Source organism: Pleuronectes platessa, chromosome 17 (assembly GCF_947347685.1).
Source record: "Pleuronectes platessa chromosome 17, fPlePla1.1, whole genome shotgun sequence".
NCBI classification, from domain to species: domain Eukaryota; kingdom Metazoa; phylum Chordata; class Actinopteri; order Pleuronectiformes; family Pleuronectidae; genus Pleuronectes; species Pleuronectes platessa.
The window spans coordinates 7,766,431-7,910,609 of record NC_070642.1 but is presented as its reverse complement, the minus strand read 5'-3'; positions in this window follow the sequence as shown (position 1 = coordinate 7,910,609).

Genomic DNA, 144,179 nt, shown 5'->3' with positions numbered 1-144,179 from the left:
TTTCAAAATGTGTCTCTCTTTCTTGCCAAGAGTTAGAGTGAACGATGCCACTTGAATCTGTGTGTGTTATGAAGCCGCACCAGCAGCTAGTTAGCTCATCTTTGCAAAGAATGGAAATGGGGGGAAACAGCTACAGTATTCAATCACTGAGCCTGAGAGGTGCTGGTAGACAGATCTTGTTACATTTGGACAGACTCTTCAATGGAATAATTTCCCAAAATGTTAGACGACTCTTTTAAACATCAACAAAATACCCATACATTAGGAGGCTCCGACATATTTTTGTTTAAACTTTGGCACTGGCTTCACCGTGTGAAACCTCTCGTCTCTGTTCGAGTGACAGCGGAGTAACAGCAGCCTGAAGGAACCGAGGACAGAATCCTCAAGTGGAATCGTTTGTGTAATTGAAACGGGTCGAGTCGCTTGACCTTGCAGCAATTTGAGCAGCCTCCTTGAATCCTAAAAAGCTGCTTCAGCACAGAGGAATTTGATTGATTACTCGTATAATTGCGGTGCTATTTTCCCCTCATACCTTTGAAAGACTGCCTCTTTTAAAAACAACACAAATTGCAGGGTTTCTTCGCATTTAACACAAAAAAAGTTAAGAGGAAACACGTCAGGCTTATGCACATTATCCACTAATCTTCATTTTGACAGGATGAAGCCAGATTTAGGAAGTTTTGGTTCTTGAAGGCAGAGTCAGAACAGCAGTGACTTCCAACTCACGAGTCTTGTGAAATGACAGCTGGATGTGAGCCTCGGAATACGACAGTGACAGAAACGATAAAAAGACGCATCTGGTGCATTTCATTTAAACCACTGTCATTGATGCTCTGCGTTTCATCGCTCTCCTTAAGACGCCTTCTCAATTTTGTCAACTGAAGTTCCCCCTTTTTTTTTTCTTCTATAAAAAACATTTTCCTTCTTTAATTTGTGTTCCAACAAGCAATTTTATAGTAGAATGAGCTCTTTGATGAACCTTAAAAGCAATCATAACTTCGTATTTTTGAAATTCCTGGCAGCACCGCACACCTTTCTCATGATGGTTTAAGACGTGGGGATCGTGATCAGAGCATTTTCACGGATGTGTCGCAGATTTTTTTTATTCTCTTTTTTCTGACTGGATTAAAATGATGCATTATCAGGCATACATTGGCAGGATGAGATAGCCAATGTTTATTCACTGCAGGAGAAGATGAATGGCTGCGCCCATGGTCTCCTGTGTCAATCAGTCAGGTTGGCTCATTAGGTCAGCAGATTCTGAGCCACGGGGGGATAGTTATTCAAATCCCTCAAAATATGCAGAGACAGTGAAAACACCTTGTCCATGAATAACAATGGCCTCGTGCTGCAAGTCCTGTGTGGAATTCAGCCACTGTGATAAACAGAATATTGGAGACGCTGCGGAGAGGCAGCTTTGATTTACTGTAAATAAGACAACATGATACATAAAATGATGGGCATAAGAACAAAGCATGACATGCCACTCCTGTGTGTATGCAGCTCACACAGACACACACACTCTTAAAATAAATATATACTTTTAGAATAATAGTTATCCAATTAAATAGTTATCTTTAAAGCCCACAGTACAAACTGCTGATGATCAATGTTTAATCAATCAATCAATGAATCAATCTTTGTTTGTAGCAGCGTTCAAACAGGTTAGTCCAGCAGAGCGTCCACAATTTACTGATAAGCCAAGAATAGAACAAAAAAACACATACAAATTCTGTAATTTAAATACCGCAGAATCAATTTGAAATCTAAAATAAAAGTAAAAAAGAAAAAGAAAAAGATAGTAAATAGGAAAAATTTTAACAAAAGGGTTCGAAAAACATATACTGTGAATATTTTCTATGCAGATATAAATTTGATGTGCAAAGAAAAATAAGTCACAATGAAACTATACTCTTGCACAAGTATATTCATGATATTCAGATTTTACAAGTAATCTTCTAGCACCCTCTATGTGTACTTGACTCTGAGCATGTAATAGCCTAAAGATGCTTGGAGAGTTTGCATTCCAAAGCTTTATCGAATCATTCTCTGCAGAACAAAGATCCACTGAAGGACACCTCATAGGTATCATATTCCTATTGAAGGTTTTTAGTCGTGCTTTTATTTGTCTTCTTCAAGTGTGTGTTAAGTCACAAAATCTTCTTTTTATACATATCCTGCTCTTGTGCACTGCTTATTTTCAAAAGTAAAAATGCACTACAAGTATAATATGTCTTAAGTATATAATGTTCTAAAAGGATTTTTACAAGGTCAGTTTCATTTTTATAAATGTTAAGTTAAATTATTATGAGTTATTTCAGTACATAACTAGTTCACTATAATTCTGTACCGTCTGTATCCTCAAAGTGAAGTCAAGACCTGGAACCAAAGACGTTATACTATTCCTAATTAAATTCAGTGTGCGTTCAGTGCTCAACGCATAAATATTGCAAACTTATGACTGGACTATTCGTCCAGCTGTAAAATCAAATGACAATGAACAGAGCAAAAAATTATACAAAAGGAGATTTATGTTGCTTTTCAACACACAACATTAAAACATCCATCCCTTATCTGAACTGCTTATCTTTTCAGGGTCGCAGGGGAGCTGTAGCCAATCCCATCTAACATTGAGCTAGAAGTGGGGTACACCCTGGACAGGTCATTAGCCGTCAGGGCTTACACACAGAGAAACATAACCAGCCTGTACTAAAACATGCAGAGCAGGAATTCTTGGATTTGAGTGGTAATAGAACTGGGTGTTGTGTTTTTATTCCAGGTCTTGAATATGTCCACATGTTTAGTGACATGATATACAATGCAATCAGTTTCTGTCATTGCTCCGTGGAATCCAGATATCATTCATCCCCAGCCGGCGTCCGTGTCTTGTTGTCCTTGCTGTTGTGCTGAGCACAGGAGCTGGATAGGAAAGTGATGTCTCAGAGCCATGTGAACAGTGGGGGCCTGGTCTCTGGCTGGGTTCCTCAATCTTCACAGAGAGAACCAGGCCTCGCACTCTACCTGCAGAAAGTGTGTGTACCGCACAGATTTCTCTATCTCCTTCATTCTTTAACGCATTCTCTCGATTCCCTTGTACCTGCTGCATTTCTGCCTCTCTCCGGTGGTGGCCAGCAGATATCTGGGTTGCATTGAGGAACCAGCCAGTCCCAGTGAACACCAGGAGGGGAGGGGGGGAGAGAGACCCTAAACTCTGACTATGTGCCAGCAGTTATTTTCCTCATCACAGAACCCGCCTTGACACAAATAATGGAATGCACTGGCAGTCTTTCAGAAAGACAGCGAGGGGAAAGTGGGCCACTGCCAACCCTAGGCTATGCAAATCCACCCGCAGCCGTCTGAGTTTAGAAATCTAATGATCAGACCGAACCCAAGCGTTTTCCATCCTCTCTTTTTTTTTTCCAATCTCTGACTTTTCTCTCATTTCCTCTCACCAGTCCGCATTCCTCCTCTGTGTCTCTTCTTCTTCTCACAGCTCTGTTACTGGCTTTGCCATCTGGTGCCGGTGCCCATGAGATGGACTCAGCCCTGGTTGGGGGGCTTAGAGTGGAAGCCTGGCTCCGCGGCTGCTGATTCCAGAATAATCGACGCTGTGCTGTTGTGACTCATTTCGCCGCTGATGGGCATCGTGGGCACTCAAGCATGTGCCTGCAATTAAGCGTTGTGTTAAGTAAAAACTGCAATTTGCAAAGGCAGGCATGAAGGTGCACTTCAGTAGAACAAAGCGAATTGAAGGGGTGGAGGAGGAGGAGTGGTGGGGGCTCATGTGGAGAAACCAATCAATCTATCCCGAGGTTTTGAATTAGTCTCTCTTTTTTCTATCTGGGACAAATTGCAGCGGTTCTGAAATTAGAAATGCTGCTAGGTCAATATTTGATCTACAGACCTTAGCAACCCAAAGAACGTGAGATTAAGACACTACAAAAACAAAACAACATTTAACACCAGGGTTGGATTTTCAAAGTGGATATATTTAAATTTTCTGCTTTGGTAATGTATTCATTAAAACGCACTAATCTGATTCTGTGTTTCCAGCAGGGGGTTTGTTCTCCGTTTGTTGCCGCCTCCTCAAGATTCCATCACTTTTACAGCCAACAGGGCAGTGAAACATTAAGGCCTCACCATCTGATCTTCACGGGCTATGATTATCTCTAAGAACTGCTGTCAAGGGCTGATGTGAACAGCAGCCAGAGGAACATATTTAGATGTCTGTGTCTGACCATTAGGATCTCAGCTGAAAGCACTGTTATTTTTACCCCTGTAGACAGAACATTTGCTGTCAAATCTAGCTCGGCTGTGGGGAACGGTTTGTCCAGAACTGCCATGCATTAAGCCACTGGTACACTTCCTCACTCAGACAAGATAATTGCGATAATGGATCTGTTTGGGACAAGAAAACAAGTTAGACTATTAAGGAAATACACTTATTTGCAAACCATTAGCTTTGGAGATCATTAGCTTAGTTTACAGTAGCTTCGGCTAAATTATTCAACAACCTCATTGTTTCTTCATGATACACTATTCGAGGATCATGAAGAATATATCCCATTCTTTTGTGATTCAGTCCAGAAGGACTACTCGAGTCAAGCCACTGGACATGAAAGCAACCCAGCTGCTCGGCCTTGGACCCCAGCAGAATTAATTACCACTGTTACTCAGCAAAAGCAACACAAGCCATTTTCAGACACAAACATGAAAGTGTTCGGAAAATTGGTTCCTGACATTTTCCATTGTTTGCCTTTCACACGTCAAGAACACAGCAGGAAATTGTCCGGGTCAGACGCGGACAACAACCAGAAATCGGCGTCTAGGTAGAGTACACTGAAGGCAGGACATGACCTGAGAAGGATCCTGTGGACAGCACAGTGTTTTTGTTAACAGCACATCGACACCAGCCTCAACCTAATAGCCAAAAGTTCTCGCATCGTGGCAAGTTTCCCCCAGAGTCTTCTACGTGTAGGATTTCTCTAACTCATGCTGAGAGATTTTTGTCTGTCATGTGTTTGAAACATCATCAATGAGCCAACTACCTCAGTGGACATTTTCTTGCTGAATTCTCACAAGGGCTCATGTCTCGCAGTTTCTGGACATCTGGACAGTAAACAGTGATAAATGATAAATAGCTAGATACATTTTTATACTCCAGATTGTGTCTAGATTAGACAAAAGAACTATGAACACTAAGCTTTTCTTTGTGCAGGTATTTAGATTTGGTTACCCGCGGACAAACGCAGGCTAACTGTTTCCCTCTGCTTCAGGTCTGTATGCTAATCCAAGCTAATGGTCTCCTGGCTCCTGCTTCATTCAAATTGATGTACAGATACAAGAGTGATTTCAATCTTGTCGGCAGGAGAGCAAATATCTGTTTTGTTTATTTCCTAGATTGGTCTTCTGCTGATCTGTTTGTTGCTGAATCCAAATTAAATGGCAGGAATTTTCATGGGACCTTGATTAGCATGAATTAATATGAAAGACTTATGAAAATGAACATCAGCAGTACTGCTCTGTACTGGTGGGAAATAACAAGCCAGAAGAAGTGGCTTTAAAGCTCGAAATAAGTCTGTCATCTGTAGGGATATCATGCAGTCACTGAATGACAGAGAAGGAAGCTAAAATAGTGGTTGTAGTCATTGAAGTGGATTTGAAAATTGGTCACAGCAAATTTAAAGCACAGGAGGAGACAAAACAACAACTGTTGCTTCACTTTTTCAATCTCAGCATCACAATGTGGCCTTGGCGGGATTATATCGGGATTGTGGCAACGCTCTAGATGGGATCACCGTTATCAAGGCTTTTGTGAAATTCACTTTTCCACAGCATCAAGAAAACAAATCGGACCATTTGATTGTCTGAAATGTTCTCACCCCTGTGGTTATCATCTTTTTCATTACTGCAGATTAATTGGAATCTTGCCCTTTAAAAAAATTGCCTCTTCGCATAAGATTAAGGACATTTATCAGATATATTAACTCAAATAGCATCCTACAGAGTCCCCTGAGGGTAAGAAGAGAGACAAAAGTGAAAATTCTTACCCACTATCTTGCAATCATTTTGCACAGTTAACTGTACAAGATGTAATAGCACTGCTGTCACCCCAAAACTAGTGATAGTTGATGATAATAAATTTGTATCTAAATAGGAAACAATCTTCTGGCACATCCACTCAAGCTCTGTCAGGTTGGAGAGCAGTCAGTTTCTCTTGAAAGAGAAACTGCCACTCTGGTTTGGCAGGGTCATTGTCCAGCTGGAGGTTGAAGCTTTGGCCCAGTTTTGCCATCGATCAAATTCTCATTGAGGACATCTCTTTGCTCTGCTTGTTCAGTTTTACCCTCAACCCTGACCCGTCTCCCTGTCTCTGATGCTGCCACCGCCGTGCGCGACTGCTGGAATGGGTTCAGGCAGCTGTTGAGTGATCGCTGGTTTCATCCAAACATGACGCTTAGAACTGAGGCCAAACACTTCAATCCTGGTTTCATCTGACAAGAGTTGTCTTGTTTCCACGCGTTTCACTGAGGACAGGCTTCCATTCGACCATTCTGCCAAAAAGCCCAGTGCTGCTGTGAGTCTTCTGAAAGTTTCCAGTATCTCCATATAGGATCTCTAGAACTCAGCTGGAATGACCATCAGGTTCTCGGTCACCTCTTTAGCCAAGGCCTGTCTTCTTGGATTGCCAAATTTGGCAGGACAGCCAACTCTAGGGGGAGTCCTGGTCGTTCCAAACTTCATGCACCTAAGAATTATAGAGGCCACTTAGGCCACTTGGAAACCTTCAATGCAGCAGGACTTTTTGAGCCCTTTCCCAGATCTGTGTCTTAACACAACCTTTTAAGTAGAAGTGTCTGTTCCCATGGTCAACTCAAGGCCTCAGGACTTCATTCAAAACCACAGAAACATTTCAGTCCTCGTGTCAATGTGTAAATACGGCTGTGAAGGATTTATGAGCAAATCTGTGGGTAAATTGCTGATTTATGAACAGGTTCTCTGGACATGAAGTATCTGCTAACAAAGGACATCTGTAGTGTGAAGGCCAAACTGCAGAGGATGAAAGAATTCTGCTGTCACTCCCCTTAAATTTGCAGATGTGTCTACTTCACTTATATTATCATCACACCAAAAGTGATGGATGCATGATACACAGTTTCAGCAGCTGGTGTTAACATGCACAAACATTATGGCCGGGTTGGCAGGGTGAAAAGAGATCGTATGTCGACTTAAGTTGGGTCGGATCTCAGTTGGGGCCAAATGTTGCTTTCAAATACAATTTGAACAGATGGTTCACAACCGTTCGGTAATACATGTAGAACTTTGCCAGCAATTTCAAGGCTGTCAGCTCTAATCACACTACTTTTACCTGAGGTTCTTTTTACTGGACATTATACAAAAGGTACAAGAGGTTGAGAATTTGCTGGCAGGGGGAATGTGCAGTCTGCAAGAATTACCTCTCAACATAAATCTAATTCTTTTTAAATAGACCTATGGTATGTCCAATGAACCTTATGAAGCAGTGTGCTAATGCATAATGGATTTGCACATGTGCTTGAGTGAAATGCAAGGGCGATGTTCAGTTTAAATATCGGTAAGGACATTTACTACTTTGGCTGGTTGGGCACATTTGTGTGCATATACACTTACATTCTTTTTCTATCTTACACAGATATAAAGATATAATTTGCACCAATTCTTAGAAACTACTAGATCTATGTTATATATGATATCGACTTGTGTGCTGATATCATTCAAAATGTTTCAAGCAATGTTCAAACCCAAATCAATTTTATTCAAGGTAATGAAACTTTAGTACAACTCCCATAATCCCATGCTGCTTCCCGACGTCATCTAACTAAATTTTTTTAAATGTTTTAAACTTTGTTTTCTTATCGAAGCAACAACTGCATTTCATAATTTCCAACTGCCTGTGTATCTTTATCTGCAACCTACGTTTTGCATGACACTCAAATCAGTTCAGCATGTTTTGACTAATTCTCATGCATATTCTCTGTGTTATATTGATCCATACAATACAATTCCATGATGTGAAACAGTTGCGCTGTCAAATACTAGGACTGACTTTCTATTAACACATTTTATGCCTGTTGTCGCAAAGAGTATTTTAAAATGGGAGCAATAATCACACTTTACCTTGCAACTTTGGCCTGAGATTTTAATACTGTATATAAATTATTATATATAAATTATTTATACGATTAATATTAAGGAAATGTATATTAACATTTACTGATATGACATAGGTTGATGTTAAAACAATATGCTCGGTACAAAGAGTTTTCTGTTTGCCACTCTGTTTTTACTTTGATACATCTACGTTGGCTGACACTGTTTTACTGGTTTGTCAGATCACAGTTTTGAATCGTTTGATTCTACAACATTAAAGAATAGACTATACGTAAACCTGGCAACTCCACTATGGCTTTAATGCTCAGACACAAGAATGTTTAAGTTTGTTCAAAATATTGATAACATGTCCCAGATGTCCATAGTGCAGTATGTTCTGATGGTGTGTGTTTGTTTGGGCTTTAAAATATGGATCAAATTGGTCAGCGATTATATGAAAAAAATGAATATTCATCTAACATTCTGTAGTATAAACATGTCAGACTTCAAAAGACGATGGTGAAAGTGAAAGTTGCAAGATGGGTTTTGACTTTCACTCCCTGCCGAGTAGGTTTCAGACCATCTGATGAAACTTGTAGACATTTGTCTTTAATCACCAGCTGGATTTAATGTTTACTCATAATGTCTTATTTGCCTTCAGTGTCATACCGTCTGGTTCGTGCAGTAGTTCACATTATGTGGTGTGTTCCTCCCACCCAAAGAGAGGACAAAATGTTTCTCTATGCTCAGACTTTGATGTGGTGAAATTGCAGGAAGATGGCAGCCAAATAACCTTGACGGGGGGCCCGCTGTGCTTTTAGTTCCATTACCGGTTGATGATAAAATGTACTTCCTCCGAACAGGGATTGCATTTGCAAAAGATGAGATGAAATTTCAAAAATCCTTATGATGAAAAATGGGCCTGGAGTATGAACTGGGTTGCAGCACTACAGCAAATATACAAAGCATGAATTGAATGTGAGCAAAAATATGTTTTGATAAAATGTGATTTAAGCTTAAAAACTTTAATTTCCCAGCATGGTAATAGGACTTTGTGTAATTGGGATTGTTTTCTGTGCCGAGCAACTTGACGCGATGCAGAGAGGAGCCCTTTATTATGATGCCAATATCTGATCACAGCCCCCCAGCCGAATCCATATTGTTTGATATGTGACATGTAACACCAATATGTGGGTAATTACTGTCTCATCTCTGGGCTGCCTCAGATGTGGAGGATTGCGGGGCAGGATGGTTCGGGAGCCTCAGGGGAGGGAAAGAGATGGAGAGGGAGAAAGAGAGAGAGAGAGAGAGAGAGAGAGAGAGAGAGAGAGAGAGAGAGAGAGAGAGAGAGCTCCGGGAACCAAGACAGCTTTTATACGGTGGTTTTGATCAGCCCTCACGCTAGACAGTGCTGAGATGTGTGTGTGTGTGTGTGTGTGTGTGTGTGTTAGAGCATGTATTCATGTGTTTTTGAGAGGATGTGTCAGGAGTGGGCAGTTGAACCCCCCCTCCCCCCAATGTTCAAATTCTCATGTGTGTATGTTTAAGCCACATGTGATGTATGATCTGTTGTTGTTAATGCGAGTGCGAGCACTTACTTGAAGGTGACAGTCTGCGGGTGAGGTGGAGGCACCGTGTTCCTGCTGCCTCGGCACAACCAGGTCACACTCCGGTTACAGACACAAGCACATTAACACTCCAGGTTCAAAGGTTCAGATCGGCCCAGTCGCTGCTCCGAGCCAAGAAGTCAATTTAGAAGGGAGAAGAAAGACTGAGAGAGGGGGGGAACAAAATTGCTTTATATGCTTCAATAAAATGTTGCGGCGCTTTATGAACACAGTTTCATGCAAAGTCTTATTGTATATTATAACAGCGATGGGCAGATTGTTGCCCACGGGAAACATCTTTTCTTATATTTCATCCCCATCTGTTTTTTCCTTGAGTGAATGAGCTCATAATGTTATAGGATACAAAGACATTATTAAAGAGCTGAATAGCTGCCCACACGTAGGTGAAACTCTTCTGGCAGCACAGTTTTCTTCTTTTATCGTTTTTTAAAATGCAGATTTGCTTGCAAGGAAACAAGAAGAAAGCTGGACATGAAATAAAGTCCCTCAGATAACCTTACTTCACCCTTCACAGAACACACACCTCAATCTACTTCAAAATGTTTGCCAGATGGTACCAAGGGACCATTTGTGTGTTCATTTAATAGACAAGCTGAAAATAACACCCCCGTATAAAACAGCTTTATTTTCACAGTAGTTATTCATAGAGCAAAAACCTTTACTTAAATGTATTAATGGATAAATTCATGTACTTTGATGGGGTTACATTTCTTTTAAAGTTGAAAATGACTTAATTATTATTTATTATCTGTCAAACTCCTACAATTTTGTAATTTATTCATTTCTAAAAAGACTTCAATACAAACAAATGTTGGTTGGTAATTTGATAAACTAGTCAAAAAGACCTTCAAATGTAACGGAATACAATATTGTCAATAATGAATAAACGAATTACATTTGTTCATATGTACTTTTTAATTTATTTATATACTTGCTGTACTGTTATTATTTCTCTCTCTCTTTCTTACTTTCTTTCTTTCTTCTATTTTAAGGAATAAAAGGTACCATCGTAAAATCATCAAAAACCATACCAGAAGAAATCATTAATCACTACTCAGTTAAATCGTTATTAATGGATGGATGATTTTTTTTTTTATAGTGGTTGTTGTATAAGAAAGGCCTGTTTTTGAAAAACAAAATACAAAATTAGTATTTAGCTTTCCGGTCTAAGCTAAATACTTAAATATAGAACCAGTGTAAGTTTACAATGCGGACTGAGCACCTTTCCGAAAGCAAACATTATAAAGCCTCATGCAGAAGGACACCATCATAACAGAGAACAGACAGAGACGTCTCATCTTTTGTGTGGGAAACAAACAAACACGGTGGTCAGTCTTTTGTGAAGCTGCTGTAAAGGTCGTCGGGTCGCGGTCTATGCGATCGCTTAGATAACCGGCGTCGTGCTGCGCAGGTCGCACTCTGTTTATGGACCAGAGCCCATTAACACAGCAGGAGCCGAGCTGAGTGCCTGGACACCAGTTGAACATTTCCTGGCTAATTATCTGCCTCAGACGAGGCACTTTCTGCCCCGCCATGGTTTTTAAATATGACTTAAAATGCAGGATTCTTTTTTATTATCACGCCTTCACGCATACAATGATGATTTTTCTGATCTTCATTCTATAAACACAGTAAATCCCTCATCATTACTATTTAAGTGCTTTAACTGTGGAGAGGACCCTGAGACTCAGAGAGATTTAACATGTTACACTGGAAATTTCTCAAGAGTTTCAAGAACTTATTACCAACCCTTCCCTTGATGCTGTTTTAGCTGGCAATCGTATACTATTATTTTTATTCATACAGTTCATTCTATTAAACATTTAGGTCTTTATTGGAAACACAAGATATTAGAGTATTTCATTGGCACATTATGCTCTCTATTGTGTATTCATTCTATTCTTATTGTAATACAAGATCAGATACAGCTCAGCGGACACGAAAGCAACTTTTTCCTCCTTCATCAATGTTCCCTCTGTCATTTTACATCTGTCTGTGGAAATCTGTGAAAGCTTAATACCTTTCATTGGCTGCTGTGGTTTCATTACTTTCTTTAATGGAATGGAATTCTCGAGATTTCCCAATTTTTTGCAAAATTTGAACACAGGAGCAGTAGAAGAACAACAACACACACATGACGCCGTAAGGATTGGGAAAGCAATTAGTGATGTGCTCTACTTCACTAAATCAATGAAGATTTCAAATTGAGGAGAAAATTCTGTTCTTGAGTTGTCGATATTTAAAAAATATATAGACAGCATTTTTCTAGGAAAATAGTTTACGATCAATTACTACATTTAAGTGGGCACTAATGTGGGCACTAAAACATGTGAACCGTTTTTACTGATTATCTTAACCAGAATAATGTCAAATATAGAAAAGCAATAATTAAATTAAGACATATTGAGTATTTTACCTTTGTCCAATTATGTAGACATGTATACCTCGTAATCGCATTATAGCATATTGAAGTTTTCACAGTTTTTTACTACATCGACATACAACAGTTACGAAACTGCTTGACGACATATAGATTCTACCAACAGCTCATGTAAACTCTATCATCAAATAATATCTTATTCTGAATAAGGTCAATAGATGGAATATTGGTGTCCATGTAAACCTAGTCGGTGTCAGAGTTCAGGTTTATATTAATTATGCAGAGACAAGATGTTTTATGTGTGTGAAGTAGTGAAACTGTGATCAGAGTAATAAACGGGATATAAATAGTCGATATAAAAAGATGTGCTACAAAAACATAAAGGGTAATGATTTTCAGATCTTTGACCATCATTTTTAATTAATCATAACTGTTACTATTCATTTATCAATGTCCTTTTTAATGCGACTGCAGTGGTCTGCCAACATTCTGCAACGCAAAGCTATTTCCCTGTAGGATAATAAAATAATTCAACTTAATTCAACTCTGATGGGGACTGATCACATCCACTTTGATATAACTGTTACATTGTAACCACATTAATCCGGTTTTTGGTGCTGAAGTCTTTAAAACTTAATGACTCTCAGTATGTCTCTGTAGCTGTCATCGGGCAGCCCGGTGGTTTGATTCGTCTATGTAGCTCTGAACCTCTGAACTTATTACATCTCTAGTCTACATCATTAGTGCGTTTGCTTTTCAGGATGCAGGCGGAGTGTGTAGTCTTGTCTGCGCGGGACGACAGGGTCAGAGCAACAACAGAATAATGCAGGCCCACTTAAATCCAAAAGATACAGACTGACTTCAGATTAGAGACACCAAGCCCTTTTAAGAAGTAATGTGTCAACTTTTCAATGTGGTGCTGAATAATGTCTTTTTTAAAATTGATATTAAATGTAAAAGGAGAAAACAGCTGTCTGGAGACAGACAATGTTACAACTTCCCAAGCCGCTCATGATTTAGTCATATCCTTTACTTTAATTCATCTGCAGGGTTCAGCTCTATAACCTGGTAGATATTAATAGATGAAGTCATTTGCTCCAAGAGATGGAAATACGGACGACTCATCAGTTACAACTCAGGCCTCTTAAATGGCTGCAGAATGACTAATGACTTTCGTTGCTCTACCTATATCTGCAAATGTGTGTGGGTTTGATCCAAGCCATAGAAAGTATATAAAGATTGATGACATGACGGCTCTCTGCAAAAGTGGAGTCTCAATCGCCCTCTGGTGGCTGGCTGCACGATGGGTCAGAAACCCCACCTCCTCCATGTTAGTAGTAGTAGGACAAGGTCCAAAAAGTCAATGCACACGTCTAATCCTTTTTTCTCAGAGATGGTTTCTGTCATTTTAGTTCTTCTTCACACTGATGTTTACTTAAATTAGTTATTTGATGCTACAAAACACGACTGACTGCGTCTTTCATCCGTGTATCCATCCCCCAATCACTACCGACAGACTGCTTCACCAAATGCTAAAGATATACAGGCTTCGTATCCTGGCGTTTTTTATTCATTTCTGAATAGTGGGAAGAAGTTGAAAGACATTTTCTATCTGTATTTGCAGTCTATGGTTTAATATCTATAAACAGATTTACCCATTTACCCAGTCCAGCACAGACTTAGTTTTTTTTACACATTTATAAATCTGATCACATTCACATAGATTAAGGTACATTAACACATTTACTCCACTTATACCTGTAAATAGCTTTGCTAAAAGAATGACCCCCATATACCTGCCCAACACCAAAGTGTAGAAAAGCACAGTTAGCAACTAGGTAGCGATCAAAGTAGAGCTTTACGTGGCTTCAGGCTACATCCATACTGCTGCATTTGTGTAGTTTGGAAATGATAATGGCCCTGTTTTAGTTTGAAAACTGCTGGGTGTTGTTTTAGTCTAGATGGGTAGGAACAGAGATGTTTGAGAAACAATGATGTAGACACTCACAACCTCTGGCTGATTGGGTCTTTTTGGCAATCTGCAACATTTCCTGTGTCCAGCGGGACATGCTTACTTTACCGACTCGGATTAACATTACTCAAGACGCTCGAGGATGGAGTGAAGACCAGTCCAATAGAAAAGCAGGCAAACACAATAATGCAGTTTCACAGGTGGCTATCATCTTTTTTGTTTGTTGTTTTTGAAACCCTGGCAGGTAACATGAGCTGGATGAAGTAATCACGTCTCAATCTGATCTCATTGTTGACACTGGAGACACATATTAATTCCAGGTGTAATCAGGTTAAAATCATATCTGGATAAAAGATGAATTTTAATGGCAGGTTTAAATTGAGTCAGGGCTAAAGGGAGAGATAATATTTGAGTAGCCCCCCCCTGAGGTTCTTCAGGGGTTGAAACACATACGACTACAAATGAATGCTCAAGTTCAATGAAGATATATTATTGTCATTTATTATAAGTTATTCGGTTTGGCTTTTTGTCCTGCCTCATAGTTGAAAATGAACAAATAAATAGGTTTAAACATTAAGTATAAATATTGATACTGTGACATTGCACATGAGTATGAGCTACGATCTGGGTATTCTTTAAAATTCTTGGTGTATTGTCATTTCAACTGTTCACATCATCTTTGTTTGACAGAATAATAACACTTCACACTGAAGAGAGTGTTAAAAACACAGACAAGAAAAGATGAATAATTTATTGATGCCTAATAAAACTTAATCATTATGAAAAGGCCTTAAAAAGTCTGTAGGAGCACATTTAGTTGCACCCTGTCGCTTCACCATAATTGCTAATTTTTCTAATGGAGATTTGTAAGGTCCCTTCTCAATTACACTTACTGTAGCATTTACCCAAAATGATGAGTCAGCTTTATATTCCCACTGTCAAAGCATTTGCTTCACATGCTTGGACCCTACTAATGGCTGCTTGTGGCTATATTTATTATTAATGTTGTTGGAGAATCAGACGCTCATGGGATCCTTTCAGTCCACATGCCCTTTAAATCTCACTCTTCATCTCACTCGGTTCTCCGCTTGATGTGTCGGCCCCTTTTAACTCTCACTGCTTCTTGCAAATATGAATATTCTACATTTGATTGATATTACATGTCGATTGTACGCCTCATCCTCTCCTTACATGGCCCACTACATCCTCCTGTGGCTCAACCTGCAGAAGCTATACTATCAATCAAATTTTGTTTGTATAGCCCATATTAAATAATCACAATTTGTCTCATATGGCATTAAAAGGTGCGACATCACCTGTCCTTTAACCCTCGACAAGAATAAGAAAAAACCTGGTTCACTTGTATCATTTCATTACATTACAGTTCGTTTAGCTGACGCTTTTATCCAAAGCGACTTCCAATTAGTGCATTCAGCCATGAGGGTACAAACCCAGAACAACAAAAATCTAGCAAGTGCAATTTTCTTCAAGAAATCCAAACTACAAAGTGCTATATGGAAGTGCTACTAAATATAGTGTATTTTGTTTATTTTGTATCCAAGGTTTAGTCAGAAGAGATTTGTCTTTAGCCTGCGACGGAAGATGTGTAGACTTTCTGCTGTCCTGATGTCATTGGGGGGCTCGTTCCACCATTTAGGAGCTAGAACAGCAAAGAGTCGTTCTTTCGTTGAGTGGTTAACTCGCAATGAGGGAGCAACGAGCCGATTAGCAGATGTAGAGCGGAGTGGACCGGCTGGGGTGTAACGTTTGACCATGTCCTGGATGTAGATTGGGCCATATCCGGTAACAGCACGGTACCCAAGTACTTGTGTTTTGAAACGGATATTATATGGAATTATAATTGTGCCAAAAACGATTTTTGGAAATGCAGCACTACAATTATTGACGCAACAAACCAATATCTGTCAAAATTCCGGCAGACGTGACACATCACACCCGGCTGCATTGAAAGGATCTCACCAAACAGGAGCAGGAGGGCCTCACTTACTGTTCTGATTATTAAAGCGCTGTTGATCAAATTTATGAGCCTAATCTCATCTGGACATGCTTGTATTTTTTCATTTACATATGGTTTATAGAGCTGTGAATTCATTTGCATAATAGGAGCTCAAAGTGATATGCTGATGAAAGCAGAAGGGAGTACTTCCAGTAAACTTTTTTTATGAGTTGGTGGTAAAAGATGAGAAGAGCAAATACCCCACGGCACATCTATGTGTGTGGATTGTTGATATTTACCTTACCTCTCACACACACATAAACACAACATGGTGGCAAACATTTTTTGAATTCTTGGATCTGTAGTCGTTTTGACCCCCCATGAACATTCACAGGACGTCGGTCTCTTTCAAAGGCCAAAGAAAACAGAAAGAGTCAATAGACTGTCCATTAACAACAAAATGCAAAACAGAGACAAATAAAACTTAAGACTGACGCTCATGTTTGGCAAATAGACAATTAAGAAATAGTTTTGGCTCAGAGAACTAACATCTGTTGCAAAACAATTCAAACTCAGTTATTCAGTTTAGTATTTTATCATTGCCAATGCCATAAGATGCATTTAATGTGGTGCTGGAGACGCCAACTGCAGTGTTAGCTACCACAAAGGTGGTTTCAGTTCATTGGAAGGTGTCATCATTACAGTGTCACAAAAATAGACTGTAAATAAAGATGGATGACGCCTCTACACTTTCTCCCACTATCCCGAAATGAAGCCAAAACATTCTGCATGCGAACTCCACTCACGATGAAGTTTGAACCTGAGTCGGCGCAGTAGCAATCAGGGATGGAGCCGTGGTAACACTGATACTAGAGGTGGGGGAATTTCTTGATTCTTACTTGCTATGCAGACGTGGGCGACCCTTCATCGATGCAGAGACAGAACACAATCCATTCCTGTTTTCTACTACATCCATGTTTTTAGTGATGTCCAATCTAATCTTACTAATACACATGCTCGAAATATCACTAGTCTCAGCTGGCAAACTTCTGACAATGTTTCACCTTGTTTATTTTGCATCAAATAACTAATTCAGACAAATGAAGACTTGGACATACATTTTGATAAGAACTACATAAAATGACAGAAATCATCTCTTGGGAAAAATGTACAATTTAACTTTTTAGTTTGGTCAAAGTACAATCCACTAACATAGAGGAGACTGGTTTTATGACCGATATTAAAGGCTGCCACCAGGGGGTGATTAAGATGCTTTGACCATGTTGCCCATCTTTATACACAATCTGTGGTGCAAGATCCAATCATGAAACTTTACGGTTGAAGGTGGGTGTTGTCAGCCCCATGAGCACCGAGTATTACTACTAGTAAGTAGTTTTGGGGTAATTTGCCTTAAGTTACATTCGTTGGGACGACTGCCACTGCAGCACAAGCCAATTTAGCGACACAGGATAGCATCTAGCCTAGCTCCTTAGCTTAGCATGGTTCAGGAACAAGTCTTCATTTTGCCCACCTCAGCTCCTCCCAAGGTCCACCTCTTTGTCCACCACTTTTGGATTACTTAGGAACTAGGATGAGACAACTCTTCAGAAACCTATGGTTGACATCACATTGCACAGTTAATAATGATGGGCATCAGGGTTGGTCTCAGGTAGTATAGTCCAACTTCATATACCAGTTAATGTTTGCCATATTTGATGGGTAATTGTAGGTTAATCCTTTTCTAATCAATCAAAGAAGGCTGTATACCTTCAGCAGGTGCCCTTCTCAAGCATGGATCAACTTTATAATTATTGTTATTTAAAGGGCTCTAGTGGGAGGATGCTGTGGTATTTACATCCTCTGTCTTCCACACAGGGGAAAGAGAAGAAGAGGGCGTATGCTTTTCCGATAGCAGAATGAAGGAGCCAGAGTTATAAATGATACTCTCCTCTTGGATGTGTATAATTACAAGCTGCCACAGCTGACAGCGTGCACGAGAGACAAACGAGACCAACACGTTCCCACTACTAAGTCGTCACATACAGATGATCGGTCTGGGCCCCTTTGGCAATGGGTACCCCGTTGGCGTCATCTCTCATAGTGCTGGTTTTCCTTTGATTGTGGTCACATTTTTTTACAAGAAACCATTTATTGTGAATCATAAATTCGTTAATACTGAACTTGCAATGTTTGTGTTATCCATAAAACTGTCCGATCGTACAGGAAACTGGCCGCCCACACTGAGTCCGGTTCTGCCGGCTTGTCCCTTTATGTCTCTTCACAGTCACTGAGTGCTTGCTCAGGACTGTTGGGTTTCTCTATACTATTGTAAGTTCTCAAACTTACTATGTAATTTGCCTTGAGACTGAGTCCGGCACGGGTTCATTTTTGCAAACCCGAACACACAAAGCCTTATAATGGACCCGGTCCATTACCCGGAATAACCCTTAAGTCAAATCCGGACCCACCTGGAACCCTTAACATGTGTCCTGTTACTCGGCCTGTAAGCTATGATTAAAAACACATGCTACTTACACAGTCACTCGCACTGAGTGGGTTATGGCCTCCTTGGTTGTGTTTTTGGAAAAGTATCAATTTCCGCAGCACCTGTACTTTTGCAGGTGACGTCATGCAGCCACCAAAAGCAAATACTTTTTGGCATTCACCACTAGCCATCTTTGTCTTTAAGTGATCCATTCTGGCACAATACAAATCAAATTTTATTGACATTATAAAATTTATTAAACATTATATTTTGACAGTCACAATACTTGTTTACGCTTAGGGGAACCCTCTGGTTTAATTGTATTTAACCAAAAAGAGCAAATATTAACCTCAGTGCTTTTTTTGCTTTAACCACAGAAGGAACACTTGGTGCAAACTCCAGCCTCTGCTGTGACAGTGGTGAGCTTTGTACACCCACTGTTCACCCCAAGCAGCTCCTGGCAACTCAGCTGCTGTTAATAAATGTAGCGTTTCATTCATGCTGTAGCTTGAATGTTGCAAAAAGATACCAAAGGGGCCTTCTATGTGTTAAAAAGTGATGCCGAAGGGTCGCTTACCAAGCGCCCAGATGTGAGAATGTGTTGATGAGGCCTTCGCAAATCAACCAGTCCTTGTTTGATCTCATTATCTGTGAAATTGGAGGTGTTACGTGTTCCTCTGAGTGTCAGAGCCGCAGCATGTACATCATGGTGACACTTATTGCTGTCCTCCCTCTCCCGACACTCACCCGCCTGCTCTCCCTTTTTCCCCCGAGGCTGGCTGGTTGTTCATGACCATCCATGTGCACCAGTGATCAGGTGGTTTCATACAATGGCTCTGACAAGCAGGTGTGGCTCCTCTGAAAGGCGCTTTCTGGTGTTATGTGGGAGATGGGGACGAGAGGTTGAGAGGAGAGTGTCAATAGACGTGTGTGTCTGTGTTTGTGTATGTGCGTATGTGTGTGTGTGTGGGTGGTCCAGGTATTACTGATGTTGTGGGCACCTAAATGTATTTAAACTCACATTATGGGGAACGAAATCAAGTCCCATTAATACAAATGATAAGACATGCTTCATGGTTAAGATAAAGGTTTAGGTGAGGCGAGCAGTAGTAAGGGTTAAGGTAAGAGTTAGTCTGCTGGAAAATAAGTCGATGCAATGTCCTCTGAAGCCACGCAGACATGACTGTGTGTGTGTTTGTGTGTGTGTACAAGGGTATACTATTGCCTCGTTTGTCCTTCCCTGGGGTGCTTCGGGTCCAGACTGTCTGTTGTCTTTCAAGCGTGTTTGTCATCTGCCAGTCGCAGCTTGTGAGGTCACATGTTCTGACCCTTCTGTACAGAGTGATTAGAAATGACAGGCTGCCAACTACACATTTCTTCATGTCACTCGTTTCTAAAAGCAATTCTTTAATTATTGCTTGTGTGTAACCTTGACCATGGATCAATGATTAAAGACTGTTATACTACGGTGCTAAAGGGCTGAATTCCAATACAGACGAAGCAGAGTTTTGCTTGTAGGTACAGCAGCTCTTAAAGGGTTATTCTAACCCGCCAGAAGAAACACTGCTTACAGTACTTCTAAAAATGGTTTGGGTTTTCCTAGTCCAGGATTTGAGACTTCCATCTGTTTTTGAATTTGGAAGGGAGAAGAATTTTATTTGTGCTGCTCACTGCATTGGAAAATTTGATTTGGAAACAAGGGAGTTACTTTTGATGAATCACAGCAACTGTGAATTTGTTTATTCTTTACATTCTTACCCGATACTGGAAATTTCCATCCACCATCATCAACAAAAATAAAGTAGAAAACCAATTTCTTGAATGCCTTTTCAAATTTTGTCAAATGAAATATGCTTAACAAAAAACAATTTATAAAATATATTTAGTGATCAGATTTTATGGAGAGTTTATATCCGCAGTTGAGGAATTTGTGAGAAGGATGAATTATTAAGACACCTTTTCAAATATTACTGTCACCTTCAACACAGCAGTAACATACTTTCAGAAACTACCTCATAATGAACCATTAACACTGCTCTAACTTTGTAATGTCACAATGAAACAGTCACCATCATCAGGACCCTCTCTCCAACCTTGTAGAATTAGTTTGGCTGTGTCTACTTAAAACCACAAATATATTCTAGTAGATAACGAAAATTAAGATAAATAATTTGGATCTTTAACGGAAAATGAGGGTGTACACATGTAAGGTGGATGGTAAGGTAGATGGATATTTCTGTACTATTTGCGTAACTTATTTTTCTAGGTAAGCAACAGTCAACTTCTACAATTTGAACATTATTGAGATGTTAAAATTCACACTCACAGATACTGTATGTTGCTGATGCTGCTATAATACATCAACAGCCATGTGACTGATCCATTTCATTATTTCATGAGCCATTTATTCTCTGATTTTCCAAGGCAACAAAACAAGTGTGTGGTCAGCTCGGTGGTCTCCATTGGCCTCATCACTTGTTACCTTGGTATTTCTCTGACCTGTAATCTTTTCTGGGAGTGTGTGTAGGGGTTTTAAAGCCGAAGTTTCTGACAGATGGTAGGGGCCAATGCCAGCGAAGGCCTGGGCGAGAGGCCGGGTACATGGTGGGTCCGAGTGAGAGACAAACCACACACAGCTAATCTGGCTCGCCATCAAACCTCTTGGCAGCTCTCCGAGGGTAACAATTACCGAAGCAAGGTGTTGTCGAGCCGCCGCTTTGAAAATGAAATGAAATGAGTTTTCTCCTCCTTCGTTACATTCAGTACAGAAACGCTGATTACCTTTCAAAAGTGGATGCGGTTCCCTTTGTTCCTAATCCCCGGAGAAATATAAAGCAGACTCAACAGAGGGGACAGTCAGAGAAAGAGCCGCTTTGTGTTGTGCCTCAGTGTTTAACATTTACTCACTCCGAATCTCTCGCTCAGGCAGTATATTTCGTTTTATAGGGCTGCAGGAAAGACAGAAGTATTCGGCGAAAAACTTGAGCTAAAAACGTCAGTTTGGGGACAGACAGGGCTGACTGTAATGAGGCACCGAGGGGCCCTGTCAGAGCCGATACAAAAGACCCCAATGGAGTCCTTCACACTCACGGGGGGGGGACAGACAATTCTTCTGTCCTCCCCCTCTGGGTTTGATTCTCTGAGTGGCTCTGTTCTACTCTTAGCCACTGATCAATACGTCCTGTTCTACTCCTTTCTGGTCAGCTTGTCACTGCGCCCGTAGGGAAATGTGAGAAGTGGCAGAGTTCCATAAAAGTAGCTGTGCCCCCCCCATCAGCTTCCAGGCAGTCCTAGCCGACATTTGTTTTTGTGTGAGCTGATACTGCCCATGAGGAGCGGTGACCGAAGACCTGTAAACCAGTGAGGGATGATAGAGGGAACCAAGCGTGCTGTTAAGAACATGTGTATCTTCATCTTCAGCATCAGGCTTGGTTCTACTTTATCATTATCTATATAGATATAGTATTATAAATGTGATTGCAGCCAAATCTTCTCTTGATGCACGTATTTATATTGAAACGGAGTATTAGGGTCATTTGAAGGGATGAAAACGAGAGATTTCTAGAATAAAAGCATAATATGAGAATAAAGTCCTAATGCTACGAGAATAAAGTCGGAACGTTACAGGAATAACTTTGGAATGTTCAATGTTATGGGAATTAGTCAGAATGTTAGCGGCATAAAGTCTGCATGTTATGTCTCTTTAGAGGGGGTGATATCAGAAGATCACGACTTTCTTCTTGAAATCTGAGGCACCTTATATCACATGTATGATGTAGACGATCCCGTATCATGAGTCACCAAGGTATTACTACGGTATACAATGTATGTACTATGGTATACTATGTACTACAGTTTTCCATGCTTAATTTTCAGTTTGTGTTCAGCTCACGTTGAATTCTGTATTTGCTCCAGTTTTGTTATTTCCTTGGAGTCTCTCCTCCCGTCACTGCATGTTTATGAAGCAGACTCATGAAGCCCCGGGACGTGCACACGTTTCTCCCTCAGGATCAAACACTCTCACTTCATGTGGACGTGTCTTTATTGGCAATCGAGTCACCTTTAACATTTGTGCATTGTGTTGGCACACAATTCCACTCTCTCAGCACATATATGCAATCAGCAGCTCATTTGTATTTCATGCCCATTTTCTCACCTGAAATGAGATTTAGGAGGAAGATTCCCAAAGAATTACGTTAATTCCCGAGGAATTATCGTTTCCTCATGTTTCAATTTACTTTCAGTGCCAATGCAGAGTAAAGCCCTGAATGTACCGAAGCAGATTGTGATCTGCAATTAATATTCACCTTATGTAGTGTAACCTAGATAGATCTTTCCCCAACTTTGAAGACGTGTTTGAATTGCTTAACCTTTACAACTTTCTAAACTAAAGCAAATCTTTTCGAAGCCCAGTCCTAATCACACTGTGCTGTTCTTGCTATTTTAATCCAGCCGAGTCCTAAAATCTAATTATTTTACAGCGAAACATGTGTGATCCCGTTAAGGGGTCCTAAATGTGTCGGTCCATCACTATTATTGATAAATAGTGATTATAATGATTAATGATTAAAGCTGGTGTTTGTAGGCCTACCGTGTAATTCTGTATAATTGCTGGGGGCAGCACTAGAGCCTACAAGGAAGGCAACCTAGTTTATAAATGATTATTGATTAATTTGCATCGATTTCTTTATTTTAATCAAACTGCTGCCGTGTTGCACCACCACACTGCGACACAACCCTGATCAATATCTACTTAAATGTAGGTACATGTAAATTTATTATAAGTCAGTAATTTAAAAATGTTCTTTATTCATATTTGAAGAACAACAAAGAATATCTAATAAGATTAAGAATAATGTCAGATGCTAAAAACTGTTTCATAAGAGTTACACGTCGCATAGATAAATAGATGAATAACAATATACAGTAACATTATACTGCAAATTGCACTTCTATAGTAAAACGATGTTGGTGGGAATTGGTGTGCGATTAAAGTTTTAAGACACAGAATAAGAACATTCTTCAAAAACTGTGGTGCATAAAAACAAGATAAAGCACAAGAACGTTAGAGCAGAGGAGATTCAAGTCGAGAAAACCCTTTTCTCTTTGCTTATCCCAGACACTCATGGATTGATGCAATCTCTGAAGCGGTTTACACCTCCCTGCGTGTCATGACCAGAGATGAGACCATAAAAAAAACCCCTCATCTGATCCAGTGTCTGTATCAACGTCGGTTTAATGTTTGTGTTGTTTTTTGCAGCTAAATGTTAAACAAAAAGTTGAACGGGCCTCTTTGCCATCTCGCTCGGCAGAAAGCAGTAAACATCTGAAAAAGAAAACAGAGGGGAAAACAAGCAGTGTTGAGACAGAGCGTTTTAAAAATACTCCCGTGCCCTCCCTCGGCTGCAGTCAGATGGAGATCTGGAGAGAGGAGACACAGGAAGAAGACAGAGGACCTGAAATAGCCTCCTGAAATAGCCTGGAGCATCCAGGGAAAGAGACCTGCCTCCGCCTGCTGTTAATTCCCCTCTGTCCTTGAATGTGTGTGTGGTCATGTGAGAGTGTATAGAAATAGATGTGTGTGTGTGTGTGTGTGTGTGTGTTTACCCTCCCACAACCGCTCCTGCATCCATTTTTTCCCCTTCCCCTCCCTTACTCCTGATTCAATCTAAATAAAAGCCACCCAGTTAAATTGAAGTGTCAGGGTGAGAATCCAAAATGTCTTTAAGTGAAACAGGATTTTTATATGAGTAAACATTTCATTCCTGCACATTCTCACTCATGTTTATTCATTTATGGCGCGGAGATGAAGTAATGTTTCGCTTTGGTTGCTTGCACTATTCATTAGCCTGTGCGTTGCCCGAGGTGTAGCCACTTATAATGGTTGTGGAGCCGTGTTGGCAGCTATCTTATTGACAGAACCATATGGATTTAATTTCATATTCATCAGAGGCAAAAGATCCGCGAGACCGTGTCTTTGTGTGGCAGTGAGACAAATTAGGGTTTTCATGAGAGAAAGCGAAAAAGGAGAGGGCGAGCAACTGTGTGCGTGCGTGTGTGTGTGTATGTGAGTGTGTGTGTGTGCACCTTAGATCTCAATTCCCTCCCATCTATTTCGGGGGGAATTGTCTTTGAGACAGTGCCATTTCTGGATGCCATCATCACTCAAGCTGCCCAAGGTCTCGGCCGTGAGATGTTGCCATACATCAAGGTATTGCTGATCAATATTGATTGATCTGCGCAACTTGAGGGAATATCAGTGCCCATCTCTGCCTCGCACGGCGCTCTGCTTATGTAATTAATATGGAAGACGAGTGGTAAGTCAGCCATAACTTTTTAACCTTGCGGAGAGCCCCGATAAATCACGAGTGGGGGACGTCGGATGAATTGAGTTCGCAGGTGACTGCGGCCCCGCTCAGAGCTGCACGTGTGGGAGCAGGCCAACGTTTCCCCTCGTACACTGGTTGTAAATAAAGCGCCGTGTCTACATAGGTCACCTGATGGCCTAGCTACAACCTTCGCGTCGCCACCTTTGTTCAAAGCTGCAGCGCGGAAGTGTTTTCCTGCAGGCATTTGGTAAGTAATCTGATGAAGGTTCTTTTTGGTTTGAGGTTTTGGCAAAGATCTTTCTCAACAAAACTCTTTGAAATCAGAATCAGAATCAGAAATATTTTATTGCCAAGTAGGTTAACACCTACAAGGAATTTGCTCTGGTAATTGGTGCATACAATGAACATAGAAACATAAAAACGCAATAACATAAAAATGCAATAAATACAACATACATATGAAAAGCAATAAAAAATAGAAAACTAGTATATATTTACTCACTGTTTACTTCTTATTAACTCACTTTTTTCCAATATTTATACAAAGTAACATTTATTTTGACATAAAAATTTCTGAATAAAAATATATAAAATATAAAAAGATATAAAAAATGAAGTAAAAAGTGATATGCAAAATGCAAAACAGTAAACATTGTCCGATTGCAATATGCAATGTAGTGCAGTATAATATAATATGATATGATATAATGTGTTAATTTAACACATCCTTGAGGTGTGGGGGCGGAATAAAAGTCAGAGTCAGGTGGGGGTCCCGGGCCTTGTTGATAAGGATAATAACGATTATTTTCAAAGAATGTTTTTATTTCAAGGTAAGTTTTTGGGGAGAATTTAATGTGGAGCTACACAATGTTCTTCCACATAACCCAACACTATACAAGTCCTTCACAACTCAACTGCAGAAACACCTGTATCTGTTTCTTCAGTCTGACAAAAAGTCCCAACTTCTTATTTTCTTACATATGACACTTCTTCCTTATTATGAATCATAACATGACACTGATATGGTATATTTGGGATAGTTGTATACATGAATTGTATTTACCAAGCAGCATGAGTCTATCAAATTACATCAGGAGGAGGTTTGGTATCATCTGTGTTTGTTTGTTGGCTTATCGGCAGGATTTATGCAAACTATACTTAATGAAATGAGATTTTGTGGAGGGGTGGGACATGACCTCAAGAAGAACTCATTACATGGTAGTGTTGATCTGAATCAGAGGGCAGATCTCATATTTCAGTTTCAAGTTTAACATTGTGAGGTTGAGGCGTAGGTTGATTTCTCAGAGAATGATTCATGGATCTTGATGAAAAAACTACACTATGTCTGGGGACTTACATTTAGAAGAATTTGCAATTTAGTGCAGAACCAAATACAACTATTGAATTTATATTTGCTTTCGTAAGGGGACAGTTGGTGCGGTTTGTTTTTCCAAATATTAATATATGAATTACTCATTAAATATATAATTTTGTAGCTTATAATCTTTGTTATCATCAACTTTTCCACCTCACACAATTACACACAACATGAATATGTTGTGTGTAATTACTGATCTGGGCGTTGTGCTGCAGCACACAATTCTGCCGTATACAAATTACATACTGTGGCAATAGAAGATGCCACTGGGGTCTCACCACAACAGCCTGAGACAAACCATTCCCTTTTCAGCACACATTATTCTTTAACTGGTTGAAAACGTGTGGCTTCTCAGCTCAGCTCAGTTTAGTTCAGTCAGCTTTGCTCATGTTCTTCCACGTCTCTGTGTCTCTCTCTCACTCTCTGGCAGCTCTGCTGCTGCATTTTGAATCCAGGGAGAGTTGACTGGCCAACAAGTCTCAGTTGGGCCAATCCCCTCTTCCTGGTTCATCTGGAGGTGCCTACTGTGCCACCTCCTCATATACATACTGGGTCAAAACTAAAAAATAACCCAAATCTGTTTTACTGAGTGCTGCTTTAAAAATGTGCTGTAACTACATAACTGAGGTACAAACCAAGCCAAAAATGCAGTGTTTAAAATGCAATTGTAAATGTAAAATAAAAAATAACTATGCTTAAAATGTGTCCATAGGGACAAAAGTAAATTCATTTAAATTATTGTTATTATATATAAATTATTTCAAATTAATATATGGTATTTATATGTAGGCAAATGATCTTAAACCAATTTTGTTGAACACACTTGTGAGAAAAGATTACAAAGTGAAGACCATGGTTTGTTGGTTCTGCTCTCTAGAGTTAGTCTGTGAAGATAATCCAAAGACAGAGGGCATGAATAAATAAATATGTACTCTGTTCAATTGGGCTGAATTATGGTTAATGTTTTGATCCAGTGTTTTTTAAGCTTGACCCAGTCTATGACCAAACGTTACGAAAACTGAAGCCTCTGCAGCCTACATAGTAAGAAGCATTCTCTCTTAAAATTCATCTTTTATTACTCCCGCAACCTTATTCTGTGCTTTGTATCGGGCTTGTTGCATGTTGGCAGGTGACTGTCAATCTTGATCAAACCACACCCACATATAAAAATCTTAATAAAAAGGACGTTTTCAACACATTTCTTTGATTTTGACTTCAACAGAAAACTTTTTTTAGTTTTCAAACCAACTTTTCAGGGGCTTTAAATTAGGAAGATGTATTCCAAGAATATGTCGTCTTAAACTAATGATACAAGTTATTTGAATTTCTTCCCTCAGGAGCGTAGTAAGACTGCGTTTGTGATGGTAATGTTACCTGTTTGATCGGGGTCAAGAGATTAGATCTGGCTCTCGTGTTCTCCTGCAGTCAGGATGATAATTAGTCATATTTCCTCTGTAGATTTGTCTGCTTCCCTAATGCAAAGCAATGATACTAAAAATGAAACGGATTCTGTCTGATACAGTTCCAGCAGCACCTGTTCAGCTGCTGAATCAGCCCATTTCCAGCAATCAGTACCTCTATTTGCATTTCACACTAATTCCATCACACACACGACAAAGAGTGCAGCGCAATCTGCTTTTAATCATTTTCTTCACTGAATGCGTTTTCAAAAAAACTTTTTTTTAATTGCAGAGATGCTACATATGTTATCATTCATGTCTGTGCTCGCAAAATTGATACATAATTGTAAACTGCATTTAGGCTGCAGAGTCCACTAATAAATGCATCCGTTGGTAAAGTCGTTCTTGGTAGAGTAAAGAAATGACTTTTTTTCTGAAAGTTTCTACGTGCCACTTTTTATGCTTGAACATATTAGGTCAGTATAATTTTTGGAGCAACATGATGCAAATGGGGAGATTTTTATTTGCCAGTGGTTACTCATGTATTAAATCCACACTAGCTGAGCTTAACCAGCAGGAACGAGAGGCACAGTGAGTTCCTCCTGTTTTTTTTTTTGCCCTGGGTTTTGCCACAGGCTACAAACAAGCCACTACACCTTGCTGTTGGAGGTTGTTGGGGCCGATTGGAGAGTGAAGACAATCCCTGCAGACATTGCCCAGGGCCGGAAAGAGCATACATTTCATTCTGTATTTTTATTTATCCCTAAAACGATTCTGGTATTAAATGGCGGTCAAACATATGAGTGTATGGCAAGGGAGTCTGTAGTAAAACTGTAAGTAGTAGTAAAGAAACCCAGAACCTACAGCCTCGATGGACAGCACAGCATCCAACATTGGGTAGGACAGTATATACATTTTATCATATTTTTATATTTTATAATATAATATTCCCTAACGTTCGCTTCTTGTGACAAAAAAAATTGTAATCAGGGTGAAATTGTCACTCAGATTTGGGCAGGCAAGTGGGGAGTAAATGAGAAAGAAGCGTGTTTGTGTGTGGTGTGTGTGTCTGTGTGTGTGTGTGTGTGTGTGTGTGTGTGTGTGTGTGTGTGTGTGTGTGTGTGTGTGCACACAGGGATGATGAGGTGAGGATTATGCATTCGGTTGTGCATGGGTGTGAGTCATTGCCATATTAATAGGAGTCACATCCGCAACTGAATACCAAATGTTGACATTTAATCACTACTGAACACCGTTTGATCTCATCTCTGCGCTTCATCCATGGCTCTGATTATGTGGCCTGTAATGTAGCGGTTAGCCGCCTCCTCCATCACCAGCAGCTTCATGACTCTGGTTATCCAGGATCACCGGCGATGGAGTGAGGCAGGTATCTCAAACAGAGACCTCAGGACAACAGACAGTGATATGGAGGCTGGCTGCCGGCCAAGTCAGACAAACTTGTTTATTCTCACCCCGGACCAACTCTGAATTAATGAACTTGACTACAACCCTCAACAGGCTGCCAACAATACTGTTATGTGAGAGCTGTTGGAGTAATAGAGTGTTAGCGTTCACCTCGAGCCCACATCAGTCCACTTTCTGTCTGCCTCTTTAACCTGAGTTGTCTCTTTTTACTGGAGGATGATAGCGCGCACACACACACAAAGTTATTTTTGTTACCTCAGCCAAACAGGTTGGGTTTTCAGTGGTTCATTTGTATGTTAGCAGCATTATACAATAGCTACTGGACAGATGACCACAAAACTTGTTGGAAGGATACGGAGTTGGTCCATTACGCTTTGGTGCAGCTTAGAAGGCGGATCAAACGAACAGGTAACTTTGTGATAACAAATATTACTTTCAACTATATCTGATAAAGGTATTCTGCTTGTGCTAACTGTAAACAGTTTGCAGAAAATGTCTGTGTATGGATGGTATATGTATCTGATGCAGTACATGCATATGCAATATGATGATAAAGTTGCCAATCGGAGGTAGGTGCTGTTTGAGTTTTTGGAAGGTTAGGCCATTATCATTATGCTTAATGAAATGATTGCTGCCTTCACCTGACCATGTGTACAAGCTAAACACATACAAACACTCGGACTGAATATAAAGATGGACTAAAATGTTATATATAGCATGACATGATAGTCTGTTGCAATGGCGACTCTGATGTTGTTGCTGACCTTGGAATTGCAAGAAAAGAAACTCCGTCCTGTGTCCTTGTTAGGAATTCAATCTATTTGGCCTCTGCTATCTTACTAATGTTCTCTAAAAGTGCCACTATGCGATACATTTACACATTTAAGTCAAATATTGTGAAGAATGTCAGTGGTTTTGCTTTGAGTCGGGAAAACATAGGACAATAAACAACCGTCTGGAACAACAACATCAGCATCTACAAGTATATCTTTCAGAAATCAATGTAAAACCCACTGGACCAGGGATCAACCACTTGGCTTATTGCACTTCAGTATGAAGATCCCCTTGTTCAGTAGCTAGCACAATAAACACAGCATTATTTGCATTGTTCATCGATTTTCTCCTGCCACTGTGTAACAGTGTCTCATGCTCTCACTCGGGCTTAAAAACAAAGAAACAAAAAAAAACACTATCCATAGTTTCAATCCATCTCCACCATCACAGTATAAGACACTATGGAAGCCATTTACAGACATCGAGGTTTGCAGTAGCTGATGATAAAACATGTATAACATTGTTGTATATTTTGATTAGATGATATATCATGTTAGATGCAGGTAGATGCTCAAAGCCCCAGCCTCAGAGTATGAAAGACAATGTGTAACTTTGAGTTGTAACACTATTTTTCTTACTACTGGTTCAAAAAGAGCTTAACATGAAGTTGGCCTAACCCATTTCATTTTTCCGTATAGAGATTTTGATTATCAGCCATAATACTGTATGTTAGTCTACATTGTAGTCGTCCAATTTAGACTTATTACAAGCGAGGAGATTGTGAAACATTGTTTTTGCTCCTTTAGAAGCCACAAGGTTGTACGATATCAACTGTGTTTAAGGAAAAAACTTTAATTTACAATATCAGAATCACAATCAGAAAGTATTTATTTTCAAGTAGGTTTACACCTACCAGGAATTTGCTCTGGTAATCTATGTGCATACAATGAACATAGAAACATAAAAACACAATAAATACAACACACATAAGAAAAGCAATAAATAAAAAACAGTATATATTTACTCACTATTTACTTCTTATTTACTCACTTTTTCTAATACTTATACAAAGTAACATTTATTTAGACATAAACATATCTAAATACAAATATATAAAAGATAAAAGCTATAAAAAGTGAAGTAAAAAGTGAAATGCAAAATGCAAAACAGTGAACAGTGTCAAATTGCAATATGCAATGTAATGCAGTATAATATAATATAATATAATATAATGTGTTAATTTAACACATCCTTGAGGTGTGGGGGCGGGATAAAAGTCAGAGTCAGGTTGTTGATAAGGCCAACTGCAGCCGGGAAGAAGCTGGTCTTGTGGCGGGCGGTTTTGGTCCTGATGCACCGCAGCCTCCTGCTGGAGGGAAGAACCTCAAATAGGAAATGATTGCCACAACCAAAAACATAATGTCGGCTACATGATGGTTCAGCGTTACATTACGTTTACCACTGAGACTCCATTGTTTGTCTTTCTAACATGCTGCACTTTTTAGAGATAAGGAAAAGATTCAGAAGATGAAACTCACAACAAGGATTCGTAGTTTATTTATTTTTGAAAATAAGAATTCTTGTACCTTTACCTTTTTTCCAATGTAATCGTTTGCTCTGAATCAAATATGTTATAGTCATGCTTCATCTCGTAGCTAGTTGACCTGGTTCCAGGCTTAAAACTCTTTTCATAAGGATTTTCCAAAACATCAATGCAGAAAATAAATGAAAGATGCACTTCCGGAACCAGAGACGTTCTAAAAGTGGGCGGTCACTGTTACGCTCTATTGAGACTCCCATGTATGATCAGATTATCAACTCAAGTCTGTCTCCCTACAGAATATAAACTCCTGCTAGGTTATTGTGCAGAATAATAGGAGGATTTGCATCAGCAAAAAGACATGACAAAAAAGGGAGAAAAAAAAATCCCTAGAATAAGCAAATCAACATCAAGGCATTTGCAAGAAATCAATGCGGCACCCACTCGGCTGCTCGTGAACCAATGAGCTTGTCGAGCTATAATATGAAGTTCCCTGTGTCCTGCAGCCACCAGAGTACATCCAAGACACCATTTGCATTTATGGATTTTCTCCCAGCACCGTGTATCTGTGTGTCATGCTTTTGCTAGGGGGAAATGGGTTCTCTATTCATAGTCTTTATCCGTTTCACCTCCACCACAGTCTTGACCGAGGGCCTTTGGAATGGGTCCCACTCACACAGGAGCGATTGAGTCTGGGAAGGCAGGACTGTCAGATTGGGACAGGGCCGGCAGGCGCTTTTTCATGACTTTGCGGATACAATGAATTCAAGAGGCGATAATGGTCAGGGGCAGGTAGTGCAATCGAATACAACAATATCGAAAATGCAGTCTCTGAAATTACCAGAGACCCTAAATCAATACGTCTCTGACACATTCCCAGCAAAAATGCAAAACGTTTAGGTTCTAAAAAGGTAACTTTACATAAAGATATTTAGAAGTGATATCAATATGATGATTTAAAAAAAAATTCAAGCTGCCTTACAGCTGGGTAGGATGATGCAGTACAGACCCAACATACTAATTACTACACTATATGATAAGTATTTTTTGTGCCATTTAATCAAGTATGAGTCGTTTAGATGCAAAAAGATGTAAAAAAATCTTGCAATCTGTTCCCAAGTAGCTTCTAATGATCTGTTAGTTATAATTGTAATACGAAATTAATTAGCAGTCATGATTTGTCCTCTTTGTATTCATGAATATCTTGTGAAAGCTCTCGATTTTCAGCTGAAGCGAAAAGTGAATCTTACAATAAATTGGACAATTTGTTAAGAATTTATATTTTCTCAATTTTTCTGAAGAACCCAATGTGCTTGAACAAGGAATGTAAATGATGTGTGGCTTTGCTCACATCTATAGAGCAAACACCAAACGAAGAGAGACGTAAACGTGATTGATTTAAGAATTGGGTTGTTGATGTTGGTCATATAATTTGCCCCTGTGTGTTAATTATAGCCCTTTTGTCCCCTGATTTAGACAATTCAAGGCGTGAATAAACTTGTATGAGCTTGGTCGGTTTATTTGGACACCTGTGAGTTTATTTATAGTCCTAAATTCAGCAAATGTCTTCTTATTTTATTGCACTGGTATTAAACACCAAGGCAATTTCCTGTATGTGCAAATATACATGGCAATAAAAATAATTCTGAATCTGAACTGTAGGCACGGATAACAGTGCTAAACGGTGAGGCTTAGCCCAAGAGCTTTGGAACTGGGGTTGCTCATCTAACTCTAAACAACTGGAAATTAAAGTGAACCTAATTTCAATTTTTAGTAAGAGTTCACATAAAAGGACTAATAATAGTTCAGTAAAAACAGTTACACTAACTTTAGAGAAGTTGAAAAGTGAACTATGAATTGAAGTAAATGGGTTTAAAAAGGAGATTGCATCGAATAAGCAGATCAAATACTCCAAAGGTTGGAATAAAATGCCATAAAAACTCAATCCCTACCACCTACTCAGGGTACGTGCAGTTGGTTTTAAAGTATTAGACAAAGAAATAGCTTCATAGCATCATCCTCCAGAGGAACACCTGCAACACTGGGTGCATGTCAGTATTTCCTTTTGAAGTACTGATCACTCATCGTTCACCTCGGCAGCACATCAAAACCAGCAGTTATCAAAGTAATAATGAAATATTTCATGATGGTAAGGTAGACAGACAGGCGTTGTTTAGGTCCTAGGTCTAAAGAGCATTTAATAAAGCAGGAGCAGGGAAACACAGCCCGGGTTCTTCTTGCAGTTACTTTCCCCCCAGGATCTCTTAAAACTTGCCAGAACTTCTCCACAGAAGTAAACAGTTGGACTTTGTTCCATCATATCGGACAGGTGTGTCTGTTGACTGGCTACACAAGTCCCAGTTACAAGTGTCTGATGGACACAACCAATGTGAAAAATTAATTGTAGAAAAGATAGTTTCCATGGTTTGAACTTTTGCGTAGGTGCAGATTCGAAAAGTGTGGAAGATGCTGTAATTTCACGCAATTATTCGGCACAGGTGAGTGTCTCCAGCAGCATTAGCAGAGGTGGAAGAGAGAGCCCTTGACCAAATTGGTGTCAGGTTTTAATTCGACTCTGCCGCACACTTTACTCTGAAGTGCATTTGTGACAAATTGCAGAGTGCAGCATTTGGATTCCATCAATGATCTGCTACCATGGCTGCTTTTCTCTGTTTGGTTTAAACCCTGCTCACATAGGGGAAACTTGTCTGTGGATAGTGTTTGTGTGTGTGTGTAGGGGCGGGCATGTGTGTGCGAGACGGAGTGTTATATGGAGGGGCGAGGTGGTTCTCGTCAATGCAAATCACTCCCTGTCTGCCATCTAGCTCCAGCTGGCGTGATGCTCTGGCATATTGGCAAGTGAGGCGGGCGGGTCGATAAGGATTTTAACCGCATCTTAAAATGGGTAATGGTGGCCTTTATGTGTGTCATTGTCACTTACCCCAAAAGTCACGGCTCTTAAGCGCCATCATCCATCACCTGCCTGCCTGCCACATGCCTCTTTCTGCCTAACTGATTCACTTAAGCTCTGTTTGTTTGTTTGCTCTCAAAGTCACTTTCATTTATGATCGAGCGGGCCTACAATTGCATGCGAGGCCGTACTGCGCCGAGACAGACAGACGGACAGACAGGGGCGGTTAGCTTGCTCTGAAATTGCTCAGCCACACTAAAGCCTGTCATATTGGATATAACGCTTATGTGAAGCTATTTCTGCACATTTTCTTCACGACAAAAAGGTGAAATCCTGTTTTGTCTGCGTGAGACGGTTGGGTTCCTTCTCAATGTGCTCTATTCCTCCCTTTCTTAAAAGTTAGTCTGCGGCGAATTTGAGTTTATGAAAAGGGCCTCGACAGGACCACCTGCCTGAGTACATCAAAACGAATTTATCAGCTAAGGGCTATAAGTTAGTACCAGAGTGAGTCACCGTCACTCGCTGTAGTGCCAATGGCAGTTTTTAACAGGAGTATTTAAAGCTGTATGTTAGGATAGTAGAGAGGGGAAATGGAAATGAAATAATTGCTGTTGATTGTCGATTAGTGCCGGTGCTATAACAGCTGCCCCTTGGAGTTTCGAATGGAGAGCGTGGGCTTTCATTTTGACAGCTTACATTGCAGTTTGTAGATTTACTGTACTCTCTGAGACAGTGTGATTTCAATTGGCCTTGGGTATTAAGTGAGTTATAAAACAATATTATGGTTGTGTAGCTTATGAAAGTATGAAATGTTACTTTTATAGTGACACAATACAGTTACCTATCAACTTGTACAAACTGAAGAGAAAGTACTGGGAATTTGAGCCACCATACATTTGGTATGTGTGTCAAACCCTTAGATATTATCATTAGCAAATACAGACAGCAACTAGAATCAAGAATTTGCAAGAGCTCTAAAGGTCAAGTTTGAGTCACCTGATGAAATGTGTGGGCAACCCAAACACAAAAGTCCCATTCAGACCCTGGTATTGACAATCGTCCTCTAAATCCAATCACAAGTGGAAAGCGTTAAATACGTCTGTTCACACCTGGCATGGAAATGTGTCCTGAATGTGTCTCCTGTGACCATTCGCGATAAGTGAACACGTACACCATTTGTGTTTGTGAAGACCAACTGATGTTGTTTTGATCCAGATAAAGTTTGAGTGTGTGTGTGTGTGACAGTGCAAAAAGGGATAGAGAGAGAAGGAGAGTGAGCAACATAATGAAGGGCTGAACACAGCTATATGAAGAACGATTTGACCATTTTCAGAAAAGTACATGAAAAGTCATGTAGTAGTCCATGTTTTGAAACTGTGATAGAAGCTACAAACAAATCAGCATATGGAAAATGAAAGAGGTTGAAATACATTTAATCTGCAGGGGGTCAGAGAGCATCTGCTGAGAAGGTGGTCCTCCATATGTCCTCACACTGTTAAAAAAAAATGTGTCCCAGACCGACTCTGAGTTTAGTTTTAGTGATCGGATCTCAGGACACATTTCGGTGTTTTAAGGAAGAGGTTTGGCTCAGTGGTAATATCAGACAGTAGAAATTAGCATTTAGCAGGCCCAGATTATAGGTTAGCCAGGTGAGATCAGTTTGCATATTGTCTGTGTGTGTGTGTGTGTGTGTGTGAGTGTGTGTGTGTGTGTGTCTGTGTAACGACATGCAGATTAGGGTTAGGTGGACTGGACCATAGGTGTGAATGTGGTCGTTTTTTTATGTTGGCCCTGAGATTGGCCTTTACAGAGTGTGTCCCTCCTCTTGCCCTGGGATTGGCCGCAGCCACCTGTGACCTTTAAAGGAAAAGTATTCTAGATAATAGTGGGATGTAATGTTTTGTGTACAGTCAGATAGGTTACTTGTTATGAGAAGTTTTACAGCAGCTCCCTAAAGCCCTGCTGCTGACTGTTACTGAATGTTTTGCACAGGTACCTCCTGTTTTTAAATGTGCAGCACCAGTCCCTTCATTACAAGCCTGTAACACTCAGTCTTAGAAGACATCATTATTTGAAGAAGTGAATCCTTTTTTGGGAGCTCTAGCTCGAATGAGAAGGAGATTGAAGCAGCACATGTGTTGGGCAGCTGCACGCTGTCATTCAAAGTTAGGCCCATTAAAAATAGTTAGCATGAAAGATTCCTCATTAAAGCTTCAGTCCCAGTGTACCGGGAGGATGCTGGCAGAGCCGTTTCATATTGGTATGTTTACAAAGCGTTGGCAAGCGTCCCACTCGTTTCTGCGGCTAACTGGCGAAGATGTCGAGTTGCCCCGAGCAACTGTGAGAAGCCGCGGCAAATAGCTGGAAGACTGAAGCCGGGGAGGAGGAGGAGGAGCTACGCTGAACCATGTTGTCATGGTTAATTAAAAACCCACTTCGTATTTGTCTTTACTCGCCGCTGCGTGTCCGACCCTCTCGTCATGCAGACGCCATGTAAATGAGCAGAGGACATGCAGCTGCCTTTCTCTTTGGTTTCACCGAGGAGCGTGATTAGCTGGCTTCCCTTTCAGACTTTCTCAGGTCAGTGCGTCGCTCACAGAGAGCCGAGGCCCTAATCAAAGACCTGGCCTTCGTCTGCGGTTCCAATGTTGCGACCAGACGCTGAAAAGGCCTGCTTTGAAAAGAGCACACTGAATTCGAACACAAAGAAAGGCCTTGTCCCACTCGCCCAAACACCAGCCAGTGATTTTCAGGATATTAACAGCTTGGCAAACATTGTCTAATTCAATTGTTTCTGAGCCAGTGTGAAGTGGAGGGAAAAGAAACGGGAAATTAGAGGGAAACAGAGGCATCACACTTGAACGGTGGAGGACGCAGTCACCTCATATCCAACCTGCCAGAGGAAAGGACTTCATTGAGTATTTTGTTTTCATCTAAGGCAGAGCACCATAAGAATCACTTGGTGAATTTGTGTGTACGTGCATGCGTGTGTGTGAAATGGAGAATATCTGTGTGTGTGTGTGTCCATACTTGTTACAAGGCACTCTCATTTACATATAAAACACTGGGCTCTCAGGAGGTAAGTGGACTTTAACAGTGAGATAGCTCTGCTATTTATTGCTTTTCATGCTGCAGTGAATACCTGAGAGCCGCCACTTCTCAAACGTGGCAGTGAAATCTATATACAAATGACCAGCAGCCATCACCGTTCTCCAGTAAGTGCCTTTGCAGTCTCCAAGAGAAAGCCAGGGGGGCTGTTAGACTCTCAATTCCCCAATATCGGCTTCTTTGTTACTATACACAGGCGATGGGAGGCTTTACAGTATGTTGATATTGTAAATGACAAGCTGCAAACATTCGTCGCTCAAACTTTCCCCCAAAGTTGACAAAAACTTCTAAATTCGAATACAAATCTATTTGATTTGTATTTTCCCCAAACTATTGACGCGGCAGCCCACCCACACAATAAACTAATGTGGAATTGTCAGCCTGTCAACAAAAAAAAAAACAGTCAGTTTGCATTTTCAGAACGATGATACAATCCATCAATGTCAGATTAATCTCCACTGGAAATGATATTACAAACCCTGGAATAAACTTGTGTTTTTTGTCTGGTCCAGTCAGCAGCAGGGAAGATTTATAGCTATGTCATTATTCCAAACATAATCTTAGTTCTGCTGCGTGATTTAGTCGTGATTTATAGTCATTCCATTTTCTTGTAAACCTCGGCAGGGACTGGCAGAAAGGGACAGGGTAATATGCTAACAGCCACCGCGGTGCTGATATGAAAATACATCTGGGCGAGGAGGCTGTGAGCTCTGCAGCGATGTCCTCTCAGTCTGCAGCTGCAGCCCACGTTGTCAGCGCAGAGCTTGACCACGCTGATTACATGGAAACATTTACATCATCCTATAGAAAACCATAATGATGACAATGATTTAATGACCCCTCTCATGTCATCATTCATATCACCATTAGCATTTTTTTGTTAATTTTAATTACTTAGCTCTATCAACCCTATACCAACATCATCATCAGGACATGTTGCCCGTACGCGACCTGTGGAAGACTTTCGAAATATACATCCATTCTTAAATAGAAGAGATCCAATCTGAGAGGAAGCCGAGCACAATAAAGTACAGGCTAATAAGAACTTAACAAAGACGCAGTCAACCTGAACTGACCCTTACATAAAAGAGAAGAATTACAAAGACAGATTGACAAGCAGATGTGGTCGAAAAGATGAGAAACACATGTTGGCAGATAGTGAGCCTCCTTGGATGTTATAATACACAATGAGACGGAATATAAATGGAACTCAAGTGCTGGGTTGCGTCTCAATCACTAAAACCATGGTGGGCTGTTGAAAACCTCTGTGATTGTAGCTAGAATAATAACAAAATAGTAATAGCAAAATGTGACGCTTTAAGAGTCAATATTCAAGACTTCCTTCAAAATGCAATGTTGTAAAGGAATTTTATTTTTTACAGTTAGGGTTTAAACTGTATACAATACAAATTATATATTTACAATTAGTTATACCTTTGTAAAATAAGATGTATTTATCGTCAGTTTTACCTGTATAAAATAAAAATATATATTTACAGTTTAAATTTTAATCATATACCATCAAGTATATTTACAGTTACAGTTTTAACTGCATTTAAAGGTTTACAGTTGCCATTCCGACTGTATTCACAGATTTACAGTTGCAGTTTGTAAACATTTTAACATTTATCAGAAACATTTATAGTTACAGCAGCGGGCCGAACAGATGATGTCTCTGATGGGATGTGTTTTTCAGTATGGTGGCTGCTCTGTTGAACCCCAATTGCCCCTGATGCGTCATCGCTGTGTGAGGATGTGTGAGTGTCAGTGAACTGCTGCACATATAGCACAAGGGCTGTTTAAGGTCTCTAGTGTAAAGCACTTCAAGTGGTCGATAGGACAAGATGAGCACAAACAGTACATTTTACACTGTCATATCAGAAAAATGGAAAATTATGTTTTTAGAAATGTACGTGAATTATTATTATACATATTCATCAGTTAGCATTATAAAACATACCAAAACATGTAATATTTTTTTTGTTGGTGTGCACGTTATTCATATTTGTGGAACCTGTTTTCAGCCAATGTAAGTTTTAAGATATTGATCAATATTGCAGCTTTATGGACCGAGGTCATCACAGTAATGTATGAATTGGTGACATCACAATGAGGCCACACATTTGCTCAGCTTTGAATTGCTGTAAAACATGTATCAATTTCTTTTTTTTAGCTTTTTAAAATAATAGCCTACTAATATGTACATTTGTCTTTTCATATTTTTGGGTCCGTAAACATCTTTGAGGAGAATAAAGCTAGCACTGATACAATCTGTTGGCTAGCTGATATTAGAACTGACACTAACCTACACAATAACATTCTTGTTCATAAGTGCACCAACACCTCCAGTTTCCATGACTTTTTTTCCTCTTAACATTTCCTCTCTCGCGTTTTATATTTGAAGTGTTTTTCCCTCGATTGTCCTTCAAGGCCACTGCATTTCTTTCCCGTTTGCACAACATCTTGTGTAGCACGTGCTTCTTGCAAAAGGCAAAGCCGATCATTACTTTCATAAGAGCAGCCGATAGATGGATGGAGATCACCCTGGAGACTGAAGCCGTGCGATGAAAAGCCTTGAGGCCAGCTCTCCTTATTAAAGCTAGGGGCCTATGGTGGCCATTGACTAAGGTGGAGTCACTCATCCATTTTAGCCTTTAGCCTTGGAAGAATACATCCTGTACCTTTGACTAGTTATTGCTTCCTGCTATACAGATCATACATCTATGCTATTGATTGGCCTTGCCTGCCCCACAGCTCTAATTGTGGTGCGGGCTTGCATTTCACCGACAGTAATAGGTTACACCGAAGAATAAAGATGCAGTCGCTGGTTATTGATTAGGAGCAATCCACACCTCTAGCAAAATTAACGAGACAATGCATATGGATCGATACTGCTTTCCCCTCACTTGGCAAAAGGTATTTCCCCCTCCCCTCCTCCTCCTCCTTTAATCCGAGCAAAAGTGCTCTCATCATTAAAGTTCATCATGGAGCATCAATTGTAGAACTGCCAGGAATCTTATGTAATAGTTCGTTTAAATTATTTTTTACGTGTAACCTAGGTGCATGCTCAAACTGGGAATGTGTTCGCACTGGAAACGAATAGGCTAGGATCACTTATCGGCCAATAAGGGAAGAGGGACTCACACCACATCCTGTCCTCGTTTGCAGATGGAGTCGGAAATAGAACGAGTTTCAGAAGATTAATGACCTAATAATGTCCCTGTGTATATTGTGACAATCGCCGCCATTTGACCCGCAGAAACTCATCCCGTTTGTTAAATCATGGGACCGACCAACATGGATGTTACAACACATGAAAATCGATTCCTGATTCACCATAATTAGCCTGCCTGCAAGACTGATTGTAACAATATGAATGTGGTTTTCGGCGAGTGTCTGACTATGGGCGACTTTGTGTGTGGAGATCATTATAGAGGGGGTTCTTAGAAGCTACAGGGCAAAGGAAAGTGCTCACACATGCAATTACTCATACTCGACGCAGGGCCCTCCCATGGCGAGACCCGGCGCAGAGGTTTTGGGTGTCAAACATCCTGCTGCCTGTTTTCTCTCTGCGTGCTTACCAACAGAAAGGAATCGTTTCATCACTGTCCTCGTTAATCTCACACACACACACACACACACACACACACAATCACACACACACACACACACACATAGAGAGGTTGACCACTTCACTCAGCAGGCCTCTTTTCTAACACTCAGGGGTGCAGGTTCCTTTTAAGAGAGAGGTGATAGAAGGTGAACTTTCCGCAGCAGATAATTAAGGCAGTTAGGAGTAGTTAAAAAAAAAGGCGGTGTCCAGGAGGAAACAAACTGCAGACGCATTCAAGGCGGTTTAGAAAGTATACAAATAAAGTTGTGCCAATTCTGTGTAGCACTACTTGTTTTAAGTGTGGTACAAATTTAAATTAAATCTTTTAGAATTTAGTTATGGCAAATATTCAAGCTACAATTACATTTTAGTAGAGGTGAACCTGTAGAATATAGCTTGTCCTGCCACAATCCAATGCAGCAACATCTCTACACGGACATGATACATTCGTCGAAGTTGAAGGGAAATAGTTGAAAACAATAACTTTATGCCATGTGTGGACAGATTTTATGAATCCGACTCACAGGAATGTGACTTTCTGGAAATGATCATGACACACCTCTCTTGTTTAGTCCAGACCTCTTGACCTATCAGTTTAGGTTTCAGTCTACAGGTGTAAAAGGTGCCTCAGACCACTGTAAAAGCCAATGGACCAAAATTCAGTCCGACCAAAAGGGGTGGTATCACTCTCGATCAATTTATTCATTATTTGCATTGTGAAAACATTTTTATGGATGGTTTGGAATTTGGACTTATTGCAGAAAATCGTAGAAACAGTAGATGCAATTTAAAGGATGCTTGTAGTCTTCGCCTTTTATGATATAATGATTGAACAATGAGGATGTTCATTTTACTGACAGTGATCCCATATTGATATCACAATGGCAACATAATTAACTGGTTTATTCGTTTTCCTCATTCAGAGCTGAAAGAAGGCCTTGTTTTTACACACTTCATTCTAAATAGTTAGTGAACACAAAAGCCAAATTCGCAACACAGATTGTCAGACGTACTCTCTTGATGACAACCGGACGTACATATGTCAAACAAAAGTTCTAAGTCCACTCCCTGATTTACAACGTGAATCCAAACTTTACCAAATCAAATATAAAGTGTGACAAAGACGTGAAACTTGGTTCAAACCTTCAGGTGGGAAAATGCTTTTAAATGTATTTTATCCACTAAATTAACTTTACAATGTACTGGTCACACCAACAAATTAAGAAAACGGAAAAACACACACTGAAATTATGTTACAAAGCAACTGTTGGATTGAGTTCAACGACAGTGCTGACCATTAAAGAAACAGAGAGCTGGAGAGGCCAACACACAGGAAGCTGGACACGGTTATCTAACACCCAGAGTCTCTGCGGGGGCCCTGCAACTGGAGGTAATTAATGAGGAGGTTCACTTTGTTCTAGCTGGAGCATCTTTTTAGAACAAAGGAAAAAAAAGCCTTTTTATATATTTATTTTTTTCCCTCAGGTACTGTGTAATGACTAAGTGGCCTTAATTTGAGCAGTGACAGCAGCGGTCACGAGTGCAGTAGGGACATTAGTATGGAGATAAGAAGCCTCTACACTCAAGAGCACAACTGGCTCCTGCGTTCATACACATAATTTGTCGTGGCTGCTTTGTTTGTGTGTCTGCTCGGCGGCGAGGTTGTGTGTAGCGCCTTTTTTTAGAATCTCACCTGCACACGCAAGCGATTTGCATCTTTATCTTTGGAGTATTTTATCTCCTCTTCTGTGTTATATCACCATGCAAATACACAGATTCAAACCAAGAAAAGAGAATCCCATTACGATTGCAACGAAGAGTAGGAAAAAAATAGATCAAGTATTTGTATCACTGTACATGGTGGTTTTCTTTGAGGCAAGTCCCTGGAGTCTAATGACTGACTTGGACATACTGAGACGGCAAAGAGTTGAGTGACAAACCATTATATTGATATATGTGGTATAAAAAACTCTTTTGGGGGGGGGGGGGGGGGCATTTAATTTTATGAGCCGAAAGTAGTTTTATTTTCAGGCCGTATAGTATAATACCTACAAGTACTCAGGCTCAGTTTTTGTGTTACTGTGTTCTACTTCTCTCATCTCACATTTTCATTCATCTATACTTACTCATCTTATATCTGTATTTTCAATATCCCCATTAGCCCTTATTTACAGGGACAGCTTTTTAGTAGTCAATCCCTCCATCTATCCATCTATCTATCTATCTATAAATGTAGGTGACTGCTATTTAATTTTTCATGAGTTATGAAGAAACACGGTAAATGTCAGCAGCACTCAGGTGGACCAGTTGGACCTGTGTGGTCTGTGTGGGAAACTTCCACCCACTCTTCAGATGCAAGCCTGTATGACAAACTGTAAAACAAATTTTTACGGATTAGGAGTTGGTGAAAATGGTCAAGTCGTCCTCTTAAAGCCTAACTGTAAGTGTGTTAGATATTTTGATATCATTCTGTCGAAGAATTAAAATGAGTTGCAATTTTTTTGGCCACACACTTCAATGCTAAACAATTATCAGTTGGTTCATTGCACAATTATTCATATTGCGCAATCCTTTGTCTAGTGTTTATAATATTTGTATTTTAGCTATCCTTTAAATGTTTTATATTCATGCTTGCACTTTACACACCACAGCAAATTCCTGGTATGTGTAAACCTACTATGCAGTAAACCCTGATTCTCAGTCTGAGGTTCACACTCTGTGGGATGGGCTGGCACTCACAGGCGTTTGAGTTTATGTTACCTGTGTTTAGTCTTGCAGGGAGCTCACTCAAGTTGTAGGTTTGTTAACTTTGCACAGACCTATATGTTATTATGTTTTTTAACCCACTGTGTGTATTAAAAATGGTTCCAGAGGAATGTGTGAGCACCCACTCACTAACCTCCGAGGCACTTACATTGAGGAGAAAAAATGCCCCCCGACAAGGTGGTGTCATCAATAGAGCTGACATTTGCGGTTACACCTTTCAAGTACTCGGGGGATATCAGTTTTCTGTCTGTTGATCCTCTCCTCCCTCTCTGTCACACATACAGTATATATATAAGCACACTGCCTCCACTCTAATTCACTCCATCTCTCTTGCCTTGTGTCGAATCTGACCGGGAACAGTAATCCGAAACCATTATTTACACGTCCCACAACATGCATTTTTGATGTATATCTGCAAAGAGAGAGGGCCAGCTCGATTAATTAGGACCATGGCACCCTTAAAAAGGATCCGCAGGGAGAGCCAGTCGTGCTCGCTGCTCTCTCAACCTGCCCACCGTGTCCTCCCATGGTGCTGGTGATTAATGATGTCAGCCATATCAGGGGGGCCCTTATCAGACATGGACGCTCCCACCAAACAAAGCCAGGGTTAGGAGCTCGCTGTTTAACTGATGAAGTGGGACTGATGGCGGGGGGAGGCCGAGAGTTGCTGTGAATGCTAACGACCTGTGGCATTGACTGTGAGGTGAGCGGCGGGGAACATTAACTCCCAGCCTCCCCAGTTTGAAGTGAGCTTTAAGTGTGATGTGTGTGATCACACAGCATTTTACGCTCCGGTGTTTCCCCCGTAATACCCAGGCATGGAACAAGTACCCAAACCCTTACCTCAAGCTAAAGTAGTAATGCAACAATCCTAAAATGCCCCATTACAAGTGAAAGCCCCAACATCACAATCTTGCTCAAGTTATAATGACTAGAAATGGCAAAATACACTTCAAGTATAAACTTATATCCAGGAATATTATCACTAATGTGCGAGCAGCGTTTATGCACTTGGTGGTTTTGATTATCAAAAAATTCAACTTTACAAAAGACTTGAGGACCAAAACCCTCATAAATGCAGTAAGTGGAAATGCTTCAGCCTGTTTTTCATTTCAATGGGAGATGTAATAATAATAAGCTCCACAGATGAGTGTCTGTATATTTAAAGCAAGTCTAAGGCAAAACTTGGCATTAGAATAATTTTAGTTTGAGATGTTGATTTGCATGAAAAACTGGTCAAAATATTCTTAATGTACAAGCAGATTTTTTAGTTTTTAAAAGAAAATCTTGTCACTTCAATTCCACACAAAAAGAGGCCGTTGGCATCTCAGACCTTGCTACTCATTGAACAAATGTCCTAACACATTATTTCACAATAGATCAATTAAAATGAAAGAACTAGAATTCCACTCAGTAGAGCAAATACCTTTGAAAAAGGCCCAACATTTCCCTAATGAAACCACTTTTAAATTCACTTGATCAAGATTTTAACTTTAAACTGCTCAGTCCTCTAAAACATATCAGATTTTCTTCTGGATGTACAAAATTCGGAAGAATGACTGGTAAACAATATCCAGTCGGAAGCATTTATAGAAAAACAAAAATGTGTCACTACCTGTACCTGTTTTGTCTGGTAGATGACATCATTTTTAGATGTACTTTTAAAATCAATGAAATAACAATTGAGGACAAGTTGTGCTTATCTTTGTCACAGTTTTATTATTAGGAAAAAAAAGATGAACAAAAATTATTTTAACCAAGTAGAACTGTAGGCTACTTAGTTTAGTATAACACTGGATTTAATTCACTTAGTTACATTTGGAAAGCTTGTGCTTCTAGTTTAATGGATTGTGCTCGTGTGGTTATACGTACTGAACCATTAACGCAGACTTTCACGTTAGGCGCCAAGGTTAAGTTGTTTAATGGGACTCTTTGAATTAACGATCTTATCAGATCAGATGGAAGCACAGAGATCAATAAAACAATATCTGCCTCTAATCAGACTCCAATCTTCGTCACAAGTTATGCGAGGTATCTCCTGGTTATGAGATATCTGCTGTGATACGCTTGCTTTCAACTTTATCATCTACGTGCATCGCATATTCTGAAAAGGAGCTCGGTGAGACCTTGCGTGTGCAATATATCAGGCCTATCTGTCCCCAGCTGCGAAAGAGAGGGAAAGAGAAAGAGAAAGATTGGATCTCGTCTTTTATAAGATCTGCCACTACAAAGGCGGTATCTCTCCTCCGTCCTCAGATTGCTATCTGGTATGGGACAGAAATAGAATACTGTACGAAATACTTTCATCAAGCTGTGGGGGGACATCTAACGAAGCAGCGTGCAGTAAAGATCGCTCCAGCAGAAAAAGACGCTCTTGAAACACATTAAACGCTAATTTCCTCCATTAAATATGAGAATCATCAGTGTAAATGTCACTACCCCCCAAATCTCTGATTGTGTTCGGCTCATATTGTTCATGTGAAAGCAGCTATTATGGCAATTAGCAATTATAATCATTTTCACCATTTGGTTTCCTAATGAGATTGATGTGATCTACTGTATGTGATTTGCAGGGCAACAAAATCCACTGAACTTCAATAGGTTAAACAAAGCTACACGTGAAAATCATTTATCAGGGGTGCTCAGAGTAAACAACCTACAGAAATAGATTCTTTTCATGTTTCATGTTGCCTACATCTCATGTGTATGTCATACATAAGAGACAAACACCTACAGAGAGGGTTGATTTGTTTACTTTGTTTGCTGCATCTTATTTGCTGGAGGCAAATGTAAAGAGCCTGGAAAATTAATACTTAATGACGGTCATTCATTAGCTATTCTCCTGTTATCAGGGGGAAGGTGCAGTGTGTAATTTGGAGATTTAATTTTATCTTATGACAAACAGGGGCAGGGAGTTGAGGTCGTTTCTGTTTCATAGTCCCCAGTGAATGAATCCTTAAACGTTTCAGGTGCACAGAGCTGTGGATAATCTCCAGAAACTATCTGGAGGGCCTGTATGTGAGAACCTAAATGTGCAAGGGCAGTTGCTGTGCACACTCCGGAGATTTTCCTGCCAGACCCATAGTAAGAACTCCGGAAATGGTCCAAATCAGCCAATACAGCAGGAGATCTGGAAGATTTTCTGCATCCATTAACTGAAGGCGCCTTAAAATTTAGGTCTGGACCTCATGGGCCAATGTTTTTCTTATTCCTTTAGCGCTTATCAAAAGGAGCGAAATATCTCTGCAACTACTAGATGGATTGCCATGAAATTTTACATGGACTGCATATATTTGAAACTTTTCCAGTTTTATCAACCCCTTGTAATTAAGGGTTCATGACAATGCCCAAGGACACTATAATTGAAGAGCTGGGGATCAAACCGCTTATCATCTGGTTAGTGGACAACCCATTTTAACTCCTGAGCCACAGTTGCTCTATATCTGGGTGTTACAACATGCTATGGAGTATCCATAGCATGCCATTTCTCGGGGCCCCACGCTGGGAGGCGACCACAACAGCTGATCCTCAACAATCATTTTGTGAGAAGTGAGTACATTGTTTGGCTATGCACAGTAGAGTGCAACACCATCATGGTGGAAAACCCACTAACAAGGCCCCATGCCGCTTGCTATCTGCCAAAAGCTTTGTGATTTTAGAAGTTTGTTTGTAGACTAGAAAGTCTATCATGTATCACGGGTTTAATGGAGGTCCCACTTTCCCCCAAAGTCTCTTTAAACACTTCTGACCACAGCTACTCAAATTCCCTTACCAGCATTCATGTTCCCCTCAGGATGAACTATGATCCCTTAAACTTTTGTTTAGCTTTATCTCATCATACTTCCAGTTCGTCCAGTGATTTTGTATAGGAACAATAATGACATTCGCTAGCCTTGTAGTGCTTTGGGTTTTGTGCTAATTAACATAGCGTTAGCATGCCGCCATGCAAAACTTTAGATGAGAACTTGAACATATCGCCTGAAAGCATGTTGTCATTGTGGGTATGCTAGCATCATTGCACTCATATAGTGCCTCACAGATCTAAGGAAGATGGCTGTGGGCTCTTGTTTTCTACTCTGCTGCCTTTGTTTCTCCCTCTTGTGTGAGATAAAGCATGAGGTCTTCTGGAATGTGCAAATCACATGGTTTAATTAGACCAAACTCTTTGAAAAACAGCAGCAGAAATGAAAGCCTGTGTGCAGGGAAGACTATTTCTCTGTTGCTGTGTTTTATTCACATCCTGTGTGCCGTGCGAAAACAATAGTTTTCATTTGTAGCTCACTGTCGGTTTCTATGTTGATCCTGTTTGCAGTTTGACCAAACACTGGCTGCCAGCAGAGGGTCTGGGGAGGCTGCGTGAATCCAGTTTCTCCCACTGAGGGATTCCGCTTCCCTTCATTTGCCATGAAATTTAAGAAGAACATGAGGCGCCCTCCACCAAGTGTGGCTTCTTCTTCCCTTTAAGCATCTTCTACTCCATCGCGCTCATTCATCCTGTGAGCCAGAGAGGTCCGCGAGACTCATTAGCGCCCGCCTCTTTGTTTCATGCCGTGTTTCCCCAAAGGCATTGCTAGCACCATTAGCCCAGGCAGCAGTGAGATTTCAAACTGCCTGGGCAGACGGATGCCTTCCAAATCAAAGTGTGCTCCCCTCTTTAATTAGCATTTTTCAAACATCAATATATTTTCTCCCAGCCTCCCAGGACCAAAACTCTGTTGAATTAATTATTAACAAGCCCACTGTCTTCCTCTTTCATTTTTCTCCCACCTCCTCTTCTTCCTTTGAAAGCAGCCCTGGTTTCCAAGTTTCATGCCTGCAGTTGGATGTGAATGCAACGTGGACATTCAGTGACAGCTTTCTCCCGCATGGGGGAGGGTGTAATAGCACACATTTGTGCATAAAGTGATCAATTTGGGTTCAAACCAAGAATAAAAGCAGAATTAATGCCCATGAAAGCTTGTGTGCACGAGGCTTTGTTGTCCTCAGGGCAAGTTTAATTATGTTTGCATCCTTTCTTCCTTAATTCATCGTCTGATATCCAATTTTAGTGTTCATTTTGCCTAAGTGAGGCAGAGGCATAATCACCTGATGAAAAACGAGATGACTCCTCTTTAGAATTCCCCCCGGTGGAGAACAGAGGGTACTATCTCTCTCTATCTGTCATAAAAAGGAAGAAAAAGTGAGGCGACGGACTTGAAAGGCAGGGGATTGAATTGGAGGCACAATATGGTTGAGGAGATAAAGCTGAAAACGAGGGAGATAACCCCTTTCCTCCTCTTGCCTCAGCTAGCCACTGTGACAGAGCTAAGGTGGGAATAACCAAGGCCATCAGCGCTCACCATGGCAACCACTCACATTTCTGCTCAAATACATCTCTTCCTGATTGAATCCCATAAACCTACCCACTGAAAGTGTAGGTCATCTGCTCACCATCAGACTACTGGTCAGTATAATGGTCCTGGTTCATTATGAAACAAATGCTGCTTTGAGGCGTGCATTGAATATTCTCCTGAAAATTTCTCAGGGGCCTGTACTGTATACATGTGCAATATGAAATGTTGGGAGAATGCCCGAAGGAACCAATGTGTGAATACAGCAGGGTAGTGTCCGGAGAATTCAGCGAGTGAGTGGGTGTTTTGATCAAGTTTCCAACAGCCAATAAATAAATGATGTTGTACATCTGTGGTGATCGATACCATTGTTATAATTAATATGGTTGTCTTCGTACCAGCTCTTGAAAAAATAGTTTAACAGTTTCTTAACATGGCTGTGAAATCAGAGGATTTTACAACTGTTTATATTGCGTAGTCTTAAGTAAGCTCTGCCCTCACAACAACTAAACTCACTTAGGGCAAACTGAAAGCGACGAGAGATAATTGGATTAGAAATGAAAGCTAACCAAGAAACATGCCGCCTAAGTGCTTGTGCTTTGTCGTCTGTCAACTGAGGAACATTTTTTTCTTTAGATCAACACCTTTTGACTTTTCTCTAAAGGAAGCTTTTCTTGCAACAACCACATACAAACAGAACTAGTATATACTCTACTTTTTCTATCATAAATCATGCAGACATACACACTTCAAGGGGAATCATTGTTTCTTGCCCAAGGACACTTCTGCAAGGTATGTACCACCAACCTTCTAGTTAGCAACAACCTGCTCTTCCTCCTGAGCCGCAGCCAAGCACACTTTCTGCATGTGCTATATGTAAATTGGGTTTACACCGCACACTCATGGTGTCTAGAATGTGAACACACACATCTATATTGTCTGAGAAAGATTTGACACAGACAACAGTTAATCAAGCAATCAAGTGCTTCAATAAAACTGCTGTCATTTCCCATTTGATCCAATACGATACCATCTGCACTCAGCTCCCCCCTCTGGTGTCTCCGCGCAGTTCATCTCCACATCTGCAAACAGCTCGTGCGCGGCGAGGAAGACGCCTTAATGTCGCTGAACACAGACCCCTCGAAATCAGGTCTGATTTTTGGAGGAGAGGAAGATGACTAAGCGGCGGCGGCTGCAACAAAGTGAAGTGGCTCAAAGGGGAAGAAACAGTGACTTTGTTGAGGAGCTGTGCAGTCGTATGAGGGTGCTGCTAATCTGACGAGGAGGCTGAGAGCCGCTGGTATCACAAAAGGATCTAATGGACAATGACAGCACTTTCATTTAAAAACGTGACCAAAAAAAAGTGTTACAATGAAATTGGATCGTTTGGCTTATTCTCCTATTAAGGCAGAGAATTTGAAATCTGTTGAACATATGCAGCTTGACAGTCTGATGTCAAGTAGATAATAGTCACATTCAAAACTTGCATTCCAAGTATTTTACACATCAAGGTCACTCTACTCAGTTACATACCCTTTGAAAAGAGTTGTATAATGTCTTGTGTAATTTCCACTTACAGGATTTCATGACCTCAACTGCTTTGACTATTTTAAAAAATCTGTCTCCTGCAAGTAAACTTCATGGAGAGTAAATATTAAATCACTGGAGGATTCCTCTTAACTCCAAAGTTTACCATCTGCTGAAGACCATGCAGTACTGATTGAAATCTCCAGATCAACTCCTGAATCAGTTTCCAAGATCATAAATGAACCACTGGCATTTTTTGCATTATACTTAAGGCATTGGGAGGCTCCATCCATACTACTACGTTTTAGTTTGACAAACTCATCAACTCTGCTTTAGAAACCTGAGCTGTTTGTAAATGCTGCTGGCTGATTTTGGGTCTGGACACGATGAAATCACTTACAGCTGCCTGCTCATTGGTTCTTTCTGGTCAAGACGTAGCCTTCGCTTATACATCGGGTTCCACATGACCCCCTCTGGAATAAAAAACTAAAAAAACTAGCATCAGCCACTGCTACGATCTAGAAAAGCAGTTGGTTGCTAGTGTCATAATTGTGATGTGTGGGGGGACCCAAAAATGCATTAGCAAAGTCAAACAAAAAGTATCCTTTAAGGCCGACAGCACAATCACAATACCCAAATTAACTGTCAGATTTATGTCAACTCGTTTAAGGGTCCATATGGGTCCACACCACAGACTTTATTTAACTCTTTTTAAAGACTTAATACATTAACATTAATTAAGTGTAATTGACTCTTTTTGGAGTTAAAATTTAACACTGACCAATTATAGCTCAACACTATGCAGTGCTAGATATTAATCCCCTCAGGGAATAATTTATTAACTATGCAAGTGCTACCCCCATATTAATGGAAAAATAAAGTTGGCTTAAATAAAAAGGCCATGTTTGGTTATTACACATTTATTTTTGAAAGCTGCATCACATTAACATTTTAAAAACACAATAGAAGGAACATATCCCCTCTATATATATTCATTTTCTGGTCTCAGAAAATGCTGGCAAGGAGGAATTGCCAGCATTTTCTGTGAAAAGATTTGTGAGGTTAGCCTTCTGTACAATTTATCTTGCAAAATATAATTACAAGTACTAAATTAAGAAGCAATGTGATGATGATACAAGGCATGATCGATTCACTTCAATGTACATGGCAAACAGTCAAACTTTGTGGCCTGATGAGGCAGATACTGCAGTAATATTTACCACACTCTGTCTTGTAAAAACCACATCAAACCAGTCGAGCGGTGGCACATCGTTTGTGTTGCCAATTTCACAAGATTTTCTTGGGCTGGTTATCTAGCCTGGTTTGGCATTAACCCACAACCAAAGCAGCTTGGTTAGCATTAGCTTAAGTTAACATTACTTAACTTCGTTATTAAGTTGTTGGGACAACTATCACTCAATTTCTTTAATAGCTCTTAGTCTTCTAATGAAGAATTTTAGCAGACCTTAATGCCTGATTAACTTGGTGAAGGTACCAGTGGTTAAGATGGCTTTTTGCCAACTGAGAGTTAAATGAGATTTGACTCTTTCCCAAGTATAATTAACTCTACTTTTGCTCAAATTTAACAAACACCGAAAAATATAATTTGTGACTTTGCTGTGTACTTACAAAACAGGATAAAAAAGAATAAACTGACATTAGAAACAAGAAGACACTGGAAACAAGACAGCGACAAACTGTGATGAACTGATGACAGGTGAAAGACGATGACAAACCAACACAGACAAAGGGAAGCCCGAGACTTATATACACAGGGTAGGCAGGGTGGATTGAACACAGGTGAAACACATGGGGAACAGGTGCAGACGATCGCAGGGGCGGGGAAACAGGACAAAGACAGGAAGTCAAGCCAGAGACACACGAGGAGTAAAAACTTCAAAACAAAACAGGAAATAGAGATCTAAATGAGCAAAATGTCCAACAGAAACCCAAAACTCTTTATCTTAGATTCCAGAGTCATGACAGCTGGTCAGTCACACACCAATCACAGCCCATTCTCTCAACAGAGAGGGCCATTTAAATACGACCTCCCTCACTCATCCCTGATCAGCTACATTGCCTCTCATGTTGCTGCTGCTGGCCTCCACCACCCCAGCCTCCACCTTCTAGCTCAGAGTCCAAACATGGTGATGGTAAACGATATTCATCTTGAATTAAGCTTTCTGTACTGTAATTAAAAACATTTTCTTGCCTGCTTAGGCCCACTGTTTTTTTTTTATGTGTCCCCTGTTTTATCTTAACGTGCTGTGTGGGAACATCCAAGAATCGAGCCATCCGCACCAAGCATAACTGTATTCCCATTTGTGCAATAAATGGTTTAATCAAGACGAAGTGTTCCTGACTGAACAGCTGTTGTTCTGATTCTGCTTTTTACTGTTATTTTAAACGTTTGTAGCCTTGTTCTTTCTGCAGCTAACGACCAAATGCTTCATGTGTGCACCGGCACGTGCATGCCTAGTGTTCAAGAGTGTTTGTGTGAAATGCATTTTAAGACGTGTTGGTATGGATTAAAACTGATTTAGAGCCAAAACGTGCTCAAACTACAATTTTAGTTTGAAACTGCTGTTTTCATTGGAAAATATATGGAAGCAGCCTTAGTTGAATGATTAATTTGTACAACAATATTTTCACCTCCATTATAACTAACTGTTACTTTAACCAATGACATCTGGTTGCATCTATGTTGTTTCTCTTAACTCTCACGAGCTGGGCCAAGGCTAACACACTCGGGAAAATGAGAGCTTTGACAGGGATGAAGCCGTCACATCCTAGACTGTGTTGCCAATGCTTTTGTTCTGTTCTCTACTTCTGTTCCTATTTGAAAATTGACCAACCCTGGTCTCGTAGGTTCAGCTTTCATTTTGTACTGTAACAAACTGTGTTAACTCTGTGCCTGTTCTGTTTTTCTAATGCTCTCCTCCTCTTCACCTCCCCAGTAGTTCTCTCTCTCATTTGGGTGTCATTCCTCATCAACAAAAATGGAAAAAAAAAAATCTCATGTGATGATTTTATTGCTAAGATGTTTATTTCCAATTGTTTGAATACACCAGATTATATACAAACTATGGTGGCCCCGGATGCTCAATGCACTACAACTTAATAGAACTCCTTAAATTAGACAAAGTATTTTAATTAATTGACAACACATAATACAGCCCAATACTCACAACACAACCATATATGCGCAACAAAATACTCACAACACAACAAACCACTCTAAACCAATACTCACAACACAACCAAATCCTCACAACACAACACAATACTTACAACAAAAGCAAATACTCAAATACAACAGGAGTATTTACAGGAGACACTCGAAGTGATGAACAAGTCTAGGACATGCTTGTTGTACATTTGCATGTGTTTACTCAAGTTGCAGTGCATTAAGCTCTCAGGGCCACTGAAGCAAACCATTGATACACTATTCCATCCCATCAGTGCTTAAATGATCATCAATGCTCGTTGTTCCATGCGGGGGGACGGTCACACAACACAGCAACACTATTGGATGCAGCCACAAGCCGATATTCAGCAGTTATTTACTGACCGCAGTGTTAACAGTGCACCTTCCATAGGATCACCTAACCCTCATTAGTTTCCTCTGTTGTTGCTCCTTCAACTTCTTTCTCTCTGTTGTGTGAGTAAACATTGTTGATTTATCTCTTCCATCGCACACAATTTACACACTGTAGTTATAATCACAAGTACATCTTATATCATCATCAATTTGGTTAGAAGTACAATTGTATGTTTGGATATGTAGTCTCTGACGCCCAGGCCTAGCAACTAACAAATGCTGTATACCCTAATTATATTGAATGCTGTGTACATTTTTTGAATGCACTGTAGACTCTCTAACTGTACTGAATCCTTATTTTCTTCTCTCACTGCCTCCTCTTATGAATAAATAATTGAAACGCTCCTTCGATCTGTCTGCTGAGGTGTAATTGCACCAATGATGTTGTTTTTTCCTTGTAGAGCTGCTCTACCTCTATAAAATGTATGTGTAATTAAGACTCCAATCTGTCACATTTTCTTTTCCCATATGTTTGAATTAATGCAGCCCCGTCTTGCACTGCAGTTCCGGTCTCTTCTATTTGATCCAGATTATTGTTACACCCTCGGGGTATGCTGTTGTTTACCAAGATATTAAAGATACATATCGAGATATAAAGTCGTAATTGAATCACTGTCTGTGCATCAAATGTAACAGGCACCTTATTAGGTGAATACGAAACAAGTAAGCAGGGTAGAATAACCTGCATGATAGCAAACACAATATGCATTTTCTGTAGCAGGTGGGGAAACAGATGGTAAAAAAGAAACAGGGGGAGCAACTTAATTTCATCAAAGCCTTTTCTGACATCTGACGCTAAGATCTTCACTATCGACGAGTGCTAATTGTATTTTATCTGCTTGTTAACCCATGGTGCCACTTATCAACATCATTACGCAAAAGGTGCTCACTGAATTGAGTAATCAAATCTAATATACTGTATATCTCTTAGATATATATATAAATTACTTCAATGAGAAATCCCCTCTGACGTCCTCTGCACATCCTGAACTTTTATTGCTCCATTTTCATAAGCACACACACACAATTCCCTTTTTATATTGACATTTGATGTGTCATAATTGGATGAAAAACATATTAAACTGCAATTATCTCAAATTATTGTCTGCCCGCTTACTGTCACTTCAAGTTTTACTACTGTTACTGTAAATTCATCTAAGAATAATTCAAGATGGATTGAAACCTGACCCCTCCTCTGATGTAATTATGTCAATAATCAGTGTGGGGAAACAGCCACTCTGTGTCTGATTTTCAAATACATCCATGGTCTGTCTCTTCTGTCTTTTCGATTACTGCAGCTAAAGTTACACTAAAATTACACTGAGATCAGCCATTGTTCTCTGTCTTATTAAAGCAATAAGGCAACATGGCCGCAGGCATTTCTGCACATCAATCTGCTCTAGCGTTTATCTGATGTGATTATTTCAACCACTGACTGATGATGGGTGACACCATTATTATGTGAGGATGAGGTGTGAGCTGAAGCCACAAAGACACTGCTGCCAGAGAGCTTTTGGCTGTCGTGTTAGGCTATGGATAGTTGTAAGCTAATGCTAGCAAAATCTATTATTGTTCCCAAAATGCTAAAGTAGAACTTAGAGTGGGGCAGATGGAAAATGGTATTGTCTGACATCCCTTAAATCGTTGAGTCATGCTTCATGATTCCCTTCCTGCCACCGTTAGAAGTTAGCCAACATGGCTTTGACTTGTGAAAGGGATTATTATCATTTCGAATGGGAATGGAAAACGGTCCACATGGTATCCTTTTTGTGCATTTCTTTAAATATTACTACATGTATATGATTGTTTTTGTTAAATTTCCTTTCAAATAATTTTTAAACATTGGTTCGGGCTTTCAGTTTGTTAAGAACACACCGCCCTCATTGCACTCGATTTCAGGGACCCCTGTGTCATCGTCCATTGCAATGTTTTGCTGTAAATGTCATCATATGCCAATTACATTTCATTGGCTGAGCCCAGTTCGAAAGTTGTTCGTGTTCTGAAGTGTTTGGCAGTCACTAAACACCTTCAGGTACTTGAGGGACTGGAGGAGGGCCAACCCTGATTTGCCTGTAGCCTGGGTAAACAAAGATGGATCTCAGTCAGACTTGTGATCCAGTCGACAGAGATGCATGTGGCTGACTGTAAATGACAGTGGCTTAAATCTCATCTGGATTTTAGCTGCATAAAAGACAGCTGCAAGTGTAAATGAGCAGTTAATGACTGAATAAAGTGTTTTATTACTGTGATGTGAATTTTGGCACTGACAATTTGTTCGGAACTAATTTATCACAGTGAACAACAAAGTCATTCTGCATCTTTATATTTGTGCTGTGGCAGGACTGTTTCAGTTGGACGTGATGAATGAATGAGAAGCAGTAATGCAGAGGGGGAATATGTTGAGAGTTTGGTGGCTATTTTTTTCATCTTTAAAAAGACAATAAAAAAATCCATCTAGCCATCTATATAACTTATCCCTTGGGGGTCGCAGAGGGAGCTGGAGCCAATACTCCCTATCGTTCATTCTCATTATCATTCCAAGCAAAGCCTAACTTATAATAATGAAACAGAAGGAAATGTGAAAACCCTCGTTGTACTTTTGAAACTGAAATGGTGCCTGAGTTGCAGCCTCAGTGTCTGTGATTGACAGTCCCACAAACTCTAGCCTTAAAGTTCCTAAGCTTTGAAAAGTACAACCCCCACAGCCAGAAACCTTGTATTGGGTGGAAATGTCCTGCGGGAACTGCATCGAGGAACCTCCATGTGATTGAAACACCCTGAATGAACAACATTTTATCATTTTTGAAAGAAAAAACTCACATCATGTCATCAGTATATACTTGTATGGCACAAAATGGGCACAACATGGGTACATAAGAAGAAAATACATAAGAATGTTGTATTTCACTTTATTTCTCTGTTTGCTTCACACAACAAACTTTTTTTATTGGAGATTTGTTTTTTATCTGACCCAATATACCGACATTTGTGAATTGCCAAGGATTCATACTGTAAATTCTTCCACCTTCTGTGACTTACACTATTAGCATATGCATTGGTTGGAAAAGGCACGGGAGAGAATGCAGCTTTGTGCGGACGCTTATTCCTTTAGCTTTGCCTCAAAGCTCTGCAGGGCTTTGTCATTTAAAATATTCCAGAGGGATAAAAATTTGAAATAGTCGGAAAATGGGAGATGAAATAGTTGCTAATTAATATTAGCTCAAAAGTGACCTATAGTGAAACACTAATAATATGAGGGTGGCTGCTTAAATTTCAATAACATATTTTGGGGGATTGTTGGCTTTAATGTAATGAGACATTTTTGATGGCTTTTCCATCATCTCCATGCACATATAATCATCTGTAAATCCACAGCTCTCTTTTTCACAGGTGCTCTGGCTGTCATTTGAGCATTTTGACATTTGCCTCGGATTGTGTAGCCATCTGTGAATGTGATGAGCTTTTTTTTCTCCTAAAAAACACATGCAGTGCCTGGGGTAAGAGTGTTTTTCATCCTTCATCTTTTTTTTTCTCCCTCTCTGCCTACATTTTTTTGCGCCTCTCAGCTTGTGTTCGATCTTTCATGTGATAGGAAAACACCCACGCCTCACGCTGCTGTTTCAGAGCGAAAGAAAACTCAATACTGTGATTCCTGCTGTACTCCTACAAATCACATTTCATTCATCATAATTAGTTTGGCCCCACATTCGAACTCAATGACAATTTTATTAGCACTCTGAAAGCAACCTGAGCTGCAGTGAGTTCATATGCAGATCCGAAACTAGGCTACGCTGAGTATGACATTAACATCTGATGGGGGATTGCCCGGATCGTTGATGGTTTTCAATTCACCCTGTCCTCCATTATCAAAGCCCAAGGCCTCCACATGAACTCTGAATGTTCTCAGTGATAACGTGCTCAGCTAGATTGAAGCAGGTCTCATTGTGGGGCATGGTAGGATTCCAGGAATTCAAACAAGGACCTAAATAATGTGGGCTTGTCTGGCAACATCACATTCTATCACACTAAGCTGGCGCATGATGAGGAAAACCTGTGCAGAGATTGTAGAGCACAGACATCAGTAACTGGTCAGAGTGAAGGGTTAAACCTAGTACACACGTGAGAGGGAAATACAGGAGAAAATGGAAATAGGGAAATAGGTTTTATCCACAAGAACACAATCTTTTCTAATCCCTTAAAGATTGTCAAAAAGACAGCATCATTTGCTGAGCGCTGACAAACTACAGGGTTGCACTGAAGTCATATTTGTTATGACAAAGTCATCAGACAGAAATCTACACTGTGGGTGTGCGGATTAAGAAAATGTCTGATCACGTCCTGTTTCCCACCAACAATCAACATGACTTTGATTACAACAAAGTGTTGATGAGATAAGGGGAGAGAGTCAGGTGAAGGTTGAAAAGGTTTATCGTACAACTTGGGGCGGATATGGTGGTTGCTAGGTCCTGCAGTTTGGTTCCAGCAGGGAGCAGCGCAGGCAGGTGAGCAGAGTAAATGGGTTTTCAGTTACAGTGCAAGGTACTGTTGATGGACTCTGACCGAGAGCTCTGAATAGAAAGCTGGATGTGGGAAAGTGGGCAGGTGGGAAAGGTATCAAGCAACAAAGTTCTACTGTAGTTGGCCTTAGCAAATCTACCAATGAAGAAGATTGGTGATTGATCGTTGAACGAGCTGGGTATAAGTAGAGCAGAAGGGTTGTGGCATTGATTGTAGAATGATTCTCAGGTGACCAGGTGAGTTGACATAAAGCAGGTTGAGTGGAAGCAGAATCGAACAAGAACACACGCAGACAGGACCAGGGACAAAATGAGGGCAGACAACACACACACAAGGGCAGGGGGAGCATGGGGAAGAAGGGTAAACAGGCTCTGAGGCAAGAGATCGTAACAATTATTGCGGCTCCCTTACATAACGAAGTAGCTATTTTAACTCTAACCATGACACTGACGGATATCGTTGTCCTTTGGTCAGGGTCAAAGACTGGATTTAAGGATGCACTTCATTACTGCTCCTCAAAAGTGGAGCCAAAGCATCTCAATCACCAAGTGGTGAGTGACTGCAGCACAGGTCGTAAATCCCAATCCTCCATTTTAGCAAATGGGACACGTACCAAACCAAAAAGTCAATACACATCAAATCAACTTTTCTATAAGATAGTTTCTGTCATTTTAGGTCACACTTATCCCACTAATGTTCTTTCCAGTAACTTTGGGTTTAATTAGTTATCTGATAATATAAATAATATACAAATGCGGTCGAGTGCATGTATCAGCAGGAACACATTACCTCAGATCCATCCCCCAATCACTACTGTGAAGACTCCAAATGCAAAAAGGGCAGCGAGACGAGTCTATAGTCGGTAATTAGATAAATATAAGCTTGCACGTTTTCGTCTGGAGTAACACAGGTTAAACTAACTTAAAGACAAATGTAAGAAATACAATTATTAATGTCCTGTTTTTTTAGTCAATTAAAACACTTACAAAAAATAAAAGCCACTCTACTACACCGGATGTTGCCTTCAGAGATAAATCTTGAGAAATGGTCCAATATGCGTAAATTAACTGGGACACCATGTCAATCAGTAAAAAAATGTTGTGACTTTGCAGAGACATTCGTTTAAAACACGAGGATAACAAACAGTCTCATCAGCTCAACACACATTTTCTTCAGCAGGTGTACCTTGATTCAGATCTATGACATTACGCTTTTAGAAAGAGGTTTGATGCATCACATAACAAATTCAGCAACACTTTCATTGCCTTACCGACAAATGTCTGTATGATCGACCAGTAACTGGTGCAACTGGAGCTTGTATAAGCCTAATTAACAACAGGGGCATATGTTGTTCTGAGAGAGTCACTGTAATTATGCAGTTTGCTAAAATCAATACAGTTTTGTGGGTCGCATGCTTTGGGGCAGCAGAATAGTTCAGGATTTGTCATATTCCTAGAGATTTGTCTGTTTCTTACAGTCTATTCAAAGAGTGTCTATCAGTATGAGAATGTAGAGTTGATATAACAGTATTTTGTGAACAGATTGCAAAAACAATGGGCGCTGGGTGTCAGGCAAACTCATTATAATAAAATTTGTGATTTAAAATAAAAAAGGCTGAAATTGAAGAGACCTCTAGGAAGTGGAAAAAAGTGTTTTGCAAGCAATAATAACACTCGTTAAAAAGTTGTTAATATCTGCCAATGTTGTTACATTAGTAATAACTATATTTGTATTGTGGTTTCAATTAAAAATAGACATTTTGTGAGACTAGAATATGATTACCTGTCTTTATTCATTTTATTTGATTAATTGAACACGAGAAGCCTATATTATATTATATGTGATATACTTAGCAATTGAGATTTGGGCCAGAATGCATCGTTGACTTGCAAGGTAGAGCGTTTAAAGCCGTCACAGTCTGACTGTATGAAATTTCATTTGACACTTTTGAGGGTGTTTGATAGAATGAGCACGCCAAATGGCTGAGGGGCCAAAAAGAAAAACTCTGCAAAGTTGGGGATGATTTAAACAAAGTTTCTCTCTTTAAAAATAAAAATAAATGCTGAGCCACTTGAATTCAAAGTTGTTATTCAAACACAAACCGAATCTGCCTCCTCTACTGAACTGGGCTTTGATGCCAGCACGAATTGGGCAAAGATGACAGTGAAGAGTATTTGATTATTTCCTGGGTTGTACAAGTGTTGCGTCTAACAGAGACTGAAAATGTTGCCTCTTTATCCCTCCTTTTTTCCCATTCTGTCGATTTGCTTTGAAAGAGGCTGGCTGCCGAGGTAATGTGTACGTGTGCGCTGCAGCTTCCAGACAGACAAGGTGTTCCCTTTGATACACTGTGAATAGGGAACTTTTGGCTCATGGGCATTTTCTTCAGCAGAGAACATGACATGTTGCATCAAACAGACAAAGCGCTCATTTGTTTGAAGTTTACACTTTTCTAGCCCAATATTAAAACGCTGCACTGTCTGTTGGCTCACATATGTACAGTATGAGAGAGATATTCAAATCTCACAATAGATTTCAAAGTCTTTAAACATTCCTGTCATGGTATTGTTCACTTTTAATACTTATCTGCAGAGGAGCCGAGGCTGATAGGTTTAGAATTTGATAAAGTGGATTCTCTCTGTGTCCCTGCAACAAGAATTGTTTTTTAAGGAAACAATACCCACAGCAGTTTTTCTATTGCGACACATTTAAAAAACCCAGTATAAATCATTTAGTGACATTCAGCCTCATTTTACAATTTTTACCAGCCACAACAGCATGACCGGTAATATATACAAAGTGTGTGTGTGTGTGCGTGTGTGTGTGTTTGTGAGTATCTGTGTGTGTGTGTGTCTCTCTGATCCCTCACAGGTCCTTTTACAGGTGAGTAATTGAGATTGATATGAAGTGAAGCACTATTGCTGAAGGTGTGATCCTCTCACAAGTCTTTAATGTTTCAGTTACCTTACAGTGCGAAACCTGAGAAAAATGATAAATATGTCATTATACAGATGTTGAACATGTTTTATTATAGGTGAGAACAAACGTTGAGCCAGCTGCAACATCAGAATAAGTAACAATATATTACTTTCCAGATTAGAGTTTTTTAGCTGGTAGACATAGTTGCTGTTGCGGAAAAATGTACGTTATTCCTCCCCCATGTTGGATTTATCTTCCTCTTGTCGGTTTTTTGTTTGAGCACTTAAATTGTAAAAAAAAAGGTACGAGTACTGTGGTAAGAGTGACATTGATTGAGGCAAAGAGCAAAGGCCTCCAACAGGTTTCTGGAAAACTTCCCTTCAGCTGCGTCGTCTCAAACACTTGTCTTCCAGTGCAGTAAACACAAGAAATTGTCTTGTTGAACTCCCTGTAGCGCTTGTGGAGAACTGCCAGAATGTGCGTTACACAGTGGACCAGTGTCAACATTTCTTCTCTGGCACACTTTCCCATCGGCTTACAAGTCTGTGTTAAAGTAACATAAAACTTTAATGTCTCGGTGGGGCATTCATTTTGTTGACTAGCATTTGCACACGGAAGTACAGTAAATGACACAGCACTGTGGAAGCTGCTTACTGCTGCCTCATCAACTCTGCTCTCAAGTTTGCATTTCAAGTCTGAACAATCACGCGCCTGCCATCTTGTAAAGATGTTAATGTGCATGCATGTGCAGTGACAACAAAAGTCGTAACTTTTCCCTCCATTAGCACCAATGACGTCATCCAATAACCACACAGTTTTCTGTGTGTAGCGGAAAACGCACTCTGCTCTAATTAATTGAATTGCAAGGCTGTCCACTTGGACGCCTGCTTTTCAGCCTTTTTATTGCAGGCTTCAGTAAATTAATTGGGTGAATCCCTCATTCCCTTTAGTTGGCATCAGCGACAGTCAAAGAGAGATAAAAAAAAATCCTTGGATCTTGCAAACTCAAAAGAGATCTAATGCCACAACAGAAGGAGTGATTAAAAAGGTGCAGAATTGGTTCTAATTCTTCCTTCCATTTTATACATCATACATCCTGCTCATTTGGGTTTATTTGATGAATGGGCCTTTTATTCAGGGTTTGATCATTACATGAGTAAAACAACATTAGTGATTATCTGACAAAGATTTCTTAAACATCGGGTCAGGTCATTGATGCTTTGGGGGCCGTGAAAAAAACTTCAAAACTACTTTTATTTTGAGGCCTTTGCACTTAAAGTTTAATCACCATTCTTGCAGTGCATCCTCCCCCCAACGCTGATGGCTCAATTGGAGCAGTCAGAAGAAAAGAGGGTTTCACAATGACACTTTGACAGAGGTGTCGAGGCAGGACAAAATTGGAGCAGAGTGAATTTTTCACTTGGGTTCCTGCTTGAGTAATGGCAGGTTGTCTTTAACAACAAACCCCAGAATTAGAGACAGTGGAGTGGCCGCTGCAAGGCAAACATGTATCATGCGATCAGCGGTGCTTAATGTTCTTCAAAGGACAGAGATCAACCTGCAATATTTCAGACCCGTTTATACAGACGGGGACATCGTATCGAGCCAGAGATCAGAGGGTGCAGTAATGGCTTCACCTGAGCCTCTCGGAACGAAACACTGGAGATAAAGAGAAAATTGAGCGCTTTAAACTTTAAGGATGCACGTGACTTGGAAGGGTCTCCTTTGAAAGGCCAGGTTGATGACAAGCATGACCTCATACACAGGCATGACATCAAATTAGTTTCATCCCTCTGTCTCTCAATGCCTTCCGACATGTCACATTATGCTGAATGTGGGAGCTGTTGGAGACACAAAGAGAGATTGTTTTACCATCTGTGGTAATTTGACCAATTTATTTTGTTCTTTTATTTTTCATCAAAAAAATTCGACTGAAATGTTTCAAATGAATTGCAATATAATGTCCCTATTTTGCAAGAACATTTATTTATTCATGCTCGTTTTATATTTTAATTTTAAGTGTTAAAGTTCCAGTATGTAAGATAAAATAATAGAGGCCACCATGTGTTTTGCAGTAGTCCAAACTGGACAAACTAAACACCTTTTGAGTTTTTATGACAACTGAAAGCTACCACAGGTTCTCCTTCATGTTTGGAAGGGGAGGATGAGGTGAAGGGTATTCAGCTGCAACATGAAAAGTCACCACTAGATGTCACTAAATTCTACACACTGAACCTTTAAGCTGTATCCAAAAAGTGGTTGAATATTGCACACAGAGATATTTACCAAAGATTCGCCATTTTGCTGCAGATTTTCATGATCACTTTAGTATTTAGTAAATGGCCTTAATACTTACAGGAAGGCATGGTCCATTTAAGATAAAGACCACTGACTTATTGATCCACTGACTTACTTTTGCATCATCATTAGGTGACATTTTAGCTTTTTACTGAAATGTCTTGGAGGCATTGGAAGACTCATGACATGTTGTACATACTGTAACTAGTGCTGTGATCAGGACAAAACAGTTTTACCACTCAACAGTTAAGTTTGACTAAATGCCTGCATGTGAATATCTCATCCATGTCAAACTGTACTAGTGTTTAGTGATTAATCAGCAAATTTGAGCCCCCTAAGTTGCTAAATTAAGGGTGCCATAATTAACATTGATTTGCATCAGCATGTTAGCATTGTCATTGCTAGAATGATAGCATACAGACGTTAGCATGCATCATCTCTTTGTCATCAGGGAAGAATGTCATTAGAATATGTGCAGATGGGTTGAAAACTTATGATTTCCCAAACCTTAGTGGGTCTAAAGACTTGCCGGAACTGAAGTAAGTCCCACAGATACATGGCTGCCCTGAGAGGTCTTGATGGCCTCTGCAGGAATGCTACAGATTAGATATATTGTGACAAGGAGGTGCCATATCATGTCTTGAGAGTGTGTGTGTGTGTGTGTGTGTGTGTGTGTGTGTGTGTGTGTTGATAAGGTGGAGCTTGAGAGTCTGTGTCTTGACCTATAGTGATGCAGACAGCTTTGCATTCCCTCCCATTTGATATGATACTCAAATGCTTCTTTGTACTTCAAGCTTTTTGGTTTGCCTGTCAGCATGAACACGAGGCCAAGAATCTTCTCTGTATACAGATCCATGTTGTAGTAAACTCATATACTCAAGTAGGAACAACTGAGGCTCATCGAGTTTATTCTTGTATTTACCACTGTGAATACCGAACAGCCATCTTCATCAGACCCAGAAGATTTTCTTTATCACTAGGCTAATGGTAACACAACCATGGTAGCACAACTCTAAATCCAGATTTCAAATGCCATAATTATCATCGCTTTGCAACAATATGAGGTATTGAGGAAAATCTTAATGGGATAGTTTACACAAATATGAAAACTCACTCATTATCTACTCATCACTATGCCGATGGAGGGGCGGGTGAAGTGTTTGAGTCCACAAAATACTTTAGGTGTTTTAGGGGTAAACATCGTTGCAGCCAAATCCAAAAACAATTGAAGTAAATGGTGACCACTTCTTAAAACTGAAAAAGATAATGAAAATGCCTCCATACTGTGGCGTCCGTAAGCCTCAACATTCAAAACGGCATCATTTACAACTTGTTTTTAACCATTTATCCTCCACTCATCTCTCCCTCACTCACCTTTCTGTATTCAAAGTGTTGATATAGAAGACATGAAGTTGCAGAACATCTAGATTTTTACAGCAACAATCTAAAAATATTATCAAAGCAACAAAGAAAACCTGTGAGAAGAGGTAATCACTGAATTCTTACATCGTGATTGGTAAAACTCGGCATTAATAAAGAAGTCACGGCGCTGCAACGTGTGCGTTTTCAAGTGCTGTGCTTTTTAATTTGAAAAGTTCCCAGTCCACTTTGAGCTCATGTATTGTTGAGTGTTGGTGTCAGTGTACCCTGATGCGTTGGCCTGCTAGTAACCTGCTCTCCTGACAGCAGACATGACGTGAAATTAAATGAGCTAAAACGCAGGAGGTTAGAAGAGGCGGACCTGAAACACTAAATCAATACCTTTCAGCTAACACGGCATGACACACACACTCACACACACACAAATACACAAACTCACACAAGTCAGGAACACACAATGATACACGATTCACACAATCTCTTTTGATGAATGATGTATCTGTGTTTGTAGTCTTGTCTTACTTTCATGAATCCACAGTCAAAGGTGGTGCTGTAGGGAGGGATTCAGACTCAGCATGACTTCACGGACAGTATATGTGAATGTAACGTCAGTATTGCTGTTTGTGTAAGTCCAACTTTTCAAATACAAGTTTGTCTTATTCCCTCGAATAGACGGTCGTCATTTTTACGGTTGATCTCAGTGAGAAAAAGACCAATATTGGGAGTTTACTTTCATCTCTGATCCTGTAAATTCATGTAGTGGGCAGAGCAGTGGGTCTGAAAGCAAGAGTCAGATCGACAGTGTGAACAGTTGGGATTCAGGGGGGAACAAAGTTGTGTGTGCTCTATCTGTCTAGACTTATCCCAGCTAGTGGAAAAGAGCCAGGTGACTGGATGTGAGGGATCAAAGTTCCCATCAGGCGTGCGTGGAATGGGAGCCGGAGCGGGTAGTTACCAAGACTCAGGATTTGCGTCCATCAACGTAAGCTCCGGCTGCCTTTGTTCTTCGTAGACCTCTGTAAACAGCCATTTTGCTCTTGCAGCGTGTATCGCTCCCATTTGATTCATATCTGCAACGTATTGTTTCATCTATGATGTCTTTCGCGCCTGTGGAAGTAAGAGGGCTAGGCTTAAGAGGAGCTTGTCCTGGATAATCAAATCGTTATCTTTACGAAAGGAAAAAAATGCTGCAGTCCTACAGGACTTGGTGCAAAGGACAAGCGAGGGAGCTTAACTTCTATTTCCCTCGCCTCGACAGTATCTGGCTGAGCATTTCCCATGCTGTTTTCCTTTTTTTGTTGTTTTTGTCCCTTCCAGTTTGAGTTATTATAGATAAGTTCTGTCTGTTTTTTCATCTCGGTGCTGTAGATAGGAGACAGTTAGAAGCACCTGACCGAGTGCCAGCCTCACAGCGAGGCTTTGCTTTCCCCATCCCTCACTTTCTCACTTTTTCTCCATTACCGGGCCTCGTTCTTTCTCTCCCTTGCGCTCCCTTTTCTCTCGGTATAAAAGCGCTGCGGCCATTCTGTTCCGACCTGCTGTCCGCATGACAGAACATGGGAGAGATGAAGGAAAATCACTTCGCCCGGGCTCCTGTATGTGAAAGCCTTTCTCAGTATAGAGGGAGCGGTCTCACGAAAAAAACAAGCCGGCCCCTTTCAATCAGATGCAAGCGGCAGAATCAGGCGAAATCTGAACAGACGAATGGGATTCAGCTTCCCAAATCGACAGTGTGAATTTAAACACCTTTTCTTGAGCCAGTTCTACTCTACTCTCTTTCAAGGTGCATCAAATACGAGGCCAACAAACTATGCACATTAATTCTACTCTGCTAGGCTCAGGGAATCCAAGCCTACTGTGTGAGGTGGAGAAAATAGAGGAGAAAAAGAAAAAAAAATGAAAACACTCCCCAGCCTGCCTGACTAAATGATGGTGTTAGGATTATTGGGGACCACCAGTTCAGTGAAGCAGAAAATGGGAATATGCTTGTGAGGGCACACCAGTTTACTTGAGCAGGAACCGCAGGCTCCCTGAGACAGACAGGGCAACCTCAGCAAAACACTGAGCGGAGGAGAAACAGACCCGTACTGCACCAAAGGGCATCATTGTAACTAATTGGAATTCATCATGACCACAAATGCATTTCAAGACCTTATTGAATGCCAGATTCATAACAATTTCAAACAAGTTTAAAGGGCTGAATGCAGCGTGGGTGGAAATTAATAACAGTCATAATGGGGCTGTAATGGATTTTTTGGTCCTTGCGATGCACTCATTCTTCCATCACAACCTGTGTTTGCTCCGAACCCGGGACAAAGTCTCTTTCACATTATTTCCTTAAGAATGTGAACCTAATTAGTCTTTAATTAAACCATTCATTCTCACAAATACATTATTAAAGACAGATTTTTTTTATTTTTAACTAGCGTGGTAACATAACAATGGTTTGACTGAAAAATCTCTCCCAATGAAATTTGGTCTTGACTCCGAATAGGAAAGTTGATTCCAAGGTAGATTTATAAGATAGAAAAAAGTAGAAAAGAGAGAGCAGGGTAAATGATCATTATATCAGAAACCTCATGCTGCTGTGGGAAATGGAAGGGTGGAATCTTAAATTCAATTTTTTTTTTTTTTAAAGAAAATAAGCAGGTCCCTTTCTGCATTTTTATTTCCCTTGCCCTGAGCCAAAATACTACACTATTAGATGAATTGCTTTGAAACCAATGGTTGTCAATGTCTTTTGGGATGACAGTTTTTATGCTTTTAGTTTGTTTCACTTCTGCTTTATGTTAAAACTAGGCAATCCTGGAAAAGCTGGCAAGAGCAGGCTACACTACACAACAAATACAACTCACCCCCTCCCGTCTTCTACGCCCCCAAAACACATAAACGTGCACTGACTGCCAACTGAAACTGGATTTCCTGTGACTCGCTCTCATGCCACTCACTGTGGTGTCTGCTTCAGTGGTGTCTGAGCAGGCGGGTTTACACTCCAGACAAATTCATTTATTAAATAAAAGTATATGGTATAATGTTTAAACATAAAGTAATTGTTGTATGGGACTGAAAAAATTGCAATCTTCCTGGATAAAGTCATGGTCAAATTCAGAAAGAAGTGAATGGCCTGTCATTTGAAAAAAAGATTATCTTGCTATACAATAGATTTAGAAGTTTACATATTACATAATTTACACATGTTATCATGAACCTTACCATCAGCCAATGATACAAAATGTCCCAAACCACAACACAGCAGAAACGATACAAACATGTTTTGTATATATTACTCTGTATGGAAAAAATGCTCCCCCTGTAGTTTTTGCAGACTGATGAGTCCTTGCCCGGTGTCTGGCCGAGGCTGCAGCTCTTTGGACAGACGTCACAGGCTCTGTGTGTGATAGCTGCTGGCACAAAACAGCACCTGAAGCGATTTGTGTTGCGTTTTGGAGCTTCCACTGAGGCTCCTCAGTGGCACCAGGTGACCACAGAGACGGTAAGAACGGTTGTTTGAGATACAGATGTCCTCTTCATCTTCATCCTCTTCTCTGCTGATGCCTGCGGGCTATCCTGGCTCATCCTGACTGAGGAACAGCAGAGCAGCCGAATCTTTGCTGTTTCCCTTTCTCTGCAAGCTCCAGAATCCTCACACGAAGCCACTCACCACTGACGGGTCTCACATATATTCTGTTCCATGTTAGAAACCAGAGGCTGCTTAAGATTCCTGCTCCTGTGCAGGCTCCACGCTGCTCGACTGACTGGACTTCATTTGACCGGTCATTATAAAGAGCTGATTTTATATGAGATTTAGAACTGTGATGAGTGCATTTACATGCAAATGCAGTAGCCCTCCTAATAATCTAGGAGCAACAAAAGAGGATTTGCAGTTTATATTAAAGCAGCTTTAAGACTACAGAGTAATTTAAATTAAACACATCTACCGTGCCAAGTCTTTTAGGGGATTTGTAAAACTGAATGACCGGCCAGAAAATAACAAATAAAGAATAGAAGTAGAAAGAAAAAAAAATTCCCCAGGGGATTTGGAGAGTGTGTGCTTGTGTTATGTGTCTGTACATATTTTATGTGTATCTCTGAAATGGTGTCATTACTTTGGCTCAAATCATTTTACATACTGAATGCATGAAGACCTGGAGGTACAGAGTTTTCACAGATATCAGAGCTGGAATCTCTGCAGATTTGAAAGTAATCCTAAATGTTGTATTTGTGTTTGATAACATTTCTCTATTTACCTCATTATTTCAGTCAATTCATGAATGATCAGCCCTCATTCATTATAGATTTTCCAATCAGTGCCACAGTTACCTTTATCTGTTGAATGAATCAAAGTTATATATGCTGGTACAGTAGCATCAGTGTGATACACGCCTCCACGAAGGCCTAATACAGAAAAAGCATCAACCTTATTAACATTTATTCACTCATGGTTACATGATCTTAGATGATCCATCTGTGTAGGTGAGCCAATAACATTGTCACATCAGGAGGCCTATTTGATTATACTGAAACTACAATCACACCTTCAGGCACAGAGGCACACATTCAGTTGCCACAGTCTGTGGACCCTGACCCGGGATCAGCTTTAATAACAGCCAATGTGAATTCTAAAGCGCCTAGGCTCAGGTGAGCTGATCCTGGACCAGCGCTCGCGGCAGTGGCTCTGTAATGAGCCGCAGTGGGAGGCGAATGATGAGGCGTTTCCATGGTGAAGGGCCCCACTGAGGTTACAGAAGCGGCGAACGGCTGGTAATCAAGAAGTACAGCCAGAGGCAGTGTCATGCTCACTCAATCTCCTCACATTATCTTCTCATAAAGCAGCTCCACCTCCCCGCTCAGTACTTCACAACACACACGAGGGAGGATGCTGGGAACTGTGGAAGTAGGGATGTAGGAGCAAACTCCATTTGAACTCCCAATTTACATTGTTGTGTTCAGGACAAGTAGGTCTAAGGAATAGTGGAAATTATTTATTTAAAATTGTAGGAATTTAGAGTTTTTGCATAAGACAAAGACATTTGTTTTCTCTATTTATGTAAAGTACATTAACAATTTCATGTTTCTTTATACACAAGTTCGATGATATGGGCCATTTTTAAAGACATGTTTTCTATAATGTTGAGTTTGTGTGAATAAATCAAATATATTGAGTGTGATTTAATTAAATAAAGTTAAACTCTTACTAAAATATATACACGAAACCCACAATTTATTTACACTGACACTACCCCTCAGTTCTATTGAGTGTTGTTTTGATTTCGCAACTTGAAACTTAAATGTTACCGTCAGGTTTCCACACTGCCATCAGCTCCATTTCCAGCCACAGGCGTCAGCTGTTTAAAAAATAAAATTCACTGAACTCTACTCGCCCAGCACTAAACAGCAACTAGCAAAGTCAGCAAATCCAGCTAATGGACATAGCGAAGCATTTTTGCAGCTATGGAGACAGCTGTTTCTCTAGAGGTCACAAACTCAGAACAAAAAGAGAGTAAATATTGGACCAAGATTCACCAGAGGACCAGAACCATGACCCCAGATGATATTTGATATTCAAATGTTCTGTAAACATAATAATAAAAACCTAATGCATGTGTAATTGTGGCAGTGGTACATCACCTGAACTTTTACCAGAGTAAATTACTTTTTTGCTCACTGTGCCTTTTCTAGCTTGATGTCAAATCTGTTTTGTTACTAAAATTCTATGACACGTGATTTATTCCAGGTGCTGTAGGCTGGTGTGTCATTTAGCATTGTTCTTGTAATAAAGTTTTGAGTATCCTAAAGTTTCCAAAGTTTAAAAGAAGTGAGAAAGCTCTGAAAAAAATCCAGGCAATCACATGTCCAAGACCTAATTAGCATCCTACACACAAAGCTAGAGTGAAGTGAAAGGTGCTTTTCATGCTGCGAATGCCTACGGTGTGTGTGCTCTACTAAGAGTGTGTATTTTGTGTCAGTGTGTATGTGCCACCTAGAGTTTTGACATATTCAATATGGGGGACAGATCTTCACATGAAAAATCTCCGGATAGAAAAAAAAAATCATCTTTACAAGCATGTCTTTGTACTGCAGGCCCGCTAAGAACTCGGATGGTCTGTCCATTCTTTTAAACTGCAATCAATTGCTATTGAGAGGCCTGGAAAGTGTTCAATGCTAAATGTATTTGGTGCTATTTTTATTCAGGCGAGTCTTCTTGATCTCGGCTTCAAACCACCACATTTCTTTCCTCGGGGAGCGTACAATGACTCACTTTCGAGCCAGGAAACCAAGAGCAATTGAGCAGTTTCAATCACACGCATGAAGACTTTTAAAAAACAAGATCAATCAATATCCACTTCTTAAAGTTAGCTCACAAAATTTACTTTAATTGAAACCGTCAGTCACCCTCAGACACTAAGTAACCATCTTTGTTGCTCATCAGCGCTCGAATGCCAATGACCTGGAATCGCAGCGGCTTCCAACAGGCTGGAAGATAAACCTATAAAGCTAAAGAGTGTCTTTGTGTCCTGAGAACGCCTCGTGCTCCACATTTCTCTGACCTAATTTCCCTTTTCACACTGTCAATAACGAAAGTGTGCTACTGCATCAAAATGAACAGAATGCCTAAATGGCTGGGAGAGGAAAATCCGCCACTAGTTGGGAGGTTCTGCACGGACTGATATGAATATATGCAAGCAAATGAGGAAAGGGTAACAGCACAGTAAAGCTTTGTGCATGAATGGCTTCACTGGCAGGTCCACTTGTCCGCTGGGGTTGCAAAAATCTGTGTATCTGCCGCAGAGTGGTTTCATGATTTTTAATACTGCATAATACTGCACACACCACAGCAGACTTCCCTTCAGTATGCTGAATGAGCATAGCTAACATTTATGTGATGGGGTTCACTTTAATTTGTCCTACTAACCGTGCTAGTAGCTTTTAGCTATTGCCCCACTACCCAAAGGGCAACAGCTGTTTTTTTTATGTTTTCTTTTATGGTTTTCTGAATCCTGGTTCCGGCAAAGGCATTACACTAAAGTGAATGGCTTATAAAAGTGGGTGTCACGGTACCCCGGGGTGCCTTAAAGACAGGCAAATGGTGCCAGAAGCTCGGATCATTGCCTTTCAGGTGTACAGCACTCAGAAACGGCTAAATAGAAACTGTTACAGTCGGTGACGGCATGATGGATTACCATTAAAAATGAATCACTAATGTCTAACAGGGAGCTGTAGATTGAAAACATGTGGGAATCAATGGCTTAAAGCACTGCTACCATTGTATGTATTTCTTTTGTTTGTCCTGCGCATCCTGCAAAAAGGATTATTCCACCGATCAACAGGTGGCGGCAATGCAACAAGAAATTCATCAAAGCATCCACTAAAGGCAGGGAAATCAAGAATGCAGACAAATGGATGTAAACAATGCAGGGTTCAGAATGTGAAATAATCGGCTTTGCCACAATATCCCTGCTTTAATTTCTGTCTGACCTTGGATTTGCATGTGGGCGATGAATACTTTAATGCTTGGAAAGAAGAATGAGGTGTTGAGTTAATGATAGGGGAGACAATTAAAAAGAAGACGACCAATGTGACCTCCAAGTCTTCTTCAGTTTAAAATTATACCTAGGGTGCATCATACTTAATTAAACCTGGCAAAAAAAATTCTCAACAACCTTGGTCACAACTGAAGAAAAATCTGACATTGTTTTATTCAATCACTGTTCACACATTATTGGGATTATATATCTGTCCATGAATCATTGTTTTTAGGTTCCCAAGAATGTTATTCAATCACGATGAATATGTATCATTATACATCTTTCTTTTGCTTGTTAATCATTAATTGGGACATTCATGTCTAAATATGGAGATGGCTCTTCATGAGTGGGTTTGATTTTGCTCGAGCTATGTTTTATTAAAAGGTGTTTAATGCGGAAAACATTCTTCAAATCTGTCATCATGGATCTATTTCAATATAAACCTACGGATTCCATTAAGTGGGGACCTAACGGTAAAGTCCAGCCTATGAAACTGAAGGAAAATGTACGTAACCATCCTTTTACAAAAGGAAATTTATTTCATTTATTTAATTGTAAAACACAGTCGGATATCCAGAGCTTCCCAGTCGCATGTGAACACACCACACACACACACACAGAAAGAAGCCTCCACTCGTTTTTACTGGTTTCTCTTTGTTTTCCCGCTCAGGAGCTAATGCTTTGTTTCTCTAATCCTCATAAGTGTGTGATAAAAATCCTTCCTGGACTCCTTTCTCTCAGGTGTTGGAGAGTCCTGTGCTAAAAAGGAGCCAAAAACATACATCAAGTCCACCATTTCTTTTTCGCAATTTTTCCAAGTGACGGATATATCTTGGAAAACAGATATGAGGTGTTGGCCAAAAACAGAACGACTTCCCGGCAGCAGGAACTATACATCATTGTAAATAATTCACAGAAGTAAAGCAAGCTTCCCAGGGCCAGCTATTCGCCCAAGCCAACATGTGCTCCATCTTGCTCACTGTGAAATCCCCCCAAGGCACAAAATTGACCCGGGGCAGCCATCTTGGGGACATGTTTGAAGAGGAGAACATTATTCCTCATTCGCAGAATGTAGTTTTTATGAGGTGCCAAAAGTGACGGTGAAATTGGATTTTGTACTTTCCTTGTTCTTCATCTGGTGGAAATGTGTCAGTTTGTGTCACGTTTGTATTTCTTCAAAGTCTCAGTAAAAACACATCAGAAAGCTTGATTCATTTTTTGACATCTTTTTATTGATTTATTGGCTAAATATGTTGCAAATGAGTGATAGATACTATACTACACATGGCCCACTACATGTGTTCTACTGTCTAGCCTAAGGCTGAAGTAATTAACCTGTGTATGATTATTTACAGAGGTGCTAAGGGCAAAATTCAACAAAAGGAAACTTGGCATTAATGACAACATATGAACAAACAGGAAATGTATGATATCTGAAAACAAACACAACATTAATAAAAGGAGATAAACATGACAAAAAACACTTCATCACATTAATTGTCAAATTGATTAAATGTTCAGACGTTTTTTAATTTATGAAACTGGTGAAAAACAGTCAAGAAAACCTATGTTTACTTATTTTATATGTTAAAGACTATCTGATTGTTATTGATTTATTGATTTAATAACATAATTATAATGAAGGTAATTTTTTGTTTCCATCATATTGGACATATTGGACACGAATAAGCGCACTTCCCTACACTGTTTATGGTGTGTAGCTACCTGTGCAGTGCATGAACTTTGATTGGATATTGTCTCGCTCAAGGCCTTTGTGAACTCACAGGAAATTACAATTAGCGCCGTTGGTTAGCTTGCTAACGTTCATGTTATGTTCACGGTAGCAAATTAGACAGCACACTGCTACATAAATATACTGATGGCTTTTGTCTGAACACAGTATTTATCCAGCTGATCGGTGAAAAAAGCCTAAAATAACAAATAAACTTGATATATAGCTTATAAGATGAACAGCTATGTGATGAAGAAATATTGTCAATGAATAATGTATTTAGGAATAAAACATTATGAAAATATGGAAAAAGTAATTGAATTTAAATGATTTAACAATGAGGTGCAATTTAATAAACAGTAATTGTTTCCATTATTCATGCAGATATTGTATATGAAGCAAGTTATTGAATTACTACATCTCTCACTTGGAGCTTAGCATGCCCAGTGTTATGCAACGCTCCCATCTTAAACAGGAATACACAATATACATATTTATGTCAATAACATATTCATATAGATTTCGTTTTTCTTTTCTCTGTCTACATTTCTTCCCTTGATCCCCATTTATCCACCCACCCTGACCTTGGGAGTGGGAGGAGCGGGTTCTGTACTACAACATTAATGTGATGACAGTAATCATTTAAATAAGAATAAACATTTCAAAAATCATAAAAACAAGCTTTAATTAATTCAAGTACAATATTTTGCTATTTAGTGATTTATTGTACAATGTTAGTTCGGCTTCAATATTGATTGATTGAACAAGAAACAGTGATGCTTGTTTACTTGTGTATAACATACTTGTGGCGCACACACATGCACAGAAGGAAGCCAATAGACATGCATAGAAAGAGTAAAAGACAAAGGCGGAGGGACTGCACTGGGGGGGGGGTCGGCCTTTATTGGTGCATCAGGACCAATCGCATTACCCGGAGGAAGGAGACACCGCAGGGGAACGTTTTGGGAGCAGTTACTCCGCCGAAGAATCATTTTTAATTCAGGTGCCCTAACTTATTTTATCAGCTCTCAGGACTGCTGCTGAGTAAACACTTTTAAAATTGAAGGTGAGAAAGCCCCTCTGGTTTTGAACATAAAAAATGCATCAGCCGTGTGAATGTAGAACAGTATATCATTCCTGAAAAACACTGCAGCTTCCATTACAGCGCTCTCCACTGCTCACCAGTCGCCGGGTGCATTAAACCGGGTCCAGTCTGTTTTGATTGTCTATCAAATTTATGTGGAGAGTTTTTGCATATCACACATAAAAGGAAAATAACAGCATGTTTGTTGGTAGTTTATGGTGTTAGTTAACTCCCAGTTTGAGACGTGGAGGAGGATACCTGTGTTCTTTGCCTCGTGGTGATTCTCTTTGCAGCAGATTTCATCCTATTCACACATATGAACTGCTTCGCTCTCATTGATTTTTCAAAGATTTTCAGGGCTGTGGCCTTGCACCGAAGCCCACACACCGTTTGAATGATGACAAGCTCGATACATCAACGTGCCAAAGTCAACCGGCCTGATACCAACAGTAGTCGAGCCGCTCGGGCGCATAATGACGCCTTTTGTGTTTGAGTCTAAACACGGCAGACCGATCACTGACGCACACAGCGGCCGGGTGTCAAATCGTCCTATGTAGCACCTTGAAAAATACTTGTCTCAATTTCAAAGAAGGGTCCTAGTTGGACTGAAGTCAGGACGAGTCAATGTGTGTGTACAGATTTACCCATCACTGTCGCCTCACCCAGACTCTGCTCCCATTCCGTCTGTCGCAGAGCACCAGTTGATTGTTATGCCTTTATTCCGCCTCAACGTTCTCTACAAAAGGTTAATAAACATGGACTTGTTCTGCCTTCATGTCGGCAGCGGAATTTGATGTAGAGTTAAAGCAACATCTGTTTAAAATAATATTAATAATATTTGTATTTTTCAAAACAGCCATTTGCTTTACAAAGAGGACAAATATTAACAAGAACACAACAAATCTAAGACAAGAGGCAAATTATGTATAGTATGTACAGTACGTAGAGTACGAAAGCTATAATCATAGACAGCGGATCAAATTATGCAACATCGTTTAAAAATAATAGGGAAAGCAAAAGATGAAAGTAATCTAAAAACAATCAAGCAATAATGGCTTTTTCAAAATCTTTGATGGTTTGAAAAACACAATTACTTTTTTTTCATAAATAATTGTAATTTCAGGATATTTTACATAAATCTAGTGGAAAACTGAATCTTAATTTAATTTGTTTGAGTCTAAAACATTAGTTTTTGATATGATGTTATTTTGATATGAGCTGTTTATTTACTTGACTTAAAATTACAGCCCAACATCCACGAACTAAACCTAGGTGTTCCTTAAATATCCACTAGACCTAGTTTACTCCACTGGAGCCAAGGACTTGCTATCTCTTTCTCTAAACTGACTTTCAGCTGACACATCAGGGTGCTGGTGATCTATGGCAGTGATAGCTTTTGGCTGTTTTGACATGAGGGACCAAGATTGTTTTGTGTGCGCGGGTGTGAGGGCCAGTCGGTCATTGGAGCTGGGAGGATTTATCACTGCATGCTGGGTATTGATTTATACCCGAGTGCAGGTCTGTTACCCCCCCCCCCTCCTCCCCTGAGCCTCTGGCCTATGTGCACCTGATTCCTCCGAGTACTATCGGCTCCATAGGAGCTTCCAACCCGTCGAGCTGATACACAGTAACCCCCCCCTTGTTGTAAAACATTGATTGCCCTGTAATAACAAGCCCTGATCGTGTACAATCCCATGGTGTATTAGCAGCGATGACCTATAGTGGGTTTTTTTCCTAACACAAAAAGAGGATTGTGGGATTTTTGCCAAGCTTCGAGGGGAGGAGGTGAACTTTTGTGGCTGCGTTTTTCAAAATAAGTCAGAAGGAGTATATTTGTATAGCTCAGTGTCACATGCTGTCTCTGTGGCTCCTTTTTCATTTTTTAACTCAGCCATGGATCACCTCGCAGAAATCAACAGGGATAAACCCCTTTACAATCGATACAGAAAAAAATACAAAAAGTCTGACACAAACAATACTAATGTTTGTGCATACTTATGCAAAGGCTGCACAATTCTGTACAATCTTCAACGACATCTATATACATTTGCAAGACACTTTTTTAATGAGGCACCCTTTAGAAAGAGTTTTGGTCCTCTAATTCAGAGTTTCACAAACTTTCAGCCCACGACCCAGAGACTTGTGACCCCAATTATCCCAAAAGATAATGATTTGAGCGATTTCATTTAAAAAAAATCCCCTGCATGCACAAGTTGCAATGTTTCCTTTGGTGCTGAAAATTAACCTGCTGCAACTGATGCTGCCATTAATCTGTCGTAATCACCTCAGGGCGTCACATGGAGAATCAGAAGGCTGATGATTATATCAGGGGTTTTATTTTTTAATTTTACGAGAATATTTGAGCTTTTTGAACAGTTGTGGTTAAATTAGGATTTTGAGAATTGTTTTTGAATGTTATTAATTATATTTCTGAGAGTCCTGGTCTTCATGCAGGGATGTGTTTTCAAAGTCCTTTATTTCTCTCTATGCTCTGAAGGTGATGTTATGCTAATTCCGTAATTGTATGGGTATATTAAAGTTCAGGTCTGACCACACCAGTTTTCTTTTTTTTGTTCTTGCCTGGTTTGTTTTTAATATAAATGACAGAAGCTGAGCCCAGACTCTCAATCCTCCCTCTTTGCCTCCAGATGAAACTATATCTGTGTGTTTATACTGTTGCACTCATAAGTCAGTGCAGTCACGATGCTGCCCATGGCCTGGTGCACTAAGCTGCATACCATGTAATCACAATGTCCTTGGTTCGACTGTGGCTTGTTGTCGTCCCTCTTGCTCTTTCTCATTCCCCGTCACTCTCGGAGTTATAACAAAGACCAAACTCCCCCTTACTTATGAAATCCTCAAAAATATCAAACGTGAATTCTTTGCCTTGCGGTCACATTTCAGATATCATCAAACCGGTGCATTTCAGAGATCTCCTGGTAACTAATTAGTTCACATGAAAGTCTACAAACCCGTGATTAAGTTTGATGGAGCGCAGGTAGAACACAGAGAAGCATCTCAGCCCCCCCGACTGACCTGAATCTGTCCGCCGCCGCCGCCTGCAGCTCTGTGGAAATATGCTAGCGGGAAAGATAATTTCCATTCATTAGATTTCTTGACACTCGATGCATTTCTCACCAATATGCTCTGCAGCTGTAGCGAGAGCTCGCCCGGCCGTGTCGCTGTCATATAATTACCAACACCTGCCTCTTTGATTACTGACACCGGTTGTTTGCCTCGTGAAAAGGTCAGGTGTGGATTCTGGTCACGTGGGCCGGAGGGGGGAGGGGGTCCTTCTCTGCCCTGCCATCTTCTGCTGCTCTCCGTGTTCCTGGATTGAAAGACATCAATGATTTATTTTTATTTTTCGAGTATTTGCGTCCGTGACCCACGTCTGCTCCCAGGATCTCATTCCTTCATTCAGAACATTACTGAATGTATCAAGTTCAGCACGTCTTTTTCTACGATCTCGACTAAACTACAGCGGCAGTCAGGCACTGGTGGCCTGCCACCTATAACATCAGTCCAACCAGATCATTGTGTTAGTTTGTTTAGTTTTATTTCACCATATTGGACTGACACGAACATTCACAGGAGTCGGGGGTGCTTATCTCCCGCGACTCATTATTATATATTATATTATATTTATTTTGAAAACATTGTGATTGTTGGGTCTTAACCGACCCTCGGAAATAGCTGCATTGCATGAAAAATAACAGCAGTAACATAAATTCAAACATTGAAAATTCAAATTGTTTCATTTTACGAAAAAAATGGACTAAAAAGTTTTTAACTTCACTCTGCACCATAGACTCTTTATAAAAAGCTCTGAACACAATGTCCCGCACACGAACAATAACATCATATCGCACTGACGCAGACATTCACTGTCATCACAACAACATATATAGTATCACCTCCTCTTAAGCAATCTGTCTACAGAGTAAAAGCACAACACTCATTTTGCTGCTGCAATGCTTTATATCAGGGTTGAATTGCAGAGCTTTTTATTGAAAAGCTGTGAATTTAGGTCTTAAAGGGATAGTTTATCCAAAAATGAAAACTCTTCATTTCTGGGTGGACTATCCCTTTAAGATTGTGTTAGCCGACCTCTGAAATGAAACACAATGTATGAAAATATAACATCAGTTCAGTTATCATTCAAACATAAATATGAGCCACACACGTAAAAAGTTATAAAGAAAATTCAGTGTCATGAAAAAGATTGACCATAAAAAAACTGAATCCGTTTGATCATAGCTCGCTTTACCAGTTTCAAAGAGAAAGCTGCAACCAGTCTTACCACAGGTAAAGCAACACTGCACTTGTTCAAATAATTTTCTATATATTGAATGTTTGCAGAAAATATGCAATATCTCATGCTCTTTATTATTCAGGCCATTCCATCAGAATCTGGCTGCAAATCTAAATATTGACAGGACAGATCTCTCCCCACTGAAAACAAGGCCGACAGCCCCAACATATATCCCCCAGCCTCTGGTCTGCCGCCTGCCACGGACCAAAGCTTTGTTAAGTCACCTGTCAGATGAAATTACTCCAGTGTCAGTCGCCTGACGGGGTGACGGCAGGGATCCGGGGCTGTGCAGGCGCCGAGGCCCCCACAAGTCCCCACAGTGTGTTGATGGAACGTCAGGGGGCCGCGGCGCAGGGCCTCATGCTGCTGGGTCTCACAGAGATACTTATACAGATCCACTCTCACCCTCATATTATGGCCATAATCCAGAATGACACTTTAAAAAGAACACACTGGCTTCATTAGTGTGCTGACAATGCAGCCCTATGGCCTGTTGATGGTGAGCTCTCATAGGCTTGGCAGTGAGGAAAAGAACTTTAATCAGTGTCTCACAGGTACTGCAGTTGCCAGGGATACTACACTAAAGAAAGCATACAAAAGCACTAATGGTGTCCTGTTGTGCTAGTTGGCTTCTGCAAGATGTTGTAGTTCCAAAATTCTGATTTACAGAGACTGAAGCTGCAAAAGAAATAAGAAACACTTTTTTATATAGTAACACATTGTCATGAAGCTGTATTCAAGTGCATTTAAGTCACGTGGATAAGTTATAGAAAACCTTTTTTTGCAAACAATACTGCTTTTCAATAAGAAAATGTTCAGTATTTTGCTAATAGTATTTTATCCAATATAAAGTTGCATATATAAAATCAAATATGTATGTCTTCTATGTGAAATTATAATTTGTAACGTCAGTAGTAGTAGTAATTATAGTAGCTACAATAAAAAAAGTACAGCATCACCTCCTAAAGTATAATTTTCAATAGGTATAATGCACTATGAAAAACAATTGTACTCATGTAGAGTAATGGAGAAAAAGTAAATGTTACATTTCACAAAAATTTTAATCACAATGTGTTGAACTTGATAGTCTATATTATTATGTGTATTATAATGTAAGTGTACCGATATCCTAATTGATTAATATTTCTTAAATAGTTGTGATCTATTTTAAAAGCAAACAAATGAGAAAACAAAATGTTGGGATTAGTTTCAAACAGTGACTGTGTTGATTGTCTGTGGTGAAGTTTAATGTTACAGTATTTCTGCAGCTCACTGTATTTGAGATGATTATCAAACTTTTAAGTTTAAACTGCAGCTATGTTTAAAATTCAATAATGACCATTTACAATGTGTGATGCATTGAATGAATATCAACATGCCTTCTCTGAAAAACCCACTGAACTTTTACTCCGTTCGATCAAACCACATGTATTTGTTTTACACTAATGTTTTTCTATATATATATTTCATGACTTGTTTTTCCAGGAAACACAGAAAACCAATTGCTCCACTAACCCTCCGCGATCGGTTCACTGTCTTTCTCAGACTGATACATAAAAAAACTAAAACCCTGAAGTCATCATGGATTCCTGTGTTTATTTTTCCAATCCAGTAAAACTGCTTCATGCTTGAGTTCATTAAAAGATCTAATCCATACCAGCAATAAAATAAAAAAAATATATTGGCCTGCTTGTATTTGTCATGACATCCTCAGTGCTCAGACCGTGAGATGATGAAATTGCTTCTGTAAGAGATCACTAGTCATTCAGGGCTGCCATGACATTTAAGATTCACGTTGTTTTTCATGATCAACACGCTCTCAGCTGCCTCTACGATAAATACAACCAACTGCACAGTGTTGATTCCTGGCTTTTTTTTTCTATAATCAGAAATGATCAAATCAAGTTCAGGTCTCAAATGGGCAAAAAATGAAATGTCACTCACTGCAGAGAGGTCAAATATTCGTCTCATTTAAGGAATGATGGAATAGAGCTGGGTTTGCTGTGTTACAGATTCCATTTACTCAGGGTATAAAAGAGGCAGGCTGAACCTCAGGTCGTCCTCTGAACCTCATTTATGATAGAAAAGATCTTTGATTGGAGGTTGAAGATGTTCGCTGCCAGAAGCAGAAACAGAGAGAGGGAAAGACGCAAGAGGAAAGTCAAAGCAGAGGAGAGAGACACACGCTGAGGGAAAGGAGAGCAGAGACAATGAGGTGAATTAAAATGGGCAGAGGGTATTAAAAAAGAGAGATGGACTGTGTGGGAGAGTGCCCGACATCACGGCAGATATCTAAGTGTGAGGCCCACAGAGGTGCTTTGTGCTCGCCCAGACGTCTCTCTCTCTCTCCGAGTGGTCGGCGTAACCTCATTCTGGGTCGTTGCTGCCCGGCATCAGTCAGCACTTCTCTCTCGGCGGCAGTTACTGCCTCCGCCTCGCTGATGGCTCTCATGTCTGTCCGTGAAAAGCATCCAAACCAACTCCCTTCAGACGAGCCCAGACAAGCACATGATTGAGTAATTGGGGGCTTCATTTATGATGGTGGTGGTGCTGGCGGGGGAACTAATTTCCTTATGGGCTTTACCGCGTGATGAACTGGTTTATTCTCTTTCAGCGAGAGGGAGAAGTGAGAGCTGGTGGTTTCGTTTCACCACATTATTCACTGAGTGCGCTTGTATTAACCCAGAAATTCACAGATTAAAAACTGTAATTAAAACTTAAAAGGTGCTTAACTGGATTAATGATCACCCCTTCCAGAGTGTACCCCACCTCTCGGCTCAGGTCAACCTGGATTGGCTACAGCCCCGTGTCCCTCTCAGTGTAAGGCAACATCATTTGCCTCATAATTCAATCAATCTATGTAAGTAGCAGAGGTGCAGGTGCATGACTGGAGCTTTCACAGGTACACAGACTAAAGAGGGACAGATTCCTTCTTGTGTTAAAACTGCGTTTAGCGCCACTTGTAGCTACGCAAAAAACTGCCGCTGAAAGGTCTGACTGTCTGCGTGGATGGTAACAACTTTATGGACGATAGTATGAGTCCACGAGCGAGCATAAAAGCCAACTGTGCTGCAACGGAGCAAAAAGAATATGAGGGATCGATACAGTCAAGATAAAGAATGGTTAGACTCAGAGGCTACATCCACACTACTGTTTTTTTTTAATAATTTTCGTTTACTTGCAATCCACACGACCTTTGCACGTTTCAAGCTAAAAGTTTTGAAAATGTTGCTGGCCTCGTTTTACTTCAGTATTATTGATGGGAAAAAATTGTGGTGTTTGTGCGTGAAAACAGGAAGTTGCTTTTTACTCTGTAACTGGTTGCGTGATTAGCGAAAAATTGGAACTGTTACTGATATGAAGTTTTTGCAAAATGTGACCTTTACCACTGGTAGTTAGGTCAGGAAACAAATGCGGTTGACTGCACCATCGTTTCCATTCATCTTTTTCTACCCGTACATACTACAACGTAAACTATACAGAGGCTTGCAGCATTTTCAGACTTCTCTGCTTTAGGCGATGGAGAGCAGGTGTAAACGCAGCAATAGTGATGAAATTTAAAAGTAAAAAAACTAGTGTAGGTGTTACCTAAAACAGATGTTCTGTTTCATCGTGGCAAACTGCCCAAAGTGGCAAAAAATTCACGTTAAAGAAAATATGTTCAGGGTTACAGCCCTCAATGTCCAGGACAGGCAATGTCCATGTATGTGAGTGGTCACATGAGGCACATTTCCAGGTGTGTTAGTATGGGCTGGAATTATTTCTGATACGAAGCTAAGACACTTTAGAGATTGATTTAGTATTAATATGTTGTTTAACACGTTGCATATTGATGTGCCCAAGTTGTATAGATGATGGATGGATGGATCAGTGATGGTTTATTATCAGTTGCACTGTAACAAGTACACCTTTACCCCTTAAGATTTCTCAAGCTACAACTGTTGATGCAATCATGTTTTTGACTCGTTATATCCAAACCTGAGAGAAATGGAGGAGGAAGATAAGATATACAGAAATCACACCATCCACTGAAACACCCCAAACAATCCTTATCGCTGTATTTCTTCAACACACTGGGGTTGTTTTTCTCACAATCGGATTTTCCGGTGCAGTCTTTTCTTTTTCCACGGCTCCACCGACTGCACCCGCTCAGAGGAAGCAGCAGAAGTTGATCCATCAAGAAGAACAGAGACGTTGGGTGAGGAAAATACTGGACTCTCACTGGAAGGTGCAGAGAACAGAGGAAGAGGAGCGCTGTGAGAAATGAACGACTGAACAGGGCCCGAGCGTTGCCGACTCTTCACCAGAGCAGAGAAAATGGGAGAAGTTAAGGTGAGTCGCAGTCAGTCAGTGAGTTATCGGTCACTTTCAGAGGGTTTGATGAGTGTCTGGATTCATCTATTTATTATTGTATCACATTGATCGATTGTTGGGATCAGTCTCAGGGTCTGAAGGATCTTTCAGAGTCTGGCGGATAAAGAGCTGATTAATGCTCAATGCTTCGTCATGATCAATTCTCTCCACAACACTATACAGCTCTCCTGTTAGAGTGTTTCTACCAGTGAGACAGTTCCTCTTCTTCTTCTTCTTCTTCTTCTTCCCCTCCTGACGCAGCTGCCTTCACAACAACACCATCCTCACCTGCCGCAGACGTCTCATCTCACTTTTCATCTGAGACCTTTTTCCACACACAGACAGTTTCACATGTCACGGGTGTAAATAGTAAAATGACTCATGGCTGAGTTCCATTAAGCTGCTTCAGGTTCAGTGTCTTACTGGGACACATGAACTAAACAGAGCCATTGTAAATGTTATCAGTAACTCTGGTGCTTTTCTTGCTATGACATGTCAGATGTCTGCTGTGAAAACACCTGATATAACTCGTAATATAAACTAGAATGTCAGTCAGAGAGCCGCTACCTCAGCCAAGACCCAAAAGTCCCCTAATGAAACCACATTTAAACTAGATCCAGATTTCTTTCCATCTGCACCGAACTGCAAACGCCCAGTCCTATAAATAAATATGATTTTTCATTGAGAACTATTCTCTGAGAAATCAAGGACGATGTTGAAATATGCACGGTGTTCTCACAATGTTTCATAAAGTGAAAAAAGAAAATCCTTGCCCTGCCTCCTGATTCGGATTCACACCAAAAGTTAGAGGGATGGTGACCAACACCCAATCCTTCGATATGGAAATCATTTGAATTCGTCACGTAGCATAATCCTGCTAATTAACAGACAGACAGAAAAAGTGAGTAGAAGAAAATGTAACCTCCTTTTTGGACTTTATGATGTAATCGAAATAGTAAAAGGTGTTTGAGATGATTGTAACGGATTACGGATCTAAGGATTGAGACTGTCGTTCGTATTTTAAAATATAAATATATTGCTAAAGTGTTGTTGCAATTTACTCTTAGAGCTTTAGGAGTGTTCTAGTCAATGGCTAACACTTGGATAAAACCGGCACATCCACATAAAACCTGTTGGAGGCTGAAACATAGAGTCACACATAACTTATCAACAATAGATTTGTTACATAAGTAATTTGAGAAATCAATAGCATGGTCCTGTAAAATCCATATAAATTGATTTGAGATATACATGGACAATAGGAATGTTGTGTGTTCTTTTCAACACAGACGTTTATGCATTAAATGCCTCAATATGCCTTAAAGATTCATTTTGTATGAACAATAAATCATCTCAAACAAATTCTGGGTTTATCGGACGATCCAGTATAGACGTTTCGTTTGGAAGGAAGTGCTGATTCTACAGATGTGTATCTTGTCTCCCCTTTTATTTTTGTACAGTTTCTAAACATTCTTCACACAGTCATCACCATAGCGCTCCACAATGACCTCTGTGACAGATTCCTGCCAGGTTAATAAAGGGGACGGGTGAAATCCACCACACTGCTTCACTATATAACTGATGTGGTGTTTCACTGCTCTCTCCCAGGCACACAGCTGTACAGTCCATCACGGGACGCTGACACGTTTCCTTTCACCTCACTCTCCATTTGTCAACCCCGCGGAGGAAATCTTTTCTTCCCAGAGGTGGGAAGTTCACGATCACATGTCCCTCTCAGACACAGTGAACGCTGGGTGTCTGGACGTATCCTGACAGCGATGGATCGGGCTGAAACGAGATTCTTTCAGAGGTGCACTTCAGGAAATGACAGAAAGTGCCAATGTCCACAACGACTTGTGGCCAAATGCAGAGACAGGGTTGACTAGCAGTGCTGTATTTATAGTGTGTGACAAACTGAGCCCTGTGCAATATCATTTAACTCTTAAGGTATTACCTCAGCCAAGGAAACACGTTGTTTTCATCAGTGTTTAGTAACATTACACAAAGACTACTGGACAAATTACCACAAAACTTGATTAAAGGATGTGGTATGGGTCACAACATGAACACATTTAAATTTGATCTGGATCTGGATCAGGGAACAGATCCAGGAATTTCATTGCACCTTCGTTAACATTGTGAGATTCAACATTTCTGTGATTTCTCAGAAAATAACTAATGGATCTTGATGTAAACAATCTAACATGTTTAAGGGGAAATATATGTTTGAGTGAGTGCAATTTACTGCAGATCTAAATAAAAATCTGGATCTAGTGGATTTAAATGGTATTTCACAAGGAGGTGCAGCGGTCGAGCTCTGCAGTGTTGTCGTCCAAGAAGAACACAATCACTCACAAAACACCACAAAACGTGAACATTAAACTTTGCCAAAGAATATGAAAAGGAGCCCGATGAATATTGGCAGAACGTTCTCTGGTCTCAAGAAACCAAAATACATTTGTTTGGATCAGAAGGGATCCAGCATGTTTGGCGTAGCGTTAGCTGCATGGCGGCGAGCATGAAACATAGAGGTGGGAGTGTGCTGATCTGCTGCTTCATGAGTGAAGAAGGTGGAGGGTACACGACATTTATATACAGCGCTGTGAATGTTAATTTCTACTAGGAAATACTGAGCGAAACGGTGACTCACAGTCTCAGAGATCTTGGCAGGAGAGAGATTTTTCCGACATGACAACGATCCCGAACCCACAAGAGTTTGTAGAGAGGGGGGAACAAAATGAGGAAAGAAGGACTTGGCCAAGTGCGTCCGCTGACTTGAGTCCAACTCGCCCTCTCCAGAGGATTTTAAAGCAGAAGGTAGAGCAACAATAGCCCTGCAGCAAAGAGCGGCTGAGAAGAATCACGTGTGAGGATTGAACGTCTCACCACAGATTGGTGTAAAACTGCAAGTATCTACGAATCGGACCGGGACCTCGTTAATGGAGGAGCTGGTGGCTTTTGAGTGCAATTTGTTCTTAATTATCTAGCTTTCTTTTGTATTATATTTCTATCACACCCTTCTGATTTTCAAATTAATTGGCTTGACTAAATGGAAATGATTTGTAACATTTTAGAAATAATAGCAAAAATAATTACAACTTTATTTTCAGAGCACCTTTAACGAAGTGCTTAACAAAGAGGACAAAATACAGCAAGAATCCAAAACATCAGTTACAATTAAAGACAACAACAAATTAAAAAACACTTTTGCTGTACTTTATTAGAAAAACATCTTACTAGTTTGATTTTGTGCACTTAGAAATTGTCTATGTTCGATTTCTAATCAAATTAATTAGGACTATTGAACTGTAGTGCAGCATTTCTAGATGACTGTAACTAGTTCAGTTGTTGCCTTGATAGTGGGCAGCACCCATGACTCAGTTCAAGAGAAATGCGTTTCATATACATGCATATAGACTGTTTTGGAATCACTTCAACGGAATTCATCTTATTTGTATAGCTCCAAATCATAATACAGATTATTCCAAGTCGATTTACATAGCAAGTTCAAGACCTTGAAAGATGTAGAGAAACCCATCACTTCCCTTTAGTACGTAGATATATGCTGTAAAGCAGCAAACCATTACAGTCAGGGAATGTATTTATTTTTGTTGAAATACTTCTGTTAGACAGCAATTTATAAACATTTTAAGTGTGCCATAGTGTAAACATTAGCACTTATCAAATCTAATTATTGTATCAGGGAAACATTAATTTACAAACCAGCAGCTACTACATTTTAAACGAATACGTGATTTCTGCATAGCTAAATAAGGTTGAGTAAATGATCATACAAAACATACAAAAGAAATGACTTCCTCTTAGGAACTGGTCCCAGGTAGTGCAGACTGGTGACTAGCAATGCTTCATTAAGGCTTGATTATGTCCCATCCAGTGAAGTGGAACGTCATCATAACCACTGGCAAGAATCTATTCAGTTTTAAATAAGGATGCACCATTAGTTCCTGAGTGACACAAACCAGGACAGCAGGACTGCGTGTGAGGATTTTTAATCACATTCAGAGCACATGCACATTAATATTCACATCAATATGTCAGAGCCACCACTTGCCAAAATAGTGCAACCACACAATTTTGCATCCATAACTGATTATACTAATTGCATCTCTCCCCCCCCCCCCCCCCCCCAACACCCTCTCATTATAAAGCAGTGAATAGTCTTTAGTTGGCGCCTCAGTTTGTGTCTTTACCTCAGAATCGTCGTCTGATTGATGCGGCGCTCGCTCGAGGCAAAGCGGCGAATATAATGAGTTCTATCACCGAGATCAGCCAACGAGGAGCCGACTTGTGTCCTAAGACAAAAGACGTTCTAAATCAAGACGTATGGTGGGAGGGGAGAACGGAGTCCATCGGCGCTCTGACAAAGCGCAGCGCAGCCGAGAGGATTATGAAGCACCGACGCTCCGACTGTATCCGTTAGACAGGGGGGGGGGGGCAGAGAATGTAAATGTAAACGTCGCATGACAGCAACTCCTACGTGATGTAGGAGATCACTGTGCTCAGACGGTTTGGACACACCCTCTCCTTTTATACCAAGCGATGAGGAGAACAATGCATTGGGGACAATGTGAGCGCCGCAAAAAATGAAAATCAGAAGTGATGGGTTGGAGATTAGAGTTTGTAAAAGTGAAAAAATCCTTTTTGTAGTTTATTTATATCCCAGGACTGGAGGCTCCGTCCATGCAAATGACTTTTCTCACTAATATGAATTCTTTATGTATTCAATTATACTTGCATTCATCAAATTTGTTAGAGAGAGAGAGAGAGAGAGAGAGAGAGAGAGAGAGAGAGAGAGAGAGAGAGAGAGAGAGAGAGAGTGTTCGGATTTAGATGGAATGCAAATTTATAAAAACTGACGCTTCACATGTTCATGTATCCTGCCCATACATTTGCATTAAACTGATGGATATCTTCATAGTTCTACAAATAATAAAGTGCGTGCCTCTCTTTATTAAAGATGAGATCCTTGTCTTAGGCCTGAGAGAAGGTCAGTAATGGTCACATGGGCGCAGCACGTGACGGATGGGTTGCTGACCTGCTGTGTCTCTCGCTCGTCTTCCGTTCACACAGGGAGCTGCTTCGTGAGGTTTCACCTTCACGTCCTGCCATAATAATAAAAACCTTGTTAAAGCAATTGAATGGAATCAGTCATCAAAAGCGCTTTCACTTTGTTGGAAGTGAAAGGAATATATATGTTTGTGACATTTTCGACATATAATAGTTGAAACTGTGGTCGCAGATCATTTTCACTGCATGTGGAGGGAAATGTTGAGAACCAGAATCTGTAGAAGCTCACAGGCGTTAGACCCACCTGAGACAGTGTGGTGGCCCCTCTACTTAGCTTGAAGTGCAATATGACTTCATAAAAACTGATATTTTTCACGTTTATATCCTGTACATCTGTTCGAAATGAGTGCAACTACCAATCGATAGATTTCACAGTTGTATAAATAAGAAAGTGATTGCCTCTCTTATCTCTCTTCCCTTTCTAACAAAAGATGAGAAGTTAGAGAAGGTCACACAAACAGCCCCTGTGCTGGGCCGTGAAACAAAAGCTTGCGAGACACAAAAACAACATTCACATAAGAGGGACTTCTGTTTTTTTTTTCCCTTGTGGTATTTGAAAACTAAGGAGACAAAGCCACAGGACAGCGTGGCACATCTAATGAGGAAGAAACCTGTCAGCCGTACGCAACTCACGTCTGCAGGGTGTGACCGCTTCTGCTCCGTCGCGGGCATCACAGCTTTGGCGAGGTTTACAACAACGTCCCTCTGGGGAGCGATGTCTTTTTTTGTTGCTTTGTTTTTCACGACAGACATCAACTCCTCCAGATACCACTCACGATAAATCACGCGCGGCTAACTTCTTTTATTCTTTTTAAACACCTCAGAATTTCCCACATGTTTGCTCGTCGTTTGGAATGTGCCATCAAAACAGCCCTGCCAATTAGATTTTAATTGCACCTGAGAGGATCAATGGAGGCCTGCGTGCCCCCCCCGCCCAGCCTCCTTTTAATGATAATAAGACTGCTGCACTTGATATACAGTGGGTGTCGGGGTGGGCTGCCAGCCTTCTGCAAAGTCACTTTAATGATTCTCTTAGGTGGCAGGTGCTGCAAGAAAACCAAACCACAGCAGAATCACTTTATTCCCACAAGGTCACACAGCGAGGAGCCTCACTGTTCCCTTTTGATAAATATTTCCTTCATTCCTTCACCTCTGTTTCCTCACTCGCTGATGATTCCTTCTCCTCCCTTCACCTATTTATTTTCTCGGCTCCTTTCAGATGGTGAGGGAGCCTTGGCTTTAGAGGTGTGTGTGTGTGTGTGTGTGTGTGTGTCAGGGGGGCAGCTGATGTCCGACCGAAGGTGTTTTCTCGGCGCGCAGGGAGACAAAGACGCAAACCCACACAGTTACATTGTGAACCGGAGGAGTGTGTGATTTCCATCACTCGCTGCTCTCTCTCTTTTTTCACCTCCTCTCTCCTCGATCCATCCCTTGCCCTGTGCCCCTCCCACGCACCGGTCGGAAATGCAGCCTCAAAGCGTCACCACCCACAGCCCAAGCTCCGAGACCACGGTCTGCCACAAAATGACTCCCCCATACAACGATTCCATTTCCCTCACTTCCACGTGGATGTGCATGCAGGCCGCTTGAAATGAGTGTACCATGCACAGCGAGGTGTTTCATGTCTGCGCTGCAGCAAATCCCGATACTGGGAAGCCTTGTGGTATGGAAATGACTCACAATTTAAACAAACCTTATATCTACACGCAATCACACAAACACTCACACACGCACACAAACATGCCACTACACATGTACACATGCCACTTTGTGGAAACGGATATGAGAGGTAATGTCACAGTCTCCATCAACAGCCCCGTGGCTCTTCCTTTCAAGGCGCCTTGCCGATGTCACTGCATTGCCACAGTGGGTTTGGAAACAAAGAGCCAACCGTCTCAACAAAGGCTCAACTCCGCTGAAAGAATGCGCCGTGTTGTTCGGAAGAATTTGGAATTACAATCACATGTGATCTATGATTCATGAACGGTGTTGATATATTTATGGATGTCTGCTGGAGACGTTTTCTTTCCAGCAGCCGCAGCAGATGTGCATAATGTGAAGCAGTCGGCCCCGGAGACTTCTCTCCTCCTGGATTCATCCGACACCCTCTCCAGTCTGGTTACTATGGACAGACTGTTACTGTGCACAGCATCACAGTGCACAGCAGAGCCCGCTCAGAAATCCTTATAATCTCATATAAAAGCTGGCATTCTGGTCGATGGCCACATCCCAAGTGATAGCCACAGCCAGCCCAAATATAAAGGGACAAATCGAAAAGTGGTGAGAAGGGGAACAGCTTGTTCTGTGTTGACATCCATCGATAAGCATCACGTGCATTTCACAGCTTCTAATTCCACCAGCACAAAAAAAACACGAGCGTTACTCACACTGCTCTTCTGCTTTGAGTTTCCATCTCGTTTTTTAACCACAAATCCTGTTTTCGTTCTGTAATTAATTCCAGTAGTTTCATCTTTTTCCAATAGTTGACTCAAACTAAACAGTCCGCGCAGATGTATCAAATCAAAATGTGAAAATGAAAACAGAGTTAGGGCTCAGTTTCATTGACGGAAGCTTAACAGTGATAAAAAAAACGGTCTGTTTTTGTCAGAGAAAGCTAATTCGGAACAGCACAGTGGTAACTATGACACAACGCGGCTGTTGCACGGAATGTACTGAGGTAATGTACGTTCTGAAATCATTAATAACATCACTAGTGCGTTAAAACAGGAGCAGAGGCATGTTTATTACAATGAGATATTTGATATAAGCCTGTTTTAAGTGAAAGCCTTGCTGTACCAACGTCTTCCGCATTGGTTGAATTATAAATAAAGATGACCACAAATGGAGGAGTAATATAAAGCTTATAATGGCTCATTTCAGAGCAAACATTTTAGTCAAAAATGTATTGCAATGAAATGTAAATAAGAATTGAAAATGTATTTTCTACATTTAGCTGTTTCTACTTACATTCATACACATACTGTATATCTAGAAGTTTAGCTGCCCACAATGCAATGTAATATGTCAACAGAGTACTTTATGTGTCTTAAAAAAAGTTATTTTCAGTTGAATTCAAGTTTTGTGACTATAAATGATCATCTGTAAATGACTAAATTAGTTGGACTTCAGTGAAAGTAATAAACAAGTGAGCTTGCAATATTGATGCAAAGAAAATACAAAAATATAAATTGAATGGAAAGTTCCAGGTTAAATTATCTACAGAAAAGGAAAGCTAATAAAAAAAAAAACAGTAAACACTCCCTTGGCTCACCTGGGTGCATTGCACTTCTGAGACGGTCCCTAACTTCCTTCATTAATCCCCTTTCATCTGTCAACTCTCACTAATTGCTCGGCTTAAATATCAGATCATGAGGTAAAATAACAACAGAACATCAATAAAGCAGGGCATCATCATATCCACCGCTGAACTAATGGTGTAAACAAATCAAATGTTATTAAGGAGGAACCTCAGAGAATGTCAGAAAATGAAGATTGATATCATCATATCTTGATGTTTATAACCTCTCTTTACACGTTTATTTTAATCTCGAACAGGCTCCAAGAGCGGAGCGTGTAATTTAATACGATTCCTAAATAGGTTTCTAAACAGATGTATAAAATAAAAACCTCTTGTACTTTTAAAATGTTGACAGTTATGTGTTTTCCTGTCAGTAAATCTCTCTAAAGGAAATGAGCTACAGCGCAGTGCCGTGTATTTCCGATATGAGCAATAACTGACCCCATTCATCTCCTGAATGTGCTTCTTGTAAACAACAGTACGTATAACATGCACCAACAATCAATATGAAACCTGCATAAAATATATTGATTACTCGCACACAACGTAGTATCACAAGAAGAGCTGCCTCTGTATCTATTTACAACCAACGGCTTTCAATGGATTCTCCTGCAAGACAACTCCAATGACTTACAATGTATCTGGCTGCATATTCCAACATCAGCATTGGTGTGACAGACGAGAGCAGCCTCACATCAACATTGTGAGAAATGTTGATGCCACCAAAGCAACACGGAAAGTCTGCGAAAAGTTTAGCATACGAGTTACAGACGTGATATATAAACCAATAAAAATCAACTCTAAATATTAGTATCCCATCTAAAGGTGGCCAAGTATGGCAATGAGTCACAACTGCTGTCTTTCTCTGTGCATTGGTTCTGTTCTTTTGTGTGTTTTTTCCTCTTCCTTTGAAGATGTGCTACATCATGTTATGTCTAGGCCCCTGGACGAGGGATGACACTTATGACACACAACGTCATTAACCTTTGAGTTGACGAAGGCCAAAAGAGCAGACGCGTCAATATAGAAATCACAACATCACTGTAATCTGTCCAAAGATTTCATTAACTGAAACTCTTTACTAATAAAAAACAGGGGAAAACATGGACAGAAATGAAAATGGACAAAAACAGGAGAATGCAAAATTCAAAGGACAGAGGCTCATGTGGCAGGTTGGGAGAGGAGGAGGACATGTGTCCCCTTGCAGCTCAACCACGCCGTCTTTGGTCTCCTCATAGGTCACAGAGAAGGAAAACACCACGGACTAACAACAATGTTACAGTTGTTACACAATGTTGCACTTCTGTCATTTGTAAACTGTTTCTGTTTAGAGAGATTTTTATGATCAACATGCATGAATTTAAATAATCTATAGGTCTGTCGCTCCTGATTCTTGTTTTTGCTTTTTGCTATTATGCAAATATTGGAAAGTGGTGTACGAGTGTTGTTTAAACACACAAATACAACACAATTTGTTTACAGCTTCCATGTTTTCTTTCCTCCACATTCCCACTTCTAAGCACGCGAACGCACCAAAGTCGGAACAGCGGCTTCACAGCTCAGGTAAGGGAGCTACACTCCAGCTTCAATATGTCTTTTCACTGGTTCCACAGAACAGAGGAAACAACACAAGAGGAACGAGGGGAACAAAACCACAGAGCTCAACTGCCTCCCGACAGCGCTGTTTATTTTTATTTCCACAAAATCCACCCTTCTTTTCCCCCCCCACATCATGCAAAGTCCCCGCCATGTTGTCTGATCTGCTCCTCGCTCCGATATGCAAAAAAGCGCTGTTTGTTTGAAGAGGCTCACTAATGCTGCTGACACTGTTGAATGCATGTGTGTGTGTGTGGGCGCGTGCCTGTGTGTGTGTGTGTGTGTGCGTGTGTGTGTTTGTGTGTGGCCTGGAGAAACCCGGAGAGTCGTGGCAGGCAGCAGCCCAGTGTCCATGGGAATAAAGATGAAGTAGGTGGATTAACATGTTTGGACAGGGAGACGGATTGTTTGAACAGTGTTACCGAGTGAATGACTGACTGAAGAACAACACTGACTTATGTAGAGGGAGGGAGAGATTTCCCTGAACCTGTCTTGGCAATATGTGTGTGTGTGTGTGTGTGTGTGTGTGTGTGTGTGTGTGTGTGGGCTGTATAAAACCATCAGTTCCTGGATCGGACAACTTAATAGTCACTTACCTGAAACTGCTTGCATGCACGTCCGGTTCCATCATGTAGAGAAACAGCTCGGAGCAAAGTACACAGATCTGCCCCACCATTAAAAACCAGCTACTGCAGTTTTCATGTCGTGGCTCATCGGCGCATGTTGTAAATGAAACATGACACCACAGGGCTATCGTTTACACAGCGTGAATATTACAGCGCTTTAGGTTCTAAGTTGCTGTTGTTTTGACTGTGCACTCAAGCAGCTTAAATAATACACAAGTATGTTGCTTGTGGAATTCCTATATTTCAATATTGTATGTGAACAAAGTGTCTGGAGTCCCGGTGTAGCAGGGCTGGAACAGGCTGCAGGTCTGTAGGATGAACCAAACTTTCTCCCATCGTTCTTTAAATCCAAACACAAAAGGTTCAGAGACAGGGCCTGCATTTAACAAACTGCCGAGAGTTACGTTTTGAATTTAAAGAACAATATAAGTTAAAGCCTCCCACTTCTACTCCTACTCACTTTCGAAAGAATTCAAGTTAAATTATTACGTTTCTCACACCTCAAAGTGCATTTCAATTCAGGCGACGTGCGGAAGATTTAAAAAGCCCAAATAAAAACAAATCAGACAAAGACGACAAGATGTCTCCGTCTCAAAATATACAAAAGCAACCTCATGAAAACTAATGGCAGTTCTTTGCATTTAGTGTTGGCGGGTCTACCTATCACCGCCGGACAGCAGGGAAACGCAAGACACTTCTTCACTTTGTTTTCTGTGTTGTGATTTCATCTTAATGTGGTGTTAAAAAAAAAAATCACGTCACAATGAAAAACAATTCAATCAGGTGTCGTCTTTGCATTCTGTACGAGTGCAAACAACAGACACTGATGTAGCTGCAGCCTGTTGCATTTTCTCTGGTCGTCTTTCTGGCTCTAAATTCTCCTTATTGAATGTTTTCTCGGATGCAACTCATCTCCAGAAACACGATTTTTTTCCCCACTCACATCTGTTTTTATTACTGTTTCCATTTTAGACTATTTCTGATGAATTAAGCCAGAGACCGATTAAAAGAATGATGTGAGATCATGTTTGGTAACACTACACAGTTCTGAGTTACATTTCTTATGGAAACAAATCTTTTAATAATGTTATTTTATATACTATCAGTATGATGATAGCAGTTTAATTTATGGAAATTGGGAAGTTCTACTGCACATGTGTAATAAAGTTGTAAACGGCCTTTTGTGGCCTCAGAAGCAGTTGTGAAAAGTTGGATCAACGTCATCCTGTTTCTGGCTCAGGGCTCAAAAGAAATCAGACGTTTATCGCACAACACACCCAAACATCTGACTTGTTTGTACTCGAGTTTAATTGGGGGTAATGTAGGCAACCGGTTTTGACAAGGAGAAAGAAAAGAGCTTTAAAGCAAATTAAAAAGATATTGATTATCAGCTTTACTGTTGTAACCATCCAAGGTAGATTTACCACAAGTTACGAGTTTGGGAAACAATTTTAAACACTACCCACAATCCTCAGGTGTAGTAGCGACGTCTCTGATTGGTGGAGCCTGCTGTTTCCATTAAAATGTTTACTACAATTCACAAGTCATGTGGACTATAACGGGATAGTTCAGCATTACTACCCTATAAACTGTATTGAAAATGATATTATGTACAAGAAACAAACTACACTTTACTGCAACACTATATAACAGAAGAAGCGGTGAAAGCCATAGCACAGGGATCATTTGTAATACATTACACTTAATATATTTATTGAAACAGTCTTTTATCTTTGCCTTTTTTTACATGTCCATTTTCTTTCTTTGCTCTGGGTCAAATGTTTTATAGTCCCAATTCCTCCAGTAGCTGCTCTTTTTGGTTCCAGTCTTAAAACTCTTTTTATGAGGATTTTCAAAAAAGTAAATTGAGAAAATAAATGGAAAATTTACTTTATGGGAGTCCTTCTAAAAGTGGGCGGTCACTGTTACGCTCTATATGTGGTTCTGTTGTGTCACTTTTTAAAGAAAACTGTAACCGAGCAATACTCAACAAGCTACTGTCTGACTGTATCTGGATTTATACAAGGGAGAGTTGTTAAGGTGGACGTTTTTGATGTAGAAGAGGGGTTTTCAAATTCCGTGGCCCCCTAAAACCAAATAAAGACAACTATCATCAAGGAACACAACTGTCCCTATGCAGACAGGTTTCTTTTTCTCCAAAGGTTGGTTCGTTTCAACACATTACATTACATTACATTTCATTTAGCTGACGCTTTTATCCAAAGCGACTTACAATAAGTGCATCAAACCCGAGGGTACATACCAAGGACGACAAGAATCAAGAAAGTACAATTTCTTCAAAATAAAGCAAAACTACAAAGTGCTATAAGTAAGTGCCATTTAAGTGCTACTAAAGTGTTAGTTTCAAAAAGTTTTTTTTTTTTTGTTTATTCAAGGTAAAGTCGGAAGAGGTGTGTTTTTAGTTTTCGGCGGAAGATGTGTAAACTTTCTGATGTCCGGATGTCAATGGGGAGCTCATTCCACCATTTAGGAGCCAGGACCGCAAACAGTCGTGTTTTTGATGAGTGTTTAGCTTGCAGTGAGGGAGCAACGAGCCGATTAGCCGAAGCAGAGCGGAGTGAACGAGCTGGGGTGTAACGTTTGACCAGGTCCTGGATGTAGACTGGACCGGATCCGTTCACAGCATAACGTAAGTGCTAGTGTTTTGAACCGGATGCGAGCAGCCACTGGTAACCAGTGAAGGGAGCGGAGGAGAGGAGTAGTGTGAGTGAATTTAGGTTGGTTAAAAACCAGTCGAGCTGCTGCATTCTGGATGAGCTGCAGAGGTCGGATGGCAGTAGCAGGTAGGCAGGTGTCAAAACACACTTTGTTTTGACTCATTTCGTGGGGAACCTTACTCACGCATCCCGCACTGGTAAAGATGAAAGAAGAATGAAAATAATATATCACGACAAATTATGATACAGTACAGCCACAGTTATGTGACTGGAGTTATTTGGCCAACACGGATTCTGATAAAAACTACAATGTCCAAGCTGCATCTTAAGCTGTGCCAAGCCCGATCCTTTGACCTCATTTGAGGAGCTTAGCTGTGTTTGGCCGTGCTCAGGCAGCAGACAGCAGGAGGTCCACTCCTGGCACAGGAGGCCACACGACCAGATGGAGAAGTAGATAATTATAGTTCTGTTCAATGGGACCACTGACCACATCTAGTGGCCTCATTGTACTTGTTTTGAATCGATTTTTAAAGTTACTGTATGCTAAAAGAAGGTAGGACAGATAATACAAAAAGCAACTGGAATCTGTGTGAATTTATGTTGCTGCCAGTGTAAAGTTATAGATGTTTTTTATTACTATTTCAAATAATTAAAAGTTGACTACTTTCACAAAAGTTTTTCACCAACAGCCTGTGCAGGCCATGGCTTAGAACAGCGCGCACATATGTCTGGAACATCAGCGGATGAGTACTTCCAGCCAGTCTTTTCAGATGTTGGAAACAATCTCTGCTCTAATTGGGGAGATGAGGTTCTCCATCATTTTTATATCATAACTTATTGCCTTTTCCTGCGAATCACATTTGCGGCCAATTTTAGTCAAACTGGGGATGAGTTATGGTTTGGTATTCCAGGAGCAGTCACACAGGCACGGTGTGTGGACATCTGTGTGTGTGTGTGTGTCGACTTTGTATCGCATACAACCACTTTTCCCTAAGACGTGACCAAAATGCCAAGGGGACACATTTCTTTGAAGGCCATTACGCACAATCTAATGAGCTTTGATGCTCTTTTAAGGGACACCCTTGGTCGGAAACACAGCGCTGCCTTCCTCATAAGTCCAATTTAATCTTTCTCTTATTATCAATTATGGTATGCTGCTAGAGGTGTGTGTATGCATGTGTGTGTATCAGAGAGAGAGAGAGAGAGAGAGAGATACTAAGGCCAGAAAGCAGATGCTGCAATCCTCACATCTTTCCAATCAAAAGGAAATGGTGTGCATCGGTTAACCACACACAACTCAAATTTTGTTTGAGTTTTTTTACACGTTTTCCTACTAGAAGAGTAACTCAAAGCCACAATCTGTATCTGGATTTATAACACAAAAAAAAGTGTAAAATCTGACACACTGGCCTCCCTCAAACATGACGAACAGACTTCTGACTGTTCAGTAATAAAACCCTATTATGATCAAGTGATTGGTAGGTTCCACCACAATAGATCTTTCTGTCTGTAGCAGTCTCAAATAAAACCAAAGATCAGTACGTCACTGTAGTACGTGGATACATATATAGATATAGTCCCAGAGACTCACTTCTAAGACACTGACCTCACAGACTGATCCTTGTGCGGATCCCCACGACAGCTAAGTAAAGGAACACAGACGCAGGGGCCTCTACTTGATGGAAACATGGCAGAGGTAACCTGTAACACTGAGGAAAGAGGAATTCAACCAGGAGATGTCACCATGGATGAAACCTTGACAAATACATGAGTTTAATGGGAATAGAGGGAAAACTATGTGTTTACCTTGCGAAACCAATAACGAGCTGCTTTCAACGTCCAAGACAACACCAATTTAAGAGCAAACATTTATTTATATCACTGATAACAAATAAATGGAATAAATAAAAGTGTGTATAGAAATTAGTTTAATTAAATCACAACATTTTTGCCAAAAGCGCTAACTTTATGTATGTAAAATGTGTATCAAATGTATGCATACATGTAACTTTATATAATCAAATCACCTTTAAGTATTTGATGTAATCACATCAACTCAACATGAAAGAAAACTCTTATATTGACCCTTAGATCAGATGTATGTAATAAAGCTACATAGACATCGAATGTGTAATTCAAATACATAAAGTTAGCATTTCTGGCAAAGAAAATGGAGAGTCTACAAAATGTTATTTGCTCAGTGTTACACAGTTACACAACTGTTACTAGCCCCTCTCTCTCTCTCTCTCTCTCTCTCTCTCTCTCTCTCTCTCTCTCTCTCTCTCTCTCTCTCTCTCTCTCTCTCTCTCTCTCTCTCTCACTCTCTCTCACTCTACAATATAATTGAATTTGAATTGACATATTGTTGAATTATATGAATATGCTACAGTTACAGACAGGTCAATATTGCTATTCCAATAAGGTGTCCCTGAATGTTATAATTAAGTGTCCATTTAACATGAATATATAAATATTCAGAATTGTAGAGTTTCATTTGTTTTGTAGATTATCCAGCGCTCATATAAGGCAGGGTATTGAGTATTTTATTTTAGTATTATTTATCACTGAAAAAATGTCCAGGCAATGGTTACACAATCATTGAGAGTTTACTTAGATCCCTTGAAGGTATCATTCCCTGGATAAACCAATACATTTTTCATAGGGCATTACACATATGTTGATTTGGCTGAGATGTTGCAAGACGTGCCTTCGGGGAATAAAAGACAAGAGGACAACACAGATAATGTTTGTGAAAACCTCGCAGAGCTTCAAAGATCCCTTCCAGACAGAAAAGAAGAAGAGGGACACAGTGTCTTCATTAATCTCCCAGACATCATGAAACAGAGGAAGGCTGCTTTCTCCAATCTCATCTGTAATGTGCCCGCTACACCCTCAACCAGGAGACCCTGAGAACCCAGGCAGAATTTGGCAAATGCCAGGCATCATGCAACAAGCAACACAGGAGCAATCGTCAGATATCAAGCACGAGCTAATAGCTCCCAGTCCGACGGGGGTGCTTGAATACCTGTATCGTGACAAGAGAAGAAGAGCAGCAGGGAACCTGTGAGAAGCTGCGGGAGACTCGAAGTGACAGAACAATTTATCTGTCTGAGCACAGAGGCATCTGTAAACACTGAATATTAATCTAATACAATTATATGAGTAGTAGTAATAAAAAAGAAAAACTGTTGTACTCATGACGTACTACAACCTGATATATTGGCCTACACAGGGTTGTTGGTGCCAGCAATCGATTCTCGAGAGGAGGGAAGCAGATGAAGCATGAGGCCGAGCCACATCCCTGTAGCCCACTGGTACATTTATTTAAGATGCAGTGTGGCTCGTAGCAGCTCATCCTATGTTCAGATTGGTTTATTTCCCCCGCGGAACGAAGGCTGATGTTCTGACAAACCTCAAAAAGAAGAAGTATACCTGCTGCAAACTCTATCCCTGTACGGTCACATGCAGACAAATGGATTCTAGTGAGGACAGTGATAAAGTGAGTGGATACTTCACATTACTGAGAACAACAGCAGCTCTGAACGAAGAGGAAGACTCTGCATTCGACCACAACCGACCTTTTCAGGGGATCCCACCAGCTGCAGCATGATGACGGATCCTCCAGAGGTGCAGCACAGCTCGTCACTGACTCCATAGTGAAGGTGAAGCTCCTTTCTGACCAAAGAGTAGCAGTATACTCTGAGTAAATTACTTTAGGCCCTGTTTGTGTAACTTTGCTCTGTAAATTTACATTATATTATATTATATTCAGGCTCCACTGCTTATTATATTTGACTGATGGGACTGGGTCAGAATACATAAATTAAATATAGTTATTTGCAATACAAATCTCATGTGTTTAGCCATTACTACAATAATCTACCTTTGCCAGGAGCTCTGCAGAAAAATGGTGCAAACAAAATTCAAGCAAAAGCAAGAAAACTTAACTCACAAAAACTCAGCCCTCATTTTTCTGCACTGCTGTTAGCTAACTGAGGGAAAGGGACAGCTACTCACAGTAGGTCTAACGTCTGAGACCTTTGGACCCTGTATGTGTTTCTTCAGATTTGAGGTTCGGAGCTTTTGATAACAACTTTATTTTCTGGCTTTACACATCTGCACCGGACAAGTTAGAGTGATGGCAATATTTCAAGAAATGTATGGCTAGGTTAGACTTTTTAGAAATCTTTTAAAGGATCCTGACCACATGAACACAGATACCTCCCAAAGTGCCATAAAGAACTCAGTAATGATCATTTTTACTCACTTCAGTTTCTTACATGAAAATAATATTGTATTAATGTGATTACAGACAAAAACAAAGTCACTTTGAAATGTTTGCGAAAAAAAATAAAGAAAATCTCTTAGACACGATTTCAAATCCTGCAGGATGCCGGATTTTGAAATCAGATCATGAGGCATTATTGGCAACACCTTCCAAGCTTGATCCCTCACTTATCATGACTGACCTGATAAAAAAGTAACTGATAATAAATGTCCATATTAAAACCAGTGATACTGTGGTACTTTCCAGAGATGCACATCATGTAAATATGTGTCTGTTTTTCAAGGCAGGGACACTGATTTAAAAAAAGAAGGAGACAATCTATTTGTGCATATAAAAACCAGACTGACTACTTGACTGAAGGCTTAATTAACTGGCTAATTGACTGATTTGCCTTCAATGTGCTCCTGCACACAGACCTGAATTCAGCAGCTATCAATCATTGCTGCATTAGCATCCAGACATTAGTATAATTACAGAAATCAGATGAGACCAGTGACGAGAGGATTGGCAGCCACTTCATGCCTTTTCAATATGTGTGTGTGGAGAAAAAAGCACTTCCGACCTGCTTCTCCTTTTAAGCGAAATGCAAAAACAAACACGTGGAGGGCTGCCAGGTACAGTTGGAGGAGGGCGCACAATTAGCAGCATCCTCCATGTGGCATGCATTAACAGGGTTTATGGGAAATGTTCTTCAAATTGGAAAAAGCATTATCCCTAACTGCAAAGACTGGTGTGAGATTGAGTTGTTACCCGTGGTTTAGTTGGTTTTCCTCTAACAGGATATAACTGGCTTTTGGGAGATATTCCCTTTCCCCCATTGTGAGTCATAACAGCCTCATTTGTCTTTGCTCATCAAGCGTAATGGACATATAGCTGTGGTGCACAACACTCACATTTTAAACACGTCTCACTCTTTTGTGTGGGTTTCCCAGCTCCAGGAAACACACACTGAACCTCTGCTGGGTTTGAGACACACTAAAGACCATGAGTGAAAATATGGGGAGCTAATTCCTGCACATTTTAAGAATGTGAAATTCATAAGTCAAGATTAATAATTGACAGTCTTCGATGCATCTTCACAAGTTAGTGGTTTCTTTTCTGACGGAGAGAGGGGGTCGTACGAGGAAGCAGAAAGGTTTACCTCTGGGTCGACTCCCAGAGAGCCCGGCCGATATCCATTTCCAACTCCGTTCCGTTTGAGCACAGGGATCGATGCTTTGTGTAGAAATATAATAAAGGAGGGAAAAAATACAAAGAAATGATAGAAAGATATTTCTCCAAGCAGCAGAATAACAAAACACACAGTGTGTGTGAGCTGCTTGTTAATTAAATGGCTGGAAAAGAGTAACTCTTGTTCCGAAGTTTTACTGCGTGTGAATGTGATGAAACATAGAAAACACTGACAGTGCCATTTGTCAGCAGGATCCTCATTTCAGAAAGTGTTTACCATGTTAACTGTTGTTACAGCCCTTTTTTTTTATAACTACGGAAACACAGGGAGCAACATATTGGGTTCACAGGTTTACTGCGAAGATTAAAATGAAATGAACAGGACGAGGACAGGCAGGAATCACTGGTGTTTGTTAAGAAAAGGAAAAGTAACAAATATTACAAATGTTAACAGATAGGACTGAAGGATGAAAACACATCAGGGTCTCCGAAGAAAATAAAATTCCTCACGCAAACTAGAAAAATTTGATATCTGTAAAATTACAGAGCTACACATAATCACATATATAGGCCAAAAAAATTAAAACAGCAAGCTCCAAATTTCACTATCATAGGCCTGATCCACAGCAAACTACACCTCACAGGCAGCAAACTTCAGTATTGGTGTCTCCTGGTCAATCAGTCAAAGACAAGTAAAAGTGCAGATATGTAGCATCAGCTGTGAGAGGAGCTGCCTGAGCTACAGCTCGAGTGTCCTAACAAAGAATTCGAATATTTATGTCAATGTGATTCTTCGGTTTCTGTCCTTCCTTATCAATTTGCAAGAATTTCAAAATGTCAGTTTTTGCTTATGAAGTATTGAGTAAAGATGGAGGAGGGGAAAGAATGAATATGAATAATTTTTTGCATTAAATCTGCAACCCCAAAAATACAGTTGTAACAAATACCATAGAAACTGATGCTGCAACGGCTTGTCTCACATCTTTTATGTTCTGTAGGTGCACTTTCAAAGAAACATTCACAAACAATCATTTATTTCCAAATCCAACTTATATTTTACAAAATCAATTTTTTTCCTGCTTTGTAAAATATACAACACATATCCTCAATATGTACTAGGATAATCCAATACAGAACCAGGAATACAAACTAAATAAATTATAAACTTTATATACAGAGTCGTAAATATCGAGCATGTATTTTAATGTTGTTCAATATATATATACGTTTCAAGTAAAATGTAAAGCTGCCGGTACTGTGGATCAGAGGAGGCACTGGACCACAGAGCAGACTGCATGTCCACACAGGAGGTCACACTCAACGTTCAGACCGATTCTGAGAACGGATGAAAATGAAACATGATGGAAGAATTATTATGATTATAAATGGTAAAGTTTCTAGTGCTGATGACCACTCAAAGCGTTTTACAGCTCAGTTCATTGCCAGTCACCCATTCACACACACATTCAAACATGTCAGTGCATCTATGGGCAGCACTTTTTCTGTAAGGAGCACTTCAGAGTGCAGCATCTTGCACAAGGACATTTCGTCATGCCGATGGAGAAGACTGGGATCGACCCGCCGACCTTCGGGTTATAGGATGACCGCCCTTACTTATTTATGAGTTTATTTATTTATGAGAAACGGGTGAGTTTTTCCAGGTACTCCGGCTGGATGGATGAATGGATTATAACAGGTCAATTTCCCAGTGGACATGTCATAGTAGGAAAAGAACAGGAGTTAACATGAACAATGGCTCTGTTCAGCTCATGTGTCCTAGTAAGACAGTGAACCTGCAGCAGCTAAATGGAACTCAGCCACGAGTCATTTTACTATTTACACCTGTGACATGTGAATCTGCCTCCTGTGTGAAAAGGTCTGTACAGCTCCAACATGAAGAAGAAGAAGAAGAAGAAGAAGAAGAAGAAGAAGAAGAACTGTTTCACTGGTAGAAACACTCTTACAGAGGAGCTGTATAGTGTTGTGGAGAGAATTGATCATGACGAAGCATTGAGCATTGATCAGCTCTTTACCCACCAGACTCTGAAAGATCCTTCAGACCCTGAGCGTGATCCCAACAATCCATCAATGTGATACAGTAATAAATAGATGAATCCAGAAACTCAACAAACCCTCTGAAAGTGACCGATAACTCACTGACTGACTGCGACTCACCTTAACTTCTCCCATTTTCTCTGCTCTGGTGAAGAGTCGGCAACGCTCGGGCCCTGTTCAGTCGTTCATTTCTCACAGCGCTCCTCTTCCTCTGTTCTCTGCACCTTCCAGTGAGAGTCCAGTATTTTCCTCACCCACTGTCTCTGTTCATCTTGATGGATCAACTTCTGCTGCTCCCTCTGAGCGGGTGCAGTCGGTTGAGCCTTGGAAGAAAGAAAAGACTGCACCGGAAAGATAAGGTAAGATAAGATAACCCTTTATTAGTCCCACAACAGGAAATCTGCAACAACATGAGTGTGTTGAAGAAATACAGCGAGAAAGATTGTTTTGAGTGTTTCAGTGAATGATCTGATTTCTGTAAATCTGATCATTCACCTCGAATTCTCTCAGATCTGATCTGGTGATCTTAAATTCTTTATGCAGGTGTCTTGCCTCATAAATATCTGCTCCCATGATGATAGTCCCTGATATGAAGCTTCTGGATATGAAAGATGTCATCTGGGATGGATGAAACATTTTTGTACCCATATTGGGAGGATTCTGAAATATATATATATATATATATATATGAAGCTCTTATAACATGACTGCTTAGGACCAAACCTCAGTATGATATTAAACACAAATATAAATCACTAAAAAATATCACTGTAATTTTGTAATCATGAGTCAAATTATCATTGTCTCCTGTTTCATTAGCTCAGAACTGTTGTTGTTTAATTCCCTAAATGCTTGTTAACTGAGGATGAAGAGAAACCAATCAACAGTTTGTGATATGTGAAATACATTAACAGCAGGGGTGTCACAAAAGGGTAAAGGCAAAGCAGACAACTGCCTGACGCCCCGAGCTGAGAGAGGGGCCCCCTGAGGACGGCTGATTATGTTAGTCCACTGCAACCACAATTCTGTGAGAACTTCTTAAAATTCTACTAGCGCTTATGTGCAGGAGACTGAAACGACACCACGGCCTGAAGCCCTCTAAAGAAGCCAGTGTCACTATAGCTCTCCTCTGAGAGCTTCATAATGTTAGAGGTTTGGTTGATACTAGAACATCTCATTGTGAGTGTAGGAGCCTGATGCTGGAGGCTTGTACCTAAACTTTACTACTTCACTTCAATTATGTGTATGCACAATGTGCACAGAGAGTGAAAATTGGAATACGCTGATTGATCTCATTGGTTTCTTGTGGGGGCTGAAGGGGCTTTTTGTCTCCAAGTAGGACCCCCCCCCCCACATTTATAGCATCACATAACTATAATTAAAACAACCATGAAATGAACCATCATTGCAGAAAAAATGTATTGATCCATGTCTTATCTGCTAACATGGAGGAGGTGGGATTTATGGCCTACATTACAGCCATCCACTAGGTGGCGATCAAGACGCTTTGGCTTCACTTTAAGAGAGCTCTCACGTCGTCCATCTTTATTTACAGCCTTAGTTCACTCACTTCTCACTGTTTGTTGCTGCTACAGCAACAGGCTGCTCCTCTTGGCCAGGTGAGTGACCAGAGTGTGTGTTGATCAAGATAAATGGATCTATCAAAGCAAATTAAATGCATTTTGGTCATTGAAAGTACGAATGTGCTCCACAATGTCACGTCAACAAAATTAAGACAAATTGGTCTCATGGAACTTTTCTACGGCCTTAATACAGATGAAGATTTTGGCTGTATATACAATATTTAGTCCATATTTCAGCCTGCAAAACGTCCTTTAAGATAATATAGTCAAGGTAGATATTTCACATTCTGAAGTAAATGGCTTTAACAGTAAAATATACCAATTTTATCACATGATTATAATATAACATCTGTGCCCTCGCTCTGGATGCCAGCAGCGCCCAACAAGGTCAGTGCTGGAATGGCATTAAAAAAGCATTGGACGAAATCCTGCCTCACAAAATTGTCCAATGTTGAAGTTTAATTCTAGTGAGTGGATTGATTTAACATTTAAAATGTGACCCAAGATACTTTAAGGAAAACATCACTGCCAGAAATATGAATCACAATATGTGCTGTACTTCGTCCTCTATTGAGGGAGCAGGTATGATGAGGTGTAAAGGGAGAGTGCGGCATCTTGTGTAGACGTCAGGCCTTTCAAGAACAATATGTAAGAAACGCAGGCGATTAATTGTGCTTTTTCTTTGGAAACTTAAAAAGGGACGAAAACAGTGTTTGTCATATTTGCAGTGATCTCAAAGATGGACACTTTCCATCTCTCTCTCAAACACTGGAGATGAAAGAGCAGACTTTTCATCTCAGGTTGTACTGAAGCATCAAAGAGGTATTTCATAGTAGGACGCCTCTCTCCCTCTCTCTTTTCTTTCCCTCCCGCCATCACGCTGTTGGCCGTCTGTCAGCATTTTTTTTCCCTTTTAACTAGCCTTTCTACTCTTGTGTTGTCATATGGGTTTTTAGAATAAATGAAAGCGGCAAGGCTACAGATGAAATATGCGTCACCCAGAGTATAGATCTGACATGCTGACCTGGAGGAAATCAGCACATTTGCTATTGACACGCTGGTTTGTTCAATCCTTTATAGCTGCGTGTGTAGCAGCATTTAAAGGTTAACTAGGGCAGGTTTGAAATGCACCAACACTGCATCATTTAAAGCCTCATTATCAGCCCAAGGCCACACTGACAGATTCCCGTCGTTGTGGAGCTCACCATCTGAGACCAGAGGCCCCTCTCATGTCCAAATGCAGACAGCAAATACATCTTTAAGCAGCCAATGTCAACAGGATATGATTCAGCTGGAACCAGCGCATCGCATCATGTCACAGCTCCGTTTATTCTCCAATGAAACCGCAAATTGCTCCACATCACAGGAATTTTACTTCTATCGGGACATCGTGCAGACTACAGGAGATGACCTTCAGACAGAAATCCTGTGTGGCATACGAGGAGGATTTGTTTAGGAGGAACTCTTTGATCAAGACATTTCTGGTGGAGCACACTGAGCAAAAAGTTGTCTCTGAATGTCTGACAGCTCTGACATCTCTTTCACATGGCACACAGGCAGCCAGAGAGGCTCTCCATGCAGAGACGTTTTCTTAGTGGCAGGCGGTGGACATGTGTGTGTGTGTGTGTGTGTGTGTGTGTGTGTGCGTGTGTGTGTGTGTGTGTGTGTGTGTGTGTGTGTGTGTGTGTGTGTGTGTGTGTGTGTGTGTGTGTGTGTGTGTGTGTGTGTGTGTGTGTGTGTGTGTGTGTGTGTGTGTGAACCTTCACGACAACATGATGACAGAGAGCGAGATGGAGACAAGAGGAGCCGACTGAGTTGGAGTCAAAAGCTCTGCTATGGAAAGGGGGAATAAAAAAATAAATGTTTGATGTTTAGCTCCTCCAAAATATTCCGATCTAAATGCTACTGTAAGGACTGTGTTCAGGTTTGTGGAGCGTCAAAATCATTGGTGACAATTCTAAACATGTTGAGGTTGTAAAACAATCATGGTGACACTCTTAAGATGTTTTACATATAAAGGTTTGGTGTTCCATTGACCCATCTATTCACCAGACCACCTGCCTATAAGGAGTGCTTGCTATTTAAAAATGTCATCTGGCTTTGTTCCAATCCAAACTACCTCAACTAAGAAACAGAGATGCCTGGTACAGGAACTTCTGCGTTGACTATGGCTTCATTTACAACTAGAGTGGCTCAGTAAAATGCATACGTCTGCCAAGGCCAAAAATACTGCTAATGCAACCACATTTACATGAACTAGATTTGATAGATGCACCTAAACATGTCTCACTATTTTCATCAAGATCCATGAATTAGTCTCGGAGAGTTTACAGAAAAAACTGTTGTTGCATATTCTTGCAAACAAACACACAAATGGGTTAGATAGATAGATAGATGGATACTTTATTAATCCTGGGGAAATTCAGAAAATGTATTCATTTTTTAAATCTTAACCTTTGCTAGTTTTTTCCATCATTGAGAAAAAGAGGTAGATTTTTATGAAAAATACTTCCTTGCCATGAGTTAGATAAGATCTGCATCACAATCAGTGTTATACATTACTATAGTCAAAAGCATGATTTGGGAGAATATTACCTTAGCTTTGCATAGCTTAGTAGACCAGAAGCAGGGTAAGTTGTAAGTAACACATTGTAAGTTGTTTACTTTACAACCAAAACTCCCAGTTTGTAACAATAATCATTTACATATCTAGTAGATGTTATACTTATTGAATGTTGGAGTTGAATTCCCTCGAGTTAAAAAGCTCCAGTCATTGAGCGAATGTCAGTCCGAGAGAATTGAGTGTATGTCTGATGACTCTTGTTTTACCTTGGTTTCTGTCACTCTTCCCAGGTTGCCTTACACTCTGTCATCTTCGCTACCTAGGGAGAGCGACTGACAGCTATCAGGGAAAGCAATAGCACTTCCCCTTTATCTGTTTTGGTTGCTCAAGGGCAGACGCTTCCTGTTTTGACAGGTACTGAGCCTTGGAGATTTCACACCTGGTTGCGAAAAAATAGGTATCAAAAGAAATGGTGTCATAATTATATAGACATTTTGTTGCTCCATTAACATCTAACTACTAATTACATAAACCTCTGTCTGTGGAATGCATACCTGGAGAACTTGCACACTTAGCAGTTAAGTGCTGTGTAGGGGCGGATGTGGCTGGTAGAGTGGTCGTCCTCCAACCTGAAGGTCGGCTGTTCGATCCCCAGTCTGACCGATCTGCATGCCGAAGTGTCCTTAGGCAAGATGCTGAACCCTGAATGGCCCCCCCATTGAATAACAAAGTGCTGCGAATAGATGCACTGTATGAATGTGTGTGTGAATGGGTGAAGGCAAAACTGTACTGTAAAGCGCTTAGGGTGATCATCAATACTAGAAAAGCACTATATAAATACAAAACCATTAACATTTACTGTTGAGGGCCAAAGGAAGTGCAGAGGTGAACAGCTAAATTACTGCTGGTCACTTTTTCAGTTTCAGAAAGAAAACTGCAACCAGCATCACCACAAGCCAAGCAAAAAGTCATGTTTGGAATCGGCACTTCGCTAGTTCTAGTTAAGTCAAAGTAGAAACTTTGTCTATTGATTCATCTGAACAAAAAATATAAATTGTGTTTTCACAGGAAGATACAGAGCTCCAACTCTTTCCCAAATACTGCAGGTTTGGTCAGTTTTTTGGAATCTCACTTTGGCATTCATTAAAGCAGCAAAGACTCCAGAAAGTCAGTGTGCCAGAGAGAAACAGCTCCCCCATATATAACTCTCCTTGTGAGGAAGACTAGCTGTTTTCACCTGCTTCAGTTTTTATGTTGAGCGAAGATGTTTTGCACCTGGCTGTAGCTTTATACCCAATGGGCAGAGGGGGGGTTTCACTTTTCTCAGGATTTTTCAGCAGTAAAACGAAAAAGCATATTTTCCAAATTTGATCGGAACCTTGACTGGCATACTTTTATACACCGTCAATTCTTTCTGCTCTCACATCATTAACTACACACTGACGCTAAACAGTCCAGCCGGAGCAGCTGTGTCCAATATTACAACTTTATCCAAACAAAACACAGATCACTCCCATAAATTCCAACGTTATCAAAACAGCAACACTGCCAAACGCCCTCTGTGACCCCTTTATATCTTTCTAGATATAGCTTCTTCTCATGCCATTTTGTTCTTACAACCCTATACAGTGTGCCGGAGCAACCCCAATTCCTGCCACAATTACCCCCTTGGACCCTGCACGTCTCCGGTCCCGCCTTCAGAATTGCGTGAACCCTTCAGGCCAGACAGCATCAATAAGTGCCTGACGAGCCTTGGAGGAGCCCCATTCCCAGGCACTGGTGGCAAGATAAAAGACAAATGAAGAATAATTGACTCACAGCTCTCGGCCAAAGGGATTAGTATGACTGAACTCTCGGGATCTCTTCCACTTTCTCTTCTTCAATCTCTGTCCATCTCACCCTCTTCCCATCCCTCTCTCCTTCTCTTCTGCTGGTCCGTTTGCCGTTGCTCCGCCAGCACCGCCTGGAATAACGCTGCACTGAATAACAACCAACAGAAACACAAAGCCTTATTAAAGACATCAATAAACGTCATTAGAATCCAGGGGGAAGTAAGAGACCTCATTTAAAATGGGATCTCAGAGTTTGCCCGGGGACTGAACCTTGACTCTGATAATACTAAATCTTTTTTTTCGTATCTACTCTCTATTCGTAGATTTTGCACAGACTTTCAAAAAGTGATACAAAATGAGAATATGGATAAAGACACATTTGACGCAAAACAAATGCCTTCTAATCCAAGGTACTTAAGGTTTCTCTTGTTTACACATTGTTATGCGTGATACTTTTGTCTGCGTTTGAAACAGCTCATTATTTTCAAGGGTTCGTGGAATCCAACAATCTCACCAGTCAGTCAGATCAGTCGCAAGTCTGTTATTTGCAGAAACTGCTGTGCCATATTAAGATGGTTCTGTTCCTGTCGCGGAAATACTTTTGTTACAGAAGGCAACTGTCATCTGAAGTGTTACCGTAGAAGACTGAACTTTTTTAAAACCCTGATGAGTTGTTAGTATTCCTCCGAGCAGCACAGCAGTCTGCACTCTGGGTAATTGGGGAAGAAGAGCCAAAGCACAGACATACTGAAGGATGAAAATGGAAAATGAGATGGATTTCATTACTGGAATGGGAACTTGCCTGCCCCAAATTGGAGATAATCTCTTGTAATGAACAAGTCGGTTTTGTGATAAGCATGTGTACCTTTAAGGCTTCATTACCTGTTAGTGGGCCACAGGGCTCTGCTGCCCCCCCCATGACCTCCCACTAGAGTTCTTCAAAGGTCAACATTTTTTAAGACTGAACTTGAAAAGACTCAGAATGTTCCACCTGAATCAAACCTCTTATCATTTGAAAGCTTGCACCCATACCCATGCTGAACCAAGAAACACTGGATACGAAACCAGGGGACACCCGACGGGCAACACTTTCACATTTGAAGTTAATGATAATTTTACAAGGTGTCTAATCAAATTGAGTATTACCTAATGTAGCAACCCCTCTCCATTGTGCATGGATGTATATCATCCATCCTCCAAGAAAGTTCATAAACTATATCTAGGTTTTTTGTTATTCCTGTCTTGCTGATTGAAAACGCAGCAGGGCTAATGAAATCTGCTCATGACTTGTGATAACGTCTATTGCCACGGTGATGGATGACAAATGCAGCTTTGCACATACACACACAAACGGCACGTCTCTTCCACTCGATTATTACACAAAGTTAAACATTGATAATAGAACAGGACACAACCGGAAGTCAACTGAGGACAGAAACCTGTTATCACCAAAAGTGAGATGTGGAAAAAAACTGACTTTTATGTCATATGTCATATATATATATATATATATCCTAAAACCAATAAATTATTAGTTTTAGGATTTTCCATATTTGAACTTGTGACATGTATCTTATTTCCTAATGTGCAATATGGTGTGTATTTTATAATTATTCACTTTTATCTTTTTTAACTTTAATTTCTAATCCCATATAATGTCTGAGTATTGTTAATAGCATTAATAAAATGTTTTATTATTATTAAAATTATATAATTAACAACCCTTATATAATGAAAATCACTGCCAGATCCTGTTTGTCTCACTTTATCAGTACATGACTGAACTAAAAGCATTACTCTCAACTCTGCAGTCATTTTAAAATAGACACAAATGCATTACAGGCCATCTTCACCCGACAAACTGAATCAGAAGAATATGTCCTGCTATATTAATGCTTTGTTACATCTGAAACTTGGATTTACTCTCAGCTCCTAAACAGTACAAAGATTCAGCTGCATCCCCAAGGCAGGTGGAAAACAGTGGTAACAAAAGCAGCATCTGTGACCAATAGCCGCACATAAAGCTACAGGCTGTTAAGTTCCTACTGAGGACAAGGCCTTTTATGTGATAATGAAGGACCTGCCCTGCTTGATGATGTTGCCCTTGGTGCAATTTTCTCCAACAAATTTGTAATTAATCAAATTACCAAATAACAATTAACACCAAGTGAACCTTAGGCCTGGTTGTTAATCCAGCCGTCCTTCCTCCAGATTCTCATCATGATGTTTGAACACTAGATGTCGACTTGATGCTCCTTTACTGACCCTCGGGGTAACTGTGATACCTGCACATCCTTGAATTAATGGCCTCATTGCTACACTTATAACTGGATCCTTGGTGGTGCTTTCCTGGAGTGGCCAATTCTTCAGTGAGACAGATGGCGGTAGTGATTTCTGGAGCCGCTCCTCCCTCCTCACTACGGGAGCAGATTTCCATCCGTCTACTTTATCCGAGCTCTGGTGTATGGATCCATCCTCTCACCCACAAATCAACTCACCCAGACTCACACGCATCCATCCAAGTACAAACCATTATGGCGCATCATCATTTAATCACTCCAGCTCAGCATTGCCAGTGGCCTTGTGCTGCCTAGCATTCTCTCCTGATGTCCCCAGCTCCCACTGCTAAAGACCTGGAACACCGAGTCCTGTCTCCTGAGTCCATGGAGACCATCTGCGCTCCACACGAGAGGGTGAAGCGGTGTTGAGTTGCTGCCTGCATGCAGGATGTCCAGGGTGACACAGATCAATGTGAGGGTTGTAGATGAGTGAGTCAAATTAGCATTGATTGCCAGGGGGCGGCACATTGCCAAGACGGGGGCAATGCTGCATAAAATCCAGTGAGTAGCATGGGGAGTGATGATCGCCAGAGCTGGAGATTCCTGTTTGTGAGACAAATATCTTGGGGGGGATATCTGTGTACATCTGTATGTGAGATCACCAAGCTATACTAAATCGATTGAAATGAGTTCACACTCCTCATTACTGCTGAACAAATTCAAACATTCCTCACAAGTTGTTATTCTGCGCAGGTCAATAAAGAAGTCGCACTTAAAAGGCTTACAATGGTTTTTTCAATAAACGTATTCATTACGTTAAAAAAACATGTCATAACAAGCCAATAGATTCTTTAGCCTGTGCGCCTCTTCATAGCTCATTATTTCTCACCCCTGCTGATTTCCAAGACATCACCACCACTTAAAAATGTGCGAAACCCAGGCTAGACGTATAAACACGTTCTGCAGAAGATCTGATCCTCGCCAGCTACTTGCAGCAGCACAAAATTATGCCTGAACAAGAAAAGATTTGTTGGATTGATTTTTCCATCTATTTACTGACATTGGCATGAAAGCAAGTGTAGTAAAATCAACAGTAAAAAACGGCTTCACATTAATAAAGAAATCCGTCAAGATCCAAGGGCATGTACATCCATTTGCAGATAATCCGACAATGTGCCCAATTTATCTTCTTTGTATAAAGTACATATTCCTTTATGTCAAATTTACCTTGGATAAGTCATGTACATATTCTCAAGCTCACTTCACTCTTCTGTCTTTGCTCAGCAAGCTGTAATTTTGTGTGATAAAAGAGATATGCAGTCATTTTGAGGTTCTGTTTGACTGATAAACCACAGATCAGCAGCGCTCTCAGCTTGCACCAAGAGACGGCCAATTTAACATCTGATGTAGTGATATGTGCCAGAACTGTACCTCTGATGGAGCGTAGAGTGCATTGATAATCCGACACCAGCATTTTTAAAGTCACTGCAGACATGTGAATTTTTGCCTTCATCGCCCAGCATTCAAATAAAAAGTTGTCTTCTTTACTGTTGTAACGCTGCATAGTAAACAGCCTTACTCTAGCTTTAAAGACACTGAGGTATGCACACACACAGAGAACAAAATACTATGGTCCCTGGTCTGATATAAGGTGGTAAAAATGATTAACTAATGGCCTGTTCAACTGTGAAAGCCTGTGAGCCTACATGAGTATAGTAATATGTAATAGGTATCTAGTTTATGGAGACAGCTGGGAATCAACAAATCGTTAAATGAGACATATGTAATTAGATAGTTAAGAGCATGTAAATTAATATGATGTGAAAAATATTTGAAACACTACATCATCTAGTATATTCGGTTACTAATTACAGTCCTCAAACAGCGGTGTTCAGCGAGAAGCACAGGAAGCAGGATGATGTTCCTTTTCTTCTTCTATCTTCCTTTCTCCTGTCAGGGGTCACCACAGTGGATCACCCTATTCCATTTTATGATCCACTTATTCGATTTGACATAGATTTAACCCTGCCCATTTATCTTAGCACTAAAAATGCACTGGCTTGTGGTCCCCCACTGACTGGGTTGGCCTTAGAGCACCTGGTTTTCTGAGCCTGCATTGCTCCTGGGATCGGGAGTGCTCAGGGTGGTAAAGGCCTAAGCAGAGTGATGTTCCACTAGTGCACCACATGTGTGGAGGATCGATGGATGTGTGTAGTGTTCTCTCTCTTGACACCGTCAACCTGTGTTTTTTTTCCGTTAAAAGCACCAAACTTTCAAATCCCAGTTATTTGTGATAAGATAAGCAACCAGAAGGAAAAATTCTCAGTTAGTCAGGTCTTTGTATCTGCAGGAGTTGTACGTGTGTGTTGAAGTTTGGCTGGTGTTTCTTGAATATGCTAAATCCAAGAGGCTTCTTCACTTCTAAGAAGAAGCATAACTTCCCAAAGGGATTCTCAGAATAGGTAAAGACCTACAGAGATTAAATTACTGAAACGTCCCATTAGTAAGTTAGAACTGAGGAGGCCACTTTGATAAGAGGGGGGATGTCTTCAAGACACACAAAGTCCAGTTGCCTCTTAAAGAAGGAAATTAACCCATACCTGACTTTAGATCCTGTCTCTAGCTTTAAAAAATATGAATACATGTGTTCGCCCCTGGCAAGTTCAAGATCAAAATTAAAATAAAAGGACTAATAAAGGTCTTCTTATAACAGTCTTTTTAGATGACTTTCTACAATCTTTGAACGCTTGGATAAGGGCAGCTTGTGACTATCTAGTGCTGGCAGGTGTCCTGCTAGCTAGCATGTCAGTGGTTAGCTTGGCCTTTCCCTTCAAGTTTCTTCTCTTTATGAATTTCACATCTAGAATTTGATGTACGTTGAATTGCCACATTGCTGAAATGTGCTATATAAAAAACTGGCCTTGCATTACCTGTAGTGATAACCCTTTTTTTTATATTGCATATTTGGTTTTATGCTAATGTTTTTTTGTTTTTTTTTAGCAACCCACAAAATATTAATAGTAAAAGGTGTAACAGAAAGTAATCAGGATTTTCTAAATCATCCCTTAGACATGCACTCAATATCCACCTATCATCGATATTTCCTGAAAGTAAATAAATCCTAAATGATTATTATTAATCATTAACATTTGTACACTTCATCACTCAAGCAAAAGACTTGTACATTATAATGCAATATATCTGACATGATAAATATACAATTGTAACTACCGATAGGAAATTTTTTTTTTTCGTGAAGTTACACACTTGAATAATTGTACCCAAAGATAACACTGCTGAAGTTTGTGCATAAAAACTAAATGTACCACATTTGAATTTTGTGCAAAAAATCTTTATTTAATTGTTTCTATTCAAAATTAATGTCAGTAGCAACCAGAGGATGCTGCACCCAATTGACATGAAATAACACAGAGTAACTGAAGAAAATTATGAGTCCCCAATACAAGGTGTTCCTGGAAGGAGCAATAAGTGTATCAACATTGATTTGATGCTCTACATTTTCCTCTTTTTAGATTGTGACTTAATATAAATGCTAATTCGAGAAATGTTACGTGGCGCTGTGACAACCGACTTTTTCCCCCCCAGTAAACTTGTTATACAAATGAGATGCATTCCTCATCCAGCTTTGAATCACTGCAGAAAAGGTGGGTCAGCTTGACTTCACAGTGATTACAAGTAGGACCGAGAATAACCTGGAAAAATGAATTGTGTAACCCTGTCTCCAAGCTCTCTTACCTCTGCCTTTTTCTTTTTCCTGTTTGAGCTCACTTCCTCAACAGCTCAGACTGGATAAAGGCAGACTGAAAGCTGAGAGATCTCTCTAAATTTGATATTTCATGTTTTTGAAAGCATAAAAATACTGACAAATTAAAAGTCAGCTCTGTTAAAATATCAGTTCCCCATTTTACTTGAGGAATATTCTCCATTTCGCCTTTTTCGGTCTGATCCGATCAATCACAATGTGTATCACTGCTGCTGTCGTGAAACATTCAAAGCTCATCAACCATTGAGCATGAATACTTTATAAAGGCAATAAAGCATGCATTTATGGTTTCTGCAATTATGGCGAGTCATTCCCCCGTGCAGTTCTCTGTTAATTATTGTATAATTATAACCGTTTCGACATATTTGTGCTTTATTATAGATGAAGACAGATCATCAGGCGTGGTGTTTTTATTGGATTTTAAAATGTTGCCAAGAGCGGCTAAATCGTTCAGATGTTTATGCTCAGCATGTGGATCAGAGTGAGTGTGGTGGCTGTCAGCATCCACACATGGCAGTCAGATGATTTCTAAATGTATTGATACAGGCACACATATGGCTCCACATATTCAAATAAAACAAAATGTTTGACCCATAGGATGTAAATACAGATGGATAACGCGCATCCTACTTTCCAGAAATCAACCCAAAATATGAATGACACGAACTCTGCGACCTTCTGGCGCAGGCATAAGTTGGAGTCTGTGCAGTAGCTATCAGGGGACAGAGCCTGACACACTGAACCAATCCCAAGTCAGACTCAGCTGTCAATGATGAAGTTTTTGTTAGTAATTAATAGTATTAGTAGTTGAAATAACTATTCGAAAGCAAACTTATTTTAACATGAACACCTGGACAAACATCAGTTTGATAAGAACAAACTGAAATGACAGAAGCCATCTTTGAGAAAAAACTATTTTTCTTTGTATTTTTATGTTTGACCCATGTCCCATCCACTAACATAGAGGACTCATGAAATCTATATAAATTATATGTGCAAAATTTAAATTAGATGATAAGGACCAGTCATTTATATTAATATATCCCTAAACTATCTATTTGGATTTACAAGGTAAATATATTTTATAAAAATGTATCAATTGGGGATGTTAAAACTGCCATGTCTTCAATATGCTTTAATGCAATTCAGTACACACCCCAAAATGTTTACCTGTTCAGAATGAGGCTATGCATAATACTGTACATCGGTTTGCTGTATTGAACTTAATGGGCCTCTATGGACTTTAATGCAACATGTTACTTATAAACTGCACAAGTCTTCAGGATGTTTGAAGTACAGTTGATTATTGTGCCATATTGAGTATTTAAAAATATTTTAATGTATGCAGGATATGTACTGTAAGGAGCTGCTTTGTTTTAAATTCAATTGGAGTGGGTAAGCCACTACCGACAATTCTTGAAATTCAAAACACAGTGATTTGCACATGCATCGTTCCTTCCCTTACAATAACCTGACCTCCTGTTCTTGCACTATGTAACCTGGGTTAAGAGGGTGCAAATATCCACTTAACTATGTGTCTAACAGCAAGTAGAGCTGTATTCTCAGTACATCATCAGACATTGTGGCAGCGTGAAGCATCTACATTTTAGATGCAATGGCTACGGTGTACAGTTATTGACAGTCAATCAGATTTCCCTAATTCTGACTTGACATGAGTCATGGCTGGTTTGTAATGAAAAAAATGATTTTGTTTTGTTAGTTTGTTACCTGAGCGATATGAAAGCTACTTTTTCTGTGCGTGATGAGTTAGATTATTGGTAGTATGCTCCTTCCACGACCCTGGGGCCAAACAGAAAATCATGCACCTGTGACCTGTTCATACTGCCTGCTTTAATCAGACATTCACGAATTATATTCAAACTATATTAATGTACCATCAGTTAAGAGTTTTTCAAGGATGCTTTTTCTAATGCACACAGAAAATACCTATTATTTAGCACACTACCATTGAGTCCTGTTGACAAGATACTTGAGGGTAGCATGTCTTATCATCACATCTATGTACAAAAACCTTCTGCAGATTCATAAAACCCTATCTGGTCTACTCTGTGCTCTTATGTTAATAAATTAAATAGGACAGAATTACAGGCAAAAATAAATTATGCTGTAGAATAAACCTATACTAGAATTAACCAAACCAGTTTATTCCGGTGAAAAAAGATGATGCAGTGATTTCTGGAGTGGATGAAGAGACATGATAAGTACACCCTAATGGAAGTATAGATGAAAGAGCCTTGGCCTGGAAGTAAGGGCTTCAGAATAGAGTAAACAATGTGCCGGGGAAATGTTACTTGGTGACCTTGTTCTAAAAGACCTGTTCAAAACTTCCCAGTGACAAACACTTATTATTGTGGCAAGTTTGCTGAGTAAAAACACTGTTATGATGCCAAACTCAAATAACCCATGCTACGACAAATGAAGCCCTCAAACAGAAAACTACATCTGGCCTTAAGTTTTAAGAGAGGCAATCTTTTAGACTGCTGGCTTCATCCATTTAGTAAAGTCATGGTTTTGGGATTCAAACATTCGTCTCCATTTTAAAATGTGTAACTACTTGAAAAAAAACTGAGACGACTATTATCAAGGAGTCAACATGCTCTTGTGATATTTATTATTTGAGGATTTTATTTGATAGAAAAGCAAGTTGGAAAGTTATGACATCAAGAAAGACGAGGCATTGGAAAAATTATATATAAATGGCTTGCAGATCAAAATAAAAAATCTGATGTAGTAGATTTGTGTCATTTTAGACTTATCCATGAGAAATTACCATCCAGAGGCTTGAAGCCTAAGCTGTACAATCATAATAATTTATATTTCCTTTCAAAAGCTAGAATTTAAATTTACTTTTACTTTTAATTTACTGCAGTGTGATAGCATTTGATTCAGACTCATGCCAAGTGAGTTGCGTGGCTCGCGTTTATAAAGTTGTTACAGTACACACACATACACATATTTTACACCTCTCTGGGATACAATTTGAGGTTTTGGTTCCCCTGAGATGATATATCAGTGGTTTAAAGTCGAAAAAACTGCTGCAACGTGTAATTCCATGTCCTCTCTTCTGCCTCTCTTTGGAGCTGGAGACCGAACAGGCTGTTTCCGCCTGCCTCTTGAGCCCTTCCTCTGATTGGCTGACTGCACTTTGAGTGATGCGTGACCAGGCTTATCACCGGTCTCATTGTGGCACATTGACTCTGGTAAACAAAGCTGAAAGATAAGTTTTTATGTTTTTTATACCGCTTCAGAAGACCAGCCTCATATTCACAGTCGGTTACAAAAGGAGGTTTCTGAACGGTTATTTACACCGTCCTCATGTTTGGCGTGGAGTGGAGGAAGGGGGGTGGTGGTGGGTGGCAAGCGGGGGTGGGGGGTTCGGAGGCTGGTCTCGTACCGGCTGGGTGGGGCTGAGAGACAAGTGTGATTCGTACGGGGGTGGTAGTAAGAAACAAGACACTTGGCTAACATATTTCTTCGAATGGGCTGAGTGGAAAAGTCTGTGGAGGGACTGTTTTCTCTCACGTTGAGGGTCACTACAAAACCCTTTCAAATAATTACAGATAGCAGAAGCCCAGAATTTGTTTTTACACAATATGGGCCCTTTAAGCTTAAACCGGTACGTACCCGCAGGTGACATTCAGTTCGCTCTCTCATTCAAGAATTTGGCTCTCACTCCACAGTCTGTTCATCTGTTACTCAGAATCTGTAAGAAGTGACACTGTTGCGCGTACGTGTGCACCCCCGCCATCGTTATCACAGATTGAATGAATTCTATGGGAAACGCTGCACCCGGTTCATCAGATTCATGTCTTGTCTCCTACAGAAAGGTTACTTTAGAGGTAATGAATACAAGAGACCACCTGGGAGTGCGCAGGTCCTGCACAGAGCTTGCTCTATGCTGTCGAGATATTTGGTGAGGCTGTACTCCACGTTTGTCAAGTACACTGAGGTGAGTTTGAGTGGCAAAAACTAAACAAAGCGCTTCCCTGTGCGTAGGAGTAAGGAATGTTTTTTCATAGTCCAGGGGATGTAATGTCAGGGATAGCATCAGGCTAGGCACACTCATAGATACACACACACACACACTTTCCCGTGTGGGAGGATTATGAGTGGAAGGTACAGCCCATTGCTTTCTAATAACATCCCCTAATCTCTCGCCAGCTGCCCTTGAGGCTGTCCACTCAGAAAACATTGCAACTTTTCACCTTCATTAAAGCACCTCCCCCTCGCTCCTGTCTCACCCTTTGCCGGCCAGGGGAGGGGTGCGTAGCCCTCTCCATCAAAGAGATTGGACAGTGTTGGCCCTCTGCTTTGCTGCAGAGGAGAAACCCATTTTTATTCCCCAACCTGTCAGCTTGAATTAACTGTACAACCCCAACCTTTCAGCCGAACCTCTGCCCATTACTAGCCGCCACACTGTCGTCATGGTTTTCCATTTCCCTCCCCGGGTTCCTCTCGGCTCCTACTCTCCCTCCAGTACATTATATCCACTCCTTTTCAAGCGGAATAGCCTTTGAGGGCACGATCATGAAATGCTGAAACTTCCTGTCCTATTGTGCCAGGTGCTGTAATGGCAGAGAAGGTGGGGGACATCCTTTGATTTCAGCCGACCAACCTTCATATCTCACCTAATGGCTCAACTCTTAAACTAGCCCACCCTACGACATAATGTCCAAGAGCCCCTGTGCTTTCAGATCAGGCTTCTCTGGGGTTACTTTGTGAATTTCACAACGAACTCTTTCATCCCCTCTTACGCTGATCTGTCCATCAGAAGTTTAGCCCACTCACTTTTAAACTCTGTCGTCATTTGTATTCATCACATTTTCAATTTCTCCCACTCTCGCTCCCCATGATGCCGCATAATGGGTTTTGTGCTTATAAGGTGTCGTAGGGTTTCTTTTTCCAATTAGCATGGAATCATTTCCCCAGCACTAATCTCGAGCCCTGCGTATAGCCAGCACCCCCATCTTTGATTTAATACTCACAGTGAATCCGGGGGAGTTGGAGGTGCAGCCATGTTGGCGAATCCCAGCGGCCCACAATGTGTTCGCCTCCTGATTGCTCGCCCTTCCAGGTTTAGTGCTGGTTTATGGAGCATGATATGAAATAAACCCTTTTCGGTACCCCCCCAACAATGATTGGTGGCGCAACTTGCCCTCATTCACATTCAAAGGATGAGGAGTTCTGGAGATGCATTCAAGGCAAAGTTGGGAGAAGGGAAAAGGACGGAAACGCTAATTGACAAACACGACCGTAAAGAGCAATAAAGGGACAGACTAACAAAAAGCTGGTAACGGCATGTAGCGCTGATCAGACAAGTGCACTTACCGGCTTTACCGGGCCTGGAGAAGAAGCAGAAAAATTCTCTGCTCCTCATGAACGAAACCCACCATCATTTAAAATCCGCTAATATAAAGCTTAAAAAACAATCAAGCTGCAGCCACAAAACCCTTTGTTTCCCCAACTGAATTGGTTCTGATTGGTAAAAACCCAGACTGTGCAATAGAGGCTATTAGTATGTACAGTGCACTATGTTTATCATCATGGATATCTGAAAATTAATGAATGCATCAATTGTGTCTGATCATGGCAAATATAGGCCTTTTTCTATCCGTGTCTTTAACCACGATCTTTTCATCTATGGTTAATAATAAAACCCGCTGGGAAAGAAAACATTCAAAATGCAAATTGTTAACCTAACCACAAGTCCCATCCAACACACACACACTACTTGTTCATCAGAAACACATACCTACAATGATGAGATCTTGGGAGAAGTGGAGGAAAATCAATTTTGGGTGATTCTAACCAGTAAAGCAAAAAAGGCAAAATGGCTTTGAATCGATTATGCTTTAACTACCTGTCATGATGGTAATATTGGGTTATAGCCATTGTTTCGAATGTAATATTATAAGGTTTAATGTCTATTAGTCACACAATATATATCTTATAATAATATATATTAAATTAAAAGTAATTCATCAACTCAATTTTATTTCATTAATGAACATTCCAACTGAAAGATGATTCATTATATTGTCATCACAATATATCATGAAGACATGGTGAGTGTTACAATCAAAGGAAAGCGTCTGGTTTTGGTTATTTCAGATTGATTATTGTTTTTTATGTTCAGACTTGACAAGAGAAAATAAGGAATGTATTCACTAGGGAGCTCATTTAGAGTACTTGAATGTGGTCCATAGAGAATGGCAGTTCTTTGAAAATGTTGAACATAAAACCAGATGTTTTGAGATGAAAATTATACTGGTAAATGTTTATGATGATTGGTGACAAATTACTCACTTAAGAATAGATGACAATATTAATTGTTCAAGCAGAAATAGTTTGAATCTTTTATTAGGACCAGAGAGTTTTTCCAAAAATCCTCCAATTCATACTTATATCAAAGCAAAGAACTAGCTATAGATTTTTTATCTGAATCGAAAATCAATAGTTTAAGAATTGATGTAACTTAAAGTATGATTAATACACTGTATTAACACCAACACCACAAGACCCAATAAAAGAATGGCTGATTACACCAAATTGTTTTTTGGAATTGTTGGCCTATTTTCAGATGTGGGCTAATACCCATGCAGTGTTGTAGTTAGTATTTACAGCAGCAGGATGGTGAACTGACTCCAAATAAATGAGAGATGTCCATAAGTGTTACACTGTTTCTAACAGTTGTTGGACAACAATGGAGCTCTATCAGACAAAGAGTGGAACATGAGGTATAAACTCATTTTTGGGTTTGGCTTGCAATTGATTTTTGAATCGATAAAATAATCACCGCCGGATTTCTGTCCCAGTTGTGCCGGTTTTTCTTGTGTGGAGCTGAGTGGTGATGAACAAAGCACCAAGCTACCAGTGCTCTCCAGTTAACAGCTAATTAGCCAAACGACTAAATCAAGTATAGTTAACTTGTGTCTTGCTAATGTACATGCATGAGCTACTAATGTAATAAGTTATGGCATACAGGTTTAGGGGAGACACTACAGGTAAATACAATCAATTATAGCATTAAAGCATATTGACATAAGCCAAAACTGTTATACTTAATATGAACCGTGTTTTAAAGACTTTTATAGTTAGTTTTACTATATTATGCAATGCATTTAGTTAAAAGGTTGTGTTTACATTTTCTAGGACAGCCGGGCCTTCATTTGTGCGTCTGCATGGTCTGAGGAAGTTCTCTGTGAACAAATTTCGGTATGAACATTTTGATGATTAAGCACAGATCTGTGTTTACGCACTGTTTGTGAACGAGGCCCATTGAAACTAACACTAAATACAAAAGGTTCAATCACACAAGGTCGATCGAAAATACAGCAGTAGTTTTTACCCACGCTTCCATGCATTCCCATCAATTGGTTCAAAATGCTGCTGTTAGGATTCTTAGTGCTGACTATTTATTACTCGCTCAAGAAAATGTAACCACATAATAAAGATTATGGCCCCACTGCATTTCCTTCTGTCTCAAATTAAGTTTTTTTTACACAAATGGAGTCACAGTGTATATCAAGGATTTACTAACTTGCTATGAGCCAGGGCAGCATCTTAAATCAGCTGATAATGGTCCGCTGATAGTTCCCAGAGCCTGATTGGTGACTATCGTACCGGGCCCCCGGACTCTGGAATGACTCAGCAGCTCAGAGCAGACATGCTACATCCGTTTATGTCCTTAAATAAAAGTAAAACAGTTTAAACTTAATTTAATTAATTTAATCTTATTTGATTTAAATGTTTCTATTAGATTTTTATTATTGTACTAGGCCTATCGGAATAATTTTTCTAAAGTTTGGATTGGATCATCTCTGACCAAGAAAAATCAAGAACCAAATTGCTGCTTGCTGCTCTGTTGTTGTTTTTTCATCAGTTTTCAACAGTTTAAACATCACATCAGCCAATCACTTAGCAGTAGCGTTAAATCAATGTCCACTCTCATTTTCAGTGGCTGGATTGGGAGCCGTCACTTAGCAACTCCTGACCTTGGCTGCCACGTTAGCATGCATGAGGGATCTGCATCCCTTACGCTTTGATGTGCCGCCGTCTCCCCTTCTCCATCCATGCATAAGCAACTTAAAGATTTCCTGTCCGGGTCAATCATATTGAATCGTGAGCTGATCGACTGTGACAAACAGTTCTCTCGCCGACCAAGTTCACAGGACGCCGAGAAAAACGTTTCACCTCGCCCAGGTGCAGTCACCTTGGCCATGAGCAATGAGCTCCGAGGTTGAGTGAGTAATTCCTTCCGTTGCTCCCAAGACAGCACATCAAAGAGATCTGCATGTAGATTAGAGCTCGGCGGCCTGCAGAGAGTTTACCCTTAGCCAGTTAGCATTCACACCCGCAGCAGCAGCACTCGGGATATCAAGACAGTGGGAGAGAGGGAGCACAGCGAGAGCTCTTTCCTCCATCACTGAAGTAACAAGACTGTGCAAGCCATGAGCGAGTCATTAAAAGAACACCTGTTCAGCTTGTCTACCTCAGCCGCAACGTATCATATCCACAGCAAAACACAGTAGCATGTAGCTACACAAGCAAACACATCAGAGCAATTGTACACATTGAAACGCATCCACGCACACCATTAGACACATGCCTCTGGTTAAGGTGATGATACACACCATATGGTGCCTGCGAGCCTCCTAAAGCCCTCGCAGATAACACAGTCCTGGGGATTAGTGTGTGAGCAGTTCATGCAATGTGAATTTTTCAGATTTAGGCTTTTGGCAAAGGCTGACAGACTAATTAGCCTGCTTCATATGTATAATTAGTTTCTAGGGTGGGACAACTTTTTCAAGTTAAAAACTTTGACTGTGTAGTCATGGATTAGGTCATTGTTGAATTGTTAAATAGTTGCAGTGATTATCCTCTCCCAGACAGCGTCTCTAAGGGGACCGTGAGCTGTCAGCAGTAGAAGGACAGATAAATTGACAGCAGAGGTGGCAAAAGTACAAACACTCTATAATCAATCGAAGTACAGACACTTGAGTTAAAAGTATTTCAAGTAAAGGTACTGAAACTATTTACTAAATGTAAAAAGGTACACAAATGTAAAGGTACTAAAAGTACAGAAATGATCTGAGATGTTCTAAAGATATAAAATACGCTCTGAAGACCATTTTTAACGGCTGTATCTCTGCAAAGATAACTGAGAAACATGTTACATTTATAGATGTATTAAAAAATATTTAATATAAAACAGATAAAATAAAAACAAGGAATCATCTTTTCTGTGTTATTGGTCGATCCATTTAGGTTGAGATCTGTCTTGATGTTGCAATGACGATGCTTGATAATATAAAAAAAACTGAAAAACACAGATAACTGGCCTCTGTAGGGAGTAAAAGTACAAAGTCTGCAGAAAAATAAGTTATAGTAAAAAGTTAAAAGTTAAAAATCGACTAAATTGAAATAACAGTATTTAGCTCTCACCTCTGGCTGGCAGATATAGATCATCAGAAGACATCAGGATAAGTTATTATGTGTTTGTATTATTGTTAATCAGAACTTTGTAAACTTAACTCAAATAAAGTCCAGGCAAGGAAACATTTTATTTTAGATTTTTATTTGTTTAATATTTTATTATTGATTGTGGAAATCTCACATACCACTGTTACCTGTAAGCCGACTTCTTAATGGTGATGTCTTTATTTGTGCTCTCTTTCACAATGGTTAGCTTTTATATACAAATCTCTTCCTGGGCTGTTTCATCTGTACCGAATGTGAAAAAAAAAAGAAATCAATATGACATGCGCCCTCACAATACCAATGCTGGTCCCCAGAGAGAAAACAGTATTAGTCCAAAAAAACATGACTTTTAGATGTGGAGTCCTTTCTTCCCAGAATAGTGTACAGGAAAATATCTGAACTGTCAGGGATGGTTACTTTGGGAAAGTCCGTTGTGAAGGATCAATAGTTTTTACTGAACCTATACTTGTTAATGCATAATAGCTTTTGTTTTAATTATTTATTTGTTTGTTTGTTTGTTTGCAGGATCATGCAAAAACTACTCAACCTACATTTTGGTGAGGATCTGGATAAACATTGCAAGATACGTTTTTCAACATCTTTTTAAAATATAGATCTTGCCTATGCAATTTGGGGCAGATCCAAAGAACAATCTGGATCTAGTGACATTTAACGTGGTTTTACAACTTGTCTGTTTTGTCAGTTTGATCGTAGCATTATGTGAAAAACTACTAAATATCCGATTACCACGAAACTTGGTTGAAGGAGGCGTTATTGGTTGGGTCCAAACCCATTTCGTGCGGATCCAGATCAGGGAGGGATTTAAGAAAAAAAAAAATCCCCTTTCTTTACCATTGTGATATAAAGTGGTTGTCAATATTTTTGATGTATTCCGGATATAAACCAGCCATCTTGAATTAATGAAGTCCTTGGGAGCCAGACTCAAAGGATGAAGCTGCAGAATCGAGGTCCCATCAATATATGCATCCGGCCGTGATGCTTTCTTAGCTGTCAAACAATACATTTTTTCAGCAACTAATTGAAATCAAACTTATAATAATAAAATAAGCACTTGAACATACATCAATGTGATAAGAATTACTTAACATGACAGAAACTATATTTGGAAGACAATTTACTCTAGTTTGGTCCATGTCCCAACCATGTCTACACCAACAACTGCACCTCCAGCCATCCCTCTGTCAAACTCCTGAAGTTTGCTGACGACACCACCCTAATTGGATTAATTTCCAATGGGGACGAGGCCGCCTACAGAGAGGAAGTTAACAGCCTGGCTTCCTGGTGCAGCCAGAATCACCTGGAAATGAACGCTTTAAAAACTGTAGAGATGGTAGCAGACTTCAGGAGGAGCCCAGCCCAAACAGCTCCCCTCATCATGTGTGAATCCCTAGTTAAAACAGTGGAGTCTTTCAGATTCCTGGGGACGATCATCGCACAGGACCTAAGATGGGCGGAGAACATCACCTCCATCCTCAAGAAGGCCCAGCAGAGGATGTTCTTCCTGCGGCAACTGAGGAAATTCAACATGCCGCGGAAAGTGATGGTTGAATTTTATACAGCCATCATTGAGTCCATCCTCACCTCATCTATCACCGTCTGGTTTGCTGCCTCCACTGCCAAGGACAAGGGCAGACTGCAGCGGATCATTCGGTCAGCTGAGAAGGTCATCGGCTGTGACCTGCCGGCTCTCCTAGACCTGTTCCACTCCAGGACCAGTAGAAGAGCACGCAAGATCATTGCTGATCCTTCCCATCCCGGTCACAACGGAAAAAGGTTCCGGGCCATCAGGACTAAAACCTGGCGTCACCTGAACAGTTTTTTCCCCATGGCAGTGGGGCTCACAAACAAGCCCCCTGCATCACACTGACTCTGTATCACACTGACTCTGCTGACCCCCCCCTCGCACATAATTTATATCTCTATATTACTGGCATTATCACCAATCTATGCACCTTAGAACTGCACGAAACTCTCTTACTGTATATATTGTTGTTCAATATTGTTGTTGTCTTTATATTGTTGTTTTTAAATTGTTGTTTGTATATTGTTGTTTGTACAGTGCACCAACCACACCAAGGCAATTTCCTGTATGTGCAAATATACATGGCAATAAAAATAATTCTGATTCTGATTCTGATGTCCCAACCACAGACATGGAAGAGGCAGGGTTTATGATCTGAGGTGCAGCCAGGAGGGGATTCACTTTAGGGAGCTATCTTGTCGTCCATCTTTAAATATATTGTGTGTTCCAAACTGGGTGTAATGACGCAGGCATATCTATAGTGTCAGTCATGAAAGGTCCCTTCTTGTCCCCTTTAGCACAGAATGCACTGGTCCATGCCTCACAAGAGAAAAAGATAATGCGCTCCACAGTTCCTTATGGTAGCAAAATCTATTGACCCATATCAATAACCTCCTCCGTCGCATAATTACCCAGCTCAGTGTAAGTGGAGTCAAACTCTCAGAGCGCAGCAGCTGTCTTTTCCTAAGTCTTTATGAATTCTCCTTCACATCTGACCTCATGACATTTTCCATCGAGGATAAGAATTGTCTGTGTGTGTGTGTGTGTGTGTGTGTGTGGGGCTCTATACCTGACTCTTAGTGGACCTCCACACTTGTATCCCATCACTACATTTTCCTCCGTACCCGTAAGTAAACGCAATCTCTTTTGTTAAAGATACCTTTGCGCTCGTTTCTGATTGTGTCTCCTTGTCTGACACCGGTTCAGCCAACCAGCCCTCTGCCTTTCAGCTTTAGCCACCTCACTCATCAGCCTGCCCGTATTTGGCCTTACCTCCATCATCGTAACCAACTCCTTTAAACTCCAAAGAAAACCCACCGTCCTGACCTGTGTCTAGAGCCAAAACAAACCAAAACCTCAACAGTTACACCTGTTGAAATCCAACAGTTGGCTGACATTTGTCCACCTCTGTCTAAAATCAAGGAGCCATATTTCTACCTTTGTGTTCATCCTACCTGGTTTATGTGCAATAAAGATTTTATACCCACTGTTATCTATAGAATGAAACTTAATTTGCTTCATTACTGTTCACGTGTGTGGTTCATATATAAGTTTGAGAGATTTACTGAACTGCTGATATTTTTCATATATCACATGTCAGGTATTTCTATCTTCAGATACAAGTTAACAACTTTTCAAAATAAAAGCTCTGTTACGTAGCTCAATATAAAAACATTACAGCAACAAAAAGAGCATAGAAGAAGACATGTTCAATTCGGTCCACACACTGCCTGTGAAGGCACGCTGCCCCTACACACACACAAACACACACCGACGGCTATAGAACACTCGTCACCTGTTTATCTATTTTTATATATATTGAAGATATCACTTGTCCAAACTGGAAAGGACAGGTGTTGTCATAGTAACCAGGGCTGAGCTGAGCTAACGGTCAAACCTGTTGCAGAAAAGTTCTCTAAACTATTTGTGAAATTGCTGCATTTATTTATACCATTTAGAAACTCAAACCCAGGTTCACACCAGGGTGAGTAGAGGCTGTTGGAAATGTGACAAATTATTTGATCTCCATTTGGTCATAATAGGCTGTTGACTGTGTGCTGTGTAAATATGAGAAATAAGCAGGAGGGAAAACCGACGCAGCCATTGAGTTCTGCACACATTCATGCAGCATGTTCGTGGAGCGAGTGACCATCGGTGAAACATCAAGACACTTTCATCTCCCCATTAAAATATGCAGATGAACAGCATATTAAAGACGCTGACAGATGTTCCGACGCAAATTCATGAGCCTATGAACTTGTAAATGAGCAACATTACCGCTATTGTCATGGGAGCGGAGAGTTGGGTCCCTGCGAAAATTTGTTATTCGTTTTTTTGTGTCCGTCATCTCAGTTGATAGTCCAGACCCCATCAGGCTGCATGAGAGGAACCTGATCGATGGTTGCAGCCGCTTTCAAACATTAGACGGATGCTCCTCATGGGGACGCTTATTAAAGGTCAGAATTAAAAAATTTAAAAGGTCATTAGTGGCATTCAGATACACCTTATAATCAGTGGCGGCTCCTGCCAAATTTCTCACGGGGGGGGGGGCAATTGTTGCGATGATGGCTAAGGTTACCTGTTTGATGGGTAAAGAAATTTGTTCTGGTCACCTCGCATAGCAATAGCACTAGTAACCACAAGACTAGGATCGTTCATGAGGCTACACACTGTACAGTAATTTAATAGGTCTTCATAGAAATTAATTTAGCTCTAAAATGACTGAAAATCCGTCAGATAACAGATAAAATGTCATCCATCAGTACCTTTGAATATGAAGAGAGACCTGTTTTGCAATTGACAAAATAAGTGAGTCATCAGATAACATTTTATTGAAGGTCCAGCAAATCAAGAACAATCCTTTTGTAGCTAGCTGTGTTGTTATTAATATAATGATAATTAACAACATTAATCACTTTAATCTAAAATAAAAATGGCTGTTGTTTATATATACTGTGTGTGTGAGGATAAACAAAAAGTCAGGAATGCCCACAAACTGTGTCTGGCTTCACTCCAAAGTGCTAACAAAATAAAAAGTCTCAGGAACAAAGTCACAAACAACACAGTGAAAAAACAAACTGAATAATAATGGAGACGGACAGAACCTCAAAGTGTCTATTTAGTAACTACCTGCTGTTTACTAATCAATTGAAACTTCTACTAATATTCAGATTTAAATACCAGATGAAATAAAATATACTTTCTAATAAACTGAGGATTATTCATTTACTTTCGATGTTTATGTTTTAAATACCCTAAATGTCATTTTTTTTGGCCTGATATTTGATGACCTTTCCATAAGGCACCCTAAATACACAAAAATTACAATATTATAAAATGTTAAATATTGTGTAATGCATTCCATAGTGGTGTGTGAAAACATGACGGCCTTGGCACAGGGTCATAAAAACACAAAAAAAATCTCAAAAATTATAAATGATTGTATAAACACAGGAATGAGCCTCTTCATTGGGGAAAGGGTTCAGTATATTGCCCCTCTGCTTCTTACTGGTTTCTCTCGATGTAAAATCTAAATGGCGGAACATTTTTCCTGATGGAAGCAGCAGCCTAGCTTATGATGATGACTGACCAATCTAAACGTTGCTGTGTAACGCGTGCGGAGACGACGTACAGGACGATACTTGATTTAGTATTATTGTAAAATCAAAGTGTCATTGTTGGACGTGACCCCAGCTCAGTGCGTGCTCCCAGAGCTGGGCCCGTCCCTCTCTGCAGATATGGACTAGACCAGCTCCTCCACCCAGGGGACCTCAGAAGCAACCAGCCAGGACATTGTGGGGGTTTTCCAGGCACCCAAACTTCCGCTTGAAGATGTTGGCAGCCTGGCACTTCCTTCGCTGGGTCTGGAAGCGCTGCAGCTCCTGGCGGATGGGAGTCAAGACACTGGAGATGCTCTGGCTCTCCTCCTTGTACCAACCCTCTTTCTCCTCGTAGATGGACAGCCACTGGTTGCGCTCCAGTTCTTTCAGGAATCCCTCTGCCGCTGTGATCTCCTCGAGCATCCAGGAGAAGCGTTCAAAGTTGACATAATAGATGAATCATATTGTTAAAGATGAAGCTCCCTCCATTATTTATGAAGCTTGCTATGACTTGAATATGAAATTGTAATTATTTCATCTCCAATTAAATAGATATTGAGCATTTGGATGATCCCAATGCTTCTAAAATGACTTGAAAGTGGCACTGGAAGTCTCGTCATCTGATCCTCAAGACATGCTGGCGCGGCCTGCTTGGCAGTGTCTTGCTGTGACACCCTTGCATCGGGGTCACATCTGGCAGTGCCTAGAACCGATCTGAGCAATCACATGGAGCTGGCGGAGCATCACACGCCTGCCTCAGCGCTCAGACGCAGCGGAGGAGCTCAGAGAAGCCGAGCGGCGAGGAGCTGCGGGTGAGAGGTGTGCAGATGGTTCACAACGACTCACGCTCGCCACATTTTCTCCTGTAACTCGAGCTCAGTGTCACTATGAACTCCTCGCTTGCTGCTGTCTGTTGTCCTTTCTCCTTGATTTTGGGTCCGAGGCGAAGTGCTTTTCAGGTTGCTCCATTAGCTGAAGGAGGCTTTCACAAAAGAAAAGCAATGCCAAAAATACCGATTAAGTTTTCAGCAGCACCCGGCAGCCTAAAATCTCTCATACCCTCGTGCCTTCCTCTGTGGAGCAAGGTCATCACAGGGAATTTCTGAAGTTCTGTCAAAATAAAAAGTGAATCAGTAGCGACCTTCATGCGAAGGCCAGTAACTTGTGCTGTTGCACTGCTGCTTCTCACTTGACAATTTGTTTTAGTTTTTATGAATAAATCCGTCTTTTTCCATTCACATGTGCTTTTTGGTGTTATCAGATGCTATGGTGACACTTGGAGTCTGGAGGTTGCCTCACGGTGCACACAAGAGGATTTCCAAATCTGAACCAATTTTGAAACAACGTGGGAGACCAAAGACAGAGTTGAAACACAAAACAGTCGGTTAAATGTGTCACTATAAGAATGCATACGACGCAGGACCACACACTTGGAGTCACAGAAACTGTGTGTGATCTAAGATGACCGTCAGCTGGTTGTACTTTTCAACCTCAAACAACAGGATTTCAAATTGGAATGGAGGAGACTGCAATCCGATGGGTATCATTAGGTTTGCATCTGTAAAGCCATCAAAGATAATCAGCCTTGAATCTGGCACACGACTGTGCGGAGGCTGAACAGGAACCAAAATCTGGAGTGAAAGGCTTTCGCTGACTCCCCTTGACATAAAGAAACAATTTAAAAATATATATAATTTTGTATAAATTAGAACAACACCCCATGAGTTTTTCAAATGTTCTTTTCTTTATCTTCAAATGGTAAATGGTATGTTTTTATGTCGCTCCTAACTAGTCTTGATGACCACTCAAAGCACTTAACATTACACTTTTGCACCCAGCAATTTCTCCATAATAGACATTGCCGGGAATCAAACCACCAGTTTAAACCGCCAATCCTGTGGTTAGTGGACGACCCGCTGAGCCACAGCCCCCCTAGGAGTGAAGTGAAGGTGTGACTTGACAACATGACAAAGGTGTATACAAAATCAGTTTCCTTCAGCTTTCTATGAATTTAATACACAGCATAACCAAGTGTATTTTTCTTTCAGCTTTTCGTTGCGATGCACATCGAATGCTTTCCCTTTGTGACATTTCTTTATTTTTAGTTTTTTTTCCCTCTATCCCTTAAAAGTTATTATTACACTTATTTCTTGACACTTCTCCTTAGCACAACAGGAGCATGTCAATTAGCATTTTACTGCCCATGTGACTTGTTGATGTGGAAAATAAAAATCAGTTTCATCCATTTCTGGCAGTTTAGTCATAAAAACAGTCGAAGGGAAAGATGCTTTACACTGCTAAGTCAATCAATCAATCAAATTTTATTTGTATAGCCGATATTCACAAATCAGAATTTGTCTCATAGGGCTTTCACATTGGTGGGACATCCTCTGTCCTTAACCCTCAGCAAGAGTAAGGAAAAACTACTAAAAACCCTTTTAACAGGGTAAAAATACGTAGCAACCTCAGAGAGAGCCACATGTGAGGGATCCCTCTCCCAGGACGGACAGAAGTGCATAGATGTCAAATTTAGAAAAACATCATCAGGAAAAAGGTTTTAGCTGCATTGATGAGGGTAAACATTTTGAAGGATAACTTCAATACTATATGTCAAGCAGTCCTGCTGCAATCATAGTCTATGGTCAGCAGTCAGCAAGATCATGATCCACCATTAAGATCGGATGCCTCTATAGTCCACAGTCATTGTCCACCATTATAACCATGGTTTTTGTAAGCAAGCTACAGTGGACCTGCAGTAAGTGTCTAGTGTAAGTGTCTGCATTAAAATCCTTTAGAAAAAATTTCAGACAGACAGATTTTCAGCATTTCACTAGTTGATATTTCCTGTCACTGAAGTTCACAGGCCTCAGTTGCCTGATACATAGCTCTCTCTCTCTCTCCATCTCTCTCTCTCTCTAACCTTTTGGATTTTTGCCTCACCTATTACCTCTTGTCTTTCCTGGACTGACTCCCCCTGCACCAATTTTTTCACTGTGAGTGAAGATTCTGCCTTTTTATCAAACCGCCGGTCCCCTGTGTCATCTCTGCATTTGAGTCCTGTCACTCAGCTGCTGTCACATTTCAGGAGCAGATATGCAGCAGCCAACGAGAAGCAGGAAAAGAGACAGAGTGGAGGCAGTGTGCTGTAATGGCCTGGGTATTTACTAACAAGTGAAAAAATGTATATAATGTTTTGCGATGTTACATAATGGAGGTTGACTGCAATATGTGTGGAAAGCCACGTGGAGTGAGTTCTGATTTCTTTTTCAGGCAGACCTACACTGACGATTATTTGAACAACAGATAGAAATTGAGTTGATGAGTTAATTTCGATCAACGATAAAAATGTTTTTCACTAACCAGTAGTATTCTATATGGAAATATATCTGAAGCAGGGAGATATTAAAGTCAGGTATCAAATGCTTTTGTTTTGTAATTAAAATGTTATTTCCCATGTATTATCGGAGTTCAGATGGAATCATTATTTTTATCATCAATGCACTGCTCAATAAATATTTTTATTTGCAATGAGTTTGTGTGGTTCTCACATGTGAACTTTAACAGAAGATTTCATGAGCACGCTGCTCACGTCTGCTCAGTCGTAAAATAAGGATTTAGTGTTGTTCCTCCATCCCGGGTAAAGGCAAAACTTTTTCCTTTTTTTTGGTTTTGTTCTGGCAACAGTTGCCTGACACTGCAGCTCTGCGGAGACAATAAGAGTTTGTATGCACACCCTGGGAATTAACTGAAAATGATGAACTCACTGTGCTCTCCACTTTAGAAATTATCCATGTGGGCAATGACCGTGTCTGCTGCACATCTCAGCTCAAATAATACCCAACATTTAATGCTGAGCCCGAAGCCATTCTCAGTTTCTTTCTCTGCCAAATCTATTTACAGCTCTCACCGGCACTTTAGATTGGAAGATTACTCCTTAGTCCATACAATTTAGAGAATGCTTAGCATTTCCATCACCGCAAGGCCTTGAAATCAATATGTCAATAAGGCTACATCTTTTTCTGTCCTGTTGCCCTCCCTGCTGGGTGCATGCAGCGTATGGGGAGGCGTGTATGCTCATACCACGCGTGCACATACCTCACATGCACAGATATTTTCATTCCTTTCTTTTTTTCATGCAGACTCCAGACGTAATTAATAAGCCACATTTTTTGGGATCAATTACTTTCCTTTTGATTCGGCCGCTCCTCCGAAGAATAAATCAAACCAGCACAGAGCAGAGAGCAGATCATATTTCACCACCCACATAGCCTGGATGGTAATCGTTTAAACCGTGCGTCACATTCCCCCACTGAGACAAATTTCAACATGTTCCAGCAAAAGTCGGAGCTGGGGAGCAAACATGTACCCAGTCCACTGTAATTCATCATGTGTGTGTGTGTCGAGTTTGTTTATCTCATATGCTATCTCCATGGGCCTTGTTTTATTCATAATGTCGTCTGAGCTCCGGCCCGGCTGATGCTGCCTCGGGGTGGAGACTGAGCAGGATCACTATTTATCGCACATTACGACAAGACACAAGCCCGTCAGGCTTCGAGCCGACGACAGCACTCTGCCCCACCTGCCGTCTGCTGAGGAAACCTGCTGACGGGGGAGAAACTCTACGCTTCCCTTCTCTTTAACAGATAAGGATCCAGATCTCCTTTAGTCACCACAAGCCCCCCCCCCCCCCCCGTGCGCCGCAGACCGACACACAGAGCTTCCTACAATTGAGCTGGCAAGGGAAATGAGGGCAGACAATCTCTTATCAGCAGTTCTATTGCCTTTTCTCTCCTGTCTCTCTGACAATGAGGCGCTGCGGTTCCCCTCTCTTCACTCGCCAAACGTGTGACTGTACCCAGGACATGGAAATGATCAATTACCCTCAATGTCTCTGCCCCATCGAGCCCATTCATATCGCTTTAATGGAATGAGCGTGATAGTGTGGACTCTCTGAAAAAGTGGGAGGAGGAATTGAATAAAGAGAAAAATTAATTTCCTCCTTTTTTTGGCGGGGGGGGGGGGGGGGTAACAAGGTGTTGAGGAGAAAGTTAAGTATCTCTGAAGAACAAACGCACCTCAGGAAGGAAAGTGGATTTCACGTCAGGTGCCTGATGGCTGCCTTTGACCTTACTGTGGCACAGTTTTCTTCTATTGTCAGAGTGAGCAGAACATGGGAATTAAACTGTCCTGCAGGCTGAGACATATCTAATTGTTCAATGTTCCAGCTAAATATGGAGGCCTCAAGTGTTCATTATGAAGTGAATGAGACATTATGAATAAAAAATAATTATGCTAATGAAATATTATTTAGATTCTCCATTTCATTATGGAGCTTTTTTTGAATATGTCGCTATCACATTTTCAATAATTTCACGTCAGTTGTAATGTCCCAGTTCTTCAAACTTTCAGCCAATCACATGCCACCATGCAGGCTCAGCTACAGGAGGATGGTACGCAGCTGCAGCTACAACAACTGTTGTGTGGACAGGCTTAATTCAACCAATAAGCTGCATGTTCTGAAAATAAACAGATACTGCAGTCTTCACGTTAAACAACAGGAACAGCTCCTGTCATTCTGACTTTTTGATGTTCATCAATTACATGACGGAAAAATTATATATACAGATAGATACTTATTCCATAATCATATAGCTTCAATTGCGTAAAATAGTTTTTCCTGTGTGAAACCAAACACAAATATAGCTCATTTAAAATGTAAATGTACTGACAGTAATGGAGGGTTAGCAGCTGTTTGCCAGCATTCAATGAGAGTAGTTATTTTAGCCAAGTGAGAGGTTTTATACTGGGACCAGACGCCCCGGCTTCAGTCCCAGGTCCCAACAAACATCCAACAAAATGTCCTTGTTTCTAAAATTCAACACCAAGCCACAATTCGGACTGTACCATGATAATAATCATGTTTTCAGCGCCAAGATGTTTAATGTACTGTACCACATATAAGCCCCCACCCCAGTATGAGTCTGACACAAACACATCAATCAATATGTTGTTGTCATGGCAAACCTATGCGTCATTATCTGTGATGCTGGAGGATGTTTTGAGAGGACGTTGAAGAGACATAACATAATCCTCTGAAGGGTAGCCGGCAACGGAAATCTGGTGTTCAAAGTGTCCATGCCGACCAAAGGTGCACTTAGGTGTACTGTTGGCTCGGAAACAATCATCCTCACATGTATACATGCATTAATGTGCAAGACACTTACAAGTCTGGAAAGAGGTGAATCATTTGGCCCTGAGGAGCTAGCTAGTATAGCTCCCCTCCAGTAGAAACTCAAACACAAGCTGTTTCATGTGGTTGCGGGTGCATTTGTTTCCATCAAACACGTCGTCAAAATTCCATCAGAAGTAAACAAAATAAAATATACAAGTCGTAAAGAGAATAATCATCCACCAAACTATCCAGAAAGTACAGCTTACATAATTCAGCTCCAGGATATCAGCAAGCGAACGAAAGTGTACCACGCTGCTGTACTGTGAATAATACTTTCATATCAGTCTGTGTAATTAAACATAAATAAACCCTCATTGGCTGCGTGACTTATGGGGAGAAAGGAAGGAACCGACGGGGTTCGGCAACATTAAGGCCTTGACCTCACAGCATCACGCCAATACTTAGGACCACGATATAAATGTAAGACACGTCCATTTAGACCCCATTATATATTTAATAGAAAATATCCTTAACTAAAACATAAATTATCTCTTTAATAAATTTGATAACTTAAAACGTGTTTAATGAACTTTAACATGCATAACTGACTCTGATATCAGCACAGTAGTTGCACAGCAGTGCGCTTGGTAAACTAGGCAACATCGTGTGAATAAATAAGCATTCAAATGCCAATATTATACGCTGAGCTCTTGTTCATAAAACAGATAAAAGAGCATGTTAAGACAAAAAGAAAAGGTGATTGGCTGAAAGGTGAGCGGTGATGAGCTCCCAGTCAAAGAATAGTGACATTTTGAAAATAACTGTTATAACATAACATATAAATGCTCTTTGAAATACGATTCTTTGATGAAAAATTGAATGATACATCTTTGTTTTTATGGAAGCAAGGCTTATAAACCTGTATTTCATAGCAATGGGCTGACTTGTAATTATTTATTTAATATTTCACAGTTTGTTTTTTTCTGAGCTTTTACTTGATGTATATATATATATACGTGTTTGTTTCTCGTTTAAACATCTACTTTTTAGCAGAGGTGCAAAATGTAAAGCCCCATTCAAGCACTGGGTTATATACTCTGTAAACAGTAAACCTGCAGGTTCAGGATCTGCAGGCACTTTTTTTGAAGGAGTCCTCTATTGGTTTTTTCTTTTTCTTTTTTTCTTCGTACATTTGAAAGTGAAGATTCTTGCCCCAGTGATAGAATTCTGGATTTGTGAAATCCCTTTATAGCACACATATTGCTGCTGTAGCATTGCTGTATTATTACAGCTTACTCCTGTAAGCCGCATTTTCCACAGAGGTTAACAACACGCTTTGAGCCAGGATGAATAGCTCCAAACTCTGTCCTCAGTTCATGCCCATACTTGGCTCACCAGATACCAGAAACAAAACATTTAATCCTATAGACTCGCCCATTTTTTTATACAACATAAAAAACATACAAAACTTTGGTATTATTCTGTGTATGAATTCTCTCCACTGTGATTTTGTGACTCACTTTCCTACTTTTGTTATAAAGATGATAGAAGGGTCACAAAATAAATGTTTTTTTTCTTCTGTAAATATTTCAGGGGTTAAAGTACTGCTCATTCATTAGTCATAAGTCGTTGGCGCACCAAACATTGAAGATCTGGTTTTCTTTCAAAAAAGGATGCCAGAATCAAAAGGAATGGTTAACGTGGCAGTTGTTTCATCATCTCCGCAGCCTCAAACGCCTTGTGAGGGTAATTAGTTGTAATTAAGGATTTTTTTGTTGTTGTTGTTGAAGGCGTAAACAAAGAAATGTATGAATTCAGGAAACTGCTCCTCAGCTCCAGGTCTTTTAGCCGTGCAAACATTCTGCTCTTCGCAGGCTGTATGCCCGAGCTCTGCTGGATGCAGCCGGGGAGATTTATTGAACCGGCCGAGGCTTCAATCAGTTTTGCTGCTGCCTCCAGTTAATTTATGGCTGAAGCAGGGATTATCGAGCGCTCATGCAAACTGGAGACGCAACAAATTAACACTTCCAAGATCTTCTTTTTTTTCCGTAAATGATTTTTTGGGGTTTTCCCTCTTAAAGCAGAGTAAACACTGAAGTAATAAATTAAGCTGGGAGCAGATTTAATAAACGCATGTTATTTAACCTCATGATGAACGACAGCATAATGCATCCAAAGCATTCCAAGCTGCGGTCTGACAGCTTGACTACATCTTAGCAGCTCAGAATTTAGAATCAGTATAAAAGTGAATTTGTTGGATGAGATAGATTTTTTTTTTTGTAAACAATGTGTCCTGAGTTTTAAAAGATGTGACCACATTTTGAGAAAATGAGGGCGGACCGGAACAGACGCAATCATGAAACCCACAGTTTTACTGGATCGTTTGTTCTGTCCCAATGTTTGGTTTTCCACTCCTGCATATAATATGCTTTCAGAAAATAAAAGTTCTCTAGACTGGCCTCATGAAATCAAAGCCACATGTAACCCCATTTGTGAGAGTTTTATAGGAAATGCAAATTTCCGACAATGTTCATTTTTATATCTAAAAGTGTCTGAAAGGAAATGATGTGATTTTTTAATTTACTGTGGATGGGGGGAATATCAGTCCTCAATAGAGATATTAAGTGGCTCCATTCTGTTTCCCTCCAAACAATATCCTTAATATTACTTCACATTAAAAAAACAGACTCTCCTGGGTGCTGTAATGACCCTACAGGCTCAGGTTACTGCAGTTTTAATTATTTCTTAGTAAATGGAAGGAATCATGTTTTTTTCCGGTGGCAGACGGCCTCATGAGCCTTTGTTGTCATGGTAAAAAAGCCCGGCAGAGGTGGGGATCGGAGCGGTGGCCAATTTCAAAAGCTTTGCTGGTGCAGTTGAAGAGAACACGCAGACAAAGTCTTTAAGATCATCCAAAACTGTCGCAGAATTCCAAGTAAATTGATTAAAGCTGCAGGTTGTTTTCACTCTTCTCAAAGATGTAATCTCAGCGCCTCTTGTTACAGAATTCAGAGTTAAGAAATTCAATGTTCATTGCTGAAACTTATCCAAAAGTCAGTTCACTTCTGCCCTTGAAAATGTAGCTTTTCTGCACAGCCTTGTACCTTACATTCTTTTGACAAAATCAAGAATATCATGACGCAGTTATCAATCTTTAGAACTGGTGGTTCAGCCCGGAGAGATCCGTATCGATCCGGGCTGCAGAAGTGAATGTGAGTTAGGTAACACCGTCTATGGGAGAAACGAATGGGACTTTAACTTGTGGAACCAGTGTTACCTGAAATAGCTCCAACCTGCTTCACTGCTCTATACGTGTGAGCCAGAGAGAGGGAGGAGAAAAATATTCCTTTCTGTTCCAGGTTGGGAAAAGCCTACGTCCGTTTTCAGTTAAATTCTGTCTATAAGAACCTTGAGCTTATCGTTAAATGAACCGTGGTGGTATCGATTTCTTTTTTGTTGGAGCTCGACTCACAATAGTCATTTCTTTTGGTCATCTACAAAGATAGTTCTACAGGCAGGGCTAAAAAAATATATTTTTTTCTGCATTTAAATGAATAAATCCATTATTTTGAAAACAGTATGTAATCCATACTTTTAATATACTGTCATGTTTTAGTTCTTGCAGCAAGCATTAGGAGTCCTGCACCAATTCCGATGTCTGAGATTACCTGCAGGTAAAAGATTTAGAAAAAACATGTGCATGCGTAAAAATTATGGGAACAGGTGAAAACTAGAGTATGCTTTTTCTGAATTAATTAAGAAATTAAAATTGGGCAGCATTTTTAACATCGAAATATGCTCATATGAAAACTGGTCAGCTGCAAGAATTTGTGTCGACTTTGCTGAGACTCAGATCACTGTCACTAGTAGCTAGAACTCAAAGAAAAAAATACCCTGTTATACCATGTTCTCAGTGGCTTTGCTGCTTGTAAAAGATGCAACAATTTATTAGCTTTTGTTAGCCGCAAGCGAGGCACGGTGTCGCCAAGAAAACACAAAGACGTCTGCAGGAGCACAGGTGCCACGACAATTCAGATACTTTTCTAAAAACACAATGAAACCACCAAAACAAGAGGATGAGGAGTCCGTAACCCATTTGATGTTAGCGACTTTGTATCTAGCTTGAGTGTTTAATTGCAGGTGACGGGCCGGGGTGACGTCAACATGGCAGCAGGTGTGGTCCGAGGCTTTGTGGGTTCGTGTTTGCAATAATGGCCCCCGGCCTGCAGGCCTCTGCAAAGCGTTTTTTTTCCTACACTGTAAAAAAAGCAGTGGACAGATTTTTCAGTATATTTGCGCTGCAGCACCATGCCAACAGCTTTGCTTCAGAATGCCTTTATCAAGTCCTGGTTCTTCTCTGCTAGTTTGTTAATCACCACAAACAAATATTGTAGTTAATAGTTTGGCATCAAAGTGAAGTCAAAAGTAGATTTTACTGACACGTTGACAGTGTCTTAGGGGTGTGCTGGTTTTGATTAAGTATAAATAATTGATACTCACGCATGACAGCATTGGATGATTTCTTTTCAGCATTTCAATAATTGGAAATAAACTCTTTTTGGCTCCACTCTCTTATTTAATCCAGGTAACTGCTGCAGCAGACAACTCTAAAATGTAATTTTCTCTTCTGTATTTTGAATTTGGTACAGTGTTGCTACATGCAGGATAATTACTGTATTTGTATGATAACTTTGCTCTGTGTACAATGTACGATTCTATTTTCTGAAAATCTTCTCTCTTTTTAACAGAAAGTCCAACACGTCTCTATCATAGAGGTTAACGACAAATGCTCTACAACCGTCTCTACCACCACGGATCATGGGGAGAGCAATTTACAAGCTCACCAGTCACTCCATCTTCAAAGGATGGTGTTATTGCGGTGCTTACATCTGTGCCGAGTTTATCCGGCCCATCCTGCCAGAGTGTGTCAGGTAAAGTGCTAGATTACATCCTGTGTCAAGTGAACTCCTCACAAAGTGACAGCCTTTAAAATACTGATGCCACCATTTATTTTGTTGCTTGACGCATTTTACCATATTTCCTTACCCAGAGTGGGTGTGGGAGTCTCCATATCTGCTTGACACCAGGCCTCAGAGGCGGGGGTGGGGGGTGCGCCCTCAGACTGATCGGAATGGACTGCATCTGCATGGCAGTGGCCAATGAGGCGACGGTCTACTGTACGGTAGCCAAGCCGGCGTATAGCTCCAGTGTTTAAGGGATCAACGTCTGTGTGTGATGAGTGGTTGTAACTGCATCGCATCTTTGTCTAATTGTGAGGTGGTTCAGAGGGGAGCAATGAAGAGCAGGGGGGTGCCAATGGAGGTGTAGCATCAGGAAAGATCGAGACAGAGATAAGGATTTGGGGGGGGGGGGCAGAGAGCCAAACTGGCTCCCTGCTCCGTTCTGTTGCCAGCACATTTCATCCTATTGTCTCTCCCTCTCTCCCTCGCTCTCTCTCTCTGTTCAGTGAGCTTTGCCAGTCACAGCCCATTGCGCAGATGAAGCTCTGGGCCACTAGTTTGGAGAAGATATAAGGTTATTGCACGTGCACACATCTGCCAAGTTCGTTTTGCCAAAATTGCCACTGTATTATTTTCCTGGTTTTATGTTGTTTGAGCAAACAAGGGCAACGACTTCCACTTTGGAAGGTTCCAGTGCATTAACATTTCGATGTCTCGCAGGCCATCAGCCCAGCACCAAGATTCGGGGGTACACTGTTTGAAATCCAGGTTTAGTGACGCTTTGGTTCTTTGTTCACTGTATTAGGGTCATCTATTACAATTTGTACACACCTGAGCGCTTGTCAACATATTTCTTTCATCCCGCGACACTAAAAACGCGCTCCAGACTCAATGCAAACTGTATCGTGCTAATAAAGTTTACAGAAGCGGAAAATAGCGCTGAGAAAACAGCGGTCAGTTGGGAAACTTCAATCCGGGCGCCCATGCATGAACGAGTGCTACTGTTGGCAGGTACTGTATATGTAAATGGCTCAGTATGTTAAATTCAAATGACGAGTCGACTCTGTGGGCTCGTGCTCGCTGGCGATGAATACAATTAGTTTCACTTCGCTAATGCATAAGTAATGACTTCCCTCGGAACAGAGTGAGCAAGCTCCATCCTCTGCTGTCGCACGCCTCTGGAG